The sequence below is a fragment of the Malaclemys terrapin genome, chromosome 1 (assembly GCF_027887155.1).
Source record: "Malaclemys terrapin pileata isolate rMalTer1 chromosome 1, rMalTer1.hap1, whole genome shotgun sequence".
Taxonomy (NCBI): domain Eukaryota; kingdom Metazoa; phylum Chordata; order Testudines; family Emydidae; genus Malaclemys; species Malaclemys terrapin.
The window spans coordinates 193,762,636-193,878,559 of NC_071505.1; the positions used below are offsets into that span (position 1 = coordinate 193,762,636).

Here is a 115,924-nt window from a genome sequence, read left to right on the forward strand (position 1 = left end):
GCATGCTGATTTTGAAATGTTTATCCCTAGAAGATGCTGTTTAACATCCCCCTAGTAACAAATGCAAGGGGGGATCCTTGTAAAAGCTCAGATGCATTTTTTTTTTTTTTTAAAGGAGTCAGACAGCAGGCCAGAATTCTTGCCATCTGACAATTATTCACCTAAACCTACAGCTTTTCCATTCTGAAATGGATTAAAACCAGGAGGGGAAAATGTGGGGATTTACACCTAAAACCCCCCAAACCCTATTAGGTGAGGACGGCCAACTTGTTGAGCCTCGTGTCTTTTCAGAGACGTTACTGAAGAAGTCTCAGCAGGTGAGGAGATGTCCTAGCTTGCCCTCCAGACTGACAAATTTAAGATCCGTGGTAGCGAGCAGCTGTCAGAACTCCTCTTCTGCTGCTTCTCCTCTTAGCACTTCTTGGGTTTTTGGCCTGCTCTTCCATAATGAGAGGAGGGACCAAACAGGAAGAATTGGGAGGCTGTTCCCTTTGGGGGAACACAACCCTGACAAATTTTGTTTCCCTAAGGGATAGGAAAGGGGATGGACAATATTTTGCTTACTGCTGCCCCAAAATAAGCTTTAGAAACTAGTATTTTAAAAAATAAAATAGGATTGTTGAATAGCCACTTGGTCTCCAGAGGCAGGGCCGAGCCCTATGGACAAATCTTAACTGTCTCCTGTGCTTGAAGAAAGAGGCACCACCCCAATGTCTCAGATTGGGGATCCAGAAAAAGCAGTATTTATTTTCTCTGTTGATATACATGCTTCTTTCATCCCTATTTTAATATTAAAGTATACAAGTAGCAACAGAATAACTAGATTGACGTTCCCCCCTCAATGTCTGGATTCATAATAGATGTTCAATCTTACAGTCAATCTTGTTTTATCCAATGAATAATGCAGAACAGAGATGCAGCCTAGTGCCTCTTCTTTCACAAGGAACCTGCCAGCCAGAGAAATATTCCACAGGGTGGGTGGAAATAGCCTATTGTGGGGTACAGTATGTTGCTGCTCTGGACAGGGGGGACATCAAATCCACAAATGCATCAGTTAATGCTTGCTACTGACAACAGGGTATGCTCTAATTAGATTTGGAGGCAACGGTGGGGTGGAAGCTAAGCACTTCCCCTATAACACACACTATGGCCCAAAGGGGGGGTGTAGCACATGGGCTGGTATTAACTGGGTCCACCTCCAAGCACATTCCTACACATTGTGGACAAGTTATGTTACTTGCCCAAGCAGCATTTCCAACATTTTTTTCTGCCCACAACTTGACACAGAACAGGATGGACTGCTGTTCCTCCCTCCCCCTCCACACTTTCCAAGCCCAGAGTTGTGTATTGTGCAACTCTCTTGCAATTGCTGAGTTACATCAATAAAGCCTTCAACAGTGCAGGGAGTTGCTTTCGGAGAATGGAGTTATGACTTAAAATAGTTTAAAATAGCCTGGTAGTTCACCTACAAATGATGTTTGTGAGAGAATAATTGTTTGCCTTTGGGAGAAAGGGATGGAAGATTGCTAAATAAGAATCAGTAGAAATAATTCCATTTACCTTTTAAATGTTTATCTTCCTGTTGTAACCAGAACCCTCCTCTACCTGCCTATACACAGAAAACTGAAATAGCACCCAGGAGCATATGATAACATAGAATAAAATATTGTTTTCTCTCAAGTTTCAGAGTAACAGCCGTGTTAGTCTGTATCCGCAAAAAGAAGAACAGGAGTACTTGTGGCACCTTAGAGACTAACAAATTTATTAGAGCATAAGCTTTCGTGGACTACAGCCCACTTCTTCGGATGCATCCGAAGAAGTGGGCTGTAGTCCACGAAAGCTTATGCTCTAATAAATTTGTTAGTCTCTAAGGTGCCACAAGTACTCCTGTTTTTCTGTTTTCTCTCAGTGATTAGGGTGTGTATAAGAGAATGATTGTCAAATATTGTAAGTGTGTAGCATCAACAATGCAAGTTGACTTATGAAAGACTGTACTTTAGACAAGCCAATTTTTCCCTCTCATGCACAGAATGAGAGCCCTTTGAATGCATCAATGGGTAGAGTTTGTCCCCAACCATTTAGCTTGTTTTATGAACCTACAATTATATTTGTATACTTCCTTTGAAAGCACTATATTTGAACTTACACCAAGGTTGAAGATAAAAATCCTGACAGCCCTACTTAATTTATACTTCAATTAGATGACAAGAATTCTGAGGCTCCCTTATATCCTCAAGTGCTCGAAATTATTACACTTCAAAAACCACTAATTACCAGCCCAATCAACCAGCCACTGAATAATGCAGCCAATTAATTTTCAGATAAAGCAAACATTTATCTCTTTTGACAGGGGCATTTCTAAACTACTAGATACAAAGCACTTAAAACAGTGAATAATCTCAATAGACAATCTGGTTCATACTTTGTCATCTTTGCTTTGCTTAAGCAATTGGAGACAAAGAAAGATGAACAATTTAAACCCACAAACTTCTACAAAAATATACTGAATTAAGAGCTATATTCAAATCAGAAAAGGAACAAAATATTAGGGCACAAATGGTATCAACTAGATTTCTATTAGACTTAATACAGACTAGCTGTGCCTGTTCCCGATCCTATGGGAGCACCTACCAAAGGATGGCTCTTCTCCCTCACAACTAGCCAAGGAAGCTCAGGAAATGTGAGGGGAGGGGAGAGGAGGGGGAGAAAAGTTGAAAGCAACCACCAGTTACATCTCTGGCTTCAGTAATGGTGCAGACTGAAGCAGTCTGGGGACTGCTCCAACTTTTGCCAACCTGCTGTGGTTCTCAAGGGATGAGCTGCCAGCTAAAATAGTTGGAGTCTTAATGTTCCAGCCACTTTCCCACCCCTCAAACCAGATGGTTAGTTACAGAACATTGAGATGTAGGATCCATCTGTGCCATATGCCCCCGGGGGACAACCCCCACAGTGGGGGAATTCCCAGGAGTTGGACTTATGGATGGCTTCCACTACCTTTGTACCACCAGAACAGTGCAAAGAGCAGAAATGTGGTAGAAAATTGATTGTAGTCCCAAGACCTTACTGAAATAGTATTTTTGATTCTTAAGTCCCAAAAGTTGGACAGCACTGATCTATGGCAGCAAAGTGAAGGGTTAAATGTTGATAGCAAAACATCTAGATTTGAACTAACTGAACGAATTTTGGGTATGAAGGGGCACCACTGGAAATAAAATGGTCATTAAGAGAAGTCTTTATGCTATCAGCAGATTCATGAACATCTTTCTTCCTGAGATTCTTACTGCACTGCCACATATAAAGCCAATGAGAAAGATTTAAATACCATTCCCCGAACACTTTGCAAATTGCATCAGAAACTGAGGCAGAACTACACATTTTAGTTTGAAAAACGTACATTAATCTCATTAACAATTGTCCAACTTCCTTTCCCTCGCATGTTATAAGTAGTTCTAATTATTTTTGTTCTCAATAATGGCAACTTAAACATCAGCATGTAGGTGCTATATGATGATAATCAGAATTTGGTGTGGTTTATCAACGTATCAACAATCTAACATAATGAGGCACTTTTAAGTTAAAAAGTTTAAATGTGAAGGAGCAGGTGGGCAACCATAGCAAAAACATCTGAAATAATATTCCGAGCCTCAAACTTTTCACCCATTTAAAAGATAAACAAGTTTTAAATACACAAATTTTAAAAAATACACAGCACATTTCTTTTCATATATATATATATATATATATAACACACACAAACCCTTAGTCCCAATCGTTCACCTGCATTTTGTGGTCTCAACTTTACAGCATGGAAGCCGCATATTAAAAATGACAGTATCACCTGTCACCAACCCCCTATTTTTCCCCAATACCATTTTTTAAAAATTGTTAAATATATCTTTTCCATTATTAGTTCTTTCAGGTTATGTATTTTCAATAGTGGTAGCACTGTACATTTTAAAGGATGTACTAATTCAAGTTATTAATGTAATAATCATTTATTACTTTTGATGTTTGTAAAGTCATCATTCACCACTATTTTTATAATGTACAGTAATAGTTGCAAGTCTGTTACTGTTGTATGAAATTTCATACAACATTAAGAGGGGTTTAAATCAGCTGTTCTTGAATGCACTTATATTGTAAGGCCCAAGTAGTAGCACATTGCAGCACCCATAATAATACTCCACATACTGCTATTAACCTGTTGCCAGGTATTTAACTTTTTTTTAAACTCTTGCTATATGTAGTAAAATACCAGTAAAGACAAAATTTTGCCCCTATAATGAGGCACATTTTGGCATCTGTGCTAAATGCTGCTGCATGGGCAGGCAAGTGCAAGTCAAAATATGAAAAGGAGAGTCATGATTTGATATTAATAACTTTTTCATAGAAAAATATAAATATATTCCCTGAAATGTAGGACAAAGATGGAGCCAGCATTCATCATGAATCCTAGCACTATTACCATAAAAAAAGCAGACTAGCTTTTCCACTTAAGGTTATGTTCCACAATCTATGTAATCTAGACCTCTATCATCATCATCACCACCATCATCATATCTCACAGTCCTTCTACCCCCATTTCTAGTTCTTATTTTAGAACGTCGATTTGCTCTTTTATATTTGGTATAGTCCACATCGTCAGAGTCATTTTCTTGATTAAGTTTAGGGCGTTTTGTTCGCTGGGGCCTTCTGGACGGCTTAGATACATTTGAATTTGAAATTTTACCTTTTCTAATTACTTTAGTTTTTCTTTTTCTTTTCCTCTTTTTTGTTTTTGTGGTATTCCTATAGCTACTGTTACTAGAATCAGTTTCAGATTCTAAATTGGAAGAGCAATTTATACTGGCACCAGATCCAGATTTTCCAATCTTTGCAGTCTCAGAAGGAGCAGTCCGCTGACACAAAGAACTTCTTCCATCTTCCTGCTCTCCTGTTTCAGACTCTGTGTCCTTTACGGCATTCAAGAATTTTGCTTTTTTGAAAGACGTCCCAGCCTTTTGACTGGTCACCTTGGTTTTTTTACCTTTGCACTTGCCTGATTCAGAACCTGCCTCACCCTCAGAGTTGCTCACTGCATGATGTTTGCGTACAAAAGCTGACTGGTCAGAAGCTTTCTTACTGCTCCCATCCCCTGACTTACGGCTTTTGGAGTCCTCCTCTGAAAATTCTACTGTGGAATTTTTCATTTTAAGAGATGCAGCACGGACAGTTCTGTGTGGCTGCTTGTGGTCATTAATATGCATGTTCTTTTGTGTTATCTTTGTCTCTTTCTCAGATTCAGATTTTCCCCTTTCAGACTCTCTAATATATTTTCTTCTAGCAGCAGCTGAATTAGGCTGAGTGTGTGTTTTCCTGTTAGTATGTTGCTCTTTTACTTTTTCACTTTCAGACTTGAAAGTGGCATCTACCTTAGAGCTGTCCCTTAGCCTTTTCTTGGATGCAGCAGACACCGTCCGGTGAGGCAGTTTTCTATTCTTTTTTTCAGTGCACACACTTTCTGAGCTGGAGAGCTCTTCCTTTACATCACTCATCATCTTAATTTTATTAGCAGCCAAAGTAGCACTTCTGCATGGAGGTTTTTTTCCAGTAACAGTTTTGGCATTTAATGTCTCACTAGAAAACGTTGTATATTTTTTGTAGTCATTCATATATGTCCTGCTCCTGAGCACTTTTGTATTTTGTCCAATCTCCTCAGAGGTTGATTCTACAAAATAAAGATTTAAAAGTTCCTTTAAATAACTTACATTTCTATTAAAATCATATAGTTTACTCGGCACAAGCTTTACTACTAAAGCTGAAATACATAGAAATCAAAGTACAGGTTATGCACTTCTCAGCTATGTGCAGTTTACTTTGGGTAATTATTTAAAATAATATCAACTATGGACATTCTTTTAACTTTCAACATTGTGCTTTTGTTTTGAGATAAAAGAGGACAGGAAGCGACATTCTTTGCTCACAATGACAATCAATCAAAAAATCACTACTTACCTTCAAGAAGGGGAATGATTTCCAGATTCTAAATATCTATGTGTAGTGTTAAAACTATCATTCTATTGCAAAGAAGTCTCTAAAAGAAATTACACACATTTATGAACCTGTAATAAATTTTGTTCTGCTAATGCAGAGGCAGCCATTCAGAAAGCAAAGAAAGTACAAATTAAATTCTATTACCAGAAGAATTTTGATAGTTTATGCAGTTGATAAATGATCAGGGAAGTAAAAGAATTTCTTCAAACCAGACCCAAACTGTGGAACTCACTCCCACAAAAGAAATGATCACAGGCCTTAACATTTTCAGAACTGAACGCATAACTCATTTCTTCAGAATAACTCTCCCTTAAATTCTTCACACTCAGTCAAATACACACACACACACACACACACACACACGAGGTCTTATAAACGCATAATTCGGGCCATACCAAATTCACACCCATGAAAAACACATTATGGACCATTAAATCTGGTCTTGTGTGCTTTTACCTATACAATACAGATTTCACAGGGGAGACCAGCATTTCTCAAATTGGGAGTCCTGACCGAAAAGGGAGTTGCCAGGTTATTTTAGGGAGGATCACGGTATTGCCACCCTTACTTTTGTGCTGCCTTCAGAGTTGAATGTCCGGAGAGTGGCAGCTGTCGGCCGGGCACCCAGCTCTGAAGGCAGTGCCCCCGCAGTGGCAGCACAGAAGGAAGGGTGGCACTACTGTACCAGGCCATCCTTACTTTTGCACTGCTGCCTGCAGAGCTGGGTTGCTGGAGCGTGGCAGCTGCTGGCTGAGGGCCCAGCTCTGCAGACAGCAGTGTAGAAGTAAGGGTGGCAATACTCTACCATGCCATCCTTACTTCTGTGCTGCTGCTGATGGCGGCCCTCTCTGCTACTGCCAGCAACAGCACAGAATTAAGCGTAGCAGTACCGCAACCTCCCCTACAATAACCTTGCTATACCCCCTACACAACTCCTTTTTGGGTCAGGACCCCTACAATGACAATACTGTGAAATTTCAGATTTAAATAGCTGAAATCATGAAATTTACAATTTTTAAAATTTTGAAATTGACCAAAATGGACCGTGAATTTGGTAGGGCCCTACTCATAATGCTATTTATTCTACAGGCTCTGAAGCAAGAAAGACAAAATATTTCTCTATTTTCATACATGGCAGGTGCTCAGATACTACAGTGAAAGGGAATAGAAAGAACAAAAACCAAAAAATCTTCCTTTTGACACATAAAACAACAGGCAGGGATGGGGTGGAATGTGAAAGAACTGACAACAGAAAGTACAAAACTAGTAAAGAAATGTTAAGTTTCCAAAAAGATACCAACTTAATTATGTTTAAAGTACTTGATAGTATCTAATGTTCTCTGACATGTCATGATGCGTCTGGCTTTAAAACCTAGTTTGTTTAATTTCTTTAGATATTAAAATAATATATCCAGGAAATAGAAGGGGACTGTGCTGCAGTGATGGATTCCATGGTAGGATGGAATCAGTTTATATTCGCTTGGTTTAATGAAATTCCATAAAAATTGTATTAAGACTGTATATTTTATTACTGTAATTACAATACCACCTACAATCCAGAGATTAAAAACAGAAAAACTTTTGGAAAAAAACTTTTTAGGTTATCTATACATCACAAAGCAGCAAATAAGGACAAACCCCTTTTTACCCTTCTCAGATTGTCAGAAATGTGTCATTAATGCATTTGATGCTCTGTGGATGAATCTTTTAAAAAAAAAAAAAAAAAATTTCTAATTTAGCCTTTGACCAGAAAGCATGTTATTACTAGAACCTGCAAATCCACGGATATCTGCTTTGTATCTGTGGAGATCCATATCCGCAGGCCATTTTTGTGGATCGTGGATCGGATGCAGATACAACTTTTGTATCTAGAACTCTGCACATCTGCGGATATCCACTTTATATTCGCGGACCATTTTTGTAGATCGGATGTGGATACAAATTTTGTATCCATGCAGGGCTCTAGTTATTAAGTGCTTCATAGTCTGGTGAACATACATTCTCAGTAAGTGTTGTGTGTTCAAAACAACTTTATAAAAAAATTGTGGTGAAAATTTTATACAGTTGCCAGGTTGACACTATAAATTTTGGTTTAATGTTTTTTCAAAATAATGTATTGGCAAGTTTTCAATGTTCTGAAAAAATGAAATTTGAAAAACACAAATGCATGGAAAGCACGACAGAAGTGCTAGGTGGTGATATTTTATTAATCTTAATCCACTTAATCAGAACATCTGCTGGACGACCTGTTGTCTCCATTAAGAACTCTTGAGTAACAGCATACACTATTTTTTTTATTAGTAAAGCCGCTGCTGTCAGAGGAACTGAAGAATCTGATGTCTCTGGACAAGCCCATTTAGGAGTTGAATGGGAGGCATTGTCTACAATGAGACCGGGACTAAGCCTGCTGCCTGCCTAGTGCCAGGAGCTGCACTGGTGCCAATATGTAGTGGCATGGAAAGAGCCAATATCACATCAGAACAGAAACCATTGAAGTTTTCACACACTGCATGTATCACAGCCATAACAGGACTGAAAGCTATTTCAAAAGACACTTAAAAATTGTATTTGGCAGAATTATCCTTATTAAATATTATTTAGTATTACTAAGCTTAATTAGTTCCCTGGGAGATGTCCCAATTAAATGTAAATGCCTCAAAAAAATGTCTCCGTTCACACAAGCCAAAGGAGTAGATACAGTAAATCTCCTAGTGCAGTTGCTAGAATTACCCTAAATAATAGTGCAGCCAAAACAAACAGAAATGCTTGATATTGGAAGTATTGACCCAGTAGTGCAAAGTGCAGTAATCATTTGGGATGCCATGATTTTGTTTGTGCAGACAGGTACCCTGAAGATCCAGAGAACAGTTTGCCTGAATCACCAATTTCAGCCTGATGCTTGATGATCCAAAGAAAGAGTTCACCCTCTTCCAGTCTAGAGCAGGACAAGTAGGGACTATAAAAATGTTGATACCTCCCCTCCACCCCATCACTGATCTGTGCACTCTAACAGTGGTAAACTTGAGAACGTCCTTAATTCTTTGGTTTTGGAAAATTTGGAGCAAAGTGACTGAACAAAATAGCTGCAGCGCTTTGAAATGAATCATCATATAACCTCATTCCACAGTGTCCAGTTAGAGCTGGGTGAAATTTTTTTGGTAAATTGTAAATTCAATTAAAAATGTTTTTTCAGGGCACCTAAACTAGGTGAATTTGGGTCAAATTAGGCTAAGTTTCAGTGGAAAACAATGTAGCTTGTTCAGAGTGGAGCTGCATACTAATTTAAACTATCACATTTATATTATAACAGCCTTACATTTGTCATATTGGCTGCCTGTTTAGGAGCAGAATGGTTTAAAGCAAACACTCATCAACTTAAAATAATTACATTACTGTCTGAGTAATACCCCAAATTATTATAAATGAAAAATTTGAGAAAATAAAATTTCCCATTTTTAGTTTTACTTTGTGTATTTACCCTAAAATATTGTCAACATTTAGTTTCACTTTTCCCTCTGCATAAAATAATAGTATCTCCTGTATGTGTAGGATTTTCTACACAGCAATAGAGGAGATAAAAACATTTTAAAGACAGGAAAATTATAAAAGCACAGAAATGGCAGTTGTTTTCATGGGCAGATGTGGTGCCTATGGATATTTGCAACTTACATTTGAAATTTACTAGTCAGTGTCTCTTTAAATCCGCTCTACTGGTTTTTGAAGGCCTTAAGGATCCTGGCTCTGAATACATTTTGATCCCATGTCTTGAACTTTGTACTATGAGGCAGAGTGCTTTTACATACTACTCACAACACAGATCTTATCACATCCAAGATCAGCAGTTGATTATGCTTCAGCTGTGGTGAGCCCCCCCCATGCAGCATAGAACTCTCTCCATCCCTTCTCATTTTATTAAGAACAACTTTGCTTTCTAGTTTCAGACCATTCATGTTGCCCAACACATACTATCTTGTCTTTCAGTCTTTCCTTTAAAATTAGATGCCCTCACTTCATTGCTTCTATTTTAAGAGGGCAGTATTTTATTGCTTAAAGAGACACCAATTTAAAAACAACAACAAAAAAATCCCATAACACTGTCAGCAATTTTACTGCAATTCAATGCTTTGGCTGCTGTATCTGGGGAGGGAGGAGTGATGATTAATATATAAAATATAATTATTCCATAACAAGTATGGCCACCTTCAAGAAAAAGCTAGACATGAAGCAGCTCTATGGATAAACTCTCTCTCAGATTAAAATCCTTCATAATTTAATATACTAATTAGATGCATCCCTCAGGCCTGGCAATTATCAAATGTGATTCTCACTGCTGGAAAGGTTTTGCACCATTGATCCATTATTAGAAAAACTGTATCTATCGTAGTCAGTTTGATCTAGCTGTTAAAAATTGATTATTGCATTGTAAAGAAAAAAATATTAAAAATAAATCGACGCATTTTAACTCCGGAAGTGTATAATTTTTTTTGAAGGATTAGGACTCTTTCATTAAGAGAGGAGACAAAATAATTCATATTTGAATTTTTGCTCTATTTAAGATATCAGAAACTGGAAGACAAATTAACATTTTGAATCCAAGAACATAAAAGTACAATACATTGAGAGCTACAATTTAACCAGAGAGTGATGGAAAAAAAGGGATATAAACCAGATATTCTTCAAGCTACAGATGACGACAGATAGGTTAAAACATCCACCTTCCATACTAATGGCAAAACAATTCCCCCTCCCACCCCAGAAAAAAAAATCAAAGATCAATGCTGGCCGATCTATTTTGGCACTTTTCACATTTGTCATGGTTAACAACTTTCCCACAGAAGTTTAAGAAAAAAATCTTTAACTGATCACCTTTGAACAGATAGCATTTTGCAGCTGTTTTTTGTTTTTAAAAGGAAATACATAAAGTCCTAAGTCAGGAAAATTTTACTTGGTGTTTATATCACTTCTTTCCTTACTACAACAAAATATATACATTCAAATTGGATGTAATATTTTATATAAAAATTAGAGATTTCCCTTTTACAATATTAAAAAAATGTCTTCAAAGATTTTGAAAAATAATTTTTCATGTCTCCAAAAATAGTACGTTATATGCTGGATTCAAATATTTTCTACTTACAAAACAAGTTTCAGATAAGAGCCATTTCATACCAAAAAAATTACCGAAGGGTGCTGAAAAAAAGCCAATACTTTAAAGAGTATTAACTGAATGGAAATAAGTATCTATGGCAATGCAGCTACATATAAAGTTTAATGGGCAATCAAGGGCTCAGTGACTGTTTTGTTGCTGATCATCTACTGTACCCACCATTCTTATACATTTCATTGATGTTAGAAATCACTTTGTGTATTTGGCAGCAATTAATAAATGTTTAGATCTTAGTAGGTCGGGAAATTGCCAAGATAGCAGAATTAATCACAAAACACCTTAAATGACTTTCTTCCTGAGATTCTCATCCCATGTAAACATATCCCCATAGGTCACAAAAATATATCAAAACTATCTGCCTAAGAAGGCATACAATACACATATTAAAGTGCGATAGAATCAGTTATGTGGCAACCGAGAAAAATGTATGTCAGTTTGCAAGAACAAAATGGCAACATTTTGACAATTTTGTGTTAGAAACAGAGTGATGACCCAACTCCATATCCCCTCCTCATATATTTGGTAGTTCGAAGAAATTATTTTGGTTGAAATTAATAACTGGAAAAGGGTAACTTTAACATGAAGATTTTAACATATTATAATGCAGTCGTTAAGGGAGGTCATCTTTCCTCAGCTGTCAAGTTAGAGGTGGGAAATTATCTGGGGCCTGATTTTTAACAATGGTGTATACAGATAGTAACCCTCTCTCCAAGACCAATCCCAGGCAAGATGGGCAGAGTAGTTTAATGTATCTTTTGCGCGTTCATTCTTAATCACGTTTGGTGTCAAGCAAACAAAAAAAATAGTTTTTAGAAGTTGAGTAAAGCAGTACATGGCATGTTACTTTAAATTCAATAACAATTTTGAGACTAGAAAAAGGGGGAAGAGAACTGCAGGAATAAGACAATAGATATAATTTATGCAAAGGTACAATATAGTCTAACAAAATATGAATATAAAATATTAAATTCTTACTTGTCCTTTATTCAGTTTAATATCTGGTGAATTATTGACCATTGCTAGCTACAGTATTATTTCATCCAGGATCTTAGAGTTACTGTAAAGACATACTGTAAAGACATGCCTCAATTCCCCCTCTTCCCCCCCCCCCCCCCATTCAACCTACTGATTGCTACATGAAGTTGAAAATATATGTAGCGTGCTAACCATGAGTAAAGCTACATATGTTCTGACTTCACAAAGGGCAGACCTCTCCAGGGAAAAGACTGGTCCTTCTGCAGTATAGTTAAAAAAAGCAGTCTGCAAAAAGGAGATGAAAGAGAGGGATGATATTATATTTTTTAGAAAAATATGTATATAAATTCCATGCACTACAACTCCATATGCTAGATTCAATCCCCTTTACTGGGGATTACAAGTCATGAGAATTCTCAAAGGCCTAGAACTAGTTGTAGTCCCTATGAGGATGGTATAGATGCCTCCCACTTACAATAAGTAAAAACCTACTCGCCCAATTGCTTCTGTTGCAATATTTATGGGAATTCTCTAAAATAAGGTCTGCATGGGATGTTCTTTCTGATAGTTACTTTTTGCAATCTTTTTTTGGGAGGTTGCGTGGGGGGGGAGGGGGGGAGAGATATAAAGTAGTTAGACACACTAGTCCCCAAAACTGTTCTATCTCCCTGACATCTTTGGAATACAGTAGTCACGAAAAGAGAATATGCAGACTGTAAAGAGTCTTTAAAGTTGGCTAAACTATGAAAGAAGAACCAATCTCCTAAAAGAAGAAGTTGTAGTGACACACTAGTTATGGCCCAGTGAATCCCAAAGTCATTCTGATGAGCCGAGTTGTCAAAGAAAATTCCCAAACTGGAATTACATCTCAATTAGCACATGGAAGTGCATATGAAAGAATGAGAAATGGAGAAGAATAAACACTTCAGAATAGGTTGAAACTGCAGAAGCAAAATTAGGCTAATGAACATTTCTCTGAGACCATAACTTTGGGCTATTCATTATCAACTGTCTGCCAATGAGATGCTGCATATAAGAAAATCTCTGTGAAGAACCATAAGCGTGACTTAACACTTTGGTTAAAAACATGAAAAACCAGAATATCCCATGAAATTTGGAGAAACAGAGATATAGGGGACATCACTATAACTGTTGGACAAAAAGCTTTATCATCTTAAAAAATTAAACCAGTAGTAAGAAAAAGGAGCGCATGCAGACACCAAATAAATACCAGAATATCGCTATCCTGGACACACAATGTTTTCACCTTTAAAAAAAGATAGCAAAACATTGCCATCAAAACAAAAATTAAAATAAATAATTTTGCAGATTCCAATTTACCTCATGGAAGCAACACTATTAAAAAAATAACACCTTTCAGTCAAATAATAAAAATTATTTAAATTTAAATTAATGGCTCTTCTGTATTCAACTGCATTAATAAAGCAAATAATAATTTGGAAAAATAAAAAGTTATCTACTTTGTAAAGGAACTGTTACTTTACTCATGATGTCAAGATCAACAGGACTAATTATAATACTGATCATGTAACAGTAACCTAGTTTTATAAACTCTCTAGAACAAGGAACCGGTGCTAGAACAGTCCACTTCGAGATTTTGAAATCCCTAAAACTGTACGTCATAGGCAATTTTCTCACACAGCACCAATTAAAGTAATGGTCAGTATTGTGCTAGCAACATATAGGCCAGTGTTCAACTGGTTTTGAAAACTGTTACTCCGAGCAGTAACATTCCAGTCCAGACTGAAATACTGCCCCAAAATAAAACATTTTGTTATAAGTTGCTACATATTGCTACATGGACCAGCAAATGCAATTTGAAATATGACAAGGACAGTCACAGGATTATGTTTTTCACAGAAAAATATAAATGTTTTCCCTGAATCTCATGACAAAGAACAGCCATCATTCATCATGAATTCTAATGATATTACCACAAAAGTGGAATAGATTTCCCTCCATTATGTTCTGTAATCTCTCAGTTCGAGCACACTGTCTAGACCTCTATCATCATACATTACAGTCTTTCTACCCTGATTTCTAGTTCTGATTTTAGAGCGTTGAGGAGCTCTTTTATATTTTGTATAGTCCAAATCCTCCCAGTCATCATCATCCATATTAATCCTACGTTGTTTCCTCTGTCTAGACAATATAGATTTAGATGCATTAGCTTTAAAATTACCTTTTCTAATGACTTTTGTTTTTCCTTTCCTTTTCCTTTTTTTTGTGTTTGTGGCATTGCTATAGTTACTGCTATTGGAATCAGTATCAAATTCTAAATTAGAAGAGCAATTGAAACTGGCATCAGGTCCCGATTTTGAGCTCCCTGCAGTTCCAGAAGGTCCCATTCTCTCTGATGCAGACCGTCTTCCATTCTCCCTCACTTCGGTTTCAGACTCTGCTCTGTTCTTCAAATCACTCAAGGCTTTTGATTTCTTGAAAAGAGTTGCAGACTTTTGATTGGTCATCTTCTTAATTCTTCTACCATTCCACCTGCCTGACAAAGAATCTGCCTCATCCTCAGAGTTGCTTACGGCATACTGTGTGTGTGCAGAAGTTGACTGGTCGGACACCTTTTGACTGCTCCCATCCCCTGACTTATGGCTTTTGGAGTCCTCCTCTGAGAATTCTACTGTGGAATTTTTAATTTTAGGAGATGCAGCACAGACCGTCCTGTGTGGTTGTTTATGGCCATTGCTTTGCCTATTTTTTGGTGCCATTTTTGCACCTATTTCAGAATCTGAACTTTTATCTTCAGATTCACTAATATATTTTCTTCTAGCATATGAACCAGCCTGCGAAAGCATTTTCCGCTTAATATTCTGTTCTTTTAGTTCTTTTTCACTTTCAGACTTTAAACCGGTGTCATCTTCAAAGCCATCCAACAACAATTTCCTGGCTGCAGCAGAGGCACTGCGGTGGGGCAGTTTTCTGTTCTTGCTTCCAATGCCAATACTTTCTGAGCTAGAGATCTCTTCCTCCACATCACTCATTAGTCTTAATTTACTGGCAGCCACAGTAGCACTTCTGCGTGGAATTCTTCTGCGACCATCATCTTTGTCATTCACTATTTTGTAAACCCCCTTTGAATATTCTGAGTCACTCCCATATAACCTTTTCCTGGTAGCTCTTCTGCTGTGTCCATTCTCTTGCGAGAAAGACCCTATAATATAAAAAATATAAATGATTTAAATATTGGTTAAATTAAAAAAAATTAAATGACAAATTTATGACAAATATTTTAAAGCAGAACAAGAGCCATTTATATTATAGTACTAACAATGTACAAACCCAAATAGTACTGGAGAACAGCTCACGTGTGTTTAAAAAAAGGTGATTAAAACATCTGTATTTTTATTTTATAATAGCAAGGGCAATTCAAACATATTACATGTTATATTCAGTAGAGCGCAATTAGGGTTTTGGCCAACTATATTATCATTCCACCTATGATTTTTATGATCTCTGAATTACATGCCCTGAGAAGTCCATCTCCTCATCCCCATTTTAAGAATGCACCTGCAAGAAAAAATATTTTTTGTTTATTTGTTTTGTTGCAGTTTGGTTGATCTGTTCTTGGCACAAGACCAGATATGGGACAAGGGCCATTCATAGATGGCTTTCAAACACCTTTGCATTCCCCTAATCCTTGGGCCATCAGTCCCCAGTGCATGAGCACAACTCCAGGCTGCTCTTCTTATTCCTGGCTCTCCATGGCTCCAAATGCTTGTCCAATAGCCAGGAATCGCTGGAGCATATCCTGGATATGCACCTTTCCCTCTGACATGTTCTGTGCTGTGGCTGCGTAGGTGGTGCTACAGCAGTTTTAGGTCACCTGGATATGTGCTGAGATAAGGGTAGTCCTTTTACTAACTTTGGTAAGCTGGTTTTATACTTGCTTTGACCCAGAGTGATGCAAAACCATCAGAATGGATCAGAGCCCTAAAAAATTACCATGATATCTGTGGCAACAGAAAGCTGTGGGTGACCACTGTATTAAGTCTGTTAAATAAAAGCCCCAAAATTAAAACAAAGGAATTAAGAAATGAATCTAAAAAGTAGAAAAAAATTCTATACTACTAGTATTCTGGAACGCCAAAAACTTGTTTTATTTAATCCAAAAAATTCAGAAAATGCCTAATTCAGATTTGGCGAGGAAGACGTAATGATAAAGGGACACTATATCTGGCCAACTTCAGCCCAAACTTCGTTTTGCAAATATATGCTTTTACCAAACTTATAAGCAAAGGAAATATTTCAGTGTTTTAAAAAAACCCAGATTAAGTCACTTTTGTAGCAATAATTATTTTACATTTACGAAAGATACTGTATGATTAGTTAGGAAATGCTAGCTGACATCAGGGTCTGACTAAATTTTATAGAAAATGTAAGTTAAAGCAACATTAAGGCTGCCTATGAAGCACTCAGTCAGGACACGCCAAAATAAAGGTTACCTTTTTTCACAGGGCCCCCATCTTCATTTAGTGAGCAGGTAGGGATTCAACATTTATTTATAAACTTACTTGTTAGAAGCAAAAAGTAATAGTGTACACAATATAAAATGCTAGCTGTCAACAAAAAAGATTTTCTCTATGCAAATACATTTAATTTAATTTAAAAATACAAATATTTAATGAGTTTTGCTCCGTCAAATGAGTACACATCTCTGCCTCACTTGCTGTTGTACACAAATCCAACCTGCATACTGAGGGCCAAATATTTTATTCAAATTCATTTATACATATATTAATGTAAATTCAGAGTAGAGTTAATTGATTTCAGCTGATTTACTCCTAATTTACACCACTGTAACTGCAAACACAATTTGAGCTAGAATACAGGAACCTGAAGAAAATCTATGGACATAATAGTAAGTGATCATCAGGGATCCTAGTTTTCCCGTGATAAAAAAACCAAAAATCTTTGTTTTTCAATTAGCAAAATGAAACGCTGAACTTTTTCCCTAGCCACAATATACAGTGGAATCCCATTTATCCGATCTAACTGGGGTCAGATCGGATAATCTAAAATTTGGATAACCCAGAGACTGGGCAAAAAGCTTCAGCTGCAAGCCCCACTGCCTGGTGCTGACAACCAACAGCACCAGTTCAGTTAATATGGAGAGCCAGACAATGGAGCTCACGTAAATGGGGTTCTACTGTACATATATTTTTATTTTTTCACAAAATGTAAAACCTAAAGATTCTCTGTAAAAACACAAATTTCATGTTTTTCCTGTGGCAAAAGGATTTCTAAAATCCCTGGTGATCATAAAGTTTAAATTCTTTTTCTGAGGCAAATATAAAAACATGACATTTCTTGACTTGAGCACTTCACTTTGCAATCTTTGAATTCTCTTATCTTATGTTTTCTTTAGGAAATATGCTAGAAAAAGGAAATAATTCAAATATTACTTTCATTATATGCCTAGATACACAACTTGGCCAGACTGCGCAAAAATGCCTAACATGAGAGCTGGTCTACAGAGTTTGTGCGCCAATTTACATAAATCAGTTTAAAAACAAACGTACTTGAATTGATGCAACTCCCTAGTGTGAACACAGTCATATTGATGTAAATGTGTTTTGCTTACAATTATAAATTTAATTTAAATTGAGGCAAAAATTGTGTGTAGACAAGCCCCAATACGGGGTTTGCAAGAACTTTTGAACATCTCACTGAATGAAGCGGGACTTCTCTGGAAACCACAGAAACCTTATTAAATACCCAAGATGACATAGGGGGGGCATCATATTACTTATTTCTATTCAAAATTTTATGTGAATGCATTAACAGCCCTTTTATTTTATATTTCCAGGAGTTATTTTTAGAAAGTATTGTTATTAAAAATGTACAATGCCTGTACAAAAAAAATTGTGATAATCTGAGCTAATCAGAACACTTATTTTAAAGTACACCTCCAATATAAGGCCCACGGGTAACATTGTGAAAAGCATTTAACTGAGAAAGTTTTTAGGTCACTGAAGTGCTTTTGAAAATGTTACCCTATATATCAGTATTTCTCAATGACCAGTCCATGGACTGGTGCTGATCGTTGAGACTTCCCTGACAGAGTTTAGGATGGCAGCGTCCCTGGTATCAAAAAGGGTGAGAAACACTGCCCTAGAGCCATGCAAAATTTCTACTTTCTTCCCAAAACAACTGGAGCTGTTTAAAAACAGGACCTTGTAATTTTTTTTTAAATCTATCCATCCATCCATCCATTTGTTAAAAGAATAGGGGAAGCATTTTCCCACCTCCAGTCTACTTATTCTCAAAAACTGCAGAAATGCCTTTTCTCACATTTATAAAAACAGGACCACACTCAGGTAGAAACCAGCCTGAAAGGTGAAAATTTCACCAGGTTGTAAGAAACGAAAATGGTCTTTCAGAAAAGAAACACTCAGGTAACCGTAACAGTGGCCGTGTGCTATATACTCCAGCTATAGTTATCATGAGGACATTCAAAAACAATCTTGAACACACATATTTATCGATTCTTGAATGCACAAGTTATCAAAGGCAATATCTCATCACCCACAACACTCCATATTCTACTAGTGAACTGTCTCCAGTGAAACCATTTGTAAACTTACTGGATGAAATTCAGACTTAAATATGTTCCACAAATGAAGCATATTTTGTCATCTGTGCTAAATATTGCAGTGTGGACAGAAAATACAAGTTAAAAATCAACACTATACTAGTATAGTTGCATTAATAGTTTCATATAAATATACTTCCAGAATAGTTAGACAAACACTCACCATTCATCAAGAGATCTAGTGCCATAAGGAAGGGAAATAATTTTCCTCTGAAAAATTACATTAACCACTGCCCAATTTTAACAGCATACACCTTTATACTTCTATCTTTGTCACACTTTACAATATTCCTACACAAGCTTCCTTCAGAATGTCAAGGAACTCATTTTGTGGAGTCCAAATCTTCCTACTAACCACCAATCCTACATTTTAATTTAGTCAATATCAGATTTAGATACATTAAGTTTTTAAACGTACCTTTTTTAGTGACTTCCCTTTTCCTCCTCTTTTTGTTTATGGCATCACTATGGTTACTATTATTGGTATCAGTTTCAGATGCTAAATTAGAAGAGCAATTGAAACTAGCATCAGGTCCAGATTTTGAGCTCCCTGGAGTCCCAGAAGTTTCCATGCTCTCTGACACAGAACTTCTTCCATTCTCCTTCACTTCTGTTTCAGACTCTGCTGTGTCCTCTAAGTCACTCAAGACTTTTGCTTTTTTGAAAGGAGTTGCAGGCTTTTGACTTGTCACCTTCTTGATTTTTCTACCATTCCACCTGCCTGACTCAGAATCTTCCTCATCCTCAGAGTTGCTCACTGCATGCTGTTTGTGTGTAGAAGTTGACTGGCTGGACACTTTCTGACTGCTCCCATCCTCTGACTTATGGCTTTTGGAGTCGTCCTCTGAAAATTCTACTGTTGGATTTTTAATTTTAGGAGATGCAGCACAGACCGTCCTCTGTGGTGGTTTTTTGCTATTGCTTTGCCTATTTTTGTGTGCCATTCTTGTATCAGTTTCAGAATCTGAACTTCCAACTTCAGATTCACTAATATATTTTCTTCTAGCAGCAGATGAACCAGGTTGAGAAAGTGTTTTCTTCCTTGCATACTGTTCTTTTAGTTCTTTTTCACTTTCAGACTTTAAACCCGTCTCATCATCAGAACCGTCCAATAGCAGTTTCCTGGCTGCAGCAGAAGCATTGCGGTGGGGCAGTTTTCTGTTCTTGCTTGCAATGCCAACACTTTCTGAACTGGAGATCTCTTCCTCCACATCACTCATCAGCCTTAATTTATTAGCAGCCACAGTAGCACTTCTGCGCGGAATTTTTCTATGTCTACCAGTTTTGTTCCTCAACGATTCACAAGCCACTGCTGAAGTATTTTCAGAGTCACTTCTATATAGCCTTTTCCTGGCAGTTTTTCTGATATTGCCATTCTCCTGAGAATCTGATCCTGTAAAATATAGAATTGCTGTCAATTTTAAATACAAGGACACCCATTTATGTTAAATTAAATTTCCTGTAAAGTCAAACAAGTTCAACTCATAGGCACAAACTGAAATTGAAGTACAAATGTAGTAGTAGCTGCAACTTACATGGAACATTTTATTTAACTAGAAAATAAAGGTAACACTCTCATTCTTCACAAATCTAAAAGATGAGCATTCACCGTGTCTTGAAGCTTGTTTTATTTGTATTTAAACCATCATTACTAGTATCGGTTGTACTCAATTTCTTTTATTGAATTAAAAACAAGGGAGTTGCAAAACCTTCATCCTCACTGTTTGACTATCTCTTTGCCTTACTCGTAACTTCCTTCAGTATGGATTCCTTCAATGCTAATGTTAATCGTTTCACCAGAGGAGACCGTAAGATTCTGAGAAAAGTCTTACTCTTACAGCAACAGTATCGATACAAGTGCCATGCCACTACGCTAGCCTCAGTCATGTATTCAAGATGTTAACATACAGTTTTAACTTTTCAAAGTGTTATTAACATGAACTTAATTGCACCACATATATTTACCACTGAATAAGCATTTTCTTATGTTATTGGCCATTCACAGAAAATGCTGATTGAATCTTACCCATTTGCTTTCTTTGAGCTGCTCTATTTCTGGTTACCCTAAAGCTGCTGTTCTTTGCTCTGGATATACCGTTGTGTAATACTGGGGATGCAAGAGCCATAGAGCTCTCTTTACTTTCCTCTGAGCTACTTGACGAAGAAGAGGAAGAAGATCCTGATGAGGAGGCAGAGGAAGAAGCTGAAGAGCCTTCTATTTCACTTTCTGGTTAAAAAAAAAGAATTTAGAATTCTAAGTAGGAACACAGCAAGTTAATGACCTTGAAAATTAATTAGTAGGTGTAATTTGCTGTTTTACACTTTACAGAATGTTTCTTACACATATCGCTCCCATATAATTAGTTTCACAGTGTATTATTTATAGACGACAGGAAGGCATACATTATACCAGTGCCACCTATAGTGATAGCTGCCTTACATTTTCCATTGTGAGACTGTTTTCAGTTGCTCATAACTTAGCCAAACTTTACGAGGGCTGAATTTTTTCATGCTGCATTGTCTGGTGGCATTTTCTCTCTCTCTCTTTTTTTTTTTTTTAAAAAGGTTCAGCTAAAAATGTTCAGCTATTTTCAAGGAAGGCTTTGCAATGTTAATAAAATTGTGGTGGCTTCTTTAAGAGTTTAGCACCCTTATGCTTTGGGATAAGAATGGGATATGAGACGCGGTAGTCTTCGTGTGTTTGTTGCATAGGCAACATTAATTCCAGCGCTTCCTTTCATCTGAGTGCATAACTTTGAAATCTTAGTATCCTTTTTGCATAGTGTTTTGTGCACAATACACACACACACACGCAATGTTAAATATAAGTCATATTTATGTGTTAAATGTACTGATACGGCAAGTTCAAAGTGTTCATCATAAGCACTGTTTGCTAAGATTGTTTGAGACTTCAAGGTTCCATTTTCACATTTAGCAGATTTTTAAAGCAGCAAATGAGGATGACAGGACCATTTTTCTCCCTTCTCACCCCTCAGCAAGCCATTTTGCTCTGTGATGACTCCTCATGTGAAACTGAGTACAGGCACACAGACTATCCAACAGGATTGAAAGATGGTGTACAAGTCTGCTTCTTTGGTTATAAATATATTTTTACTTATAAGTTTCCTCTACTGCAGGCTTTTCACTAATAAAACCTGAAACTAAAGAAATGTATTGGGTTCTATACAACTTTAAAACAGAAGAATTCTATACTTAATATGCAAACAGCATGAAAACACAAGATGTTATTACAAAACATTCATAGTTATCAGAGACAAGGTTTTCCTACAGAAGGCATTTTAAAAAGGTTTGTATTTTTAAGAGTTATTTAGCTAGACTTTATGGGAATTATGGTTACTTTTCCTACAAAGGCAAAAAAAATTAGCAAACATTTTATAGCTCAAGTTTAATATATAAGCAAATACAGGTTTTAAAACAGATTTTGTTTCTCACCTGATGACAATGCAGTATGATTTGTTAAGGGTGTAGTTCTAGCTTTTCCATTTCTTTCACGTGATGATATGCAAGCAGAATCAGAAGATTCGCCAGAAGAACTGTGGGCATAGGTGCTAGCATTTATTTTATGGCTTGTAACACATGCTGCTTTGCTAGAGGTAGGTTGGGTAGAAGAATCTTCCTGCTCAGATTCAATTTTTGCCTGAGATTTTAAGGGTTTCTGCTTCACATTTCTAGCCATAAAAAGGAAATAGAAATAACTATAATATACAATGTAAGAGAGCAGAATATTTTAATAAGAAATAATGAAATATTTGGAAACATGGATAAAAGGCAATAATTCCTATTGGTAGAAAAACTGTATTCAGTACCATTTACAACTTGGTGAAGAGCGATTAAATTTGTGAATTAAAATATTCAGTTTTATGTCGTCTTCAGTTGTGAAACATTCACAACTCAGTAGTCGATGCTAAGTGCTCTTGGTAAAAGTGTAATTTACACCTACAGTGAAAATATCTAATGACATCTAATCCATTTCCTGATTTAAACTACACATATATACATAAATCTGAGGCTGACAGTGTTTCCCTCCTATTTTCCAAGTTGCAACAGCAGCCTTTGTATTTCTGATGTACCCTAGAATCCTCACTTATCAGTTGCAATAGGCATTTAAAAGGGCCATGTATACCAATTATATCTTATGATAAACAGAGTCCCAAAGACACCAGCTAAGAGGTGCAACCTGGGAGAAAGATCCTGCTCTCTGAAATAAAATATGTGAGTACACAGAAATGTGAATACACAAAGTCTATAGTTTTCCACTGTAACGCAAATCTAGCCTGTATGACTGCTGCACACAAGCCTGGGGTTCAATTTGATTACTGGAGAAGAGTGCTCTTCTGGTAGAGGAGTGGAAGAGAGAAAGGGCACTTGTTCGACACCAGAAATATTTCTTCTAATAAATAAAATTAAAACATTAAAAAAGCCTGAATGGGAAATTTGTTACCTGATAAAGCCCTGAATTAACATATGTACTAGTCCTTTAAATCTTGAGTTCTTCAGTGTTTAGAATAAGGCATCCTTACACGCTTAGGCCACATATGTACTAAGGTATCTTTGCTGGTATGGCTACACTGGAATAGTATACTGGCAAAGAGCGCCTACCCTGGTCGCAGCTTATACCACCAAAACTGTGCTTTTACTAGAATATTATTCCACCACATCTAAGCAAAAAACAGATTACATGAGTAAAAGTGCAATTTTTCCAGTATAACTTTGTGTACTACTAGGGGCTTCTGATAGCACAACTATGGTCTGGTCTATACTACCCGCCTGAATCGGCGGGTAGAAATCGACCTCTCGGGGATCGATTTATCGCGTCCCGTTGGGACGCGACAATCGATCCCCGAATCGGCGCTCTAACTCCACCAGCGGAGGTGGGAGTAAGCGCCGCCGACAAAAAGCCGCAGAAGTCGATTTTGCCGCCGTCCTCACAGCGGGGTAAGTCGGCTGCAATACGTCGAATTCAGCTACGCTATTCACGTAGCTGAATTTGCGTATCTTAAATCGACTCCCCCCGGTAGTGTAGATGTACCCTATGTTGGTGAAGAACTACACCTCTTTAACTCCCTGGCCAACACAACTGTGCTGGCAGAAATCTTTAGCATGTACTTGGCCTTACCCAGCGAGGATTTTACACCTCTTGCACCTGTTCTACTGGTCTTAGAGACTTACACATGAAACTACATCTCTTGGTTTAGGGGACGTTTGAACATTTCTTCCGTAGCTACCTCCTAGCAGACTTTTAGCTGGGAGCATACCAAGCGTTCCCCCCCCCGTGACTCCCCAGCCTCTTTCATGGGTAAAGACATGGGGCAAGAATTAGATTGAGAATCCACCACATATAGGAAAGTCATCCAGAGATTTCTGGGGAGCCTGGCAGGAGGCCATTTTGTTTGCTCACATTAGAAAATACCCACCACTTTAGGATACTAAATGGTAACTTGGTTCCTTTGGTTTACAGACTCACTCAAGTAAGATTTTTCTAATTATTAAGCCACAAATTCATATAACCAGAGATTCTTTTTGAGGGACAAGAAATGCATGCTGTGGTCAAGATGTGTCTTGTAATTTGCAGAGCAAATCTGAAGCACTCCTTGAATTCCGCTGAAGAGGAAATGAGGTCTCAATAATCCTCTGAAACACTAATCCTTGGCTCAGTGAAGGTCTGTGTGCTGGGAACAAGTCATACATAATTCCTCTTCAGATATGAATGAGACTGATGTTTCAGATAGAGCATTGCCTGCTCTTTAATGTGTTTCTTTATTTCAGCCATACTTGCCTGCTATTTGGTGGAGGGAAGGGAGCAGATTGAGAATGTGAGGAATAGTCCTGTAACAGATCCTAATAAGCTCAGCGCACCTGCCACTGCCCCACATACGCTCTACAGTTAAGAATTGAAAACCTAGGGTGGCTCACTACTTGCCAGAAACAGTAGGGAAATGAAGAGCTGTATTTGGCCAAGGTAGGTGGACCTTGCTTCTGCTGCCAGTTGCAGAATGGCTGGGTGGCAACAGAAAGGGACATATCCAAGTAAACACACTGCTAGGCAATGAGAGCCATTGCCTCTGGATAGTAAGCACAGGAGGGAAAACCACATTTAAAAGGACTGGTGGAGAAGCATCTGAAAATAATTTATAGGTGATAAATCTAGACTAATTACATTTGCATCAATCACTACCACCACCAGGTTTGACCTTCATGGACTTCTTGCCGCACACACAAAGTGTGGAAGAAAACATGAAGTTAACCATGTTGCATTAGGGATATTGAAGCTTATTTTCTTGGAAATTTTGGGTAAACCTCACCATGAGCTACCAACACCACATTATAATACATGTGGAATATAACTTCCTATTATATATGCTTGGTTATAACAATTTATCCTTATTATGGCTAACAACTTTTACTAATTTGTAATAGGTTTATCATTTAAGCCATCTTTCATATAATTTCAGTCAGTTAAAATTTGGTTGTCTGGTTAAAGCTGAAGAGATTAAAAATGGTTCTACTCCATATGCTCAGAACTGTTTTATAATCAATTTATTTTGCACTACACAAAGGACCTTCTTTGCAAGTCTTCACTGCTGAAAAAAAATTTGTACTAAATATTTCACTATAATTAACCATTTAACTAATAAATTAATCCTAGGAGATCATGCTGTCATCTTACAAAACTGAATGCAATATGCATAATTTTTACAATAGTGAAAATTCCCCAAACGCATTCATCTTTCTAATCTATTTACCTGAGTGTTCTGTTAGGGTGCTGTACCATGCTATGATTTTGCAACCTCCTATAACATCTCTGGCTTCTTCTCAGTCTTTCATTGTGTTTTTGGCCAGTTTTAAAGTCTGAAACGATTCTTCTCATTTTTTCCTCAAATAGTGCTGATAATCTCAAGGTCATACTATAAATCTAAATAAAGAGATGTTAACTTTAAATTATAAAGTATCTTACGAGTAAATTGAATGTTTTACAAAAAAGAATTTACTGAAGTGACCATCTGGAGAAAGTGACAAAAATGACTCAGCATAAATTAGAGCTACAAGAAACATGTGACTGACACCTACTTTTTCTGAATATTTTGTTGCACTCTATTCTTTGTCCAAACCCACCAGAACGGTAGATTGCTCCGTTGCATTACTAAATAGGTACTGATAAAGGGCCCAACACTAAATGAAGCCTAGCCCAGCCTGACTACTATGAAAGCACAGTGTACAAAAAGGTACCTTTGATCTTTTACTTGGAGTGTAAGATTTTGCATTGCTAAATATTAGTCTTATATCTTTGCATAGTTCCATCGGGTTATCATAATTTCCAGCTTCCAGCGTCTCCTTCACTGTACCAAAGTCCATTGGAGTGTCTATAATATGTCTGTAGTCCTAGATAAAAGATATAGAGCAAAAAAATTTCAGTAGCTTAAAAGGGCGTACAGAAAATAAAGCAGAAGAATTTTGATGTGTTATTTTATTATTTCTATTAGCACAATAAGGACAGCTAAATAGTCTCAAGTCTTGAGCTACAACCTCAGCAATTTAAACACCCCAACCCCACTAAAAGAGACTCAAGATTTTAGGTTCAGATGGCTTTGGTTCAGCCTCTGTTGCTGCTGTCCCACCTGGGGGTACATACTACAGCAGCTTTCATTTTTAAAAGTTTCCATCTTTTATGATAGCAGAGAAAACCTTGAAAATATAAACAAAGAGCAGCTAATGCAGTGATGTCCGAGTCCACAGAGCTTTATAGCTTTGAGTGGGTAAACTGTCCCCATTCTTCTCAATGCAAGTTAACTTAGGTGCCCAATAATGATAACATTAAATGTCAACATTAACTATTTCACCAATGATCAAAGCAGAAGGAAGATCATTGCATAAATCTTTCACACTATTTATTCCAAGGGGCTGTGTAAATTGGTAGATTGAGTGTATGGGGAAGGCTTAAGAGATCTCTCCACTTACTTTCCCCTCCAGTCCCCCAATTACTTTCCCCTCCATCCCCTCTAATTAAGAAGGGACTGAGCAGTGCCCAGCAAGGCATCTGAGCCCCAGCAAGGAGTCCAACAGAGCCCATAGGTGTATTTGAACCTCAATAAGGGAGAGCCAAACTCAAGGACTGGAATCCAGACAACAATTTGTTGGAGTATTATCTCATTTTGTCATCTTAACTGGGCAGAGCTCAGAAGAGTAACACTACTTTCTTCCGAACCTTTGAGCATTACTGAACATTTGTGTTACTGTAGCAGGCAAAGACCCCAACCAGGATTGGGGCCCAATTGCACAGAGTACTGAACAAACACAGACAGTCCCTGCTACAGATATCTTACAATCTAAAATACATTAGAACAAAAATTATTAGGAAGACATAATATACAAGTAAATGAACAAGATGACTAGTGGCACACTTTGGTTCTTACAGGTTGTGTGATGTGTTTTTAATAGGGTCAGAGGAAGTATTAGGAAGAAATGAAGGTTACTTACCTGTAACCGGAGTTCGAGATGACTACACATACTCCCATTTATGGGTACTCCGCCACCTTTTGGTTGAACCCTCGTCTAGCAGAAACAGATATAGGACTCTCATATCCCACCTCAACCCCTCAGTGTCCCAATGTATTCAGGGTAAGACTATAAAGGGGGCAAAGCACCCTCCTAACTTCAGGTCCTTCCACTACAAAGCCAGAGACATAATTACAAGGCCTCTAACAGAAAGGGGAAAGAGGGTGGGAAGTGTGCATATGCAGACACATCTTGAAGAACTCCGGTTACAGGTAAGTAATCTTCATTTCTTCTGTGAGTGGCTCTGCATATCCCTACTTATGGGAAAGATTGGCAAAGAGTGCTGAGACTAACCTGGAGGTGGGAACAGGGACTTAATTGAATAAAAACATAAGCACCACTTTGCCAACCCCAGAGTATGTTGCTTGGTGAAAGAGCACTGAAGTTCAGGTTGCAGCTTTGCAAATCTCAGTCTGAGGCATCTGCCTCAGACAAGCAAAGAAAGCAGCTACAGCTCTAGTGGAATGTGGTTGAATCGAAGCAGCTACAGGAATTTTTGCTAGCGTTCAACACTCAGCAATACATTGCTTTATCCACCAGGAAATAGTCTGAGAAGAAACCGTATGCCCCATGTGGTTCCTGACATATGAAACAATCCAGACATTTTACAAAACCTCTCAGTTCTGTCCAAATAATAGGCAAGTGCCCTTATGGCAGCCAATGTATGGAACACAGATCTTTCTAGAATGTAGTTTAGAGGGGGGAAATGGTAAATTAACAGACTGATTAATGTGGAAGTCAAACACCAAATGATAAAATGAACATTTAGCCAATGGGGTGAAATGAGATTTCACCAACATGGTCAAAACCAAACTGAGGTCTAAGGAAAGGACAGGGTCTCTAACAGGATGCACATTAGATACACCTTTATAAACTTTTTAACTGAAGCAAGAACAAACAGGGATCTACCATCAACTAAAGCATGATACGTAGAGATGGCTGACAAATGGACCTTTAATGATGAGTTAGACTAGACAACTCTTGGATTTAAGTATGTTAAGTAGTCCAGCCAATATTGAGAATCAGACGTCCGCTGCATCCATGCCTGAAATCTAGACCACTTTAGGTAGTAACAGTTTCTAATGGACCATTATCTAGAGTTAACTAGTATGAACGGATGAACACGACTGCTCAAGAGCAGATAAAGTACGACCATACATACTCAAGTGAAGGGACTGAAGGTCTGGGTTAAAAATCCTGCCCCTCCCCCATCCCCTCCCCCCGGGGACACGAGGTCTGGAGACAGAGGAAGGTATATGAAGACTCCACTGGACAGTTGAAAGAGATCAGTAAACCACTGCTGATGTGGTCAAGATTGGGCAATGAGTATTATCTTGCCTTATCCTAACACCTCTCTATCACCTTCGGTATGAAGGGAAAAATAAATATATCCGACCCCTTTCCCAGCATAGCAGGAAAGCATCTGACACACAGACTGTTCCTACCCAGTCTAGAATAGGAACAACGACATATTATTTGGAACCTAGTTGCAAATAGGTCTACAGTTGGGTTGACCCTATCTGGAAAATATGGTCAACCACCTAATCTTTTAGGGACCTCATGTGCATCTGAGAGCAGTCTCTGTTGAGACTATCCACAACTATGTTGCTTTCCCCAGCCAAATGTAGTGCCACAGGATACATTTCATGGCAGATACATCAATCTCACAGATTTATCACCTCTGCAAACGAGGGGGCAGAGTGATCATCCACTGTTTGTTAATATAACAACATGTTTGCAAAATATCTGTTACTATCTGCACAACCTTTCCCGGCAGCTGATGGAGGAATGCTCTTAGAGCCAGATGAACTGTTCTTAGTTCCAGTATGTTGATGTGCAATGTTCTTTCCTGAAAAGATCAATGTTCTCGAACTGTTTAAATGATTCAAGCATGCCCCATCCAATGGTTGGGGGGGGAGGGGGTATCTGAAATCACTGTCCGAGATGGACCCGAAGAACTGAACTGCATATTTCAGAGCATGTTTGTCCTGCTTGCCCACCAGTCCAGAAAGACTATGATGTTCTGAAGTTTAGTGAACAGCTAAAGGCTGTCTGAACTTCAACTGTAAGCCTGGGACCTGCCTCAGAGGTCTCATTTTTAAATTGGCAAAGTCACATCAGTAGTGGCTGCCATAAAACCCATGAGACTCAGGAAGAACCTCACCCTCTATGTGGGGCAATTTCAAATTCTTAACAGACTACCGCATTTTGAGAGACCTGTCATCAGGTACAAAAACTCTCGTTACCACGGAGTCCAATATGACACCAATGAAAAGGATCCTTTGTGTAGGACAGAGGATTGACTTTCGGATGCTGAGAAGAAAAGATTGGTCGTGGTAACTATGTGAAAAGTCTTCACGCACAGTGACTTTTGATAGCCAATCGTTCATATAAGGGCAAACAAATATACCCTGCTTCCTCAGATACACCACCACCACAGAGAGGCACTTTGTAAATACCCTGGGTGCTGCAGAAAGGCAAAATGGAAGCACCTTGTACTGGAAATGGCTCCCAGCTACCACAAATCAAAGGTACTTTTGATGTTTCTGAAACTGCAATATGAAAATTAGTGTCCTTTGGTTCCCAACTCTCAATCTAATCCAGGACTGATAGCAAGGGATTACTGAAGACAAGGTCAGCGTATGGAAATGAAATTTCCATATGTGTTTGTTCAATTCCATCAAATCTAATATCTATCAGAACCCTCCCCATCCTTCTTTAGTACCCAAAAATATCAGGAGTAAAAACCATGACCCTTTAGGTAAACAAGAATCTCCTTGACTGCTCCTAACAAAGCAACTTCTCAACTTCTGTGAGAATTGCCTCAGGAGAGGGGTCCCTGAAGAGGGACAGACGGGGGAGTTTGAGGAAGGCAGCATTATTTAATTGAATGCCATAGCCTTTTCTTGTGATCTCTAAAATCCACTGGTTTGATGTTGTCCGCCTCCATTTGTGGATGAAATGGGGTACAGCTGGTCTCCAAAGGAGGGGGTAGAAAAAAGGTAGTTGGCTGGTCCTAGACTCTCAGGAATCATGTCAAAACTGAGGCTGTGTGTTCCGGAAAGAGGGGGCTGACAGGGAAGTGGGCTATTTGGGTTTGGAACCTTGTTTGAAAGGTCTCTTTCTGTAACCGTTCTATGAGGCTTGTTGTTGGTAACTTGAGTCTCTGACTGGATGAAAAGTAGGGTGCTGAAGGCTGGGAGCATTGCTGCCTCTGCTATTGAAAGAAGGGCCAGCCCTCCTTTCAACGGGTGGGATTAACCCCAGAGACTGAGCTGTCAAACTTGCATCCTTCAGTATTTCTAGTAAGTTGTGAGTCTTTATACTGAAAAGACCTTCCCCTTCAAAAGGGAGATCGTCGAAGCTTACTTCTGGTGTCCATAATTATACAAGAGGATCAAAGCCATGCACGCATCCTGATAGTCACAGCAGACCCAATCCTTTGGCAGCAGTCTGAGGCACTGAAGGAAGCTCTGAGGGAATACCTGGCTACATTCTGACCCTCCAATAAGATGGCATTAACCAACCTTCTCCTGTCTTCAGGTACGTCCTGGAGAAGACAACATTCTCCCACAGAAGGAACTGGTCACAAGACATAACTGCCTGATAATTCACCATCCTAATACCGAGGGATGAGGCGAACACCTTTCTCCCCAATGAGTTTTTCATCTTTCCCCTGTCACTTAAAGTGAAGTGTAATTGTTCCAACCTTGCCCTGTTGCTGGCAGCAACTATTACCAGCAAGTTGTGCACAGGATGGATATGAAAATACGAGAACCCATCAGAGGGTATCTGGTATAATTTGTCCGCCTTCTTTAAGATAGGTAGGCAAGAGGTGGGATTGGATCACACAAATCTGGCCGACTACAAAAACCCCACCAGGATGGGGAGTGATATCTGACTCTTGGCAGAGGTACCGAGATTATAAAATACCAGATATGAAGTCTCTTCCACTGGTACCACAAGGAGATTCAGAGTGGACAAAGTGCAATTCACCAAGTCCTGAAATTGGAGTGTCCTCAGGAGGACGAAGTCACTCCCACGTTCATCCGGTGATAAGTCAGGCTTGAAGTCAGTTTCTAAATGCTTCTGCTGAAAGAAAAGGGTTTTCTTCATCATCATCATCGTCCTCAGACAGGGCATCAGATATCACTGTCTGCAGTGTCAATGGATCCAGGGGAATCAGATCACAGGATCTCTGGGCTTTCAGATTCCTTGCAGATGAAATGTCGCTTCCACATCCACAAGAAGAGTAACTAAAGAGGTCTTGGCATGGTCATCAATAAGACCCTGGTCCCTGATACCCGGGGTTTTCAGAACCAAAAGCAGTGGTAACTTAAAATGTTTCACTCCACGGGCTATCAGGAATAAATCAATGCGAACACAGCAATTCTGTCTGATGAAAGGTTAATACAAGTAAGCATGTACCCTTATCTAAAAGTGCAATTTATTAGATATAAGCGCACACAGACATAAGCAGTATGTTTAGAACAATCCAAATAATTACCGAGAATCTGAGATGGTATAATTTTCAGCAGGTCAGCAATGGCCCATTGCTTCCCCACTGGCGAGTTTGGTATCAGAAAAAAAGTATCTCAGAATAGCTTCAGAGAATTGCCCCCAAGTACACTCTATTATATAGTCTTTTTACTAGACTAACTTTTACAAAACACACAGCTCATAGTGACCCCCTACTGAGTCATCACCTCTCCTTACTTCAATAAACTACTTAAACATTAGTCATAATAAGGTTCTATATCTAAGGTGCACAAATTCAAGATTCTCATCCACTTATTTTCTTTCAGTCTCAATTTGTTGACTCTTTCTTCCCCTCCTTCCATTCTGATTAGAAGAAACTGCAAGACTCTGGTTGTGTTTGACCTTTCCTCCAGAAGCCTTGCTTGTTCAAATTAACCCTTAACTACGTGGTGTTCTATTTTATTAATGATCCAGTCCCAGTAGGGGCTGCGGCTTCTTCGAACCCTGCAGTCGAACGGAACAGACTGAGGCCACCGAGGCCAAGGCTGGCTCTTCAGACGTTTGAACCGAAGTCAGAACAGATTCAGAGGGTTTAGCCTCAAGGGCTTCCTTAAGTAGTAGTAGCTGTAGGCAAGCCTTCCTGTCTTTGCAAGGTCTGGGAGAAGTGGGGTGAAACTCTGGCATCCATGAAGAGGTTTAAGAAAGTAATATTTAAAGTTAACAGTCCAATGAAGTTAATGCACGCAAAAAAGTTCACACTTCTCAATCATTGTTTCACGATATCTGCAAACATCGCTGCACTGGTTTACATTTGCAAGGTTTTCTTTGCAATCATGGGGTTAGGAATTGACTATTTTTCAAATGAAAGGTTAGATTCTATAGAATATGAATGTCCTATAGTCCACAAATAATAATACAGGTCAGATTCAATTCATGGCCAAACATTTGACAGCCCTGCCCTTGAATCTCAAGGAAATAGTAATTTTTTTTTTAAATATCCATTAGATGTAACTAACTTCAAGCAACACAAAATGATACTAGTATGAGATAAGCAGTTCCAGTTTCAGTAACAAACAAAAAGACCTAGGAATTAAGAATACAGACAACATGAATCTTTTCATTGATGTTTTCTTATGATAGGACATAGATATCTAGGCACATGGCAAGGCTAATTTGTGTCAACGGTTCTGGACTAGCTCCAAGAGCTCGGATCTATGAAGCCAACTTCATGAATGACAGTCACATTATGGTACAAGTTCTGTACCAAAAGAGAAAAATGATAAGACAAACATTAAGTCACTTAAGTTTTATGAAGGATAACTTACAGGATATTGATCCAAATCAACAGGTTGTCTAAAAGGCTCAGAATCTTCACATTGGAAAATTAAATTTACCAGTTCCATACATTGTTTCTTCCAGGTATTTTCATCATAGTTAATTTTCACATTGTTTCGTCTCTTCATAACCCGTCTCTTAAAAAAAAAAATAATAATAATTACTCCCAGAAAAAAAACAAGTTACAAAAATAATTCCAATTAGAATGTTAAACACACATTGCAGAAACTGCTGGATAAACTTCGAGAGTATCTTAGTAAAGAAACAGAAAATTATAGCATTCTACTTTTTGCATTTTTTGTAATTCCTTCTCTTCAATTTTTGATAAGTGTTGAGTAAGAATTTTCTCCCCTTCAACCTAGCTTTTTATTATTGGCTGGCCTACAGAATCAAACATACTATTATATTTAAGTGTTTTCAAGATATTTCTTGATCTCTGAAAATTCCTTTAGGAAAATTATACCCAGTGATCAAAAGGGTTAAACCCACATCTTGTGTTTTTTCTAATTGTTTTCTTGCTGAAAACACTGTCCTGTGTCCCTTAAGTATAAACCTTGAAGAAAAGACCTAAGACTGTTTCCTGAATAATTCCAACAGTTTACACATTAGGTTCATATACTCAGACTTTAAGGTCAGAAGGGTCCATCATGATTAAGGATAAGATTTTGTCTCAGACATTTTTGGTAAAAGTCATGGACAGGTCACACGCAATAAAGAAAAATTCACGGAAGCCGTGACCTGTCCATGACTTTTACTAAAAATATCTGTGACAAAATGAGGATCAGCGGGTCCCCACACTGCCTGCAGCAGGGCAGCTGCGCAAATTCTGGGGCCGCTGGAGCTCTGGGGGCCACCAGAGGCGGCGGGGATACCCTGCAGCTCCCCACTGCTACAGGCTGAAATCATGGAGGTCACTGGAAGTCACGGATTCAGTGACTTCCGTGACCTCCGTGATTAAATCGTAGCTTTAATCATGATCATCTAATCTAACCTCCTGTACATTGCAGCCCACAGATCCTCACCCAACCGCTCCTATAATAGGCGCTTAATGTTTGGCTGAGTTACTGAAGATCTCAAATCTTGATTTAAAGACTTAAAGTTACTGAAAATCCACCATTTACCCTAGTTCAAACCAGCAAGCGACCTGTACCCCATGCTGCAAAGGAAGGTGAGAAACCCGCACGGTCTCTGCAAATCTGACCTAAGGGAAAATTCCTTCCTAACCCCAAATATGTTCATCAGTTACACCCTGAACATGTGAGACCCACCAGCCAGACACCTGGGAAAGAATTCTCTGTAGTAACTGAGACCCCTCCTCATCTTGTATCCTATCTCCAGCTGTTGGAGATATCTGCTAGTAGCAGTTGCAGGTGGGCCATATGCCATTTAGGCAACCTCATCATACCATCTCCTCCATGAACTTATCAAGCTCAGTCTTCAAACAAGTTAGGTTTTTTTACCCCCCAGTACTGCCTTGGAAGGCTATTGCAGAACTTCACTCCTCCAATGGTTAGAAACCCTCGCCTAATTTCGAGCCTAAACTTGTTGATGGACAGTTCATAGCCATTTGCTCTTGTGCCAACATTGGCCCTTATGTTCAACAACTCCTCTTCCTTTCTGGTGTTTATCCCTCTGATGTATTTAGAGAGAGCAATCATTTCTCCTCTTAGGATTCATTTTGTTAGCCTCAACAAGCCAGGCACCTTAAGTTTCCTGGTTCTCCTTTCCTCTTATCCTGGTAGCCCTTCTCTGCACTTATTCCAGTTTGAATTTATCCTTCTTAAACATGGGAACCCAGAATTGCATCCAGTATTTCAGATGAGGTCTCATCGTGCCTTGTACAATGATTTTAACACTTCTCTTTCCCTACTGGAAATATCTTGCCTAATACAATCCTCAGATGCATCAGCCTTTTTTCAGGGTCACACCACATTGGTGGCTCAGTCATCCTATGATCAACCAATACACCCAGGTCTTCCTCCTCCTTCATTACTTCCAACTGATAGGTCCCCAGCTTACAGCAAAAATTCTTACAGGCCCTAAATGCATGAGCTTGCACTCTGCATTATTAAATTTAATCCCATTTCTATTATTCCAGTTTTCAAGGTCATCCAAACCTTCTTTTATGATATTCTGGTCCTTTTCCATATTGGCAATACCTCCCAATTTTGTGTCATCTAAAAATGTTATTAGTACACTCCCATTTTGTGTGCCACGGTCATTAATGAAAATGTTAACCAAGATTGGTCTCAAGACTGATCCTTGAGGAATTTCATTAATAACCTCCCTCTAGCATGCCAGTTCACCTTTCAGCATGACCAGTTACAGCATCCCCTTTAACCAGTGCCTTACTCATCATCTGATTCTCGTACTGATCCCTATCTTCTCCAATTTAACTAATAACTTCCCCTGTGGAACTATATCAACCACTTTACTGAAATCCAGATAGAGTACATCTATTGCATTTCCTTTGTCTACAAAACTAGTTATCGTCACAAAGAAAAATCAGTTTGGTCTGGTAGGATCTACCTTTTGCAATACCATGTTGAATTTTAACCCAATTATTTACCACTGTGCCTTTAACTACTTTCTCTTTCAAAATTTGTTTTAAGATCTTGCATATAATTAGGGTGAAACTAAGGGGCCTGTAGTTTCCTGGATCACTTTATTCCTTTCTTAAATTAGGTACTATATTTGCAGTTCTTCAGTTATTGAAGTCTGTTTTAATATCAGTTTTATCCATTGCATGTTCTGAATTATGACTTAATTACAGGAATAAGTAAAAAACCTGAAGAAATCTTTAAAAAATTGTATCTGATTATTTGCAGTTATCACTAAGAAAGTTAGGATAGACATTAATTACAAAAAGGTAGCATGCTCCACTAGGTTCTGCTACTTCACTACTGTTTCTGCTGATCACCTTTTTGGACAGGTAGGATTTCAATATTTATGGTAAGGACAGGCCAACTTACTTTTACTTTTCTGTAAGAAGTTCTTGGAAGACATTTATCATCATCCTACAAAACAGACCACACACCACGTCAAAAATAATTCACAAAATAAAATAGGTAACAACTATTCTGACAAAGAAGCTGCCATTATAAATTTATACTACAATGAAAATAGTAAACATACTATCTATTGTGATGGACATTATAGAAAACTGTCCAGTTAAGCTAGAAGTTCCAACAGCTCCTGACAAGCCAAGAGGGAAACATCAAAGGGGATACTGCAGCCTTTAAGGAGGCCCCAAATTAGGAGTGACTTATTTAGGTCCCTAAACACAAATCAATACTTAACATTCCTGGCACCAGCATCATGTCCTTAACCTCAATGGATGGATGATACTGGAGTCCTTGATGCAAAGGCACCCAGAGTTAGGGGTTTCAATGACACATCAGAGGGATGCTTGCACTCTTGGTACCTCTTGTTGAATGCTTTTTATATAAAAAGGAGACCTTATGACAAACCAGGGCTCAATACCACCAACTTTAAGCACTAAAGGGCATGAGAAACGCAGCGTGTAGCAGATGAAAAATCTTACAGCTTTTCAAGTTTTGCCTGTCTAGCTCAGAAGCAAAGACGACCAGGCATGAAAATCCCACCAAAAGTAACTTTGGAGAAACTACTTAAACCATGAAAAACAGTGTAAGAGTCACTTATGGCCTGAATTTCAGAGTTTCCCTGGACTTAGTCCACAATAGAGAACATGTGCCTTTCAGCATTTTTAAAAAAGTTTTGCTTAGGAATAAAAAAATGCTTGAAATGTCTTTTTGGTAAAAGTAGTGTACTATTTTTTAATTTTAAGTATACTACCAATATACCAAAAGGTGGCACTCCAAATGTACACATTCACTGTATGCATTGCTATCAATAGCTCATCACATTAAAATAAATGCATTAGACTACTATTCTCAAATCCTGAAGTGAATGTTTTAGTTTCATATTGCATAATCAAATGCAGTAATCAATCATTTTCTCTTTTTTAAATAAAGAAAGCAATTCAAAGCAAAAGTATGAATGAAGAGTAATGACTCTCATCACATCTATAATTCTGTGTTTTGAACTCTTGGCATTATAATTTTTTAAACAGACAATCATTTCTTACCCCCAATTAAAAGAAAAGAAAAAAAAAAAGAGATACCCGGAGTTACATATAATTCAATGAATAGGTCTTTTATATATGTATATACTGCACATTTAAGAATAGGTATGGAGCAACTGAGCCACGCACATTTGGAGGAGGAGGAGAATTATACTGCACTTGACAACAGTGATTTATCTGTAAAATGTACACTTCATGTGCAATATTTATTTACATGTAAATATCCATAACTCAACAATTATTGAAATACAGTTATGAAATATGGTATATCTACCTATACCAGATCCAAACATCCTCAAACTTTGGGGAAGTTCATTATATATATAGAAATTATGTATAAAATACATGAATATGTAGCAGGTATATTTCTATAACCAGACATTTGTAACTGTGGCATATTATAAAAGTATAGGTTTTAAAAAGTATTTAAAATTAGTTTTGCTGCTGCTAGTAACTAGATTGACAGTATTTCTTTATCAGTGCTAATAAACTCCTACTTTGAATATTTGTTTAAACTAAAAACAGCAGCAGAAGCAACAACAACAAGAGTTTATTACCAGATCAGCAGCATCAAGAGAGTCCTGCTCATCTTCTGTTGTATTACTAAGCTCAAATATGTTTGTACAAACCGGATCACTGTAAAGTAGAATTAAAAGCTTTACTACGTGAATAATGGAAAAACATGCTTACCACTTTCTAGACTTTAAAACACACATGAACACTGGAAAAAAGTAATTTTCCAAGAGAATTTAAGGCTTGAAAAGGCACGCTTAAAGAAGGTATTTTAAGCTCAGTAAACAGGGCATTGGCAACATAATTTAATTAAAAACTCCTTTTACCAATTTCAAATGATTTCTGCAGAATCTGCCAGCTAATTTATATATTATAATATGCATCCATCTCAGCTTCCTAACTTTAGATTTATAACTGAATTTAGAATGGCCGTCTAGAAGTTTTTCCACTGAAAAGCAGGTGGCAGTGGTTGAGACGGGAAGGGATATAAAATGTTCTGAATTCTCTATTTAGGAAAGAATTTAGTACATGTTTAACAAATTTCTCTCAGGTCAACTAAAGCATTTTAAAATTAAGGCCTTGTCATCAGTAGGACAAACGGTAACTTGCTTTGCTTGGAACATCTCCATGCTAGATGGTTTACAAGAACTAGTTTGTTGATCAGCCTTTGGATAAGGTCTTTAATTCTGGTCTAGATAAAACAGGAGAGCCTACAGGTTTTCTATAGTGTGAAAAATAATATCAACTCTGAAATGCACCAGATCAGGCAGACTGATTAAAAGAGTAGAGAATACTTGTGTGTGTGACAGACAGTAAAACTGACTTACCTCTAAATGCCTAATGAAACTATATTCAGGGTAGATGGTGTGTGGTGTGCAGGGATGAGCAGAAACCTTTGCTTGCAGCTAAAAGTTTTCTGATGAACAAGTTCTATAGAAAGACCTTTCTCAAGTCTTGAATATTAATAAATGCTGATTAAATCAGAGTGCTAAAAATGTCTCTTTGCTAGACATATCAAGGTGCTTCAAAGTTAGTTTGATAAATAGTTTAGGAAAATATTTAGAACTTGAAAGTTTCTAAAGGATTCAGCTATTATTCATTGCAAAAAAAAAAATAAAGAGTCAGCCAAAATTGAGAGAAATTCAAGTGCTATCTCCAACCCAGGTCAATGAAATGTGTATACAATTATATTCAGACTGAAATATGACTTACTCAATGAACTTTAACAGCTGTTTAGTGATCTTCTTAGCAGATCGAGCAATAGCACTCCGAGGTTCATTGAAGGTGCTAGCATTACTTTCAATACATCTGACTTCCCACACCAATGCAGAGATCCTCCTTTAAGATTATAAAACAAATTAACATTCTTTAATACTAAAAAGAAGAAGTATAGAAAGGAAAATAACTCAGTAAATATCTGTCCCTATTAGGTCTATTATACTAAACTGGCAATCCTTTAGTATAGAACCCCAGCTTAATCTCATTTAAAACAATTCATATGGAAAACAGCATAAAATATTCAGGGTTAGCCAGAGAATGGCAGCTGTAGGGGGGAGTGGAGGGAGACCTCAATATTGATGCAAAAACGATATTAATAAAATATTTTAAGTAGTTACAACTTGTTTGCACCTCTACTGAATAGTAAGGTATAGTTGCAAGAATGTTACAGACAGGATGATTGAAAACATAATATACATGTTTAGCTAATTATGTTACAAAATGTTGAAGCTAATCAAAGAAATTCCAGAGGGTTTCTGCTTCAATCTCCCAAGGATAAGCAAACATCAAGTAAACAAACCATGTAAATATTTTTAGGAAGAAACCCGATTATGAACAGACTGTATGGTTGGGTTATCAGAGAAATAAATCCAGAGGTAAAGTGGGCCTAATTCCATCTCGTCCATCCCCCCCCGCCCCCCAAACCCACTTTTCAAAGAAAAATCTGATTTTAAACCCACACAACAAATTCCAGAAATATCCTTATTGAAATTGATTTCTTTTGTCTTCGTTCTTCAGACTTGGACAACATTTATGGGGGGAAAACGTTTTACACAAGACACTGCTTACTTCCAACTCATGTTTCCACTTAAAGTTGAAAACAATTGTTGTATCTCAAATGCTTAAGATGGTAAAAGCTTCTTTTAATGTATTTTTCCAACTATTTTGTATCAAAATGCATGCCTTCATATAATAACTGCCTGATATTATTGCAGTATGAATAGTGAGATGTTTTATATACAAATATAGCAAGGACATTTGATATTAGTCTAATTACTAATGCAAGAAGCTATTTAAGCATAGAATATTTAGATTAATGGGGAATTAATTGATTACTGACAGTGGACAAGCAAACCCTCACCCAACGCAGGAGACAAGAAAATCATTGTTAGAAAAATTGCCATGTAAAGTCAACAACTTAGGCTAAAGACTTTCTAACAGTTATATAACTTTAAAAAACTGTTCTGAGAATGAAAAACTCTTATGTTAAGAACAAGATTGTTTAGACTATTTGACAACAGAATTTCATTTCCTGTCAAATAAAAGGAAAAACAAATCTCAGAAAATGGACTAAGAAGAAAGTTAAAACTAATTAAGAATTTTCTGGATCTTTCCTACCACAAGAAGAACAAAGGCAATAAAGAAATGTTGCATATTCATTAAGCAGACTGCATATTCAGGAGCTCAAACTACCACCTAAACCAAAGCCGAAGGCATGAAGCCAATGAAAAGAGAAAGAGCAACCAACCTGAATCTAAGCAAGCATGAATGAGGTGTTTTCTTATAATTTCACAAAAGGAAGAAAAAGGGTATCAGATTCTAAAGTGAGCATTCTCACTCCCTGAGATGCTGCTTAAACAGCAAACACTCTATAACTCATCCTGTCCACCTCTATAAGAAAGAAGAAAAAGAGAGAAGACTCAAGAAGAAACCAATCCCAGGAAACCATCCCAAGACTTCAACATGGATTGGTGAGAGGAAGTTAAAGCCACTACCAAGGGATTAGATTTAAAACTCCTGTAATGATTTGCTGGAATACTGAAATGCTGTTGTAATTTGAAATACTAATCGTTTCTCCTGTTAATCAAGTGATTAGACTATGTATTCATGAGAAGAGACAGGGGCTAAACATTGGTAAACAGAGAAAAGGGGGATTCTATTAGATTTTAGATTCTTAATATTGCTTAACTGGCCTGTCAGAAGACAGCTCTTTAAATGGCTTCTTCTAAGTAACTGATTTAAATATTTTCTTGGGCTTCATAAGCTGTTTTTAAGATTGCTTACTTTATCACCTATAAATTGACTGGTTATTTAATAACCAACAGGTCCACATTCCCTGAAACAAAATTATTTTGCCCATCTTTAATCATTCTTTGTTATCTAAGGATATACTAAAGAATGGATTCACAATTTTGGGAAACAATATACTTTGGTCTTAACTTACCAAGAGGAAAGCACACTTCTCAGGTGTTCAATATCGGGGCATAATCTCTGTCAAAAGCTCTCCATAGAGAGACATACAGAAGAGATTGTAATGGAAATAACCACTTTATCATTTGTGTTCAGTCATTTGTGCTGTTTTCTTTTCCTTTCTTTAATAATGAAACAGCCCTGGTTAATAACTGGTGGGCTTAAACGTTTGCTTGCTATCCCCTAAACAATGTAGAAGAATCCCTGTGAGTCAATAATGGAAGCTACACTAATGAGTTGGCAGTAACAGAAACAGCAGGAGCTGGTCTCCCATTTCTTGTTTCTCTAAACTAAATGTTTTTAGTAATTCTGAAAACAAAATTACTTGGCGTCCAACTATTTCTAAGTACCCCTTTCTACATCACACATTAATCTTTTTTTTTTCCTCCTACCCCTTCAATGTTGAGATTCATGTTAATGCTAGTTAAGCATTTAGGATTTAGCATATTCCTGGCCTAAGTGCATATTTTTCTGAGCACTCTCCTTACATACTGAAATACTTTCATATTTCTCCACAACTATCAGACTACACAATCATACATTGAGTGGAACACTTTAATGAGTCAGTTAAGTTGAAAAAAAATACAAATAAAGATAAAACTACATTAAAATTAATTTGTATATGACGTTTGTGTCCGCCAGGCTCCCACGAGTTAGTCCTCAAAACCAACTACTTCTGGGGTAATATCCACAATGGCAGGCTTTTTTCCAGCTATCCAAAATATTGATGGCTCAGAATAAGCATTCTGGCACCCCCAGATTCTGAAATCTCACTTGCATAGACACTACTGCATTTAGCCTGAGTTCCTTTGGAGGTTCATAAAGCTTTCAAGCCCATATATTATTTTAAAACTTAATGAGACCCATCTGAAGAGAATAAAAATCCTGTTACTTAATTGGTACTGTATATTGTATCAAATTCTATTTTGAGCCACACAGACCTGATGCCTCTTTTGATATCAGAGTACTGAGAATGCAGCATACAGAAAACGTATGTATTTCGTTATCTTAGTCACCTCTAAAGAAAGAAGGAGCGCTATTGCAAAAGAGACCCCCCCACACACAAAAAAAACAGCAGAAAAGAAAACGAATGAAAAATATTGTCAAAATATGACCTCTTTCCATATTGTCCTAAGACATAACTATCTCCAACTGGGTAATTCCCCACCTGCCTGTTAAGTTCAATTTTTGACTTTCCCCAATCTTTCATATTTCTATCCTCCTCATCATCATGGCCTGAGAGGAAGGATTATTGAGTAAAGGTCCTCTGCAAGTTTGAAGAAACGGAGGACCCAAGTAATAAGCAAATGGAAGCGATGTGCTGCATGGCCATGTACAGGGCTTAATTTTAACACTTACTATTCCAAATCCTTATAGCTATTTATGAACCAAATTATAATAATTGGCAAATACATATTTACCTCTTTATCCATAAATCTCAAAGCACTTCACAAAAGGTAAATTTCATCCCCATTTTACAGATGAGGAAACTAAAATGCAGAGATAATACGGGCCTGATTTTCAGAAGTGTGGGGCACGTACAACTCCCATTAAAGTCAATGGGTACTGCAGGCATTCAGCATCTCTGAAAACCAGGCCCCATGTATCACAACTAAAGCACTCTTAACATTGTCAAACACACCTACGCGACTTAGGTACCTAAGGCAAGCCATTTACAAGACAAACTTTGCCTCTCTAAAAAGGAAAAAGGACACTAAACTATCTAAACTGCTACATGCCACAAGCAGCCACAACAGTAGTTCCCGTAACCCACTCAGCAATATTGTTAATCTTTCCAGCTATACTCTTACCCCAGCAGAAGAGTCTGTCCTATCTCGGGGCCTCTCCTTTTGTCCCTCCAGACCCACGAACATGATACAGTTCTGCGGTGACCTAGAATCCTACTTTCGACGTCTCCGACTCAAAGAATATTTCCAACATACCTCTGAACAGCATACTAACCCACAGAATCCCCCCTACCAGCACTACAAAAAAAAGGATTCTGCGTGGACTCCTCCGGACAGTCGAAACAACAGACTGGATTTCTACATAGATTGCTTCCATCAACGTGCAAAGGCTGAAATTGTGGAAAAGCAACATCACTTGCCCCATAACCTCAGCCATGCTGAACACAACACCATCTACAGCCTCAGAAACAACCCTGACATCATAATCAAAAAGGCTGACAAAGGAGGTGCTGTCGTCACCATGCGGGCAGGGGACTGGACTCGATGACCTCTCGAGGTCCCTTCCAGTCCTATAATCTATGAATCTATGAATAAATTGGAATATGACCAAGAGGCTGCTAGACAGCTCTCTAACACCACATTCTACAGGCCATTATCCTCTGATCCCACTGAGGATTACCTAAAGAAACTACACCATCTGCTAAAAAAACTCCCTGACAAAGCACAGGAACAAATCTGTACAGACACATGCCTAGAACCCCGACCAGGGTATTCTATTTGCTACCCAAGATCCATAAACCTGGAAATCCTGGACGCCCCCATCATCTCAGGCATTGGCACCCTAACATCAGGCTTGTCTGGTTACGTGGACTCTCTCCTCAGACCCTACGCTACCAGCACTCCCAACTATCTTCGAGACACCACTGACTTCCTGAGGAAACTACAATCCATCGGTGATCTTCCAGAAAACACCATCCTGGCCACTATGGACATAGAAGCCCTCTACACCAATATTCCACACAAAGATGGACTACAAGCTATCAGGAACAGTAACCCCGATAATGTCACAGCTAACCTGGTGGCTGAACTTTGTGACCTTGTCCTCACCTACAACTATTTCACGTTTGGGGACAATATATACCTCCAAGTCAGCGGCACTGCTATGGGTACCCGCATAGCCCCACAGCATGCCAACATTTTTATGGCTGACTTAGATCAACGCTTCCTTAGCTCTCGTCCCCTAACGCCCCTACTCTACTTGCGCTACATTGATGACATCATCATCTGGACCCATGGAAAAGAAGCCCCTGAGGAATTTCACCATGATTTCAATAATTTCCATCCCACCATCAACCTCAGCCTAGATCAATCCACACAAGCGGTCCATTTCCTGGACACTACTGTGCTAATAAGCGATGGTCACATAAATACCACCCTATACTGGAAACCTACTGACAGCTACACTTACCTACATGCCTCCAGCTTCCATCCAGGACACACCACACAATCCATTGTCTACAGCCAAGCTCTAAGATATAACCGCATTTGCTCCAATCCTTCAGATAGAGACAAGCACCTACAAGATCTCTATCAAGCATTCTTAAAGCTACAATACCCACCTGCTGAAGTGAAAAAACAGATTGACAGAGCCAGACGAGTACCCAGAAGTCACCTCCTACAAGACAGGCCCAACAAAGAAAATAACACCTTCAGCCCCCAACTAAAACCTCTCCAGCGCATCAGAGATCTACAACCTATCCTGAAAGATGATCCTTTACTCTCACAGATCTTGGGAGACAGACCTGTCCTCGCTTACAGACAACCCCCCAACCTAAAGCAAATACTCACCAGCAACCACACATCACTGAACAAAACCACTGACCCAGGAACCTATCCTTGTAACAACGCCCAATGCAAACTCTGTCCACATATCTATTCAAGTGACATCATCATAGGACCTAATCACATCAGCCATACCATCAGGGGCTCGTTCACCTGCACATCTACCAATGTGATATATGCCATCATGTGCCAGCAATGCCCCTCTGCCATGTACATTGGCCAAACCGGACAGTCTCTACGCAAAAGAATTAATGGACACAAATCTGACATCAGGAATCATAATACTCAAAAACCAGTGGGAGAACACTTTAACCTGTCTGGCCATTCAATATCGGACCTGCGGGTGGCTATCTTACAACAGAAAAACTTCAAAAACAGACTCCAAGGAGAGACTGCTGAGCTGGAACTGATATGCAAACTAGACACAATCAACTCAGGATTGAATAAGGACTGAGAATAGCTGAGCCATTACAAACATTGAATCTATCTCCCCTTGTAAGTAGTCTCACACTTCTTATCAAACTGTCTGTACTGGGCTATCTTGATTATCACTTCAAAAGGTTTTTTTCCTCTTACTTAATTGGCCTCTCAGAGTTGGTAAGACAACTCCCACCTGTTTATGCTCTCTGTATGTGTGCATATATATCTCAATATTTATTCCACTCTATATGCATCCGAAGAAGTGGGCTGTAGTCCACGAAAGCTTATGCTCTAATAAATTTGTTAGTCTCTAAGGTGCCACAAGTACTCCTGTTCTATTTTCAGAAGGGTTCAGAAGGATTTCAGAAGACATGAGACTCAGGCTCCTAAGTCACTTAAATGCCCAAGTCCCATTTTCAGAAATTTACCACAAATCTGTGACAAGCGTGGCACTTCAGAAATTCAGTTTACGTTACCTGACTGCTAGTCTTAAAAAACAGACATGCAGTTTTCATGTTCATTTATTGCAAAATAGCTCAACTAATTTTGTTTATAAATAATTTCAACCAGTGTTTATAACTGTGATATCACTAGAAACAAGGAAATAGTATCTTTTTTTATATATTACAGTACTAATCACTTTTCAGATAACTATAAAATATTAGTAGCTTTGCATTTATACAGTGCTATTCATTTTCACAGTGTTTACAAACAGAACATTTTTCCTTTTTGGTGCATTTTCCAAAAAATGTTTAGATCTTTGTAGGTCACTTAACTTGATGGAAACATAGTGAAGATAACATGTTTTTGTAGATACAGACTAACATGGCTACCCCCAATAAGTGAAGATAATGAAGTTTTCCTCCTTTCTACTGCTAAGGTAGACTAACCTGTAAAACCGGTTGATTAGTCTCATCCTAATAGTGCAAAGATCCGTTGGATAAGCTATCACTGTACAGTACTTTGGATATGTACTCAGATCAACTGGACCAGCAAAAGCTGCAGAAATGTCTGTCAAAAATAGTAATAATTCAGTTAGTTGAGCTAACAAATTCAAAGCCTGTATACGTATGAATTTTCATACAAGCATTCATACTGTTAACCTATTTTTGTTGACAGAGGTTATAGTATATGTATAAACCTATGAACTGGAATACAGATTTGTGATAAAGGCTGTATACCAGGTTGCACACATAACGACAGTACTTTATCATAAATCTTTAAAAAAGGATCAGCACTATGTCTCAGATACCAAATTATAAAAGTTTACTGCTATGAGAGCAAAGAACTGACTAATTTTCTGTGATCTCACCAAGATTCAGAAGCTGATCAATGCCACTGATAATCCGTTCACATACTTCATCTCGAGATCTTTTCCCCCATTCTCCCTCTTGGGGTTTGTATAGTAGCTTCTCCATTTCTTCATAAGTTACAGAAACACTAGATCCTAATTCCTCAGGTTGATCAACTATAGTTTTATAGTAAACGGGGAAGATGAGAGAAGAAACAAAAGAATAAATGAAAATTGAATAAGCTATATGCTTGCCAAGTTTGACGCTATGTAAATTCTTGCCTAATTTCATAAAATGGGGGGGTTGATGTTTAGGAACACAAAATGTCTTTAGCCTTTCTTTGTTGCAGATGAGTTTTCAGAATACTCTGCCATCTAATGTAGGAATGGCCAATTTTGTTTTTAAATGCACAAAATTGTATACAAGTAGTTGTTAACATTGCTTGCATTTACAGACTGTGTCTGTTTAAATTTAGGCCTGATGTCCACTAGCAAAAGACGCAAATATTTTTGATTACACTACACCGTACACCATTGATAGTCCTAGTGCAGCTGTACCATTTTTCTTCGCACAGTAAGGCTAATTGAGCATATAAAGAACTCACAATATGCAGGGTAATACCACCTGTTCCATGGGATAATAGAAAAAGGATTAGTCAGACACATGGCTGCTGAGCACATCCACAACTACACTAAATAGGAATAAAAAAATTTCAGTGAGCTTGGAAAGGAAGCCAATTCCTAACTCAGGGGATTGGGAAGAAAATTCCCTTTGGGGTGGCTATTGTATGACTGCCCTCTTCAAGATTTCATGAACTTTCCCTCCGAAGCATCTAATACTTAAAAATGACAGTGGCTGGATTAGATGGACCACTGGTCTGATGACCATTAAAACTGATTTTGATTCTAGTAGTAACCTTAGATATACCTTAGTTATTTATTATAAGGTTTTGCTGACTGCACAGAGTACATATTTCATTATATTTGATTATCAACCTGAGTTGTGTGGTTACGATTAATGCAGGAATCTTGGCACAAGCCAAGAAGTTTAGAATTTTTAAAATGTCAACCTTAATTAGTTCAACACACCTACAAAAAAGCAGGAAGAAAACAGGGCTCTGATGCAGAGCAATTAGCCACTGGAACAATTTACCACGGGTTATGGTGGATTTTCCATCACTGATCTTTTTGGATGTTTTTCTAAAGGATATGCTCTAGGAACTATTTTGGAGAAGTTCAATGGCCTATGTTATGAAGGAGGTCAGACTAGATTACCACAACAGTCCTTTCTGGCCATGGAATCTCTGAATTACAACAAAAGTTACAAAGGCTCCTTTGCAGAAAATTGACAACAGCCACAGGATTCTATGCTTCATGACTGGTTCCACTTGTCTCCCTATTTGTTTTTAAAATAGAATATACAGTTTGATCTATAGGAGTACTTAAAAGTTTTGTGACCTACATACTTCAGCCATTTCCCTTCCCCACAAGTGATTTTGAGGAATGGGAGGGGAGGGGGGAGAATTTATGGAAAAAGACATAGGCTAGTTTTGGACTATTCCAATATCCAGATTCTGAGATTTTAAAGTGAAAACAAATTTCCTCCTTCCACTTTCATCCTCTCAAAACGAGTTTTAATGGAAACTATCAGACTGTAATAGAATACCTATGCCATTATATCAATTCCACCCTTAAGATCATATGAAAAATGACAGTGTCCTACAATAATAAAATAAGACTATACTCAGTTACTATGGTAACAGGGACCATATAAGAAAATATCAAGATTAGTATTACCACTTGCATAAAACAAATGATTTTGGAGATAGACAAGAGGATGAGAGGCTTTTAATTCATTTTCACATACCATTATCAGGAATTGGCTCCATGTCCCATGGGCTAAGCTTTTCAATTTCACCGTTATCCCATCTGTTTAAACAACAAGCAAATTAACAAAAAAGTTAAACTATGTTCATGTATAAGTGTTTCCCTGCAAACAAATGTAAGGAATTTTTCCTTTGATTTTAAGCATAACTAAATTTGCAGTATAAATATATAGGAAGGAGGGAACAAACCAAGCCCTCTTAGAGGCAAATCTACTGCAAACGTAGTTTGGTTTAAAAGCTTTAAATTACAACAGTGCTCCTATTCCAGGTAATGCTTAACTGATCTACTATATCAATGAGAAGACAAAGAAAATGTGTCTCTAAGTTACAAACCAAGAACATTTCAAACAAAATAAGTCAAAAGCACACACCAGTCTGAAGCTTATGTCAGAAAATTTCACAAGGTATTTAAAGTAAACAGACGCGAGCACCCAGGAAATATTGGAAGGTTTGAAGGAAAATTTGCAACAGCTTTGCTGAATAGTTAAAATTGTGAATCAGCAAAGCCAACAGCAGTTTACCTACTTTTAAAACATTTACATAGCACCATAAATTCACACAGCTCTTTACAAACAGATCATATACGCGCTGCTACAAAGAGTTTACACTCTAAATAAGACAAACAAGATCAAGGTACTAGTACACAAAAAGGACAGTGCAAATATTCCTGTCAATGGAGGAGGATTGTTTTAAGAAATGGAAGTACAGAGGGATTTGGAGGAAGGCAGACCAAGAAATGGGGTGTTTGGTGGAGCACAAAGACTGTTGCGGTCATGGGGAGCAACATGCTAATAGCACAAAGTAAAGAGAAAAGAAGAAATAAAGTGATAGGATTGGAGGCAAACAGGGAGAAGACGGAAGCAATCGTTAGTCTGGTTCACATCGAATAGTATATTCACTTAATTGAATATGAGAGATTAATTTAAATTCCTGCAGACTGTATAGGTTTTTTTATGCCTTGATTAGCAATGTAATAGCTAACAATGTTGATATTTAAATTACCATAGTTAGGTGTTGTAACCAACACCCATTTAGCTGAATAGGGCAATCTACACTTCTCAGAATTATTTTAAGCTGTCTGCAGACTCAAGTAGACATCACTGTTCAGTTTGCACTCTGTTAGCTTACTTTGCAACCATAGAAGCTATAGATTTCTTAGGGCTTGCTTACTCAGTTTTTGTACCAATTTAATTATATTGGTTTAGAAACCCCTAGTATGGAGGCAATTATACCAATACTTAAGTACATTTATCAGTATAACTTATTTCAGTATAAGCTCTTTACATATCAGGGTTATATTGGTTAAAAACCAATGCCAGTAAAATAATGCATTTAAATTGGTACGAAAACGTTTAGACCAGCCTTTGGCAAAAGCACTGACTACTTCTAGAACTTTCAACTGTTTTACATCTATGTGAATAATATGGAACTAACTAGTGATATTTATGAATACTATATGCTGGTTTGGTTATTGGGATGCTGTTTACTTTATGAATTTTTTTTTTAAACTCAGAACTGTCTGGATTCAGGCATGAATGGGAAGAATGGCTCAACACAACTACCTATCAATGAACACTTATAATTTAAGGGACAATGCCAGAGCTACTAGCTTTGGTGACTGACTGTCCAGTCTACATAATTGGATTTTACCAAGAATGACTGAGGCCCCGCAAACACAAGGGAACAAAACTCAACAAGTGTTAAAAACATCTCGGGGTGGGGGAATATCAGACAGATGCAGGAGCCAGTTGGGGCTGTCTGGAGAAGCCAGGCCTGTCTAGGTCTGCATCATGGAATAGGAGGACTTCAGGTAAGACAGACATGCACATAGATTGTTTTAATATCCTTTTTTCTCTAAAACTTTGCTCTGACTGCTAAAGAAACAAGACTTTTATTTTAATAAGGTTGTTTGGTCACAAGCTCCTGAAGGGAAGAATATCATATTCTCAAACCCAGGAACACCGGTTAATGACCTTTGATACAAAGGGTACTGTAACTAGCTCCTGGTCTAAGAATGGGGAAATTGCAAAATTCCACCCTAAACACAGGTAAAGACACAAAGCTTAACACCTGAGGGGGGCATACTCAGAGATCACAAGTGGACAGAGGTGCAGCTCACCCTATAACTAATTTTTTTTAACTGATTTAGTTAAATGGATACAAAGTTAAGTTGGTATAAACAGATTTTAAAAAGCGTCCACATGTAGGAGTTTGCATCAGTTTAAAACTGTCTTTAAAATCTATTTAATTAAACTGAAGCAACTTTCTTAGCTTCCCAGATGCCGAACACAAGACCCCATATCCAAAAAAAAACACTATTAACTTGCCAAGCTACCATGAGCTGGTACAATTCATCCCATGGTGGTCTACAGAGGACAAGTATAGTCACACAGCAATTTCAGCCACTTTGATATTGCTGCATTTCTCCTCTATTAGCCTTTTGTAAATAAGTGGTATTTCAAATGAAGAACTGGGGGTCGGGGGAAAGCAGGGTTTCAAAGGCCCATAAAGAAATATAGGTAATTGCAGATCTACGGAGCTGATGGATATCATGGACCCTGCATTCTGTGGTCTGGCATCTTTAATGGATTGAAGGGTATGCTAACCACATGTCAAATTATGGTGCTGCTGTGAGGCCCCACTAATTATTTGTGCATTATACATCTGTTGATACTACTGGCTACTAATCTGGTGTTTAGTCAAAGCAAAAAAGTAGCTTGTGGGCAGAGCTGGGGACAGAACCACCATTTCTCTGAACATTTTGATCCACTATAACAGTGATTTAGCTGCATATACCTTACAAGCAGAAAGAACAGGAAGTTTAGAGGAGCTGAAACAGCATGCAAAGATGATTATATAAAAAGACAGAACTGCTGACAGAGCAGGGAATTTCCTTTATGAATAGAAGCACAGGCTGCTTTTGAGCAGCACATACATAACTGCATAGCTGATTAACATGCATGCAGCTGGGTAAAGCACAGCTGCTCAAACCTTACCCTGTTGTAAGCTAGCACATATATTACAGATTTAACATGGTTGTAGTATGGAGGGGGAAGACAGAAATGAAGGCTGACAGCTGTAGAGTCTTCTCACATATGTTGCAAATGTCACTGAATGAGAGACCAAAAAGCAGCTCCATACACTAGTCCTTCCCAAGAACAAAAACTACTGCAATGATAAAATAGACTGACTAGCACATGACAAACATATTTTGGATTTTAAACAAGGGAATCGATATTAAAATTAAATACTTTGAGATGTACTTTGCTTCCAAAAATATTTTTATTTCTATATCTGCCACTCAGTGGGTTTGCACACTACATACCATTTTACATATTAAAATTAAGTTTAAGAATATATGAGCATATCTTAGTCAATTTTGTTCCAGAGCCAATATTTGAATATTAATACATATAAAGCTGGCAAGATCTGTACAGAACAAATACAGAAACTAAACATTTCCATGCCCCAGTACAAACCCACAAATATTTAAATCCAAAATAATTAATTTCCACTGTGTTAGTTTGGACTACTGAAGCTGTGTGGTGTTTTTTTTTTTTTTTTTTTTTGGGGGGGGGGGGGGGGGTTTAAAAAGACATCTTCCTTGGCTGTTCCATGGAGAAGATTCAGTAACCCATAATTTGTAAGTTATTACAGAAAATAGGAGGTTCCTCTCTTTCACAAATATAGAATACAATTTGTGTTTAGCAAGTTACTATTCATGAAAAAGTTACTGCATTTTGGCAATACATTCACATAGTGCTTAAGAGATGGTTTGCTAACAGAGCTTTAGGTTTCCAACCAACAACATTTTGTGCATTCTTACACCTACAGCCCACCAATATAAGCCATGATTTATACTATGTTAATAAACATTTTAAAAGCCTCTCTACTTACTTAACACTGTAACACTGAAAGTGACTATCTGGATACTGTGGCTGATATGGCTCTTGACCCAACACTGTTCCAAACCACCAAGCATCGTCAATAATGGATCGGAATCTATCAACTGTAAGAGAAAACCATTTCCCCACTCAGATACATATTCTGGTAACCAAAAGATTTTAATTATGTTTTGTGAGGATGGAATTACCGGGGAGGAAACTAATGAATAGACTCAGACTCTAAGGTCAGAAGGGACCATCATGATCATCTAGTCTGACCTCCAATAGTATATTTTGGTTAAAAGTATAGATATCTACTTTAAAAAACAGACACTAGATAAAAGAAAAATAACCTACTACACAAAGTAATGTACATTATCATTCACAGTAAGCTCTAAAATCCAAACATACTAGCATGCAAATAAAAAGATGTTAATATATATTTCAGTGTAGAAAGCATGCACCACAAAAGGTGCTGAGTATTCTACAATATATAAAAACTTGTATGACTTCAACCACAATGGAGGCAAATGCCTGAAAAAACAGATAAGCCTTAACACTATGAATTGAAGACCAGACCCTGGTTCTAGCATACCAAAGAGTTTAGGAGGCAACAAACTCCATTTCATAGTCCAAGTCTCTCCATCAACGTCTAACTCCAGCATTCAGATGTTCAAATCTCTAGAAACTGTTTGCAAAAGGGTCTCAGCTGACCTCAAGTGCAACAGTGGAGCATTTGATGGTGGAGAGTTGTTGGAAGTCTCTGATAGTCAGGACACAAGCCACACAGAGCCTTTTAAATCAATGTCAACACAAATGAATTGTACATAACATTCTCAGAAGCTAGCCACAATGGAAAAGTTTTGTATTCTAAAACTATATTGCCAGACACTTGGAAGGTGAAGACTTACAAGCTTGCCAATTCCTTTGTCGTGCTTCATCATAAAACTGACGCAATACAAGAAAGTCAATGACATCTGGCATATCATGGTATCTAGATAAAAAATAAAATTAGCTTTCATTTGTGTGTCATATTATATTATGCTATGTTGTGTAGAGGAAAAAAACTAAGAAATGGGTCTTTAAAAAAAAATGATCTAGTATATGCTTTCAGCAGAGAAACACATACTTGAGAGAAAATGATTTGTCTGAAAGTTTTCCAGTGGCATGGTCTATAAAGGCAAGCTTCAGGCAACACAGTGTGGGAGGACCAACTTCATATCGTATCCCAACAATTTTTACCAATTCTTGATCCTAAAACAAACAAAAATGAAAGCAACAAATTCCATTAAGTTTCAACCTTATGCTAGAGGCACAATAGTTTTAGCCCTCAAAAAGCCAATATTGTTAAATACTGTATATGAGGTTTTATTGGGAGACAACCAAATCCTTACATAGAGTCTGTACCCTTTTTAAAAATCAAGATTTATGTTTTTATTTCAGTGAAGTCCAGACCTCCCATGGGCAATTTTGAAGGTTTCTTTGATGACTGAAGAAAGCTTTCTTCCTCCTTTATGTTGGTAGGAAAACATTAATGGGAAGTTACCTAGCTAAGTCCTCACTAGTTATATTTATACAAATAATTTAAAATGCTAATGTAAACTGTTAAACACACATTATCAGTATTGAACATGTAACAACTTCAATATATTCTTACCCTAAGGACCATTTTTCTCCATGGCTCCTTGTGGGGGTTCAGTTCATAAATATTATTTTTTCTAACTGCTTCAATATAAGCTTCATGACCTTGTCGAAAATATATTACCTGTAAAAATAAAAATCCACCAAATAATTATTTACTTGAAACACTAAAGTACATGTTTTTCTATATTTAGTGCCAGTTGCTATATTAACTTTTAGTTAATCTAAAATTTTATAGCACTTTTTGATAAAAGTTCTCACCTCATCTCCCATTTGGGGAACAAAAGGAGATTTTCGAAGTGCTGTGTCAGTTATCCAAACAGGAGGATGGTAGTCATATAACACGTCTTCGTTTACTGGCTGTGTGGGAGTACTATTCTGCACATTCTGATAAACAGGATAGTTATACATTAGAAATTATGTTCTTGGTGCAGTGTCATGAAAACTTGTTATCCAAGAATTTCTTCTAAAGTCTACACAAAATTAATACCATGAAACAGTAATAAATTAAGCTCTATACAAGACCTTAAGACCAAAAAATCTCCCAAAGCCCACATTTTGGTACTCAAGTTTGGTATTCTGGTTCTTCCTATATTTGCAGTTCTTCCATTGTCATCATTAAGTATGTCAACCATAAAGTATTCTACTCCCAATAACCTTGTAGGGCACAGTTCTCTCAGAGCTGCATGGTAGTTCTTAACGTGACTGTCAAAAGACTTGTCTAATTTTTGAAACTACTATTCTACTGTGCACTGTCTGGCAACTATATATATATATATATATATATATATATATATATATATATATATATATGTCATTTTATTAAACAGAAAACCTTCAGACTATTTAAATGTGTACCAAGTGTAGCTTAAAGCAAAGAAATTCCAAGTTATTATGTATCTGCCACTTCAAAATTAATATTCAGAATCAAAGGTGATTATATAATCAAAGTAATTCTTTGAGAAAAACAGACTTATGTATAGATCATCATACATTTTATATTGTATGACATCATACATTTGAAAGGCACTCTCTGTTTTACCACCAGTCCCCTGGCTACAAGAGTTGCAGAATTACCTGAAGCGCTTAAAGATTCCAGTTCTCCACATTATTACAGAATGCTATTTTCCACCACTTTAGAATTTACCAAGGAATTCAGGGTAAAATTCCCCCTCTGTGCAGAGGGCCAACACAAGGCCTATAAAACATTTAATACTTGTGCTGTTTTGAAGACTTAAGTTATTTACATCCCTTTGGTGATAGGGCTGAGATTCTAACCAGTTATTTTCTTTAATTTATTAAAAAAGTTCCTATCCCATATCAAGTATGGTGAACCATGTGATGTTTGACTAGGAGAATGTGACTTCACTTTGGATGCAGAATTTTCCCTGGTTATTCTAGGCCTGTTGAATTACTACAGTGCATTCTATGTGAGGCATGCTTTGAAAAGATTCAGAAAGTGAAGCTGGTGCAGAATGCAATCACCTGTCTATTAAGCAGTACAGTATTCAGACAGTCTTATCTGCCTTTACTGGCTGCGAATAAGTTTCCAGAGAGTTTAAAGTGTTGGTTTTAAACAATAAAGCTTTAAATGGTTTGGGAGCTGGTTACCAAGGAAGACACATCTGCTCTCTAACGTAATACTACTACAACTGTAACCAGTGGAGACGTCAGTGTTGGAGTCCCCTCAATGTAAAATAAAGACATTTTGTAGAAGAATCAAATTCCAGAGCCACAGGTCTCCCAAGCCCAGATTTCTGGCCTTCTAGGCAACCAACTTTTCAAATGGGCACTGAGAAATAGTGGCAAGCTTGTAAGAGTGGATCAGCTGGATATGGAAAGGTTTGTGTTGAGGATATTAAATGGCAGTTCAATTAATTTGTTTTTAGATGTTTTTGTATCAAAAACTGTTTTAAAATTCAGAAAAGAACCAAAAGTATTCTAAAATCTAAACAAATAAAACCCTTAAATATGTGCATTCCTTGCTTTTGTATTCAAAGCTGCTATAAAAGTGGTAAAGGGTAAGAAAAACCATCTGTTTGGACCCCATAAGAGTGCGGAGGCTTTAGTTACCTGTTGTAAAGCGAAGTCCATAAAATGTAATTAGACAATGTAATGTTGCTGGGAGGGGGGAATTTTTGAAAAGGGGAAGGAGCCCAAGGTTAACTTTAAGACAACCATAGTTAGTAATATCACAAACACCTCTGCCTAATACGGAGGTAACGTATACAAACTCCATAAACTTCCAGGTACAAGAGATTTAAAACATAAAAAAGAGATATCGGTGAAGAATTAAGTGAATAGAAGGAATTAACAGTACAATACCTCTTCCTGCTTTTTCGGTTTGGATTTTTTCCTTCTTTTTCTTCTCCTCTTTGGAGGAAAAGATTTCTCTGCTGATACTTCATCTTCTGAAGTACTACAATATCTGATAGCTTTGCATCGAGATGTTCGTACAGGAGGCTTGAGATTTATCCCTGCATCAGCTATCCAGTCAGAATATCTACTTGAAGAGTCACTGTTTATGGGGAAAATAATGGAAACAAATGGAATTTAGATATTCAAACAGCTGACAATTAGTTAAGAATGTTAAATGAATTCTAACAATATTTGTAGAAATAAAGTTCCCTTTCCACTGTCCTGTTCTTCAGTGGTTTTGGAGGTTGTCAGGAGGAGTAGAGGAAGGTTTAATTGCTGCAATACATTTCAAAAGAATTTCTAATTCCTTCACTTTGGCTAGCATTTTAACTTATGGCACTAATTCTTCAGTCACTAGCATGCAACTATGACATTTTTGTCTTTATAGAAATTCTGTACAACATTTAATGTGTTTCTTTACTGTATTTCAGAAGCAGGATTCCAATAAATAGGAGCATCCTGCCTACTCATAGGCAACAGAAGATACATACTTTCAGACATCTCTTATTTCATTGATGGTTTTAAAAAACAAAACCCTTTCCTTTTCTAAAAGACATGCTAACCATAGCTTATTATTGTTACACAGGATTCCAACAAAAACAGCTGTCACTTGGCATGGACAGTCATCCCTGAGGATGAGAACAGTTTTGAAAAAATTGTGTTTGATTTAACAAAGTTTGAGAATCAGAATATGCCACACAATATATGCAAATTTTTATTAAGCTTATAGGCACAGACTTTAAGATATGCAGTGCACATTGTGTGCAGCTAACTAAGTGCATACTTTTGAAGACAAGTCTGCTGTTATCAAACATTTATAATTGTTAAACTATGGATTTCACGATGGCTTAGAAATCAGGCCAATTTAGAAAAAGTTTGGATTAGTAGTAAAAAGAAACAGTTACTTACAGTAACTGTGGTTCTTCAAAATATGATGCATCCGTGTATTCCAAGAAGGTCCGCGTGCACACTGGAGCACGAGACTTTTGCCTAGCAATACCCATAGGAGGGGTGGTGCTCATGCCTGTAGCCCCTTCCTTGGCTATGAGGCAGCACTGCTCCGAACCCCCCCGCTCCATTCCTTTACACCGAAAGCCCAGGAAAAGACACCAATGCAGAGGGGATGGAGGGTGGATCGGGGAATACAAGTCTGCCTCGCATCACAAAGAACCACAGTTACAGCAAGTAACTGTTGTTTCTTCTTCGAGTAGATGCAGACATGTATTCCAAGTAGGTGACTAGGGAGTAGTACCTCCATCTAGAGGCAGGGCTCAGTCTATCTGAGCAAGGATCTCAGGACCACTCTTCCAATATTATTGTCCGTTCTGGAAGAAGTGGTGATCACACAATGATCCATAAATGTATGCATGGACGACCACATGGCTGCCCTACAAATGTCCAATATGGACATGTCATTTGGGAATGCCACGGACATTGCCTGTCTCTGATCAAGTGTCCCCATACCAGCTGAGGAGGCATAGCCGATGCTATCTCATATGCAGTCTTAATGCAATACATTAGCCATCTAGAGATGGTCTGCTCAGAGACAGCTTGTCCTTTCATACAGTCTGTATGTGATATAAACAGGTGAAGTGAAGCCTGAAATTGTTAGACAGCATCTAATGTCAAGGATATGGAGGCGTTGTTACTCCATGGAAGAATGCAGCTTAGGGAAAAATACAGGCAAATACATCGCTTGGTTCAAATGAAACAGAGACCACCTTGGATACAAACATTGGGAGTGGCTGAAGCGTAACCATGTCCCTGAAGAACTGAGTGTAAGGAGGCCCAGCCATTAGGGCCTGTAACTAATAGAGGTACTGACTATCGAGAATGCAGCTGACACAGAACAGGCAGCAGACAGGAAGCAAGGGGCTCGAATGGAGGCCCCATTACAGCCGCTAAAACCGCATTCAGGTCCCACAAGGGATCCGGCTCTCGGACTGCAGGATGCAGGCGGAGGAGCCCTTTCAGAGATGGTGTCACCTTGGCACTGGAGAAAACCGATTTCCCTTGGGTAGGTGGATGAAACACTGATATTGCTGCTAAGTGCATTCTCAGAGAATTGAGTGCTATGCCCAATTCCTAATGATGTAACAGGTACGCTAAGATGTCCTGGATGGAAGCCTCTGCTGGATGGGTCCCCATGGGCCAAGACCATATGGAAAAACCTCTTCCATTTTGCCAAGTAGGATGTTTTAGTAGAAAGCTTCCTACTATTAAGTAGGACCTGTTGTATGGCCTCCCAGCAACACCCATCATCCTCATTCAGCCATGCCATAAAGGTGCAATGAGCTGATCACTGAATGCAGGGTAGACGTAGTCCTTTGTGAGGAGGTTGGGAAGAAGAGAAAGCAGCATGGGAGGCTGAACTGACAGAGCGAGGAGATCTGAGAACCAGTGCTGCCTCAGTCACGCCAGGGCAATGAGGATGAGTCTGGCTCAATTCACCTTCTTCTTGGTGATGACCTGGGGAAGGACCGGGATAGGAAGGGATGCATACAGCAGAGTCGACTTCCAGCTGCAGTGGAAAGCATCAGAGAGAGAACCCAGGATGAGTCCCTCTCGAGAGCAGACTAGGCAACACTTTGTGTTTTCCCTCGTCACAAAGAGATCAATTGTGGGAACGCCCCATGTTGCGAACATCAGCCAAAGGACTTCTGTCTTTAAGGACCACTCATAGTTGGGAAGAAAACTCTGCTGAGATGATCGGCAAGACAGTTCTTGACCCCTGATACGTGAATAGCTATCTGGGTGATGTCTCTTCAATACAGAACTGCCACATGTTGATCGCCTCCAGGCAGAATGATCTGGAGTGAGCTCCCCCTTATCTGTTCATATAATACATTGTGGTGGTATTGTCCTTAAGTACGTGAACCACTAAATGCCTGATCTGGTCCTGGAAAGCATAACACGCATTGTGGATGGCCCGAAGCTCCAACACACTGATATGGAGTAAGGCCTCCTATTCTGATCACAGATCCTCCAACCGCAGCAAGTCCAGATGCGCTCCCCAACCCAGAAGGGACATGATGGTAACCAGTGACTTCGTCAGAGAAGGCTGAGCGAAGGGGACCTCTTGCCCACATTGCTCTGGTGGGAATCTCCATGTAAGGACTGCAGGACTGACGGAGGAAGGCGAACCAACCTGCCTAGAGAATGTAGGGCAGGGCGGTAAACCATCCTGAGCCACATCTGGCAAGGTGGACTATGTGCGGCCATGCGGCCCAACAGGCTCAGGGACACGCAGACTGTGGTGGACGGTTGTGATTGCAAACTGAGGCACAGCTAGTGAATTGTCTGAAAGCAGTTGGTCAGCAGGAACGCCCTTGGCCTCATGGAATCTAACAGGCCCCCAATGAACTATTTGCTGAGTGGAAGTGGAGGTCAACTTCACGGTGTTTAGACTGAGACCCAAATAGTCAAGTAAGCATAGTGTGGTGTCGGTGTGGGCAAAAACCTTCTCTCTGGAGCCGCTTTCAGCAACCAGTCATCAAGGTAGGGGAAGATTTGGATTCTCTTCCTCCTGAGGTACGCCATGACCACTGCCATTCATTTGGTGAAAACCCAGGGGGCAGAAGAGAGCCCACACAGGAGAACTGTGTACTGAAAGTGGCAGTCTCCTACCATTAAGCGAAGAGACTTCCTGTAACTCGGCAGAATGGCCACATGGAAGTAGGCATCTGCAAACTCCACAGCAGTGAACCAGTCATTCTGAGACAAAACAGGGAGGATAGCTGATAGAATAACCACACAGAACTTCATGTGCTTGATTAATTTGTTGAGTTCACGGAGGTCAAGGACAGGCCTCATCCCATCCTTGGATTTCAGTATCAGGAAATACTGGAAGTAAAACCTGACACCATGGCATTCTCACAGAACCTCCTCCACCACTCCCAATGCTACCAGAGAGCTGACCTGCTTGAAGAGCAGCATCTCATGATAGGGGCCCTTAAAGAGGGATGGAGAGGGGGTGTGGAGACAAATTGGATGGCGAAACCTGATCTGACAGGGCGTAGGACACAGTGGTCAGACATTATCAAGACCCAGGCATTGGAAAAGCGGGACAGCCTGTCCCCAAAGGAACGGGTGGATGACAAGGGAGAAACAACAACTGGAACAGGGCTCTAGACAACAAGTCAAAATGGGTGCTTAGCAGATGTCCAAAGAGGGTGTGCAGAGAGGCCAGGCCCTGAGCTCGAGTGCTTCCTCTTGTGAGACTTATCCCTCCTCCCGGGGTAGGCTCACTGTCTTGGGTGGAAGGGGTGCTGTGGCCTGTATGGCTGTTGTTGCTGCGCCCCATAACGGGGTCTCTACGCAGGTGGCATATACACCCCCAGCCACCTTAGGGTAGCCCACGAAGCCTTAAAGGAATGCAGGGTTTCATCAGTCTTGTCCAAAAACAAGGTTTTATAATTGAACGGCAAGTCCTCAATAGCTTGCTGGACATACAGCGCAATTCCTGAGTTCTGGAGCCAGGAAACCCTCCTCATAGTAATTTTCCAAGGCCATCGCCCTGACAAAGTATCCGTCACATGAAGGGCAGATTGCAATGACTTTTTACCACTAAGCAGCCCTCAGCAACAAAACAACCAAAATTCATCCTGGGAAGCTCCTTAAATTTGGCCATAGCCGACCAATTGAGGAAGTCATATTTGGCCAGCAGGACTTGCTGGCTCGCGATCCTCATCTGCAGTGATGATGAGATGTGTATCTTCCTGCCTAGAAGATCTACGCACTCTGAGTTTCTGTCCTTGGAGGACGACTTGAATCTGCTTTGCTGAGCCCTGTCATTCACTGCTGTGACCACCAGGGAGTTCTGGGCCAGATGAGAAAAAAACCCTTTGTATCTCTGTACTGGCACAAAATAGCTCTTCTCCAACCACGTGGCCACCAGTGATACCGAGGCGTGCCTCATTAATAGGGAGGGCCACTCTCCCAGGGACAGAGGACTGGAGAATATCCACGAGTTTATGGGTATTCTCCTGGAGAAACTCCACCTGAATACCCAGTGACAAAGCCACCTGACATAACAGGTCCTGGTATGCCCTGAAGTCCTCTGGGTGGAAGGGGAGGATGAACCAGGCAAAACCATACCATCCAGGGACAAGGATGAGGCTGTTGGCTGGACTACTGGCAGATCCTGCTCCCTGGACAGTGTCTCTGGACAAGGAAATTCTGGCTGCTCCACGGGATGGGGAACTGCAGACATCTGGACTTGTGGCTGGTCCGCAGCCCCTAATGCTGCATCAGCAGGGGATCTCGCTTTGACTTTGACAACAAGCAAGACCTCCAGGAACAAGGGGCTTGTCACTGGGGCCAAGGTGGCCACTGGTATGGGTAAGGAATTGGGGGCCAGTAGGCGCCAGGCCAGGGGCTCCATCCAGGCCTCGAGGCGCATGCCAACTTTGGTAGCCATACTGCTCCACCAGTGGTCTCCAGACTTCTTCACGTGACCTCGAGTGGGAGGGCGAGAAGCCCGACTCTGAAGCATAGGAGTCCCAGGACCTAGGAGACATGGGAGGGGCGATTCCAATGGGCAATCCGACTTGTCTGTAGCCCAGAACAAGGTCGAGATAGGTGCCCTCAATGTAATCTGCAACACTAGTGCTGAAAAGACTGATGCAGCAGGCAAGGTCAGTCTTGGTGTAAACAACGGTACTGAAGCACCCTGGTGCGCTGACATCAAGGGCGGAGAAAGCTGGTGTTGAGGACCAGTGGCGAGGATGGGACCAAAGGGCAAAGTAGGTCTGCCGCAGCCCGGTACATCAACACCACTGACACTGTCAGTACCAGCACTGTTCTCATCGGTACCAGCCTCAACAGATGCCTGCAACCAAACTTGATGGTATGAGGCATCTGCCCTTCCCTCCCCTCTACCGATGGGGTGTCAGAAGCTTCAGTACTGGGTCAGGCCTCATGGACTGCTCAACCAGGTGCTGCTTAAGGCAAAGGTCCCGTGCCACGTAAGTCCTCTTTTTGAATGATCTGCAGATCAAACAGTGCTCCTTAATATGAGCTTCGCCAAGGCAGAGCAAGCACCATGTGTGGGGGTCACTGTTAGGAATCTCCACTCCCCACAAACGGTAATGCTTGAACCCAGGTGAGGACATCACTGGGGAGCACTGCCACTAACACTATGCTATATACTGTAACTTTTAACTAATACTACTATTAATTATATACAGTAAAAAACTAAATTGCGAGATTGTGAAGCGAGAACCACACAGAGCTCCGACTTCAGCTGACAAGTGGTGAGAAGGAAACAGAGTGGTCAGGACAGCGCTACCTCATATAGCCAAGGGACAGGCTACAAACATGAGCGCTGTCACTCTACTTGGAATACACGGCTGCATCTACTCAAAGATGAATGTTGACAAACTCTGGGATCACTAAGTCTTCTGCACTGACACAGAAACATGTACATAGCTTAAAACAGACATTAGCCAAATCATGCCTATAAATTCTTAAAGGAGACAGTTATGACGTTAAAAGGTGAAACTTGCCTGTGCTTTCCCTTGTCTATTAGCCCTACTACTGGGGACATCTTCCAACTTTTTCCTTTACAAGCCTATGAAATTAAATGTAAAGGACTCACTATTCACAGATCCTTAATATGCACTGAAGACTCACATCAGGAAATAAAAATTTTGCATTTCTCATATTAAAACAATATATGTCACCACACATTCTTACATTCACAAACTGTATTTGAGAAAGTGTGGTATCAGACTACTTAGCTTTTGTATTTGCTGATTTCTGAGTCCTTAATTTATCTTATGCACTTCTTAAGATAAATTGGAGAGGGGCCTGAATTCAACAAGATGAAATTCAGTGAAGACAAATGCAAAGTACTTCACTTAGGAAGGATAAAATCAAATGCAAAACTACAAAATGGGGAATAACTGGCTTGGTGGTAGCACTGCTGAAAAGGATCTGGGGGCTATGGTGAATCACAAATTGAATATGAGTCAATGTGATGCAGTTGTGAAAGGTTAATATTAACAAGCATGTTGTATGTAAGTCAGAGGAGGTAACTGTCCCACTATTTGGCATTAGTCAGGTCTCAGCTGGAGTACAGTGTCCAGTTTTGGGTGCCAAACTTTTGGAAAGATGTGGACAAACTGGAGAGAGTCCAGAGGAAAGCAACAAAAATTATAAGAAGTTTAGAAAACCTGAGCTATGGGGAAAGGTTAAAAAACCTGCCATGTTTAGTTTTGAGAAAAGACAACTGGGGGGTGGGACCTGATAACAGTCTTTAAAAATTTAATGGCTGTTATACAGAGGACTGATCAATTGTTCTCTATAACCACTGAAGTTAGGACAAGAAGTAATGGGCTTAATCTAGAGCAAGGGAGATTAGGTTAGATATTAGGAACAATTTTCAAACTATAAGGGTCGTTAAACCCTGGGATAGATTTCCAAGGGAGGCTGTGCAATCCCCTAACACTGGAGGTTTTAAAGAATAGATTGGACAAACACCTGTCAGGGATGGTCGAGATTTACTTGGTCCTGCCTCAGTGCAGGGGACTGGACTTGCCTTCTCGAGGTCCCTTCCAGGCCTACATTTCTAGGATTGATAATAAAAGTCACCATGGTAATTCAAACATCAACTTTTTAACTTTAACGTTGCCTTAACAAGATATTTGTATTTAGCATACACAAAATGTGGCTTCACTTTTTTTAAAACAATCATTTCAGTAAGAGTAAAGAAGTGAATATTGGCAAGATTTTTTGTTTAACACACACACCGGTCCCTTGACTGAGCATCTTTCTTGATTGCTGGTAAAAAGCCCCTAATCCCAGGATGTTTTCAGAGAATGGATTTCAAGTAGCCTAATCATGCTAGAACTTTATATGGGAGATTTTAATCTACATTTGTGTAGACATTCAAAAACAAAATTTGACAACATTCAGGAGAGACTTAAGTGAGAAAGTGGAAATTTTTTTTTTACCTAGAACTGTTACTGTTGCTTTTCTTGTCACTTTTCCATTCTTCCTCCTCATCAGAAGAACCTGAGCCTTCACTTTCTTCTGCTTCCTGGATTAAAAAAAAAAAAAGTTTAGTTGACTATCAATCCTATTTTTTTTTTTTTTTTGCAGTGCACATTAAGTTTTATATTGTTTTAAACACTAAGATAGCATCCATAAGGGAAAGGAAAGATATCAAGTTAAAAAGAGATCTCCTTACTACATTAAAAATAACAAATTATTAAAAATAGTGAAGTACAGTTCTTTAATTTCTATTTGAGCTGACTGCCTCAATACGAACACAAACTAGCACTGCACATTAAATTATTCAACATGAGCAGACTGTGCACAAACACAGGGGCCATAAGATCTGTTACAGCTGTTTCCAAGGCTACAACAGCCCCACCCCCCAATGGTAGCCTCACTGTTTTGCCTATGAATACCTTAGCATTCTTTGATCGCACACACTTTGCAAGATTGCAAATTATATATCAAAATGAGTATTAAAATATCTTAGACTCTTGATGTCCTCATGAAGTCAATGTATGACAGAACCTGGCTCACTCAGCATGCAAAAGGAGGATTTAAAGTGGTAGAGGAAGGGGATCCACAAATGAAAATATACCATGCCCCTCCTCCCCATAAAAAACAGTAGAGTTCTAACTTCTGTAAATTTGTTTTCCTTAAATATTTCATACAAGATGGGCATGATGATTTTGTAGATTTTCAGCATTTTGATTGGCCTTGTATTCAATATTTTTTTAAAGTAAAACAGTGTATATTTAAATACAAAATGGATTACATGGTATGTGAAATATCCCCTGATATACTGCAGAAGTTTTAACATTTCCTGCAATTTTCGCCCGTGTGAATTTCAGATTCCTAGGAGCAATAGCTCATTGTGAATTTAAGGACTGCTTTTTTTAAATAGACCTAGTAACTGGGTATCAGCCTGAGGGCTATCAGAGCTGGTCATGACTCAGGTTGTATCCCTCAGCATACTACACAAAACATATGTTAAAAGAAAATTGTTAAGGTTGCAGAGCCAAGTACTCAAGGTTAAGAAATGACGGAATTAAGGTTGCCTGTGCATTCAACTGCCTTAACCATGATACTGTCCTCTACTCCTGCAACCCCCTCCCTCATTCACTATACATTTTTCAACTTGCAACAGATGATGCAGGGTTCCTACAGACAACAGTCTCTTCATACACGACCCTGATTCAACCCCATAGCATAGCTACTAGTCTCTCCCCCTGGCTTCAACTACCATATTTCCCAGCCCCAGTTCTTCAATCCCCAAGTCTGGCTCTTGTTCCCTCTGCATTTGAGGGGCAAAACGGAGAGGCACGAGGCACGAGAAAGTCTCACTGCTTTCTGTTCCTGTGCCGCCCACCACCGCAGTCAGGAGCAGCACTTATTGGGAAACTCCTGCTCAACCCTTGCCCAACATAAACAGAATCTTTGGAGAATTTAGCTCCAAGTCACTACTGAGCATATGCAAACATACTTTTTTTCAAAGTAGTATAAACTTGGATAAATTTGGGCAGTTTTTCCACAGAACAACAAAAGACATCTGAAACCAAGGGGTAGCCAATGCCAAATTTCAAATCCCTACTACAAAGCATAAAGGCACTAGAGCTTCTCAATGAAACAATTGTAAGGGTTTTTTGTTTTGTTTTTTAACAATAGGAAAACATATGTTGTTTTGCAAATCTCGTTCTTGGAAATGGGTAAGCTATTTTTGCGGAAACTTTCAGAAGTGTTCAACCTGAGGCAGATGACTGGCATGGAAAATAATAGCCCAAACAGAGTTTGGCACAGTATTTATAAACAACTGAAAGCAAGGTTTTATAACAGATGTGTTGGGCAATGTAGAGCACTGGTAATATCTGCTGACAGTTAACATATTATAGAAATATTTGTTCTTGTAAAAACAGGGATGCATGCATTTTCTGCAACAGAAATCTGACATTTTATGAAACTTTCAGGATACTTTCCACTAACTCCAGTTAGTGAATTAAAGAATTTGGAAAAGCACTCACCTGGTTTATAAAGCCAAAACAGTCATCCCTTTCCTCATCAGATGAATCAAGTTGTTCTGTGTTATTCCGTGTTCGATAACTTGGATATTTACGCCTATGTAGTCTACGCTTGGATTGTATCAGTGAAGCTTCAGAGTCACTCTAATAGGGGTTACAAATAAAGATGCAATGCTGAATTAATGCAATCCAATTTTTGCATAAATAGATAAGTTAAATATAGCTTTACAATATGAAAGTAAACTTAATTTTATAGACTTGTAACAAATATTGTGAACATGCAAGAATGCAAAGAGTATCTATTCTTGAAGAGCTGAGGTCTAACAAGCTATTCAGAGTTCCCATTTTTTGCTTAAATGTGGTACACCTTACGGTAGTGTCAAAATTGTAAATCCTAATGCCATAAGTTTTAAAAAAAGATTTAAACAGTAATTATAGTTGTGTAGTGAAACTGATTATTTACATAAACAGGATTCCTAGTTTATTCTGTAGTTCTGTTATCTGTTGTGGAATTGAGGACCAGTTTATGAAATTAAAGAAAAAATGTCATATGAGAAGATACCTTTCTTTATAGTTGCATTGATTGTAAGCCAAAAACAAGAGTTGTTTTAAATATAAAAATAAGCTGTTATTTTGACAACATAGATCAAAACAAGAAATATAGTTCTTCTGAATTTGTGAGAAAGGCCAACCACTTCCAAGGTTCAATATTTTAAGAAGCTGTTATAAATTAATAGTGATTATTTTACAGCTTAACAGAACTTGTTGCAAGTCCACCATTTAATTTACCGTTAGTAGCACACCAATTTGAAATCTACTCAATTAAAACCCTGAAACTGCACACAAAATGCTGTCCAATCCACAAAGTAAGCTGCAAAAGACAAAAGTGATACTAGCCTATTATTCTGAATTAATTTCTATAAACTCTGAAGATATCTTGGAGGATTCTCACTATTTTTACACTCATTAGTACTGTATGTGACTGCGAAAACTGCCCTATCTATACAATCTTGAATCCTTTAATACAATAATAGCAGCGTGAAGTCCAATCCAGGCCCACTCTTGACTGTCAGACAAGCTGCCAACCAAGTTCCAGTCAGTTCCGTGGATGGAGGAAGGTGAAGCTCCCAGAAAAAACACCAATTCAAGGGAGTCACCATAAAATAAAAAATTTACCAGAAAAAATGGGGCACTGGGGTCTGGGAGAATGCTGCAAGATGGTATCTTTAGAGTCATGTGTAGGTACTTTTTCAACTCGCAGCTCTCTCATGCAGAAGTTAGGAACTCATCATTCACTATATCTGTTTCATACCTTTTCTGAGAACTGAAATGTCTTCCTTTTCCTCTCTGTTGCATAGAGCTCTCTCTCTTCCTCTCCTTTTGCAATCCGGTACTCCTCCTGTTTTCTACAAGAGAGTTTTGAAAGTTGTCAAAATAAAAGTACAATTACAATTCTGAAAGTGAATTGAGTAGTTACAGGTTTGTCTTCTTTAAAATACTTTATATTCTGACACTGGACCTAACAAAATTGACAGTTTAAATGTCCAAATTTTATCCTCTCTTGGAATGGTTATAACACGATGGAGAAATTCTATGGTTTCTAAATATTTAGGGCTTTTATATAGCTATCAATTCATAAAGAAAAAACTCTCCTCACACATTGGCAGACAAGGTTGATAAGAAGGATTTACAGGAGGATTTTTCTCCCAAATTCACCACTATCCCTTGTAGGATGAAATAACCCCTCCCCCCCCCCATTTTCAATCTATGGTCCCATCAGAAGTAGGTCCAAATATATGGATAGATCACCTCCATTACACATCTTTTTGGTCCCATCTACACTACTTGAATCATGCTAACAGGCACCATGTACAGTGATAGGCATCAGGAACATATTTACTGTTTGCAAAGGAACAGGTTTCTAGATTTTTCTTTTAAACATGCTGGCCAAGTAAAGTAGATTCAACCAATCTTCGCTGATACCATTTAACACTAGAGGGTTTGCTTCTCTTCCTCCCTACAATCACCAGGCTTTGCAAGCAGGTGATGACAACAACAGGATTTCCTCCTTTTTCAGACACTTGGCTCTGAGGCTGGGATGAAGGAAAAAGCTTTTAACAGCCCCCTTGGCTACAAGTGCTGCTGTTTCTTATCCTCAGCAACAAATGCAACTTCTCTTCCTCCTAGGCATTTAATGCTCCTGTATGAAAACAGCAGCCAGCTGTCTTCAAGAACCTTCTGCTGCCTCCTGTTCAGGCAGTGCTCCTCCTGTGTTGCTGATGGATAGCAACTCGTACCAGGAGAGGAGTCGCTCAGGAGCCTCCAAAAGATTTTTTGAACCTTTCCAAGTTAGTGAATGTAACCCTATAACCCTCACTTTTCTGGAAAATGAGGAGCATTCAGTGAACCTAACTACCCTTTCAATTCTTTTGGCATATACTTCATTGTTTGCAGTAAACCCTCTTACATGCTCAAGTTATTTTCCAACTAGTTAGTTCTCCCTTCACCCTTATGTCACACACATTTTCCAACTTAGTTTTGAATGCAACTGAAATTAACATTTAGTAATTTCAATTTGCACTAGAGTATTTTTTAGTGTAGGCCTAATAGCACTGAATAAAGGAGAACATTAAGATATTAAACGTGTCGAGTAATATTGATAGTAACCTCATTTTTTAAAAAAGAGATGTCCTTCATATGAGCCAGCTAAATTTTCACACACCTGAATAAATGCAGTGGTATTTCTGGTACAACAACTCTTCGTTTCCAAGCCTGAAGGTCTCGCTCTGTGGCAATTTGACTTCGTGGAGCATTCTGATGCATTTGACGTACACCTTCCACTTGCCCACTGCGACGCAGACCAATATTGGGAGGGGACTGGATGTCTAAACTCGGCCTTCTAAAACCTAAAAAAAATATGATGGAAGAGTAGAAAATCTTCTGCCACCGGACAGCTTTGGTGTCTAGTTTGCCCCAATTGTTTGACTGTAAATTAAAAATTAACATTCTCCAATGAAAGAAAGCTCACAGGAAACATGCTGAAGAATCAAAATTTTGTGAATGGATTGCCTCCTCTGGTGATAAATACATTTGGGATTTCAAGCTGTTTTAAAAATCTTTATTACTTCCACTGCTACTTTCAAACCCTAATGAAAGGCAAAACAGTATGAAAGATATTTTGAGTTTTTCCTGCTGATTTTGCACCAACAGCTAGCTAGCTACCTAAATACCATTCCCAGCATGACACTTATATAGTCATAGGTACGTACACATTGAACAGAACCATGTTCATTTTAAATCCACTTGAAGTCCACAAGGTAAAGAAAGGGAGAAGAAACCATTACTCAACGAAAAGACAATTTTGCAAACTTTAGAAAAATACAAGTAAAAAGTGAGTTTCAAGAACTCTTGAAATATTACAGTACTCTACGTAGATCCTTAAATATTTAGCTGCCTGCGATCAAAATCAATGCTTTTTGAATGTTTAAGGTTGTATGTACCAAAATCTGGAGTTTCAACCTTTTAAGATACATTTACAGAAGTATCTGGAGGTGTTTTAGCCCAAGAGACACAGCAAAAATCCCAGTTTTAGACTAGAACCCATGTGGACTATTTCATTCTCAAAAGTAGTACAAAAACATTTTCAGATGAAGGGATTTCCCCCTCCCCACACCTAAACAAATATTTACCAGTAGTTACTGACCTCTTCTAGGTGTTCCTTCTCCATTCTGTAGTCCATTTGGAACAACTTCTTGATCTGATCCAGTTCTTTGGTCTTGCTGTTGCTGTAATTGTCTTATCATGCCATCAAGAATGTTGGGTTCCAGACTTTGTTCATCCTGGTCAACAGTTTGCTGGCCTATCACTTGCTCAACAACCTCTCCATCACCTGGCAAATTTAATACAAAACATAAGCAAAATGGTTTACTGCCATAGAACTAAAGTTGGCTGTGCTGATCACCTTCACAACACACCTTAAAAATTAAGCTCTTCTAAAATTGAGTACTTGAGGATAATTCTGAAACGTAACGTGGATAATCACCCAAGTTATTTATATTACTTAATATTTTTAAAATGACACATTTACCAAACCTAAAATGAACAGAAATAATTCTTGAGTTTTTAAAAAAAATATATGCCCTGCAACAGCTGCAACCCAAATATGGCATCAGAAAATGAAATTAACCAAAAAACCTCCATAAAAATGTGAAACAGATTATTTTCACTGTTTACTCTTTGCATTTCTTGGTTTGGAGAAACAGCATAAAAACAAATTAGGGGAGGGATAGCTCAGTGGTTTGAGCATTGGCCTGCTAAACCCAGGGTTGTGAGTTCAATCCTTGAGGGGCCACTTAGGGACCTAGGGCAAAATCAGTACTTGGTCCTGCTAGTGAAGGCAGGGAGCTGGACTCTATAACCTTTCAAGTTCCCATCCAGTTCTAGGAGATAGGATATCTCCATTAATTTATATTAAAAAAAAAAAACTGTTTCAATAATTTTAAGATGTTATCCATACCACAGGCAAAGATTTTTTTAATTGTTTGTAATATTGTCTCTTAATGTGTCTTAATTGTAATGTGTCTCCAACTTCTTTACTGATACTTGCATACCCATGCTATGGTTGCATACAGCCAGGAAATCAATTATAAACTAAAAGAGACTAGACGGATGAAATCTTTTGTTCCAAAGAACTCACACCTTTTCAATTTGAGCTAAACCACCACCTTCATTACCTGTCAGTGTATTAGTGATTATATCCTCTTTGTAAGCCAGCAACTAGAAGCTGAAACTAAGGCAAATACACTTAATCAGACAATATTACATCCACTAGACATTTTTGTTACAAGACAATATATTACAGTTGCATTAAAACCCAACTACATAAATCTCAAGTAAAATAAATAACTTCGACGTAAATGTAGAACATTAATCTTTTCCTATTCTAAAGATGGTAATGATTCTAAAGTCCAGTCAGACACAGACAGATCCCGAAGTTGAAATTACTATTCTTACTTGTTGCTATATATCCCAGTTGAGGAATCAAATGTTCGTCTGCACAGTTCTCTCTTCCTGGTACTAATCTCTGGTATTTTGTTGGATGAGGGTTTCCATCCACATCTACTAAGAACGGAGGTGGCATGAGATGAGGAGCCTGTTGTGTTTGCTCATCTAGGACATAATTGTTAGCGTCTCGAATCAATGGTCGGTAGTCAGTGTGGAAGAACATCTGATCAGGAATCTGGAAATAAATGAAGCTTGCATTTTGTCAACTTGAAAAAAAGATATGTTAAAGAACTTGCACGTAGAAGAAAATTATACTAAGTTTACCTCCTATTGCAACAATTGGTATAGAAACAACAAGGAGTCAGGTGGCACCTTAAAGACTAACAGATTTATAAGGCATAAGCTTTCGTGGGTAAAAAAGTGGAAGAAAAAAGAAAATGAAGTGGGTTTTTTACCCACGAAAGCTTATGCCCAAATAAATCTGTTAGTCTCTAAGGTGCCACCGGACTCCTTGTTTTTGTGGATACCGACTAACACAGCTACCCCCTGATAATTGGTATAGAGCAGGGATTGGCAGCCTTTGGCACACAGCTCGCCAGGGTAAACCTCCTGGCGGGCCGGGCCAGTTTGTTTACCGGCCGCGTCCGCAAGTTCGGCTGATCGCAGCTCCCACTGGCCAATGGGAACAGCGGGAAGCGGCGGCCAGCACATCCCTCGGCCCGCGCTGCTTCCTGCAGCCCCCATTGGCCTGGGACGGCGAACCGCAGCTTGTGGGAGCTGTGATTGGCAGAACCTGCGGACGCAGCAGGTAAACAAACCGGCCCGGCCTACAAGGGTGCTTACCTTGGCAAGCCACGTGGCAAAGGTTGCCGATCCCTGGTATAGAGAGACCAAGTTCTCAAAAGGAAAAAAGCCACACAAAGATCCTATGCCATCCTGGATTTGTGTTGCTCTGACGATATCATATCTCGCATAAAAGAAAGGAATTTTGATAGGCAAGCAGTTAAAAGTATTCAGTACGTTGGTCTTTGAGAGGATAATACATTGAAAGTTCTGCAATCCTATATTAAATAAAATTGCTGCTCTACCCTGAAAAGTAACTATAAAACAGCATTTCAAATTTCCATTTTTAAATTTAACATTTAGCAAACATTTGCTTTGTTTCCATCTAAACATATGGTTCTCTAACTGCTAACCTACAAATTTGCCGTGGGATCGCAAAGTCAGGCAAGGTTCTTTCTTCATCAAGAATTAGCACCAAAAATAAAGATTCTGCAATCAAAATTAAGCCTTCAGTTACATCCAAGTAATTGCACTGAAGTAAAATGGGGGTGCAAAAGCGTCAAAGAGGTAACAGTCCGAACTTTTATTACTGATGGTGATAAGCAAGAAGAAATAAACCACTTTTCCCTTTTTGATCCCAAGTTGAATAGGTAGGATAGTTAGGGAAAAAACTCTCAAATGATAAATTTGGAACTAGAGTTTTACGATAGTAAATGCAATACAATTTGCAGTAATTGCTGATCTGATATGGGTCAGACCTGGCAGTATCGTAATTGCCAAGTGTCATGTAAGAGCCCAACATTGTATTTACAGCTACAGTCTTGTTGCCCAACTAGAAAGTTTTTTTACGATAGAAGAATGTCTGAAGTGCCAGTCTAAGAGAAAAATAACTGCTTATTAAGCAAAGCAAAAACAAACAAACAAAAACAAACCCGAAGTCAAGATAGTAATACATATATCCAAGTATCAGTATATTTTTCACATGAATTCATTTATTTCTCTAGTCATCATCACAAATGTCAACTGAAACCTGAACTTACCTTTTCATAAGGCTTGTTACACCCAAAACCAAATATCAACAGATGCCCATGAGAATCTGTACAGGCAAAATGTTGTCCATCTGATGAAAACTTGCAGTCAAAAACAGCACCGTGTCCTTGTCCTTCAATCTAGATTGAAGAAATGAAACTCAAGGTAGGTTTTGTCATATTTTTTGGAACAAGCAACATTGTACAGCCTTATCCAAACTTCAATTACCAGAGACTCCCTGTTATTTAAAAACAAGGTCACGTTTCTCCTACTATATGTTACAGTGAAATTTGTATTCTTACATTCAGTTTAACGTTCCTCATTACATGATAATTAGGACTCCAATCTTGGAATTGGATCTGCATTGGAAGACCCTTAACACCTGTAGAGTCTCTCTGAAGTCAGTTGGACTTTGTGAAGGCAGCAGCATTCACCCATGCAGATGTGATTACTAGCTTGGGCCCCATCAAGTAACGTACCCTCAAATACGGCTGAGAGGGGAATATGAGAAATTTATCCTAGGTCTCTACCATATGTAACCTATTCTCAGTATAAATAAAGAGGAACATAAAATTATATTTAGATTGCAAAATCAAGAGTCTATAGTCAGCTATTTCATTTCCTAGATAGGTCCAAATTTTTAAGAGACTTATTTAAGGTTGTGGATCTACTGTAATTTGAACTACAACAGCTAAAAACATGCTTTTTACAAAGCTTTATATTTTTAAACAAAGCCACTTTAATATCAAATGCTACTTTTTAAAGAACCTCACTGCTATAGCACTTTACAAAGATATCCTCAAGACAAAGTACAAGATACAAAGCCAATCCCTTATTGTCTACATCTAGAAAGAAACAAAAAAGTGTGAACAGTAGTTATACTAGCACAACTTGGGGAAAAAATAAGTTATTTAAAAGTGGAGAAGGATGGGCTAAGACAGCTGTTAAGAATGAAGTGAGCTCCATGTAGTTGGGCGAACCACAAAAAAAGGCACCATCACTTGCTGACTTCAATGACAGTAGCATTCTTAAAGACACAGCTGACAATGTAATTACTTGTCAGAATGAGCCTTGAGGTGCTCATCTAAATATAACAAGGGACTACAAAAGATAAGGGCTTTAAAGACCAACAGGGCCAAATTAAAGTTAAACCACCATTTTAGAAGCCCCAAAAATAGGGAGAGTGGGAGAGAGAAGATGCTCTGATCACAATTGCTCAAACATGTTGCATATCCTGAAAAAGGCAGAGGAATATATAATAATTTGATCTTACCATGTTAAAATAATGCTTAGTTTTGATGCCTTTTGTAATATCCCATATAAAGATATTGCCATCATGGCCTGCAGATAACATAATCCTTGAATCAAACGGGTGGGTCTCCAACACAAATACTTCATCTGTATGTCCCTATTTTAATATAGAAAAATAGGCATACAAAAATCACAAGTTTACAATTAATACGTTAGAGTTCTGAATTCAAGCCTCCTAGACTTCTAAGACCCTCCAGACTGCCTCCAGAAATCTGAGAACTTTTGGTGGTCCAACATTCATGCAATTGTGAAAGTGACAATAAACACTGTACATGGGTGCAAGAGTCAGGGGACCTTGTGACAAAGAAAAGACTGTTTTTGAACCATACCACTGGCTGGATACAAGCAAAGATTGCAACATACCTACTTAATTAAAAAAAATGGGATTTGATATTTACTGGAGAAAAGTCTCAAGCTTTTCCCTATTTCACAGGGAAGGTAGCTCAATATTATTGTTTTGCACACACTGGGATTTTTTTTTTTTTTTTTGGGGGGGGGGGGGGGGATGGAAGTGGTTGGGTTTTTGGGTGTGTTTTGTTTTTTTTTTTTAAATAAGCACTATACATGCATTATATTCAGATACAAGCTTCCAAGACAAATCAAATTAAATGACCAATTCAACATGCAAATGTCACTTTAATACTAACGACATTGAAAGGCTGCATATTTTAAAAAGCAGGTAAGATCATTACATACCACCATATCATGAAGTAATTGCCCAGTATAAGAATTCCAAACTTTTAGCAGATGATTATTCACAGCAGTAACAACAAAATTATCATTTTGATTCCAAGCTATCATTGTTACTTTCGGCTTCATAAATCTGTCTTCTTCTGAATGAGAGTCACTATTTAAAAAGAACAGCGCCAGTGTAAGTATAACTTTTAAAATAAGTGTTCATTTCAATATCTAAACAAATATTGAACTCTCGTGATGTTACAAATCTGACATATTGAGCTAAGGATTAAACTCAAGTAAATAATTTATCCACTATTTTAATATTTCTGCAGTAACTTGACCATAGAATGTGTTGACATCTTAAACTTTAAATCTGAGTTTTTATAACACTGATATGTTTTAGGCTCAAAATGTTAGTTAACCCACTGAAGAACTGATACTTAAAAAAAAAATCCACCCAACAGTCCAATGATGTTCACATATCTTATTTCACCTTTTTTTTTTTTAAATTAGGTAAGCTTCATGAGAATTGGATGTTTGTGTAAGTTGTCACACAGTACAGTTCAATAATTCTAATAAATTTCTTACTGAAGTTAAGAATCAGAATGAGCTATAAGGATACCAGAAACCAAGGACCTGGGACTCTCAAGCTGCCCTGAAGTCTGACTAAGTTACTCTTGTTTCTCTTTTAAAGAAAAAGGCTGTTGAACCCACTTTGTGTGTCTTATTTCACAGTCCCTACATGTGCATGTCAAAAAGATTTGTGGAAAACAAGAGACACACAAAATAAAACAAATTCAATTCACTGAATGTAGGCCTCTGAAGGAGGAATGGGAAAAGCACTGCTAAAATTTAGTGTATTTATTTCATAGGGTGCATAAAATTACCTCCATCTTTTTAGATGGAGCCCATATGAAACGGACTTCCTCAAAATTAGGAGCACATTTAGATTTTCGGAATTTTCATTTTGAAACTCTGGGAGCAGTTTGTGATGCCACAATACGTGGGTGAAAACTAGAGAACACTTTTGGAAAAAAATCAAATTGCTATGCTAATTAAAGCAAATCAAGTGATGATAAAGTTACAATTTATGGTAGGAACAAGGCTTCTGGATTGCTAGAAAGGAATCAGATGCAGCAGGGTTCAGTAAACAATGGGCATTTTTCTTCTGAAGAAGAAAATGAATATTATACTGAAAAGGAACTTCTTTAATACACTAATCAAAAAACAACAAAACATACTTACTTACATTAAAAGGTGCAGAATTTAGATTAGATTCCAAGCAGACATAGTGAATCTTTCAAAGTACCCGACTCCCCATAAACACACATAAATAGAAGACACTCAGCCTACCCTGGTAACCTATCAGCCATATCCAACAAGATGCTCCTCCATTCTGTTTGCTGGAAACGCCAGATATGGGCTGTTCCATCTCTGCTGCCACTTATGAACCTTGAAATAATCGTAAAAGATTTTATCTAGTACACAAAAGTAGATAGTCACAGTATTTCTACTTAAAAATACACCCATCCAGAGTTTTGGGGGCATAAACACAAAGTTAAATAAAACCTACAAAATGGAACCAAAACAAGTTATCTTTCCAATCCAGGCTTAGACTCTCCAACGACCCAAACTCAGACTTCTTTCCCAGAGAAAGCCTAAGAAAAAGATGAGCTTTCTATGTGAGCTCAAGGTCAACAAATTTGAGAAGTGGCAGAACAACAGGAAAGCAAGTTCTGAGTTAAGGACTCTTCATGAAAAACCTGTCTCCAGGTCCTTCCTTATTCAATCAAAACCCTTAGCTCAAATGCTATGGCATCAGACAGAGAAAGGCAGCCTGAGATATCCTGGATGCAATTCATGTAGGGCTTTACAGATCAAAAATAATATTTTAAAATTGCACTGGGAAAGGAACTGCAACAAAGGGTAGATTTATGCCTGAGCGCCATCCATATCCTGCATGAGAAGCACAGCTAAGCAAGAAAGCAGCCATACTTTCTACCGATTATAATTTCTGGATTGCATAAAATAGTAGCCCCACGTAGATAGCACTGGGTTACTGCAATATGAAAGTGCTGTAGAAAGAGACATATTAATAAGGAAAAACTGCAACCTCCAAGCCAGGTATAGATTACAAAAGCATTCTTAGTCACTTATCTAGGTCTCCAGTAAAAAACAAAAATTTGCAATTTATGGTTCCAATATGCCACTTATCAATATACTACTCAGTTACCGTCTTGGATCTTTTCTGCATTTAAAGTAATAAGATCATATCCATTCATTTTATTATAATAATAATAGCAGCACTTTGGCTGCATTAAAAACACCCTATTTTCTGTAAAATCCTTTTTCTATAAAACCATACTTGAAGAAAAGAGTTTAATAAAATTGTATGAAATCATTTTAAGACATTGCTGTTTCCAGACCCTGCTTTAATTTCCTGATCAAAACACATTGCAAAATTAGGGTGGTTTGCTGAAGCAACTAGCAAAACAAAACAGCTGAGCAGACAGCAGTGCAGTGTCATAGCAATACTTGGCACACTTCACCAAATAAGTCCATTGAAGTTCTTTGGTGCAGGAATTGAGTCTATCTTTGTCTCTGTACAGCACAAAGTACAATGGGGTCCAAATACTTAGATGGCCCTGTGGGCATTATGATAAAATTAAGTAGTTTCTTCCTACTACTTCTTTCCCCTGAAGCCTTAGAGCCAATTAGGGGGCTTCTAGTGGATGTGATGCAGAGGTGTAACGTTCCTAGCATCTGACATGGAAAAGGGGTGGCAAAAAAGGTAATACTGGAGCTGATAAGCAGGCTAAATGGAGAGTATGCCCTGAAAAACTGGATTATGCATAGGGAAACTGATGCTCAGATGAGGGAAAGAGAAGGTGCCTGTGATATAACTTGACACTAGCAGGATACAGGACATTTCTAGCTGTGGAAAGAGAAGCGGGTACTGGAAAGGGTGTGTAGCAAGGAGGTTGGGAGGGGGAGGGGGTGGAAGACTCTGGAGGTGTCAAAGAATGAGCCATCTTCGATAAGGACCCCCCAGTAGCAGGAGCTAGCAAATCAAAGTGTCCTCCCTTCCCCTGTTACATTAAACCCAATATTCAGGATCTTTCTCCAACAAGCTACCAAAGAGCCAGTTAAAACAAAACACCACAAAAACCACACAGAAAAAGGGGAAAAAAGCAACTTTACAGACATCTTAAATGTGACTGGAAGGATATACCAACCTGGACAATCCAGACAGGGTCCTTTGCTTAAATATATGCACTGCTGCTTTGTAAGATTTATGGGTGTGGTTTTTAAAACTGCTCAGCATCAGTTAACTCTGTTCCCATTTAAGACAATGGGAATTTTACCACTGCCTTAAATGGAAGAAGCAGAGTTAGGCCAATGTTTACTGCTTTGAAAAGCCAACCCTTAATTCTTATTAGATATATGACAACACTTTCCCATAGAATAAATAATAATAATAATAATAATAATAATAATTAAAGAAATCAGCTTATCCAAATAGAAGATATGTTAAAATATTCACAGGGAACAAAAGCACAGAGCTGAAACGAAAGTGAACACTGCACTCCGGAGAAATGTAGATCATCTTTCAAATTATAGCTATATCAGATTTTCTTAGTTGAGCACTCCATGAGTGTGACAATAGGTATTTAATGCCAAACCATTTAAAGGACATATTTACATGTTGAGTCTTGCAACATACCTATCACCACCGTTCGAAAACTGAATGCTGTCGACTTTGTCCTGCAAAAGAAAAAAGTTTTTAAGAAAGAGGTTAGAAGTTAAATTATTTTAAATCGGGAACTTAATTTCTTTTAGAAAAATGTACGCAGCCTTCTTCACAAAAGAAGTTAACATACAGGAACAGAAAAAAGTATTAGCCAAGTCCCAGAGAACGTGATCTCTTTTGCAACACACTGCAGAAAACTGTCCCATTTCAGAACAAATTTTGATTAAACAGGTTTCAGAGTGGTAGCAGTGTTAATCTGTATCAGCAAAAACGAGGAGTCCTTGTGGCACCTTAGAGACGAACAAATTTATTTAGGCATACGCTTTTGTGGGCTAAAACCTGATGAAGTGGGTTTTAGCCCACGAAAGCGTATGCCCAAATAAATTTGTTAGTCTCAAAAGTGCCACAAGGACTCCTCGTTATTTTTGATTAAACAGATTCACAGTACAGAATTGTTTTGTTCCTAACTGGTACGTATAATTGCAAGATCAGCAGATCCCTACACAATTATCTTAGTAGAATTTGCTAATGTTCTGATGCTAAATTTAAATTGCAACTTTTAAAAGAATGGTCCACTTTTTAAACTCATCTTGTTAACATACTTGGAATGAATTTGTGAAACGTTACAAACCCATCAATAAGTAACTTCCCATTAGCAACTAGGTATTTAACTCACATTTGAATTTGGACTTTCACTATTCTAAGCAAGTTAGAATCTAGAGGAACTTGTTTCAACAGGAAAATTATATTTGCGCAGAGTAAGCAAGTTCCCCCCTCCCCACTCCAGACACGAAATACAGTTAGCTATTCATTTTCATCAATATAAAATGAATGGGTACATGATGTACCCACGCCAGAAAATTTGCAAGTTTTGGAAGTCTTCCCTAAAGATAATGATCACTCATCAACTCTTATCACCCCCCAAAACATATAATTAAAATGAGGAAGTTAAGTTAAAGTATTATTTGGAAAGAAAGCAACTGAAACAGAGATACAAAGGAAGATAGTAAGTATTTAAAAAGCCATTAATAACTCTTGGGAAAAAATTTAATAACCACATTGAGACCTCAGATCTACAGATAAAATGTAATTCTCATACATCTTTGACACACTTACTTACACTCTGACCACTAGTGCATCACCACTAACACCTATTCTAATATTTAAAACTTCTAAACAGCTTCAGTCATTTAAAAAAAAATTAACCTGCCAGAAAAAAGTGTTCTCTTCTCCTGGGCCTAAATATAGAATCCTCTCCATGAACCACACCCGCCCATGGCCCAGGACATGCACTACCCTGTCCTGCACAAGTGATAAGTTTAAGGTATGATAAAAAGCAACTTATGAGCTCTGGAAATAGGATTTTTACACTAAGTGAATACACCACTTTCCAACCAGACAATTCTTGTTTCTAACCCTGAAAATTACCAAGGTATCTGTCTTTAAAACTGACATGTAGAGGTGTTTTAAACACATTTGATAGTTTTGTATCTCTTTAGAGTCCTGTACAGCTGGACTCATGGTGCCAAAGATGCTTTACTTCATAGGCGAATGATACATAAAAAAATGTAAAAACCTCAAACCCTATTTTATAAAGCATGTGGTACACATTATATACCACACCTTAATGTATTAAGGTTTATTGGCACACAAGTAATGTAACCATTCCCAACTCATACCGCTAAAACCATGATCCTATGGAATTATATTTTACCTGCCCCTCCACCCCCACCTTCAATCTCTCTACATATACATATCTCTCTCTCTCTAAAAAATGGTATAATATACAAATTAAGAAGTAAGCATGCTTGCTAGTCTACATTCCTCTAATGCTTCTGCACCCATAATAAAGGGTAGATATCTTGTTACTACAGGAGATGAGCAATAAACGGGAGAAACACTAAATCAAATTACCAAATAAGGCAGCAATAACACTTACAAGAACCAAAGGAGAGAAGCTAAGTTTTTATGTTATGGAGGAGGACCCAAGATCACAATGCCTATAAACACAGGGGGCCAAGTTGTCATACACTAAGGCCTCCTTTTATAGTTCTGCAAGTGTGAAGTAAGGGTAAATGTCATTTATTCTTGCTTTAAGGCTCCTTTACACTTCCAGAATGTGACTCAGGCCCCAGAGCACATCTACAAAGGAAGGATTTTTTTTTTTTTTTTAAAGCAGGGAACATGCTAGAAAATACTTAGGCTAGCCATTAAGGAAGTTATTAACAGTAAGAGCAATTGAAGATAAAATTGGGCACCATCACTGTAGATACTCAGTGGCTTACATAAGCCATTAGGGAAAGCAATGTTGGGAGCAGTCCTATCAAATACAAGGAGTCAGACTAATGCAACTCAAGTGGCTTTTATTTCTTCTTACAACATAAGTATTAGAGCCACTATTTATTGAAAATACCCACTAACTGTACTTCTGATCTAAAATAGTCACTGAATTTCAAGTTATACCATACAGTATTGCAAGCTTAAAGCCATAAGTGATAAATACAACCATTTTAGCATGTATAACCGATATGTATTAATGCACCACAAATGAAAGTACACACTTATGTCTTGCATGTTTAACATTAAAACCGGATACAAATTCTAATGTAAAACATGCAAGACGTGTGTACTTTCATTTGTGGTGCTGTAATAAATTACACTTCTACAGTGGTATAAATGCAAAGGAGCCTTAAAACAAGAATAACATTTACCTTACTTCACACCTGCAGAACTGTATAAGGAGGCTTTAGTGTATGAAACATACTTAAAATAAAACATACTTAAAAGAATATCACTGTGATATGCTTCCTCAATTCATTAAATCCATATAAGTGTTTCACGTTACTGTCACTTATATTTTCACACCAGTATGCAAGATTTTAATCCAGTAAACTTTTAAAACCATATCTAGAATTCTGCTAGAAGCCCCAACACAGTTCTTCAAGTATTTTAAATAGATGACTTGTAGATTTAACAATCTTACTTACAGCATGGCTTTCCAGTTCAGCTATTTTTTCAGGTGTTTCAGAGCCAAAAAAATACATCCTGATAACATGATCTGTACTGCCTGTTGCTAGAAATGTACCACCTGAAAATTCAAACAGTAATTAAAAAGCTGGCGTGGATAAGAATTTTCATTTGTTACAATATCAGGTAGAACATGATGGATTAAAATTCTGACAGGTGTCAAATTTCTTGCTCTTTTCCCACTATACAAATTTGGAGTGAAACTGCATTTTTCTTAACAAATCCTTTTTTAGCCATAAATAATAAAAAAATAAAATCACTAAATTTTAGTATGAAAGATTAAAGGAAAGTATAATAGTGAGAACTTTCTAAAACAAGGTTGCAGCTAAAATTATCTACTGTTTTTAGAGTAGAAAGACTTCTCCATAGTTCAAAAGAGTGTTACATTGGCTATTCTTCACTGGAAATACCCACATTGTAAATGAAATGAAGGGTCAAGATGAGAGATTTTATAGCCAGGAAAGAGTAAAAAGGGGGAAGGGGGGAGAATCCAGACAATACATTTTTCATTCTCCTGCTCTTGTTTATAAAGGCTTCATCCAACCACTGGGAACTGAAAGAAGCATGGTCAAAACATACAAGATATTAAGCCATGTGCAAAGTACACTCAAAGCCAATAAATTCACATTACACTTTCTAAATATACTGTTGCCCCCTTGTAAGAATTCGGTGAATTTCAGGGCCTTACAGTTGGTCAGTTTTGGTTACTGAAGAAATACTGATAGGAAGTCACACTGTATTTTATTTACATTTCGTACATGTATCCTGCTTCTCTTAATACAGATGAATCCAACTCCAGAAACCCCAGCTCAGTAACCACCTGGAACAGCTATCTTCAGCGCTGCCCCGCCAGGTCTCCAACTGTCCTCTTAATGACTACAGAACCTTCCCCCTCCTGTATGAGCTTTCATCCTCCAATCATAAGCCAGAAAAGCAGCAGCAGATTTGTCACAAACCTTCTGCCAACCTATTGTTTTTGTGATGACTCTTCAGAGCATTACTGAATCCACAGAGTAGATACATAGCTAGATCCCCACTGAAAATGCAAGAGATCATGTAGTTCTCTAGGCTGGAGGTATCAATAGGGCATATCAGTCATGTTCTATGTCATGTAAGAGCCCAACATTGTATTTACAGCTATACTCTTGTTGCCCAACTAGAAAAGAGTGCTCCAGAAGTAGCTGATGTGCTCAGCACAGGAGAGGGCAAAGTAACTTGCAAGGTTCAGTTGCAACAAGTTCTTTGTTAAGAAAGTCTTGTCCATTCTTTCCCAGATGCTAAACATTATCCATCTGCTAGCCTGATCGGCTGTCCCAGAAGATGCACTACCTGCCTGGAGCCTGCATCCAAGGTGTTACGGAAAGGTTCACCTGTCTCTCTGACAACTACCCCACACTGCTCATCCATGTGGACACTTATGATACTGCCAGGTATGACCCTAATCAGATCAGCAATGACTGTAGGGATCTGGGAGCAAGTGTGAAAGAGTCAGGGGTGCAGATTTAGATTAGATATTATGGAAAACCTAACTGTAAGAGTTGTTAAGCATTGGAATAGGCTTCTGCAAGAGACTGTACAATCCCTGTCATTGGAGATGTTTTTAAAAACAGGTGGACAAACATCTGTCAGGGATGGTCTAGGCATGCCTCGGGGCAGGGGGCTGAACTAGATAACCTTTAGGTCCATTCTAGCCCTACATTTCTAGGATTCTATAAAACAAGGTTTTGTACAAAGAATAGGATAAAGTTATATGGATCCTTACATCCAATTCTGGAGTGTAAGGAGAGGAATTATAAGCTTTATTACAAGTGCAGGACAGTTGAAATTGACAGAATGTTTCTGTAGATTAGTGGGAAAAAATGAAAAAATGGCCAATAGCAACATGCATACAACTTACCAATGCTAAAAGAAGAACATAGCATCTGAACTCCAGGCCTGGATTTCTCTGTAAACTTCACTGGCCGATTACTTTAAAAGAAAAAAGTTGCTGAAAAATCAGGACATGCAATGTAAAGATTAAAGGTTAACACAATCTTCCAAAATCTGAGTTCACATTGTGCATGTGTTTGTGGCAATCACCAATGTCAAGGATCTAAAGTGATGTACATTTTCTTTGTGAGAAGCTCAGTTTCCATCCAAGACATCAAATTATTGTGCGTTTGATTTTTTGGAGGGGGGGAGAAAGAGGGCTGTTGATTAATCGCAGTTAACTCATGCGATTAACTCAAAAAAATTAGTTGCAATTAATCACAATTTTAATCGCACTGTTAAACAATAGAACACCAACTGAAAATTTTTTTGGATGTTTTTCTACATTTTCATATACACCTCTACCCTGATATAACACGATCCAATATAACAGTCATTCGGATAAAAGGCAGTAAAGCAGCGCTCCAGGGGGACGGGGCTGCTCACTCCGGCGGATCAAAGCAAGTGTGATATAACGCAGTTTCACCTATAACGCGGTAAGATTTTTTGGCTCCCGAGGACAGCGTTATATTGGGGCAGAGGTGTAGTATTCTGTGTTGTAACTCAAATCAAAGAGTATATTGTTTATTACAAATATTTGCACTGTAAAAATGATAAAAAATAGTATTTTTCAATTGACCTCATACTAGTACCGTATTGCAATCTCTTTGTCGTGAAAGTACAACTTACAAATGTAGATTTTTTGTTACATAACTGCACTCAAAAACAAAACAATGTAAAACTTCAGAGTGTACAAGTCCACTCGGTCCTACTTCTTATTCAGCCAATCACCCAGACAAATAAGTTCGTTTACATTTACAGGAGATAATGCTGCCCACTTCTTATTTACAATGTCACCAGAAAGTGAGAACAGGCATTTGCATGGCACTTGTGTAGCCAGCATCGCAAGGTATTTACGTGCCAGATATACTAAACATTCATAGGCCCGTTCATGCTTCGGCCACCATTCCAGAGAACATGCTTCCATGCTGATGATGCTCATTAAAAAAATGTGTTAATTCAATTTGTGACTGAACACCTTGGGGGAGAATTGTATGTCCCATGTTCTATTTTACCTGCATTCTGCCACATATTTCATGTTATAGAAGTCTCCGATGGATGACCCCAGCACATGTTGTTCATTTTAAGAACACTTTCATGGCACATTTGACAAAACACAAAGAAGATACCAATGTGAGATTTCTAAAGATAGCTACAGCACTCCATCCAAGGTTTAAGAATCTGAAGTGCCTTCCAAAATCTGAGAGGGACGAGGTGTGGAGCATGCTTTCAGAAGGCTTTAAAGAGCAACACTCTGATGCAGAAACTACAAAACCCGAACCACCAAAAAAGAAAATTAACCTTCTGCTGGTGGCATCTGACTCGGATAATGAAAATGAACATGCATCAGTCTGCACTGCTTTGGACTGTTATCGAGCAGAACCCATCATCAGCATGGATGCATATCCCCTGGAACGGTGGTTGAAGCATGAAGGGATATATGAATCTTTAGCACATCTCGCATGTAAACATCTTGCGACACCTGCTACAAACAGTACCATGAGAACACCTGTTCTCACTTTCAGGTCACATTGTAAACAAGAAGCGGGCGGTATCTTCTGCAAATGTAAACAAACTTGTTTGTTTGGGTGATTGGTTGAACAAGAAGTAGGTCTGAGTGAACTTGCAGGCTCTAAAATTTTACGTTTTATTTTTTAATGTAGTTTTTTCGTACATAATTCTATATTTGTAGTTCAACTTTCATGATAAAGAGATTGCACTACAGTACTTGTATAAGGCAAATTGAAAAATACTATTTATTTTGTTTTTATACAGTGCAAATAAAAAATATAGTAAGCACTGTACTCTTTGTATTCTGTGTTGTAATTTAAATCAATATATTTGAAAATGTAGAAAACATCCAAAATATTTAAATAAATGGTATTCTATTGTTGTTTAATCACATGATTAATCAGATTAATCACGCAATTAATTTTTTTAATCACTTGACAGTCTTAATTTTTTTTTTAATATATTCGTGAATTTATGAATACACACACTGAAATAGCAGAGGTAATATGGAGTTCCCCACAGTTTGGGTTTTCTCTTCTTTGCAAATCTGATTTACACACTCCATGACATGTCCAATAAGTGCTATGTTGGTGACATTGCACCACATATGGAGCTTGGCCTACAGGGGTAAGGTATTTCCCAGGATTCTGAAGTTTCATGTAATTTTATGAGGTGTAAAACAGATTTAAAAATCAAAGTTTTGCAAAGATATGCAACTGTTGAGTAAAAAGCTTGGTTTTTTGACGATGCAATGTCACCAGCTAAGCATGTATTGTAATCACTCATGGAATAGATACTGATAAATATGGATCTGGGAGAGATGAAAAGGTAAGATTTTAAAAAGTCAGTTATATGCCCAACTTTGTTAAGAAAAAAAATCCTGCAACTGAAATGCTGTTCTACTCCCAAAATTAACTGTAAAAATGGCTTTTTATGTTTCCATGTTAATTACCTTAATGATTTCCAGAACACAGGTATTTTGTTTACAAAACTCCCTCATATAACAAGGCAAGAATTATGTCTTATGTTTGTACATCACCCAGCACAATGGGGGCCAAATCCTGATTGTGGACTTTGGACACAATAATATTAAATGTAAAGTGCTTTGCGATCTACAGTTGAAATGCACTAATAGAAGTAAATGTTACTTGTATTTATTTTTTAAACTTATTTTTAAACTACTAGCCCTATAAACAAACTGGGAACAGAGAGTGAACCTTGGACTTTTCTGTGTCACATATCAGTAAAATGCTCTTTGAGCCAAACTGTGACTTAGTAACACCTTTGCAACTACACTGACTTCACTGGCACAGGCGTAAGTGACTTCTTTTCACAATCTGAATTACAGGCTTTTTTGCTCAAGTACTGGAAGTTTCTACATTAGACATACTGGAACAGTTCAACAAATTTGAGTATTCTGTATTAGATATTTGACCACTTCCATGGAATAATGTTAAATATATTCTGATCATGTATTTTTGCTTAGTACTAGGAATATTACTAATTTAGTAAACAAATTCCATATCAAAACTGTAAATTGTGGCAGTTATGAATTGAACACGATAACAGCATCTTTTAAATACACTCGTATACACAAGTTTCATTAAATGAACAAAAGTAGGGGTCCCAGAACAACAAGACTGTCAAACTCAGACAGCAAAAATACCTTTACTATATGGGTCTAATATACTAAGATTTTCAATTTTACTTTTCCCACAGTGTTTCTGATGTCGTAAGAATCTAGTGAATTGGTTTGTTCATTCCTCAGGACAATGAATCGAGCACAAGTCTGTAATGAATGAAATGTGTAATGGCACTTAAATATTCTGTAGGCTGCTGTATGGGATATTTTAAGCTTTTCTATGTGTAAACATCAAAAGATTATTTATATTTAAAAAGTCAATTTACACTCCCCAAAATAACTGCCATCTTATAATCAAGAAAGGGAAGACATCTGAAGAGCTAAACAGGAACCCACTTACATACCTGAATTTCATGGAATCTGCATCCCATTGCCAAAAGCAAACAGTTCCATCTGCACCAGTAGAGACCATGTAGCGCATGGAGCCTTTGACCATTGGACTAAACTAAAGTTAAAGCCATACACAAGAAATGTTAAGTTAAAAAAGTTGCAATTTTTTTTAATGACAATGTTCCCCGTTTGAAATTTCATAAGAAAATAAGTTAACTTTTTACAAATTCATATAATTTAATTATTCTAGATTCTAATGAATTATGGGAACAGTTGAAATTCAATTGCTGACACATACAACAAAGTTATAGGTCCTGAAATAGAAGGTTTTAAGTTGGTTTATCTTGTGTATTCTAGCCATAACCAGCCATAACTATATTTAAAAGAAAAAAAAGAGGCAAGTGCAAGAGATGTTTTACTCCTTTTAAAAAAAATCTCAATTGACTATCACAGTTCACTGAAAATTTGTCAGTGAATTGTTCTAGGTAGCAAACACAGCATTCTAAAGACAGTGGAGGAAATCTGCACTAAGCAGGTACTTGTTACGTGTTCTGTTTTAACCAGGTCACACACTTAAACTAGCATTGTCTAACCCAGGGGTCGGCAACCTACGGTACGCCTGCCAAATACGGCACGCAAGCCGATTTTGAATGGCATGCTGCCGAGGTCCCGGCCCTCAGCCTCACTCAGTCCCCCCCACACACTGCTCTCCCCTGCAGGGGCAGGAGGCAGAAGCTTGGTCCTGTGGCAGCCAAGCTTCTCCCCTCCCCCGCTCCTGCCCCTCCTCCTCCTCCCCCTCCCTGTGCCAATCAGCTGATGGCCCTTGCGAGAGGGAGGGGGAGCGGAGCAGAGCAGAGCAGCAGTGTGCTTCCTGCTCCGTAGAGGAGGCAGAGAAGAGGTAGGGACGGGATCTTGGGGAAGGGGGTGGAACAGGGCATATCCCTTCCAGCCCCGTGCCATGAGCCACTTAGGGCAGGGGGCTGGGAGCACCCCCACGAGCCGAGCACCCCAGCCTTCTGCGCTGAACACCCCCCCACACACACCCAGCCTTCTGCCCTGCACCTCCACACACCCCCAGCCCTCTGCCCTGACCCCCCCCACACCCCAGCCCTCTGCCCTGCACCCCCACACCCCCTAGCCTTCTGCCCTGACCTTTGTGCCCCTCCCCCCCACACACACAGCCCTCTGCCCTGACCCCTGAACACCCCCCCCCTCACCAGCTCTGGGGTCCCGGCCGCCGGCCCCGCTCAGCCCGCTGCCAGCCTAAGTGAACAGAACCCCAGGCTGGCAGCGGACTGAGCAGGCTGGCAGTGTAAGATCAGCATTTTAATTTAATTTTAAATGAAGCTTCTTAAACATTTTGAAAACCTTGTTTACTTTACATACAACATTAGTTTAGTTATAGAATATAGACTTAGAGACTATGGTTAAAACACAGCACTCACATTAAAGTACACCTCTACCCTGATATAACGCAACCCGATATAACACGAATGCGGATATAACACGGTAAAGCAGTGCTCCGGGGGGGGGGGGGGGGGGGGGGGGCGGGGCTGCGCACTCCAGTGGATCAAAGCAAGTTCGATATAACGCGGTTTCACCTGTAACGAGGTAAGATTTTTTGGCTCCCGAGGACAGCGTTATATTGAGGTAGAGGTGTACATTATATATTGAAAGTAGAGAGTGGATTACCTACTACACACAACAGAACATACAGAATAACCTTGTACATTGTTTATTTCCAAAATACGAGTCCTATGTTTGCGTGTTTTAAGATAAAGTCAGAAACTGTGGACTGCTGTTTCTCAAGCATAGGGTGTTTTTCTTAACACATTATCAAATCAATTTAATTCTGAAATATAAAGTCTTGGAATATTTTATGGGGTAAGTTTAAAATAAATTGATATTAAACCTGAGAAATAGTTCTTTGAAAGGAATATTCCTCTGCAATATTCACAATATCCTAACATACAAGTGGGATATGAAACTGATTAGTCTATTTTTACTCTAAACTGAGAGAAATGGAAACAAGTGACAAGATTACAATATTTTAAAGTCTTGATTTTAATAATTTATGTTGACATAAAACAGTCAAGATAGTATGTTTTCGTGCATATATGAGTTTTATTTTTGTTTTGTATCATTCAGTATTAATGTATTTTCTCTTAAATGAAATATATAATTTTTACCCTAATATTGTCCTTTTATTAAAAAAGAACCAAAACTATTCTTTCATTAACTTCAGTGGAAGAAGGGGTTATGTCAGAAAGCCAAACTTTAGGCACCTGTAGTTTTGAAAATTCTGACCTTAGTACTGGTAAATATGTCAATACCATACAGATACTTTGAAAGAAAATTCAGTCATGTCAAAACCACAAAGTTTAAAATAACCTGCCACATTTACCTCCCCCTCCAACCTATCAGAACATCAATTTGCTGTAAAATTTTTACTGGATGAATTAGGAGTTATTTGTCTCAAAGTGATTTGTCTCAAAATACAAAAGTAGTAACTAATTTTCACAGTCAGAGGGTATTAACGTAACAGAGCCATTAAGTCCAGGCTCTTATCACATGGGCAGCAGAATTTCCCTAGACTTTGGCCACCAATTGAGAGTCAGGTACTACTTGTCCTCCTATAGGCTAGCTAATCTTAGTGCATCCTCTGACTAGTCTAACTGCTATTACTGAATTAATTTCTCTTTAGCTTTCCTGACTCAACACAAAAACATCCTTGGTCATGTCTACACTAGAGGCATTACAGCAGCACAGCTACACCACTGAAGCTATTGTTACCCATCAGCTCTGTGTTCTTGGGGAACCAGGGTGCAGTACCCAGCCTGTCTGCCTCATGGAAGACCTTCCCCCCACCCAGCCTCTGCTTGAACCAAAGCAGATCAGAAGAAAGACTTACAAAAAGCAATGAAACGGCAGTGGGGGAGACACCTAAACTCCTCCAGACAAGGGTGACAGGATTAAGGAAACTCCCCTAGCCTCATCTGCATTGAAGATGGGACAGGGAGGCATCTCCATTAGCATACAGAATAGAGAACAGAGATTGCAAGGCAAGAACCACACTGAACTATGGGACCAGAAAAGCACTGCATGATGGGAATCTCTGCTCCAGATGTTAATGAACCCACACCTGCACACACCCAGCTCAGTAGTTATCAGGCCAATTCTAGTAATAAATCCTTTATTGGTATCCAAAATAGTAAAGCCGCCTGCCTAATTACATTGGGAGCTCCCTGGAAAGAACACCTCCCATTGCAGGAATGATCAGCTCCTATTGTCTAGCCTGAACAAAACAACTTTGGTATATTCCCTTGAGCCATCAGTTTAGCCATAAACAAAGCTAGTATTCTCCCTTGAACCATTGCTCTTCCCCTACAAAAACTCCTACCCATGCTCAAGTAAGTATTTTGATGCCTGGATCCAAAATCTGCATTAGTTCCATTGGGACTTCATCTTCTCTTGACTGATCATGCTGGGGGCTCTGCAGGTCTCCAGCACTCCGGACCCTCAGCTACCACCACCACCTGGGAACCCCGATCGATTCAAGCTTCATGGAGTGATGAGAACCCATCTCTCTCTATCTCTCGGTATAGCCTTCTGACCCTGACTTGTGTGATCAGTTATAGTTTTCTAAACCTGACTTTTATAATTAAATTTAAGTTAGATTTATTATAACTGTTTTGTTTGTTTGGCTCCCCTATAGTTATTACCTGGCAATAAATAACTTTCATGATTAAGCTGGTTGCTTCTCTCTCCCCGCCCCCTTGGGTGTTTTTTTGGCTTCCTCATTCGTTCTGCAGCAACGCTCCAAGTACCTAAAATAAATATCCCTGCAGCGCACAAAAATCCTGTGGGGTTTGCTCATGAGGTGGGTTACTACCAGGACAATTGTAATGTGAAAGTGGGGATAGGGACTGAACACAGGACATGTGCTGAACATGGGACATATGAGTCTGCTGAGTCGAGGGGCATATAAGGGTGACAGCTTGGAAATGCTGCTCACCCCAACCTACTGAGTCCAGTGACATAAAAGGAGTTAGCCTGGGAGTGCTGATTAACCCGGTCCTCTCAGACACGCTCTGTTAATGTGTGTGTGTGTTCGTTCATCCAATTCTAGGGCTGGAAGAACCAAGCCCTGGGGACCGTGGGTCCTGCAGGATAGCTCCATTGGGAGGGAACTTGCAGAAGGGAGAAGTAGAGCTCCGTATGAGAACACAAGTGACACAAGCAGTACACTGATAGAATTACAGAACCCCCCAGCCCCAAGAAGAGTAACCTTAATAAATGAGCATATCCCAAAGTAATGGGCAAATCTGGTAACACTATGCCACTCCAACCCTGTAGCATAGACACATACTACAGTTATGGAATGGGTTTTTCCTATTACTGTAAGAACTCCAACTTCCAAAGCAGCAGTAGACAGATCAATCGAAGAACTTTTTTTGTTGATCCAGCTATGTCTACCCCAGGGATTAGGTTGGCACAGCTACAGTGCTCAGGTGTAGATTTTTCCACACCCCTGAATGCCGTAGCTTTGTTGACCTAAGTTTTGATGATAGATCAGGCCTATATTTTTTGTCCGATTTATCTCAGATTTTGTTTATAGGTTTACCCAGGCTACTGCCTTTGAGTTTCTTTTTTTATAAATGGAATTCTGTGATTTGAGAGCCACATGAGGTCGCAACTGGCTTCCTCTCTTCACAACACCTGAACTTGCTGAAAGCTAAGTGTTTAATGTCTAAACTTCTTTTTTTGCTTTTTGAACATGTCTTACACTTCAATTTGCTGGAACATTTATAAAAGTATTTATATGTACTTTCCTCAAGTCAAGACCTTCACAATATTTAAGGATTGCGTGAGTTTTTTTTTTTTAAAACACTACTATCAGCCAAAATTCTAGCTAGTTAGAAGTGTAAGGTGTATTAATCAGGCTCAGCAAGAGAACAGCAAAATAAATCTGACTCCTGAATGTTGTCTTATACCGTATTGCTGCTTGCTTCTATTTGGACAACGCTTTTCGCTTATATACACATTTGTCAAAATAAGATACTGGATTTTTATCCAATACTACAATTCTACTAACAGCGAAATAAAACCACAAGATCAAATAAAACATGTTACCTTCTGTTTTACACTAAAACCGTGAATGGTTTTTACAACGAATTTGGAGGCATAAAACTAAACATCATTATGGTATTAGTATGTTTTAATGCTTGTGTGCTATTAGATGTTGAAAACACAAAGCTACAAGATGAAGGATAGACATGCCCATTAATTAGAAATATACCTGTAAAGATGTAATGGATCCTGTGTGTCCCTGGAGCACAGCAACTGGTGCGCAAGTTCTCAGACACCATACCCTGATCATTTTATCACAGCTTCCAGCTGCAATCATAGTGTTTTCATAATTCACAGCCATATCAGAAATCTCGGCTGAATGACCTCGTAGTGTGGCGAGCAATCGGCCATTGTGAGTTGACCAAATTTTCACCAAGCAATCATCTGAACCCTAAGAAAAAAGGGTTACAGAACCTGGCATAAGTTCAAGTTTATAAATACTCAAGATACTATCTGCTTCAGCTTTGTCTTTAAAGATGATGAAATACATTCTGAGTCTGGAAAATTAAGATTTTCTATTAAACCCTGCTTATGCTATTGGTGTTTATGGAACCTAAAATTTAGTCATATTGCATAGTGGCTCAAGTCTCAAAAATTAGTGAAAAAGCTACATCTCTTTCATCGAATTAGGCATCTATCTCTGCTTGGGATTCTCACCCATGAACCCTCACCTGGAGTTAGGTGCCTAAGCTATTTTTTTTAAGAAACAACTATGGGAAGGAGGAGGGAGGAGGAAGCAGCCTCCAACTTTTAGCCCAGTAGGTAGAACACTCACCTGGGGTGTGGAAGACTCAATTTCCCCCTCTGTCTAATGTGGAGTAGGGACTTGAACTTGGATTTCCCACCTCTCAGTTGAGTCCTAGCCACTGGACTATAGAATATTTTGGTGTGGGTCTCAATCTCTCCTGTTGAGGCTATTCCATTGTGCATAAATAATTATTCACTGAGTCAAAGAGAAAAAAAATGAGTACACCAGACCCCCACTAGAACGCAGGGTTTTGGATCCATGTGCAGTCCTGCATTAACACGGGGATCGCGTTACCATGGATTCCAATGAAAGTAATTAAATTTGGGATCCATGCGCGGTCCCCCGCTATAACCGAATTCGCACTATAAAAACGCGCGTTCTAGCGAGAGTCTGCTGTATAATCCAAGAGCTGCAGCATTCACCTGAGAGGTAGAAAATCCAAGTTCAAATTTCTTCGCCACATCAGGTATAGGAGAGAAACGAACTAGGAACTCCCACATGCACGTGAGTGCCCTATCCACTGGAATAAAGATAAGACAGGCTGCCTCCTTCTCCCCCTAGCCCATCACTCCCTCCCAGCATTCATAGATTCATCGATTCCAGGACTGGAAGGGACCTTGAGAGGTCATCGAGTCCAGTCCCCTGCCCGCATGGCAGGACCAAATACTGTCTAGGCCATCCCAGATAGACATTTATCTAACCTACTTTTAAATATCGCCAGAGATGGAGATTCCACAACCTCCCTAGGCAGTTTATTTCAGTGTTTACCCACCCTGACAGTTAGGAACTTTTTCCTAATGTCCAACCTAGACCTCCCTTGCTGCAGTTTAAGCCCATTGCTTCTTGTTCTATCCTTAGGGGCTAAAGTGAACAAGTTTTCTCCCTCCTCCTTATGACACCCTTTTAGATCCTGAAAACTGCTAGCATGTCCCCTTCTCAGTCTTCTCTTTTCCAAACTAAACAAATCCAATTCTTTCAGCCTTCCTTCACAGGTCATGTTCTCAAGACCTTTAATCATTCTTGTTGCTCTTCTCTGGACCCTCTCCAATTTCTCCACATCTTTCTTGAAATGTGGTGCCCAGAACTGGACACAATACTCCAGTTGAGGCCTAACCAGTGCAGAGTAGACCGGAAGAATGACTTCTCGTGTTTTGCTCACAACACACCTGTTAATGCATCCCAGAATCATGTTTGCTTTGCACATTGACAGAGTATTCTCGCATACTCGTGAGGCTTGATCCAGTTGTTGTTCTCAAAGTGGGGCAACACCCAGCCTGAAGATCCTGCTGGGGCTTAGACATGAGAGAGGCACCTGGAGTGTGTGCATACTCATTAGCAGAAACCTAGGCATCTAGGGGACACTGCTGGTGGGAACTCAGACACTGGGGAATTTTAGACACCAGCTGAGCAGAGGTTTTGAGGATCTCAGTGGTGCCTAAATGTTTAATTTAGGCATATAACTTCCCTTTTAGCTGCTTAAATCCTTCTGTTAATCTAGCCTTAAGTGGAAAAAAGTTAGTTTCAGCCTGTTTGATGACACAAAAAAGTCATCCCTTGTTATTCTGGCTTACTCTGAAGTTCACAGTAACCTAGTTTCATCCAAATAGGTAACAGTAGTTTTTGATATCAAACACAAGCAAAAGACATTTGAAATGACATCAAAATAATCTGACTTTCTGTTAATTCTCTCCATTACCAAATCCACAAAATAACGGCAATTAAAACAAAAGCTCTATACCATAAAACCAGTCGCCTTCTCCACTATTCACAAAGATGCAACACCCAAAACAAAGAAATGTATCAAAGAAAAAAGCATGTATGTAGATATCAGTACCTAATAAGCAATAACGGCTAACAGTTCAAAAATGCTCCCCTCCATACACATGCCAAACAGTTCACCCAAATGAAGTGCAGGGGCTAATTAGCTTTATTTCTAAACTTTAAATTCTGAGGTCTGAATATTTCAGGCATAAATACTGAGCATTTAAAAGCTACTTTCCCGATAATCAATTAGAAATAGTTCTAGAAGACCCAGCATTCACAGCATCAACTCACAGTAAATATTCGGTGTCCAGTCCTATCAAATGCAACACAGTAGACTGCAGAGAGATGGCCAAGAATCCGCCTGTGCATCCTTATGTGCTGATACATACTTCCTGGAAACGATGTTCTATATGTTGCATACCCAGTTAATTGTTTTGCACGATTTACTTCCACTAAAACAAATACAAATAGATTAAAGAATGCAAGCAAAAAAAAATAAATCATCCTGTGAAAAGCCATGTTTAAAAATTATTTCTAGGGGGCTTAGATGATGATTAAAAAAAACAGGTCTCCTGTAGATAGCCACTCTCTCTTGCTTCCATAACCAATAAATTACTGGATTTAGTAAAGTGACTCTCTAGCTTGTGTACAGAACGCCAAAGTTTATTCTGAGTTTGTGGGTTTATGTTACAAAGAAGCAGGGCAGCTTTTTAATGTAATCTCGCCCCAAATAAAGTAGTTTTTTTTTTTTTTTTTTTTTTTACAAAGACACAGCATCTTCTACCTCACATTTTGCCATGTACTTCCATAAACAAGAGAGTCCTTTTAACCAAACACCACTGACTTGCAGATACCATAAGTATCTCTATTTGCTTATTAGTACACTGGGTTTTTTAAAGCAGAAAGACTTTCATTTAGAATCTAACACCTTTCTCCTGCAATGAATTCTACATGGGTGGACCCCTGTGCTCATGCAGAGCCCCACTGAAGTAATATAAAATTCTATAGGTAAACTTTTAGAGCTGGTTCTTAAATGCAATTTCCATCACTATTTATATGAAGAGAAGCATAGAGAATATAAGTGTCAAGAAATACATATTACACTGAAGTTAGAAGTGATTTTATCATCTACGTACCAAGGTTTGGTGGAGGGCCATAGTTTACAGGAATTTCAGGAGGTCTTCCTCTACGAAGAGCAGCTAAAGCAGAGCCCTTCCAAACAGTATTCCTGCAATCTTTGACATCAATGTTAGTTGTATTGAAAGTTACCCATAAGAGCACATTTCAGAAAAGCAAAACAAATGTTACTGTTCTGAAATCCATTATAAAGTTTAGCAAAAACAGTAATGAATAAGCCTGCCAAAGGGCCTCGTACTGCAATATTAAATTTAAAAAGAGCTGAAGGAGCTCAGAACCTCTCAACCTAAAACTTTCCAACAACAGTTTGAAAGCCTAGTTTTAAGACAGGTTACAATACTGGTCCTGACAAGGGAGGTTTAATAATGACACAGTCACTTGCTCCAAAGGCTCAGAGGACTTTAATTATTTGTGAAGTACCAACATACTCATTTCTGCACAAAATACAGATGCTACATTTATACAGTAAATGATTTACTAATTGAGTTATCTGCATTATTGATGCGGTTATAAATAAAGCAACAAAATAACTCTGGCTATTCAAAGTCCACTTATAAAGTTTTTTTGCAAAATATGTTTTTAGCAACATCTGTCTTCATGGCAGTTTACAGATGATAAAAATAAGATCACATGTGTCTAGGCTACTCTTGAAAAGTATTATGGATCCCTTTTTCCAAAACAACGAAAGCACTTAAAGATTTATTTAAAATGAGAAGTTTCCCCTCGAAGAACTGCACTCTGTCCATCCAATATCACCATAAGAAACTTTTTTACATGTTATATGTAGTAAGTAGCTAGTACTGCAGATCGGGTTGCACAAGCATTTCCATTTTACCCGTTTTATATCTTTCCAACACTGTCACCTTTTAGACTGACATTTTATAGGACTGTTTTCTGCCCAAAGGCGGCTTTTTTTTATCATCTATTTATTTATTTATTTTTAAATTTGTGCCAATGGGTCAGCTGTTTGACTACAGGAAGAGAGGAGACTTTCCCCAATATTAAAAGTTATTTATTTAAACAGGTCGAGTGCTGAAATGGCAGCAAGTCTGATTCACAACAAATGCAAAGTCACTGCCCCATTCACTGTAGAGCTAGTGAAGTGCAGAAGAGAGGTAACTGCGAAATGCAGTGGCATCCACTAAAATAGTCCACACCATAAAATGCAGTTAAAAAAATAATACAAACCCCACAGAATTTCTCTCACATACAAATACACTAGAAACACCTGAAGGTCTTACTGATTACTTAATCACCAGCCTAGCATTACTGTCAACCATCCACAATCAGAAATGAGGCCCAACTTCACAAGTATTACTAAAATGTGAATGGGAAGACACTGCTGGATTGGTTTTGGCACAATTGGTGGTGTTATATATAGTGAGCCATTTCTATCAAACACAAAGTGCAGGAGCTCTCCTACTCCAAAAAATCAATCACTACCATGTTATCCCGCGAGATCCACAAGCAGAGTCAAAAAGGGACTGGCATTTGTGTACAGAGTGCCTTGATACACTGAAAAGCCCCATCATGATCTGAGGCAGATACTCAGAGAGGTATCTCCACAAATTGAGATTGGAATGGACCTCAGCTGAAGCCAGGAACCTCTTGATGGTATATGAAGGCATAAGAAACCAGAGCATTTCCAAAAGGCTCCAAGGGAGGATATGACTCCAGTTAAAAACTACTCTAAGAAGGGGTTGGGTTTTATAATATTTTGTCCTCAACTATTGAGTAAGTGGCTTTTAGGCATTCTCTTCCCCCACTTTGTTCTCACAGGTCACCATGTTTACCCATGACCCATCAACAACTGAAGTGGGATTAAAGACAGATAGAGCACTGGTGACAGTAGCCTCATGCCAATCTGATAGGTAGCAAAAGGTTGTGTTTTTTAAAACATCTTGTCATGACTAAGAAGAGGGTTTCTTTGCCTCTTCCATAACACCCACAAATTTTCAATCAGTGGATCTGTTCAGTCATAGACAGCTTGATTAGTTCTGGCTACCTCCATTGGACGGCAGATACATGTCCCTCCTCTTTGAAAGAGAGGTTGTCATGACTTTCTGTGGGAAAAGTAAGTTGCCAGCCTCTCTAAAAGAAACAATTGTCCAACCATTGCTCAAAAATTAAACATTCATCACCTGACATTCACAATCTAGCAATAATCACCAAGTGTCTATTTCTACATTTATGGAGGTGGAACTATACCTTAATCTGCTCAGAAACTGAAGAAGCTGGCTTAAGTGAAGTTTCACACATACCTTCATGCATAGCATACCTCAAGATTAAATTGTTGCAACAACAAAAGCATGGATCAAATTAGCAAAGTGTGGGTCAAAGAAACTGTCAACTCCTGGTCAAGTGCAAATGAAAAAAAGCTGTCCTGGTCATTGATGTCACTGAGAACAGTATTCAAATGCTCATAACAAACAGCAGGTACATACCCAGAGTAAAGGCACACATACAAATCACTGACTTATCTTCCAGTTGCTTCCCCTCATCCTACCAACATCACTTCCACTTTATCTGGATTGAACATCAGCAAGCTAGCCCTCATCTGTGCCCCTATCCAAGCACTGGGCAAAGTATTTGCAAAGTACTAGGTAGACAAGGTGAGAGAGATCTGCATTCACTCTCTGTTGGATTATGGGTGAAGTCAGTCTGTTGTTTTTGACCTATAAAGCCTTAACTGACTTGGGCCCTTTCTATTCAAGACTATCCCTTTCTCAAAGATATTCCCTACAACTGTGGTCAGAGGAGGTGCTCAAACAAGAACATTCTTAGTCTAAATTAAACAAAGGGAGCTGCTAAGAGAGTACTCTCTAGCAGTGGTCTGAATTTTGCAATTCATTGTCCCCATTCTTAGTCCAAAATAGCCGAAATCTTCAGAGCAGGAGTGAGCTGACTGCAGATTATTTGTGTGCTGATAGCTAATATTAGCGGCCAGGGTTGTTTCAGTTTCCCCTCCTAGTCTTGGAAAATTTGGAGGGTTTACTTTTGTTTGCTTTTAATACATGGCAATAGCACTCAGACCCCTGGACAGGCTTCCCGCCCCACTCCCCATTGTATTGCAAAAATTTAAATAATGAAAAATAAAACAATACCTTTCGCTGTACGTAGCAATGACTGCCTCCCTGCACCAAGTAAGGAATTCACTCTTGAAATGCTGGGTGGAATCTCTTTATCCAGTATAGGGCCAATACGCTTGCAAATTTGCAACAAATGATCTGGAGCCACATGTTTGTTGGATAAGACCTGATAAGAATTTAAGTTTAAAACAAATATATGGCATATCTAAAATTGATGATCCTATGTATGTCGGTATTTACATTAACATTTAGAAGTGCCTAAATATTTATATTACATAATTCATAGAGCAGAATCAGTTATATAAACTCTGATCTTTACAGCAATGAATTTTAAACTTTAAACTTTTAAAATTTAAAAATTATCCAGGAATCAGAAAGCTGTTGTAGAGAGATGTACTATACATCAGCATCTTACTATGGAAAATACAGACTTCACACAAATGGCTCAGACTGGAGCACCCTCTCATATTCAGTATTTTCCATAAAAGATATTTTACCACAGTTAAGAATAAAGCTTTAGCATAAGCAACACCAACACTTTGCTCCAGATGCACACAAATTTCAGTGTTTCAATTCTACATGATATAATCATGTCTCATGCTCACTATTTTTTGTCTAATTTAACCAACACGCTACAAAAATACTAAGGCTCCTTGATTTATTTTTTGTCTACTGTATGTCCGAAAAAATTATGTTATGGTCAAACGCAAGAGCCAAATGAATATAATTGGCAATGTTGACTAAGTTGTACAAACTGGAAAGTTGTAGTCCACTGACATCACTTAAGGCTTAAGTCATCTACCTAGCTCCTCTGGAAAGAGCATTGGATTCTTCAAGGAAACTATGAAATGCAGCAAACAATCCTACTCTCACTGAACTCAATGGAAAACTTTCCAAAGCTTCCACAGACATCTTAGGGGAATAAGATCACATCCTTTACCCACTCACAAAGGATTCTCAGATATACTTAATTTAGAATCCAAGTATACACAAGCACAGCATCTTGCAACCAAAAATGCATGCGCAATTTATTTCTCATATTTTCATTTTTTCAAAGTTCACTGCAAAAAACATGTATACAACTTCATGACTGACAACCTACTTGAGTAGGAGTCACATATTCAAAGTTAGGGTTTCCACAGCCTCCACAAATTGGCCAAATTTTTGTTTATAAGTATGAATTAGTGTGCCCATAAGATAAAAATATCAAAATCTCAATAAGTCAACCTTAACTTGAGGCTCGGGCTGCCTCATAACCAGAAAAGTAAAAATCAGAACCCCACACACTATTGCTGTACACTCATTTGGCAAGTACTTGTCTTAATCTGCATACATGTTTCATATGTACATGGGGATGAGTTATAGTTGTGAGAACCAAAACCAGTGCCTTGACTTCTATATATTTAAAAAGGACAAACTCAACTTAAATTACACCCAAATTACCTTAAAGCAGGGATCGGCAACCTTTGGCATGCCGCTCCAGGCCAATGGGGGCGGCAGGAAGCGGCGCGAACCGCGGCCAGTGGGAGCCGCGATCGGCCGAACCTGCGGACGCGGCAGGTAAACAAACCAGCCCGGCCCGCCAGGGGCTTTCCCTACACAAGCGGCACCCCAAGTTTGGGAAACACCGCTCTAAAGAGGTACAAGAGTACTGACCAAGATGCTTCAAAGTAGAAAGCTTAATTTTCCCCTTCAAGTATATTTACGAAATACAGCTTATAAAAAGAGATACTACCTTCGTGTAATTTATACCCAATGTAAGTCTTGTTAAAAAGTTTTAAGAAGCCTAATAAAAGATTATTTTTTTAAAAATGGTTGGTTTTGAGTTTTCGTGACAGCAGTTATTTAAGCTCAGGCTCAGATTCTGTAATGAGTACTTGGTTTGACATGGAATACACCCAAATGCTCAACATTGCAGGTTTTGGGCCTTAAATGTTTGCCAGCTGTCCCTGAAACCCAAACCCAAAAGAATGAAACTGATTGGCCTATTTTTACACTTAGACAATTAAAAGTACCTAAACAGCATAAATGGCAAAGTAAAAAAATGTTAAAAAGCAGAAATTTTGATAACCTAAACTATTAACAGCACAGATAGGGATTTTTTTGTTGTTGTAGGGGAGAAGGGAGACACATACACAAAGGCTCCAATCCTAGGAAATCACATGCACAGACAGATGCATGAAGCCCCAAAGTCAATGAGACTCAGCATAGGAATATGCCAGCACCACATCTGCAGAAGAATCGGGGCCTACGTAACATCCTTCACAAGAAAACTTTCTGTGCTTACCTAAATTTAGGCCAGATCTTGGAAAGTAATCCTGTTGACTTCATGCAAGTAAAGTGAGCAGGATTGGTCCTTCAGTGTACTGATTTAAAGCAGTACTACATACATTTGCTCAAATAAGGGAACTGTCAAATTCAAAACTACATTTGTGGCTACCTTTTTGTTTTTAACTTATATCTACATTTGTTAATTGTGTGTAGTCAATTTCACTCTTTCCCCGTACCTTCAGTCACATACCACTTTACTTTGTCAAAGTATGGAAAAACACGAGGAAAAAACAGAATTTGATTGTAAATCTCCAAAGATTAGCAGAGGAACTCAGAGGCTGGTTTATTACTTGGAACTAACTATGCCAAGCTTTTTTCAAAAGTAATATAAATAAACTGAACTATAGACTTCCTATTGATGCTGTCCTCTCTTTAGTTTGTATCCACATAGCCACACATAATCATGCAGTATTTTAGAAACAGTAAGATAGAATACCAGGAACAGTTACATCTCTACTCTGAAATTGTTGTAAATACATTTAGTGCAATTAATTTGGCACAAGTTGTGCAGCCCTGAGCCAAAGGGCATCTTTCGGAACATTTTGATTAGTATGGCCAGTAAATCAGAAAGACGCCACTACAAATCCCCACCCCCAATTTCTGTACCAGTGATTTTGTTTCCTAATCTGTTGAAAGCAGCAGATGCAGGAAACCAAATAGAAAATAAATACCGTCCAATCAAAACCTGCTTAACAAGTCTCAGAGTGAAACACAGAAATGAAACCTCTTAACAGATTGGCTCTTCCCCATAGGTAGGCAGGAACATGGGCAAATGGCATAACCCGAAGCCCCGCCTATGCTACATAACAATATCCTCCAATTAAAAACACCCCTAACCCCTTATGTTTTTGTTTGTTAGTTTAAGGTAAAGAAGTCAAACACCCCTTCTAAAAAATCAGCCTTCTGTCTCCTCCCAGACCCAGGGTGAAATACAAAAATAATTAAATGTAACGGCTGTTTTTTTATTAAGTGGAGGGTCTAACATTAACATTATCATTCTAATTCAACGTTGTTGTTGTTTAAATCTCACCAAATCTTCATAACTTCTACAATGCTCATTTCCTTCCCAATCCAACCTTTTAGGAAGCAACTAAATTGAAAAAGAAACACAAATAAGTGATTAAAAGGGGAAGGGTGGGGAGATCAAATTCAAAACAATGTGGGTTTGTTTGTTTTTTTTAAAAGAGATGAATGACTTAAAGGGAAAAGGTGACAGGAGAGGGAGAAAGGCAGCAGAGACAGTCTCACACACAGACCTGGTGCTGCTCCAGCTCCTGCACCAGCACCTGCAGGGGAAGGAAGAAACAGATGCACACGAGTTAGGGAGGGGGAACCAAACCTCGCCGTCTCTTCAGCGGCCGCCGCAGCTGCACAGGGCTCGGGGCCAGGCACCGGAGCCCTTGGTGGCAGCAGCAGCCACCGCGGCGGGGGTCTGCGGCGGGTGCGTGCGGCGCTGCCGGCCTCTACTCACCTCCGCCGCTCTCCGGCAGGGCCCGGTGGTCAGGAAGCGGGCGACGAGGAAGTAGAGCTCTGCAAGAGAGACGGGGGACAGCGATGAGCGCGGGGCTGCGGAGCGGGGCGGGGGAGCCCCTCAGCGACTGTAATTGATCATCATGACCGGGAAGATGGCGGCGGCGGGGAGCAGCAGAACCGGCGGCGCCCGGCCGGCTCCCTCACGCGCTCCGCTGTTACCTGATTCAATGAGCGGCAGGGAGCCGCCGCCGGAGGAGGGGACCGAGGGCTCGGCCATGTCGGGGGCGGCCCAGCTGCTACTGCCAAGGCAGGACACGGGCTCAGGCAGCGTTTGGCGCGGGCAGGGCCCCGCTCGGCATAGTCCTATCAGCGCCTCCCCCACCGCGAGCGAGCGAGTCTCCCCCCCGCCTCGCTCTAACTCAGCCTCGGCCCGGCCGCCATTGCCGCGGAGCGACCCGTCCCAGTGCCGAGGCTGTCTTCTCCGCCGGGGAGGGGTGGCTGAAAAAATAGTCCCTAGCCGGGGAGGCGGGGGCGGCGGTGGAGAGAAATGTTTGTATTCTTCTTTGAACCCTTCTCGGGTCAAAAGCAGCCCGCGGCGTGTCGGTACGGGAACTGGGGGGGCGGGTCGCCACTGCTGCTGTGGGTGCGGGGGGAAGTGAGATCCGGACGCGGAGGGGGATGGAGGAAGAAAGGGAGTGAGGGGGCACGGAGGGAGCGTCTGCACGTTGGCGAGGCGGGGGAGGGGGCTGGGAGGTGCGCGTGCGGCGGGCCTGTGGGAGCAGCCAGCAGCTGCTGCGCCGCGGCGGAGGCCGAAGTGGGCTGGTGGTGGCGGGCAGGGGCCGCGGGGCCCCGCAGGCGGTGGGGCAGGAGGCGCCTGCTGGTCTCGGCAGGCTCTGCTGGGAGGGCAGCGCCCGCTCGTGCAGCGCGGCCCGGCCGGGCTCCCCCGGGGAGGGCAAGGGCGAGCGGTGGCGGCCCGAGCCGGGGCAACGCGCGTCTCCTCCCCGAGGGTGCAGCTGCCCCCGGCACCCTTGTGACGGAGCGAGCGACAACGGCACCTCCCCTCGCCCCATGTGAAATCGGGCACCTCGTTGTGGGGTCCCCTGAGCGCTCCCACCCGCGGGACCAAACCCCCCGAACCAGGGCAGGAGCCGCCGGTGCCAAACTAGCGCCGCTGGGGCTTTCTCTGACCTGGCCGTCTCTGTGTTGCTTCCAGGCTGCTTCTCGCTTGAAGGTTCCCAAAACTCAAGATGGGCCAAGCATTTCCCTGGGCTGGGTACCCAGCGAAGAGCCCAAAGGGTTTGAACTACCCCTGTCATTTTGCCTTGCAAACATGTTCAGGTCACTGTCCCTTACTGTACTAGTTTTCACTCTCAACACTATGCCTTTAAAAAGAACAGGAGTACTTGTGGCACCTTAGAGACTAACAAATGTATTTGAGCATAAGCTTTTGTGGGCTACAGCCCACTTCTTCAGATGCATAGAATGAAGATATATATACATACAGAGAACATGAAAAGGTGGAAGTTGCCATACAAACTATTAAGATGTTATATATATCTTGGTACTGTATGTTCCATTCTATGCATCTGATGAAGTGGTTTCTAGCCCATGAAAGCTTATGCTCAAATAAATTTGTTAGTCTCTAAGGTGCCACAAGTACTCCTGTTCTTTTTGCGGATACAGATTAACATGGCTGCTACTCTGAAATCTGTCACTATGCCTTAGGGTGACCAGATGAGAGGAAGAAAATATCAGGACACATGGAGGATGGGGGGGTCCACTGGTGGAGCAAAAAAAAAAACAGTGCTGCCGGCCGAGTGAAATATCGGGACAAATTGCATCCCAACCAAAGATCGGTCGGGATGCGGGACAAACACCTAAATATCAGGACAGTCCCAATTTTATTGGGACGTCTGGTCACGCTACTATGCCTTTAGCTTCACTATGAGAATTTACAAATAAGGTTTTGATCGGGAGAGCCTGAGACATTTTAAGGCCTATGCAAGGGATATGAGCTTTGCTATGCTGCCTGAGTTAGGGTTACCAACAGCACACAATTCCCCATAAGTATCCAAAAAATATTTTGTATTTCTATCAGGCTGCTGGCACTCACCTTCCACCACAGTGTACCTCAGTTCAGATCATAAAAGGTATTTAGATACCTAACTCCCACTGAAGGAGTGGAGCTGGGGGCTAGCCTCTCCAAAGGGGAGATCCACCCACTGCCCATGTTGAAATCCATTATCATTATTGTGCTGTTTTTCCTCCTACCGTTCCTTAGAATCATGAACGCTATCATTTCATGATCACTTTCACCTAATGTGCCTTCCACTTTCAAATGCTCATCCAGTTCCTCCTGATTTGTCAGAATCAAATCTAGAACAGCTTTTCCCCAAGTTGCTATCTCCAACTTCTGAAATAAAAAAAATCATCTCCAATGCATGCCAAAAATGTGTTGGATTATCTGTGCCCTGCTGTATTATTTTCCGAACAGATGTCTGAGTAGTTCAAGTCCCCCATCACCACCAAGTCCTGTGCTTTGGATAATTATGTTAGTTTAAAAAACGCCTCATCCACCCCTGCCTTTCCTTCCTGAGCAAGCTGTACCCCTTTCTATACCCAGTCATGTATTATCTCACCAAGTCTCTGTAATGCCAACTATATCATAGTTGTGTTTATTCACTAGCATTTCTAGTTCTTCCTGTTTATTCTCCGTACTTTTTCCACTAGTATACATCATCCACATTTGTTGAACCCCTCAAAAAATTCTAATAGATTGGTGGGGCATGATTTCCCTTTACAAAAGCTGTGTTTAGTCTTCTCCAACATAGCGTGCTTGTCTGTGTGTCTGATAATTCTGTTCTTTACTATAGTTTCAATCCATTGTACCTGGAACTGAAATTAGGCGCACAGGCCTGTAATTGCCAGGATCACCTCTGTAGCCTTTTTTAAAACTCAGCATTATGGTAGCTATCTACCACGCATCCTGTACAGAGGCTGATTGAGGTGCTAGGTTACATACTAATCAGTAGTTCTGCAATTTAATGTTTGAGTTCCTTCAGAACTCTTGGGTGAATAGTATCGGCTGTTTTTTTTGGCTTCTCTTGCCAGGATAGCATACTACATTCCATTCTTCTTATTGCTTCCAGTATCAGCTGCTGATAAACCATAGTTTTCCTTATCTGCACACATTATTCCAGGCATCTGGTATTAACAGATTCTTTCCCATGTAATTTGTTGTGTGCTTCCACCCTCAAGCCATCTGTAACCACATCTAACAGTTCACCTTCTACCTGCTTTTGATTGGGTGCTTTGGAGTTCGGCCTTAGGCAGCTGGTCATTACTTGAAACGTTGATTCTCAATAACAGAAAAGGAAGTATCATAGCCATAAAAAAATTCTGCAATTCTCAATTCTATCTTTTATTTTAGTTCTGGGATTGTTTTTGTTACAAACATATCCATTTGTGATTGACAGTGATACTTCCTCCTCCTTGGCTTTAATCAACCTGGATCTGGCTTTCCTTTGATATACTTTTGTAACCCATGGCACGCCTGTATTCACACCCTACATACTACTGCAATATTTGAACAAAATATGCCTTGTGAGGTATATGAAAGCTAACAACATGGTCATTAATATCATGGTAAAATTCATGTGTTAATATATGTGAAATTATGAATTCCCTGTGCATGACATTACTAGAACATGTTTAAAACAAAAGCAGCCTAGTCGAGGTATAGGTAATAAACAGGTCTGTCCTAGACAAAAGGATGGGTTTACTTAAATCTACATTAGCTGTAAAAAAGGCTAAACCTGCAGGGATCATCTTGAGCCTGAACTGAATGAGAACGAACATGGCTCCTGCACCCCACAGAGACACAGGAGACTGAATGCCCAGGAAGCCTTCCAGACTTGTAAGGCAAAGAAATCCCTTTGGAAATACAAGGAACAGAGACTCTGTATTGATCCTTCATCTTAAGGAGACAACGAAGAAGTTATTCACCTTGAGCACTAACAATGGTTCTTCAAGATGTGTCCCCCTATGGATGTTCCACTGTAGGTGACTCCCGAGCAGTGCCCACCACTGGAGCTAGGATTTCGGTCAAGTCCATTATGGATGATAGTACTGTGGCACTGAATTTCGCATCTGCAGCCAAATCCCCCAGGATGGCAGTGTTCTGTAAAAGTGGGTGCAGATGCCAGATAGCTGCTTGGCAGAGTTCTGATAATAGGATACCTTCGAGAAGGTGACTGGAAGAGACTGGCCTCAGAGTGCATGTGCATTTAAGATGGGGGTGTTACATTACACAAGTGGTAACAGTTTAATGCAGCCTGCAACCCACTTAGAGAGTCTTTGAGCTGAAATCACTGTAACTTTTGACTTGTCTGCAACAGAGAGTAAGAGTCTCAGAGATTTTCTGAAAGCTCTTGTTCTGCCCAAATAAAAGGCCCAGGTGCTCCTCACGTTGAGCGTATGGGGGATTTCCTATGATCCTGATGAGGTTTGGGATAAAAAGTTGAAAGCTAAATAAGCTGATTCATGTGAAATACAGAAACCACCTTGGGAGTGAACTTCGGGGGGTGGGGGTGGGGGGGCAAGTGGGGCAATTTGCCCCCAGCCCTACGAGAATGTCTGAGGCTCCCCTGGCCCTGCCCCCGCCTTCCCCATCCCCTGGCACCTCAGCGTGCCGCATCAGGAGCGGCCCCAGACAGCGCTGCAGCAGCGTGGCTCCAGCGGGGCCTGAGCTCCTCCCGCTGAGTCGGAGCTGCGTGGTAAGGGGGCGGGGCTGCGAGCTCTGGTCCCGCTGGAGCCACACCACGGCAGCTCTGTCCAGGGGCCAGGACAGCTCCTGGACGCAGCGCGCTGAGGCTCTGAGAGAGGGGAGAGGCGGGGGTAACCCAGGAGTGGCCCTGGACAGCGCTGCTGGCGGGGGGGCAGTCAGGGGATGGGGAACGGGGGGTTGGATCGTAGGCGTTCAGGGGGTCTGTCAGGACTTGGTGGGGGTGGATAGGGGTCGGGGCAGTCAGGGACAGAGAGCAGGGGGGGTTGGTGGGGTCCCGGGGTGGTGGTTGGGGGAGGTCTTGGGGGGCAGTGAGGGGACAAGGAGCAGGATGGGTTGGGGCTTCTGAAGGAGGCAGTCGGGGGCAGGAAGTGGGTGGGGGTAAGATAGGGGGCAGGGCAGGCTGTTTGGGGAGGCACAGCCTTCCCTACCCTAAAGCTCATTCAGCAGTTTGAGGCTTACAGACAGCTATTTAACACAAAGCCAAGTTGTTATCTTTTCCCTTAGGGCTACCATCCCTTTCACTTCTCAAATGCCAAATTATAGTCTATATTTAATTTCAGTTCCATAGGGAGATTCATGTCAGGGGAGGGTAGCTTCATTTAAAATTAGCCACTTTAGATTAACAGTGATAGAGCCAAGAGAGCCATGGGGGAGGGATCACGAGAAGAGCAATATCATACACCACCTACCTCCTTCCCAACCCTACTAAGCAAGACCTCCCTCCCCTGCATTCCCCAAGGCTCCAGAGGGATTCAGTGGTTCTCAAACTTTTGTACTGGTGACCCCTTTCACATAGCAAACTTGAATATGACTCCCCCTTATAAATTAAAAACACTTATATATATATATATATATATATATATATATATATATATATATATAACACTATTATAAATGCTGGAACCAAAGCAGGGTTTGAGGTGGAGGCTCACAGCTCACGACCCCCAGTAATAACCTCGTGACCCCCTGAAGGGTCCCGACCCCCAGTTTCAGAACCCCTGGGTTAATTTAATTCTAGCACCCTGTGTCCATTCACATGCATGTGCTATTTTGAGCATTTCAGTTTTCACAACATAGGCTCATCCCAAATTCTGGAACAAGCTCAAATGCTCAGTTCATGGAGTATGTACATAAGCTATACTAAAGACAAACCCACAGTAACCGTCTCCAGTTTGTGAGGGACCCCATGGAGCCAGTCTCTAGGAAACAGATAAATTCATGGAGGTTAAGTCCATTAATGGCTATTAGCCAGGATGGGTAAGGAATGGTGTCCCTAGCCTCTGTTTGTCAGAGGGTGGAGATGGATGGCAGGAGAGAGATCACTTGATCATCACCTGTTAGGTTCACTCCCTCTGGGGCACTTGGCATTGGCCACTGTCGGTAGACAGGATACTGGGCTGGATGGGCCTTTGGTTTGACCCAGTATGGCCATTCTTATGTTCTAACCTAAATGAACCCAACTTTATGGAGACATATGAGTCAAGGAAACCAGCAGAGTATCAGAAACCTGAAAAAATCTCTGACAGGATGGGCTCAGGTGTTTGGTCACAAGCTGAGGTGGTTCAAAAATGTTGGACTTTTTTTAAGCACAATTTTTTTATTGTTTCTTTAAACAATCAAACACAGCAAGCAGCAAATATTTGGCCACACACTTCTGAAACCCCAAACCATGTTCAGGTTTTGGCAGACTAATTTCAGCTTTTCAATTAAAAAAACCACAACAAATTTTGAAGGAAAGCAGACATTGTCCGTGATTTTTTCTGCTTTTTAAAACCCCCTCGTTTCGATCCAAAAAAAGTTTTGATGGAAAATATTTGTCCAACCCTTTTAATGAGCTTTAGTGCCTTTTAGCACTAGCTGATGCTGAGAACCAGTGATACCTTGTAAAGGTGACGTGAAAAGAAGTTTTCTCAAAACTGGGTTTGTGCCGAGATGTGGAAGGTTTTTAAATGTTTATTTTTCCCAGGGCCGCCCGGGGGGGGGGGGGGGGGGGGAGGGAGTGGGGCAATTTGAGAATATAGTATTCTATAGTATTGCAACTTTTTTTTAATAGAATGGGGCCCCAGAAATTGGTTTGGCCCAGGCCCCCCTGAATCCTCTGGGTGGCCCTGACTTCAGATGTGATCTAAGTGTGACTTTGTCAGAGAAGAACACAGTGAAAGGGGAGGGCACCATCAGAGCCGCTATCTCCCCTATCCTTCTTGCAGAGGTGATGGTGATCAGGAGTGCCATCTTTATGGAAAGGTGAGTTAATGAACAAGTGACCATAGGTTCAAATGGTGGTCTGTGTCAACCCTTTTAGCATTAGGTTGAGATCCCATTGAGGAGTGGGAAGAGGTTCATTATGCCTTTGAGAAAAAATGGTTACTAACCTTCCGTAACTGTTGTTCTTTGAGATGTGTTGCTCATGTCCATTCCATGCTAGGTTTGTGCGTGCCACGTACACAGTTGTCAGAGCTTTTTCCCTTAGTGGTAGCTGTAGGGCCAGCCCTAATGCTCCCTAGAGCCCTGTTATCACCCCATGATAGGAGGTAGCACCACACACCCAACTGAGTTACCTGAGTGCTTTACCTAAGCCACTTTACCTTTGTCCACTCAAGGACAAACTGAAGATGAGAGGCCTGCCCAGCTGGGGGGGGGGGGGGGGGGGAGGAGAGTGTCAGAGCCCACAGCAGTTCTCTCAGCTCCCAGACAGCACCCCGGGAGTGACAACCTGTCACACAGGCAATCTGACTTGTCCTGTCATTCAGTACAGTGCATGCCCTGGGTACCAGATTTAGATGGCTTCGGTACCATTGGTACCAATGATACGGACAGAGCCAGAAATGGTTTTCTGCTCGACCGGGACTTGCTATGGGGACACGTGGACCTTTTCTTAGCGTCTCACAGGCATCTCCCTAAACTCATCTCCCTTAGAAGTAGAGGGTGCAGATACACCTACACTGGAGCACCCATAGGGACACTACTCAAAGAAGAATCAACTGATCTGATCTCTGTGATGGGTCCTGGCAACATTGGCCAGTAAAACCTGGAAAGGAGACTGTGGGTGAGAAAAACCATCTCAATGTAGTAAGATAGTTTTTGTTTAAGTTTCAGATGCATTTTCACTTTTATTTGCTTGTAACCTATTCTACCTTCACTCCCTTCTATTTAGTATTACGTAATCCATGTTCTTCTATTAATAAACTTGTTTTACCTCTACTATAAACCCATTCAGTGCTGTGTGAAGAGAAAGGGTGTACTTTAGGGCTGCAAGAGATTAAAAAAATTAATTGTGATTAACTGTGCTGCTAAACTAATAGAATACTATTTATTTAAATATTTTTGATGTTTTCTACATTTTCAAATATACGGATTTCAATTACAACACAGAATAGTGTACAGTGCTCACTTTATATCTATTTTTATTACAAATATTTGCACTGTAAAATACAAAATAGTATTTTTCAATTCACCTAATACAAGTACTGTAGTGCAATCTCTTTATCATGACAGTTGAACTTACAAAGGTAGAATTATGTACAAAAAAAAAACTGTATTCAAAAATAAAACCATGTAAAACTTTAGAGCCTACAAGTCCAATCAGTCCTACTCTTGTTCAGCCAATCGCTCAAACAAGTTTGTTTACATTTGCAGAAGATAATGCTGCCCACTTCTAGCTTACAATGTCACATGAAAGTGAGAACAGGCGTTCTCATGGCACTGTTCTAGCCAGCGTCACAAGATATTTACGTGCCAGATGCACTAAAAATTCATATGTCCCTTCACACTTCAACACCATTCCAGAGGACAGGTACCTATGCTGGACAGGTTCTACTCAATAACAATCCAAAGCAGTGCGGACAGACGCATGTTCATTTTCATCATCTGAGTCAGATGCCACCAACAGAAGGTTGATTTTCTTTTTTGGTGGTTTGGGTTCTGTAGTTTCCACAGTGTTGCTCTTCTAAGACTTCTGAAAGCATGCTCCACACCTCGTCCCTTTCAGATTTTGGAAGGCACTTCAGATTCTTAAACTTTGGGTCAAGTACTGTAGCTATCTTTAGAAATCTCACATTGGTACCTTTTTTGCGTTTTGTCAAATCTGCAGTGAAAGTGTTCTTAAAACGAACATGTGCTGGGTTATCGTCCAAAATTGCTATAATATGAAATATATGGCAGAACTTGGGTAAAACAGAGCAGGAGATATACAATTCTCCCCAAGTATCAGAGGGATAGCCGTGTTAGTCTGGATCTGTAAAAAAGCAACAGAGTCCTGTGGTACCTTTAAGGCTAACAGATGTATTGGAGCATAAGCTCTCGTAGGTGAACGCCCACTTCGTCGGATGCATGTGACGAAGTGGGCATTCACTCTCAAAAGCTTATGCTCCAATACATCTGTTAGTCTTTACGGTGCCACAGGACTCTCTGTTAATTCTCCCCAAGGAGTTCAGTCACAAATTTAATTAACTTTAAAAAAAAAAACAAAAAAAACAAGCGTAATCAGCATGGAAGCATGTCCTCTGGAACAGTGGCTGAAGCATGAAGAGGCATATGAATCTTTAGTACATCTGGCACATAAATATCTTGTAACACCAGCTACAACAGTGCCACGTGAATGCCTATTCTTTCTTCCAGGTGACATTGTAATTAAGAAGTGGGTAGTATCTCCCATAAATGTAAACAAACTTGTTTTGTTAGCTGAACAAGAAGTAGGACTGAGTGAACTTGTAGGATCTAAAGTTTTACATAACTGCACTCAAAAGCAAAAGAATGTAACGAAAAAAAATCTACATTTGTAAGTTGCACTTTCATGATAAAGGGATTGCATTACAGTACTTGTGAACTGAAAATTTTTTTTTAGTGCAAATGTTTGTAATCAAAAATATAAAGTGAGCACTGTACACTGTTCTGTTGTAATTGAAATAGATCTATTTGAAAATGTAGAAAAACATCCAAAATATTTAATAAATTTAAATTGTTATTCTATTGTTTAACAGTGCGATTAATCGTTTTTTAATGTTAATTGCGTGAGTGATTAATCAACAGCCCTAGTGTATTTACACGTTAATAAGCTGTGATGTACTAACAGAACAGCAAACTTGTTATCTTCTGTGAATGCAGTGAAAGGGGTTGTGCATAGAACTGAAACATCTCTTAGGAGCTTAGGGATGGAATTCACTAAGGGTATGTCTACACTACGGGATTAATCCGAATTTAGATAATTCGGATTTGAGAAACAGGTTGTATAAAGTCGAAATGAGTGCGGCCACACTAGCACAGTAATTCGGTGGTGTGCGTCCAAGTACCGGGGCTAGCGTCGATTTCTGCACCGTTGCACTGTGGGTAGCAATTCCATAGCTATCCCATAGTTCCCGCAGTCTCCTGCGCCCATTGGGATTGTGGGTTAAGATCCCAGTGCCTGATGGGACAAAAAACATCGTCGCAGGTGGTTCTGGGTACAGCCTCACTCCCTCCCTCCCTCCCTCCCTGCATGAAAGCAACGGACGGCAGACAACCATTTTCGCGCCTTTTTTCCTGGGTGGGTGAACACTGCAGACTCCATACCACGGCAAGCATGGAGCCCGCTGAGGTCAAGACAGCACTCATGAATATTGCAAACACCTCGCGCGTTCTTGTGGAGTTTATGCTCAGCCAGGACCAGAAAAACGAGGCGAGGAGGCAGCGGCGGCGGCAGCGGCAGCGCAGCGACAAGCATGATGAGGACATGGACACGGACACGGACACAGAATTCAGTGAAACCACAGGCCCCAGTGCTTTGGAGATCATGTTGTTAATGGGGCAGATTCTATCCATGGAACGCCGATTCTGGGCAAGGGAAACAAGCACAGACTGGTGGGACCGCATAGTGTTGCAGGTCTGGGACGATTCCCAGTGGCTGCGGAACTTTCGCATGCGTAAGGGCACTTTCATGGAACTTTGTGACTTGCTTTCCCCTGCCCTGAAATGCCAGAATACCAAGATGAGAGCAGCCCTCACAGTTGAGAAGCGCGTGGCGATAGCCCTGTGGAAGCTTGCAACGCCAGACAGCTACCGGTCAGTCGGGAATCAATTTGGAGTGGGCAAATCTACGGTGGGGGCTGCTGTGATGCAAGTAGCCAAAGCAATCACTCAGGTGCTGCTACGAAAGTTAGTGACTCTGGGAAATGTGCAGGCTATAGTGGATGGTTTTGCTGCAATGGGATTCCCTAACTGTGGTGGGGCAATAGACGGAACCCATATCCCTATCTTGGCACCGGAGCACCAAGCCACCGAGTACATAAACCGCAAGGGGTACTTTTCAATGGTGCTGCAAGCACTTGTGGATCACAAGGGACGTTTCACCAACATCAACGCGGGCTGGGCGGGAAGGGTTCATGACGCTCGCGTCTTCAGGAACACTACTCTGTTTAAAGGGCTGCAGCAAGGGACTTACTTTCCGGACCAGAAAATAACCGTTGGGGATGTTGAAATGCCCATAGTTATTCTTGGGGACCCAGCCTACCCCTTAATGCCATGGCTTATGAAGCCATACACAGGCAGCCTGGACAGGAGTCAGGAGCTGTTTAACTACAGGCTAAGCAAGTGCAGAATGGTGGTAGAATGTGCATTTGGCCGTTTAAAAGGTCGCTGGCGTTCATTATTGACTCGCTCTGACCTCAGCCAAAGAAATCTCCCCATTGTTATTTCTGCTTGCTGTGTGCTCCACAATCTCTGTGAAAGTAAGGGGGAAACCTTTATGGCGGGGTGGGAGGCTGAGGCAAATCGCCTGGCTGCTGATTACGCGCAGCCAGACACCAGGGCGATTAGAAGATCACACCATGAAGCGCTGTGCATCAGAGAAGCTTTGAAAACCAGTTTCATGGCTGGCCAGGCTACCGTGTGAAATATCTGTTTGTTTCTCCTTCATGAAAACCCTCCCCCTTTACTGACTGATTTTCTGTAAGGAACCCACCCTGCCCCTTCCCCCAGCTTTCTTTCAAACCAAATAAAGTCACTATCATTTAAAAATCATTTATTCTTTATTAATAGATTAGAAAAAGAGGGAGGGAACCCGGGTGGTATTTGGGAGGAGGATTGCTGGGAAGGAAAAAGCCACAAAGAAAAGGTTAAAAAAATGACAGCCTTTTGCTTGGGCTGTCTACTGGGGTGGAATGGGAAGGTGTACGGAGCCTCCCCCCCCGCGTTCTTACACGTCTGGGTGAGGAGGATACGGAACATGGGGAGGGGGGAGGGTGGAACAGGGGCTGAAGCGGCAGTCTATTTTCCAGCAGCCGTTCCTGAACCTCCACCAGACGCCGGAGCAGCCCCAGCGTTGCATCCTTCATCCTCTGGTCTTCCTGCCGCCATCTCTCATCTCGATCGTCTCTCCTCTCCTCACGTTGGTCCCTCCTCTCCTCACGTTGGTCCCTCCTCTCCTCACGTTCACTGACTTCTTTCCTATACTTTGAAACTGTTTCCTTCCACTCATTCAGATGAGCTCTGTCACTCCTGCTGGATTGCATAATTTCAGAAAACATGTCCTCCCGCGTCTTCTTCTTACGACGCCTTATCTGTGATAACCTTCGGGATGGAGGAGGGAGGCTTGAGGAATTTGCAGCTGCTGTAGGGAGGGGAAAAAAGAGAGAATTGTTTTAAAAGCTACATTTTGCAGAACAATGCTTATACTCTTTCACGGTGACCAACACTGTTCACATTACATAGCACATGTGATTTCTGTGCAAGGTCGCATTTTGCCTCTTAATGCTGAGTGCTTGTGGCTTTGCTGCTAGAGATCACAGGTCTGGGCAACAGAATTCGGCTTGCATGCGGCCATGGTAAGCCATTGTTTTACAGCTTCTGCACCCTCCTTTCCCACATACCAAGCATAGCCTGTAGAGTGCTGCAGAAGCCTGGCCAATCTCAGCCAGTTGGGGGGGGGGGCAGTGTGGGGGGGGCTTGTCTGGGCCCCTTCAGGCAAGTAGAGTGCTGCGGTTTTTCTGTTAACATTCAGCAGCACCAGAAAACAAACTAACCCCCCCCCCCCGCCATGAAT

At 39.6% G+C, this 115,924-nt stretch overlaps 1 protein-coding gene across 1 annotated transcript; it reads right to left on the bottom strand.

Moving 5' to 3' along the window:
• Nucleotides 1-3,647: 3,647 nt before the first annotated feature.
• BRWD1 (bromodomain and WD repeat domain containing 1) lies at nt 3,648-103,681 on the bottom strand. The gene is made up of 42 exons (XM_054049220.1): nt 103,344-103,681; nt 103,123-103,181; nt 102,908-102,937; nt 102,682-102,741; nt 99,336-99,486; nt 96,231-96,329; nt 95,386-95,546; nt 92,752-92,973; nt 87,467-87,567; nt 83,838-83,908; nt 81,901-82,001; nt 78,887-78,927; nt 76,516-76,614; nt 75,181-75,331; nt 74,447-74,581; nt 73,185-73,313; nt 71,371-71,596; nt 70,061-70,246; nt 69,080-69,263; nt 67,670-67,763; nt 66,361-66,501; nt 64,300-64,385; nt 56,252-56,444; nt 54,188-54,313; nt 53,943-54,050; nt 53,415-53,539; nt 53,197-53,279; nt 52,299-52,410; nt 48,383-48,444; nt 46,537-46,692; nt 46,115-46,235; nt 39,019-39,144; nt 37,851-37,929; nt 36,161-36,205; nt 33,179-33,325; nt 26,049-26,201; nt 25,565-25,734; nt 22,254-22,489; nt 20,827-21,027; nt 19,219-20,193; nt 14,379-15,359; nt 3,648-5,707 (listed from the first exon to the last, which is right to left on the bottom strand). Exons 1-42 carry the CDS (start codon nt 103,399-103,401, stop codon nt 4,500-4,502), a joined length of 7,992 nt encoding a protein of 2,663 aa, XP_053905195.1. The 5' UTR covers nt 103,402-103,681; the 3' UTR covers nt 3,648-4,499.
• Nucleotides 103,682-115,924: the final 12,243 nt, after the last annotated feature.

Bases quoted from the DNA above. Each gene is read 5' to 3' on its own strand.
- BRWD1 (XM_054049220.1), bottom strand. From the start codon at position 103,401: ATGGCCGAGCCCTCGGTCCCCTCCTCCGGCGGCGGCTCCCTGCCGCTC. The intron at 87,568-92,751 runs GTATATTTCTAA...CTTTAACTTTAG, and splicing joins GATCCATTACATCTTTACAG to TTTAGTCCAATGGTCAAAGG. The intron at 83,909-87,466 runs GTATGTAAGTGG...TTTCTTTTAAAG, and splicing joins GCAGATTCCATGAAATTCAG to TAATCGGCCAGTGAAGTTTA.